Source organism: Channa argus, chromosome 8 (genome assembly GCF_033026475.1).
Source record: "Channa argus isolate prfri chromosome 8, Channa argus male v1.0, whole genome shotgun sequence".
NCBI classification, from domain to species: domain Eukaryota; kingdom Metazoa; phylum Chordata; class Actinopteri; order Anabantiformes; family Channidae; genus Channa; species Channa argus.
In genome coordinates, this window is record NC_090204.1 from 15,903,176 (window position 1) to 16,044,542 (window position 141,367).

Below are 141,367 nucleotides of genomic sequence, written 5' to 3' on the forward strand. Positions count from 1 at the left end.
GGTACAGTTTATATCAAACTGAAGTATGACTGCTGTGCTTTTTTTTCAGTTCCATAATAGGCTTCATTCCTCAAACTAATTGTCTAAATGTGTTAAGTGTCGTGTGCATCCCAGAATGGTTTAAGTTGTTTTTGGTATTTCTTGTCTTTTAAACTTATCCCGTGAGTTCAGGGTCGCCACAGCGGATCATTTGTCCACATGTTGATTTGGCACAGTTTTTACGCCGGATGTCCTTCCTGACGCAACCCTCCCTTATTTCTACCGGGCTTGAAGGTGGGGATGGGCTGTTGGGGGTTCAGAGTCCTACCCAGACACACTTCGACATGTGGTCGGGAGGGGCGGGGCACGAGCCTCCGACCCTATGGTCGGTAGGCGGCCACTCTGCACGCTGATCCACTGACGTCCCCCCCGGATAGTTTTAATAATGCTGATTAATTAAATATATGTAATTACCGCCCCTTCAGTTTGGCGGGAGCAGAAAGCGAACAGCGAGTGGAAACAAGAGAACTGAAATAAAAAGTAAGCATATGTGTAAGACGAGGACCTGTGTTGACTGGGTGGGTTTTCATGCTAAAATAATGTAGGTTGGACAGTGTAGTAACTTAGACTGTCACTGCTTCTTCCAGTGTTTCCTGTCACTTTCTGATAATAAAAGTGATAAAAAATTGTAAATTTTCACTTTAAACTATGGTCACTTGACACGATTGACATATTTCATTGACTTAGTAGATGTGAATGTCCTCCGCTGTTGGGTCCAGCTTCTTGTTTCACCTAAACACAAATTAATTTCTTAAAACTTCTCTCTGTAAAACAGCTGGTCTCTATTGTGACAAAAGTCAACAAGTGACTTAGTAATGAAAACACAACAAAATATATATATTTTTGCAGTAATTTTATCCATCTCTCCATTCATCCATTATCTTAACTGCTTACACTGTTTCGGTTTGCTGGAAGGGGAAGGGTACGTGCATGTCTTTGGACTGTGGGAGGAAACTGGAGTACCCAGAGGAAACCCATGGAAACTCCACACAAAAAGGCCACAGCCGGCAGTTAGATTCGAACTCTGGACCTTGAAGCTGTGAGGCACCAACGCTAACCCATCCACCACCGCTGCCCATAGTGGTTTTATAATAGAAATTATTTGTCTGCACTAAAACAAAATACTGTTTAACTGCTAAAATCAAAAGTTTTAAATCTTAAAAATATTAAATAATATCACTTTTGAGATACACAGTTTGTCTCTGTAGTGTCTAATTTAAGGTCTACAGCCTAGGATTCACATACATACAAATTAGAATATTATGTTTAGTTTGACATAAATATGTGTTTCAGAACAAAACTATGTCCTCAAGTTACTAAATATAAATACATTTTATTTGTATTTACATTTCCTAAGAATCTTTTAAGTTTACAACGTAAAAAAATAGGTACCACTAGTACATATATACAGAAGCAGCAGCAAAACACTGGAAATAAAATTCACTTAGTCTCAAACTGTGTTACCCTCTGAGACCTCACACCAGCGATAACATCTCTGAAATCAACTGGAACCAGACTATTAATGTTCTGAAGGAAGTTATTAATACTGGACAACCTCCAATTTCTTTTCTCTAACGGAAGACTGTGTTTACTTTAAAATGCAGAAAACATATTACAGATGTAGCAGGATAAACGTTAACTCTTGGGTGTATGGAAAAAGAAAAATTTAACTGATACCCGTGTCTTAAAATAGTAGATGATGAACAGTTTCAGACTGAAACTAATTATTACAGTTACTAGGAATCATTGCACTGTTACTGACATACGTCAGCAGACTTTTTTCAAGTTGACTAAGCATCACAATAAAAAAGTGAATTACCCATTATACTGCTCTTCTGAAATACGTGCACACATTCACTTGTCTGGTCTAGATCTCGTTCCTTGACTAACTGGGAAGCTTGGAGCAAAGGAAATAAAAAAAAATAATGATCTTCTTTCTTCTCTATCGCCTGCCTGATTCACTTCCCCCTCTCTTTAGCGCTGCTCTCTATGGGACTGTAACTGCAAGTTCCAAGAGTGAATGTGTATGGATGTGAAGCGGAGCGTTATTAATGAAGGACTGCTTGTTAAGAAAACCCTTTCCACAAAACAATTCAACACTGCCCAAGTACCATCAGCTGTATGGTATCTCTGGTGGGGTGGATCCTGGACAGAGCTGCCGTGCTGGGACAGGACAACACTCAGAGCTTAGGGAGGATGACAGGAAGTGGACACGACAGGCCAGATCATCCAGGAAATCCCTTTGTAGCTTTGTTATTGCTTGAGAAAGCACGACGGGCAGTGATTGCACACTGCAAAGGATGGAGTCCAGTTTCTCTTCCAGAGCTACAATCCTCCTGTCCAGTTCCTCACTTCGATGCTGCAGCTCCAATACCAAATCATACATCATGTTCTGGGTCTGAAAGCAGCAGGGAGGACAGTTCACACATCTGATTGTACAGCATGCTGTGCAATGAGATAACTCCCAATCTCAACATATCTTTAATAATAAATCAGGGCTACGAGTTAGGCCAACATTAAAACTTTGATGATATTTAATTGGAGTGTTTATATTGAGCTGTTATTGATGTGGGCCCAGAATGGTTCCATACAAAAACTCAATCAAATATGACATCTCACAGGGTGAAACTCCTAAATGTGAATCCTGAATTGGAAGTTAACACTAAAATATATCGTTAATCGTCAGAAAGTACAAAATTAGAGGAACATTTTCCTAAAATACAAGAAAAAAGCTTTTTTGGTAACATTTAAATTAGAGAGTTGATTTTGAATAATAAGCAGATAATTCAATTAAATAAAACTATGAAAGATACTACACACAAACCTTGGCCAGATCAGCGGCAGTATTGGCCTGGTCAGTGAGTTTCCTTTGCTCCATTTTGACTCTTCGTAGTCTGAGTTTTAAAAATCAGAAGCACAGTAAAATAACCACAAAGTACAGGGTGCCTCTGTAACCAAAGTCATTTGCATGTTATTTGCAATATAATGGAGATAGTAAATGGCTTCACTGTACTCCTTGGTCATGATATCTTTGTACATACTGGTGGATGGCTTGCAGGAATTTACGCTGATGGTGGCGCACTTTGGCATGGTCAATTTTCTTGACCAGCTTTGTGTTTTTGTAGATGAGCCACGTCTCCCTCAACACATTGGCCGCTGTGTTTTTCACCTTGGGGAGAACCATGATACAGATAAAACATTCTTTATGACATTAAATCTTACAAAAGTTAGATTTTTGCCTCAAACAAAAATCAATACACTTCCCTTGAGAGTAATCTTTTGTTAATATTCAAATAATCCTGAAAAAAATGTGCATGTGTAAGGTTAAACCTTTTTGTAGAGCTGTGTGTCCATCATGAAATTATGGACGTGCTTCTCGGCTCTGGTGAGTTCAGATTTTCTTGCAACAACAGCCACAACTAAAGCTGTGCAGCCTGCTCCCTAAGGAAAAAAGACAGTATTCAAAAACATTCACTAAGGTACTGTACAAATTTTTAATACTCATGCTTTAATGGTGCATTTTCATTTTAAGCTACTTTTACTCCACCACAATTCATAACAAAATTATGTACATTTATTTTTGCAATATTTATTTGGAATGTATTATTTTTATTAATTATCTTCTCCTTATTATTCTTATTATTATTATTACTATCAACCAGTACATAAGACTTTGAAGTTACTTCTACTTGCAGGGGTAGTGGTACTTGCTCTTTCACTTGAGTACTGATTATGTGTACTTCGACCACCTCTTTACCACCCCTACCAAGTCTTTATTATTGTTATAAAATTAAAAATGCACAAAATGTTGCCAAAAATGAACAAAACAATGCAAATCCAATCTTAGAGACAGCAGAGACAAATATATACTTTCATGTTAAGTGATGCAGAGGTGACAATACCACAATACTATACACACTTTTTTGTCAAGTATAAACATTTCATAATTTAAGAAAAGTATATAATTGGCCCAAGCCCGGTAGAAATTGGGGAGGGTTGCATCAGAAAAGGTCATCCAGCATAAATATCCGGCATCCGGCATTCAGCTTATCCCGTGGCAGATAAGCTGAAAGCCGGACAAACAAACAAACAAACAAATAAATAAATACATAAATAAATATAATTTTTCCTGTGATTCTTCCTTCGTATACATGTTGTATGTACTTTGTATACCTGTTGTATGTATAAATTAGTGGGTACACTAATTCTTAAATAGGTTCCCCTCCACTACATGTCTGCTTGTACTACATCAGTATGAATCTCACCATAATTCCTGTTAACAGGCAAACACCTTTTCCACAGTAGGTGTGAGGGACCATGTCTCCATAGCCAATGGACAAGAAGGTGATGGAGACCAACCACATTGCTCCAAGAAAGGTACTAGTTACCTCCTGTGCATCATGGTACCTGTTGCGACAAAACACTCAAATAAATGAAACAGAAATCTACTGATTATACTAAAGTCAAGCAAGTGGATAGAAAAGAAATGAAAGTGAGAAGCTGATACCTTTCACATACACGCACAGTCCAAGCTGCAATGATCCAACAGGACACACTGAAGACCAGCAGGACTGTGCCAGGGCAGATGGTCATCAGAGTTTTCATCACAAAACGAGTGTTAAAGTTGATTTTGTTCAGTGCCCCGATGCTGCGGGAGGAAGCGTCTGTGAACAGCTTGCTGTGGAGCAGCATGACCCGACCAATCAAATAGAGGCGCAGGAACATTGGTACAGAGAGGAGGATGTCAACATCGGCATCCGCTACAGATGTGGTGTAGCTGAAGGCCAGTCGAGCCGACCAGGTGAATACATACTGGCCTGGGATTGGATGGATTGCACACACCAGAAGCTCTAACATGACGAAAAGAATTCGTTCAAAGGTCATAGCTATTCGCCAGTCATCTGCTCCATTGTCCACCATGAAGAGCTGTAAAGAAGGGAAAATTGTTTTATTTCAAAGACTCATTAGATCATTAAATATTTCTCACTAATGAAACATAAGGTTATGAATTGACAAGTCTAGTACAAGTATAATAAAGTTTTTCATACATCTTACCCATCTAATCCAATGTGTCTGTTAGCTAAGGTTTCAATATAAATACTCTTTGATTCTATTTAGAGCCAAACTGTGAAATAATGTTTTGTTTTTTTTTGCCGTACAACCGAATTGTTCCTCTTAACAATTCAGTTTTAAAAGTTGTGAACTCAAAGTTCACTTATTTCTTTAGCTTTGGCTGAACCTTGCAGCCCCCACTCTCTGTCCATGCGTCTGAAGTCATCTATGTAGGGTATGTAAAGACATCTGAAAATGTTCTACTGGTTTTGGGATATGCCTAGTTGTTTCATGAATCGGCTAAAGTGATTTCTCTGTTTTTTCTGTACACAAGGAATAAAAATTCTTACACAAACCTGGATTTCCCTTGCATGGTACATCACAATGAGTCCAAGAAGAATAGCAGTAGAAAGAGTGATCATGCCCTTGAGTACAAATGAATATACGGAGTCCTGTAATAATGGAAATAAAACACAATCACAGTAGTTGTTGCTGTACTCTTCTCTGAAAAAATTGCATTTGAAGGGCACTGAAAGGCACCAAATCTAGTGACATAGTTGTTATGTTTGCATTGACGTTAGAGGGGGCCCCAATGGGACACGGTCACAAGTTTGACACGTGCGTTTCTGTGTCAGTAAACAGGAAACAACCACTATTCTTAGCTGCGCTGTTCTATGCACTAGAAACAAGCATGTTACGGAGAAGGTCTTGTGTCAGAACACACTATGGAACTTTTTTTGAGCCCTTTTTGTTAAATATTTTCTGCTTTATGAAGCACCTCCTGTACCTTGCTGTAAAACCCCTTCGACAGCTCGGTCTCAATCACCATGACCATTATGCCAAACATTCCACAGACCAAGGCGTAGTCGCTCAGTTGTTTGCGCTTCCCAAAGAGAGCTCTTCTCTGACCCAGCCTGTAGCTAATGTCTTTGGTCTTCTTCTGTGGTACGCTGCCCTCCTCCCTCGTCTGGTTCTCACTGTTGGCCTTACTGGAGTCTTCTCTGATGACTTTGGAGAATGCATCCTCGAGGATGGCACTGTGAAGAAGCTGAAGAGGCTGCTGACTTGAGTGAAGATCTGCAAGACTGGACCTTAAAGTGCTGCTCAGCGGCCGCACTGCATCCCCGTTGATGATGTCACTACTTTCTGAGGTGTCCAGTGGTTGAGGAGTGTGACTGGGGAGGGACACTTTTGATTCACTAAGTTGTGAAGAGCTTGTCTGGAGAAAACAGGAAATAGAGGGCACACACAGTAATTAACCAGACAAAGTGGTGTATATATAGTACATATGAACATTTCTTTTGGCTTTAAACTCACGGGGTTAGGTGATCAGGACTAAGAAGTCAAACAAAATTCCTGTACCTGACTTAGTTGCTGTCGTGCCCTCTCCTCAGCTAAATCCTGGTTCTCTAGTGAACTGAACTGGCTGGTGGAGAAGAACTGCATGCTTTTGTTACTAGCTGGTGTTGGTGACCTCTTCACCTGTGGAGTACTGGTCAGAGGGTTGTAGGGGAGATTACAGCGCAGTAAGACAGAGGAATCGCCACATGACTTGCAGCTTTGATTAGTAGCTCGTGAGCAGTGAGAGTCTTGCTTTTGACGCTGCTGAACTAAAAGTGGTTCCTTACCAAAAAGCTCTCTCCAGTCTGCACTGAGAGCAGGCTGACTCTTAGCACACTCAACAGAGTTTAAAGGAATGTTGAACAAATTTGGGCTGGTTGCTTGGCTGCTGTCTTTGAGTTTAAAATGATTGCAAGGTTGGTGCTGCAAAAGCTCCCTTCGACCTTCTTGGCCACTGCACTGACCCATAAAATTATCCCGTGGATGGCTTGTTGCAGGTTTCATAAGATCCCTTTGGTTTGGTTGGTGTGGTAGGACTTGGCAAGTGGTCGAAACTTTGGTGCTTTGAGAGGAAACCTGAGAGTGTGGTGAAGATGAAAGGCTCTTCTTTTTTGTAGCTCTGGAGTGGCAGTCTTGGACGCTGGCCTCTTTTGGTTGTGGTTGAAAAGCAGAAGAGTCTAAATGCTGGTGTGGATCAGGACAGAAACAACCACATCTGTCATTGTGGTTTGGATGTTCCACACTGGTCCCAGCTCTCTCTGCTGAGGGTGAATCATCCACTGTGCTGCTAACCTGGCCACAAAGCAGCAGCCAGTCCTGATCACTCAGCTGCGATAAGGTTAGATTTTGGGTTTTCAGTGGTGACATCTGGGCTGAAAATCTTTGAGGACTGATTCCATTTGATCCTTTGTGGGGTGAAGATGGAACACAAAGCAGGCTCGACTCCTGTGGTGATGATGATTCAACTGAAGTATGCTTCCCGTCAGAGGTCAGAGGGGGGGGACCTCCTGAAGTACAGTGCTCATGGTTGCCGTCATGGAAGACTTCGCCTGTTGAGTCAAGACGTCTTGTTGCGTTTGTGGGTTTTACCAGAATCAGCCTCATGGTATCACTGCTGAGCTGAAATGAAATCACAATCAGGATAATTTTTACACATGAGAAAATACCAAGTAACAAAAATACCAAAGTAAATTCAGATCAGGATAATAATGATCACACAGCAGCCATCAACAATGACTCTTCTTTCAGAAAGAAAATTAGCATATTAAGTTGTGCTCTCAGGCAACAAACAAATGTCATTTTCCTTTATAAAGTGGTATTTCTATGTATTCTTTTAAAATAATGCTCTCAGCTTAATGTGAAAAAAAGTAAATCAAAACTAGCAGTTTTCATTGATAATTTATGGTCTCTATGGTATTTATTCAAAGATAAATGTTTTGTTAATCTCATTTGAGTGTTCAGCTGGTAATGAATGTGAAACATTCTGTCAAAAGCAGATGTGCCCCCCCAACCCTTTTTTTTGTTAGTCTATACGTCGCATAGAAATCACAAAAGCTCAGAAAATTATACAGCTTTACAAATGAGTCAAATATTTGAAAAAAGAAAATACACAATTTATAATAACCTAATACTAAAGTTTTTAGGGGCTAAATATTATTTTGTGTCATTTTAATCTCTCATCTTGAATCAAATTCACTTTATAAACATTAATTTCAAAATTATACATAAACAGATTTACAGTGAAGAGCCCAGTCAGTGATGATCATTCAACCACAGACCCAAAAAATGTCCACTTGTTTTTAGAAAAATAAACATTTAGCCTTTCATTTTTATAAACATGTTATCCATATGCTATGTAAATGAGGACTGAACGACTGAATGCCGCAAACAAAAATGCATGTAATATTAGTAAACAGGTGAGTGCAAAACAAATTATTCCAAACAGTTTTTGTCTTTGGACTTTAACAGTTGGAGTGATTTATTACTATCCTTAAAATAAAAAGAATATATGAAGAATATCTTATATGCACAGGTGATCTTACCTTTTTCTTTTGATTGTTATTTTCTCCAAACTTGTAGAAGCAGCTTACAAAAGTGAAATTCTCCTGGGTTGTCAGAACAGAAGTGCAGAGACGTGCAGCAGAGTGGGTGGTAGACAGCGGCTTGCCTCCTCCCAGTACTAACACTTGATAAAGGAGCTTTGGAGATGCTTTCCTTTGAAAGTAATGATTAGGATTCAACATGAAGAAGAAAAGGGCAGCAGCAGCTGGCCTGGTAAAGGGTTGCAATGCAAATGCAGTGGGAGTGGGAGGGTGCAGCAACAGGTTAGGACACAGAAAAACAAAAACCTGCGACATCAGACCAGCATGTTAATACAGAACATCACACATTTAGGCTCAAAGAAATCCCTATAAATTGGGAGTGGATTGATTGGTTGCTGTGAAAAGGGAAAGGACTTTGTTGCTTTCAATGCAAAGTGGAAAATAAAAGGTCAGTTGAACTTGTCATAGAAGCTTTGTGGTTCAAAGGCCTTCACCGGTCTCTTATCTCCTCCGCCACAGGAGCCAGACTGGACAAAAGTCTCCCATTTTTAAATCTGGTTGTAAATGAATCAAGTCGGCGAGCGCAAGGCCTCATCAGATGTTTCCTACAAAATCTAACAAATTCAGTATATATGTAGGAGCGTATTTGGAAATAACTTTATAAAGACAAACACTCAAAAACACCACTGCTGATTTAAAAATGAGCTATGAGAAGTGCATGTCCTCAGATGTTTAAAATCAACATTCAGGTGACAGGAATGGTGTTGTCTTCTTAACCAAAGACATGTTACCAACTCCAGTGGGTCTTCATGGCTTTCAATGCAAAGTGTGCACTATTTAGCTAAATCTAATCTATGTCTAATTTTGTATTTAAAATCCATCAATCATTATGGTTGCTCTGAATATTTTAATTGATTTCAGGGCTGTGGAGGATCAGACAAACCAATAGAGCCTGCAGTGTGCTGCCTCAGCAGCTCAGTACATAAATGTTGCTTCGCCCGAAAAAAACCTTTGTGATCATTAGTAGCAAATGAGTAACTAATGACTGCTCACAGCAGCTGTATAAATAATAATCTAACTTAATAGCCACATCTATTACTAAAGTTGTGCTTTAGTCAAAGACTTTATTCAGGGAATGTTCGGATACATGAAACAATAAGGAAGCCTATCCCAAGAAGTTAATTTTGTTGTTGCAGTTTACATATACTGTAAGATGCTTTAATTAGCTACATCCAGAGACATTTCCAAAATAGATCTTTTTCAGGACCGCATTTTTAAAAAAATTGGTGAACAGAATGCTGCATCTATGCATGCTTCAGCATGAGCCCACAATCCAGTCAGCGCCAGCACAGTCCTGACTGTTTGGATTATAACTCAATTGTATTCTGTAATCAGCAGTTAGCACCCACTTTATTTTCACCACCCCACCAATTTCGTTTAAGAGACAAGGAGTTCAAAGTCAGAGGTGGTGACAGGCCAAAGGGTTTTATCAAGTAGATAAGGGGGGCAAGTCAGCTACAGTTTAAGTTGTACATTTTCCTTTTTCTTTTATTATGAAAAATTGCAGCACCTTGTGGAGGGGAAGCATCAGGTAAGTACTTTGTCGTATCATATCGTAAGCACAAGCTGAACCACCCTGATTGTTACTATTGCAGGGAATGACGTAACAGTAGCAACTCCAGCATGATCAATTCACTTTTTATGTTTGCTGCATTTAACAAACTCTCCTCCAGAAAAATGTGGGTCCTGGTTAGTTAGCTAAAAGACGTGACAACAAAGTATTTTTTTAAACAAGATGCAAGGCTGCACAATTATAAGATACGTAATCATTACACCACCCCTGTATTTTTTTTAAATGGTTCGGCATTGCTGTTGTACGAAATGAGTACAATGCATCATGAAGCTATCTTGATACAAAACACACACCATATTTCTTTATACAAGACTATTAATTCACTCAGCAGTGGTTTCAGTGTTTTTCTGCTATTTAACCTAAATAACGCCCCTCCAAAAAACTGATTAATGCCTTGCCAAAGAAACAAAAAACTAAAATGATCTTTCTTCTGTAATAAAAAGTAAACTTTGGGCAATGTAATTTCATCTTTTTTCCTGAATATGTTATGCATAACAGCAGCAGTTGACATCATTGTTTGGCATCATTTATGTGCTGCCTAACACAAAGGGAGAAGCAACAAGTGATGATGATTAAACGGGAAACTTTAATAAGTTACTCTCAAAACATCTGGCTTCCCACTGTCCCGTTAGTGCTAGAAAAAGGGAAATAATTAAACTTATTAGAGGCTGAAATGCCTCATTAGAGGCCATGTGCACAGAGATGATTATCAGCTGTGATCTTACCAGGCGAAAATAAGCTTTTCTTTGATAGTGAATCAAACAATGAAATAGAGTCTTCTGACACTGGAGAGATTGTTTCTGGGCAGGTAGTAATAAAGCGCTCATCAACAATACTCATTTTTACATTAAATTAATTTCCAATGGAACTCTCCAAGTGCATAGGCAGACAGTTTTCAAATACGGTTATGGGGTAATGAGTGCCTTCACTTTGAGTTGTAAGAGCCAAAGCGTTGGTTCAACGGGTTCTCTGGTGACTTCATCCATTCCTTCTTCAACTGTTGCTTTAACTGTGACAACCTCATGTTGGGATTCTCCATTTTTAGGCGAGGCATGGTAACTTCCTCATATGCAGCAAATGCTGCTTTCATCCTCCGCTCTGGGTGACGGTCAAGATCTTCAGGCCCCATGCTTAGAGAGTGAAAAAAAAATGTTTTTAAGCCTTGCAATTGAGAAAACAGAACGTGAAACCATGCAAACAGAGGATAAATAGTACCTAAGCACAGCTATAGCATCTTCTATTGTTCTGGCCTCAACAGTTCCTTCTTCAGGGACAATTCTGTTCACATTCTCCTCTAATGGAGTCTCCAGATGACTCTTTTCTGTGGGAAGTAATATAATTTCAAACACAACAAACCTAGTGCCAATGGTAAAGAAAATGTATTAGTTTGATAACTGAAACATGCTACTGCTGTTTAATTTTATCCTTTAACATGTGCCACCTAAGCTTTACCTTTGAGCTGGCACTCTTGTTGTTGCTGCTCATTCTGAAGAAGCTCCTCAATTTGGGCACGAGTCACTTTTCCACCAGATGCAGCCTCCTTCTGGGCTTTGCCTTTAAGCCTGGCATTCTCCTCATCTAGAAGTCGCTGGTTTTCCTTTTTCCTCTCCAGGAGTTCTAGCCTCTTCTTCTCCTTGTCATCCTTTAAAAGCAGAAAATAGTTTCATCTGACCTGCAGCCGATCAAAAACCTAACCTATTTGTATTCTGTTGCATTAACTTCTTTGTTAAATCAAAGATGTTGTAATAATTTATGTTCAATTCAAAGGCGAGCCAAATAAAATTAATATTTACAATAAAACAATGAAAAAAAACAGCAAAACTTTAGAATATAAAATGACACTTGGCTGGAGAGAAACCTCACCTTTCTCTGCCCCTTTTTGAGTACATGTTTGTCAGTTTCCTGCCAGAGAGCATCCTCTTCCTCTTGCTTCTTGCGGGCATCGGCCACAGCCTTGGCCTCAGCCTTGCGTGCTCTGGCTGTGGCCGCCTTGGAGTTCTCACCCTGAAACTTCTTTGGCATCTCAACAGCTGCTCTTCAGCTGAGAGAATCAAAGACAAGAAGCTAATGAAGAGTGTTCAAAGATATTCTTCAAGACTAATTTTTTCGATAGGGTTCAGCTTTACAAATCATTTAATTTAACCAAGCTGAATATCTGCAGTGAAGCAAAAATTTGTTGTGGCTATGATTTTTTAAACCTATATTAGGTATGTTAGGAAAAATATTAATCTTGCAGCATTAATACCATAGGTAATGTACAACTGTGCTGTTCATTTGGTAGTAATAAGGTCTATCCCCTCCTCCTCTTACATTTTATATAACGTGTGAATAAAGTAACGCAAATAAACTGTTTCTGCTGCATAGGGACCATAATTAATACCATAATTAAGCATCCGCTTGAAAACAGAGCGCCTGATTAACGAAGAAAATGCGAAAAGGAAGGTAGCTTAACCGTGAGTATTAAACGGATTCTTTTAAAATAACATTAGATGAACCATAACAGTTTTGCTTGACAGTGTAGACAGTTAGCTTTAGCTAGTTTATGTTAAGTTGATAAGCAAGACTGGTTTGCTTGTAACCGAGCTGGCTATGTCTTATGTAACTTTCCCGAATTTCAGCTAACATGATAATGGTCACATAACACACATATTTAAGTAAAGACATGGTTTCGTACCAGTATGAGAAGGAAAACGAGTCGTAACAAAACGACAGTGAACTGTCTCGAAGAGGCATCTGCCACCTCCTCCCCCTGTAACCTGCGCGCACTCTGATGACGTAGTTGCTCCCATTGCAACCACAATGCAGCGCTCGTATTTTACGTTAATGCGCTGGAGACTTATGGAATGACTGGTTATGACTAGATATACTGGAATTTTTACTTTGACCGATTACATTTTTTTTAGAGCTGCTTCGTGGTCATATTTAACATTTGCAGCTATATGTGCAGAAATCATATTGAATGTTACGTGTATTCATAAGGAATATGTAACGACTGTTGGTATCACAGCTCGCATAGGTTAAGTCCTAGACAGCTTAAATGCATGCAATATTTGACATTTCCTGCATTCTCATCCGCCAGGTCCTACTTGTTATGCTTGAAAATTTCTCTTAAGCCAACCTCCCTATAGAACTGATTCTTTCAAATTGTCAGCAAAAGCAACATTTTAGATAATGATTAATAATGGTTTTAAACGTACTATTTTTATTCTAAACTTCCTTTTGTCGCTGTAGAAAATATGTAGTAGTATTGAAGTGAAGTGTAAATATTTATTTTTTTTACACTATTTACTGTACTGTATATATAAGCTGAAAGGACAAAACAAAATGAAAAATAAAAAAATCCTAAAAATGCATTAGTATTTTTCTGCTAAAATGTAGTGTAATATAAAGTGTAATTAGTCCAAATCATCCAAGCCTACAGTAAATGATAAAATGTTAGGCAGCTATCCTATTTGAAACAATTAAGGGACGCGTGAAATATTCACATTTTATTAAGATAAACCGTATAAACAAATTATTCTGCAACAGGAAGCATAATACTTTACAATACAATAACATGAGGACAAGTACAACATTTTCTGAAAAGTAGTGAATCTAATTTGACCTAGAAGACAGAAACAGCTGGAGATCTTTATGTGTATTCTTCATTCAGAAGTCACTGTCGCTCTCGTCCTGTAGGGGGGATCTCATGCTCCCCCTGGCAGGGCGAACTCCTCTGGCCACTGGGCCATCCAAACCTTCATCCTCCAAATCCTTGCTCTCCTCATCCTCCTCCCCCTCATCATCTTCTTCATCATCCTTATCCACATCAATCTCACTGTCTTCAGTCTGAAAAAGCAGATAAGCAGGGACTAGTGTTCACAACTTCTACAAACAGTCACTTTTCAGAATCTAGTCAAGTGTTCAAATATGTCATCTGTACTTTTCTGAAACACTATAGTAGAGACAGTCACATTTTTATTCCAACTAACACTATATCAGCTAATTTGGATAATTATCACAGAATCACCTCTTTAACTGGAATAAAAAAAACATGCAGCATCCAGAATTAAAGGATGTCCATCTGGAACCAGATAACTACAGGGAACACTTGCCTAATTTAAAGAATAAATCCACCCTAAATACTTTGACGCTCTTTACAGATTAAAAAGCATCATAAAATAGACAACCCATATATCCATCAGAGAAGAATCAATGATTTCTCTTTCAATAAGCAGCTAATAATTATGCTTTATGAAGTATCATTTTTCTTTCAGAGAATTTGAGGATGGATTTTTCTTTTCTATACACAGAATAATTCCTGCACAAACCTTTACTTTTCGTTGTTTTTTGGCATGATGAAGTGACCTTCTGGTAGCTGCTAAAGAATTCTTTTAAAATACAAGTTAATTACAGAGAAAGGTAAGATACTGAACAGAGTAGAAGATGAAACCTAAAAAATGTATGGATGTCGCTATCACAATACCAACCTCTTCACTGTCAGCACCTTGCATGGTTCCAATGAAAGAAGCACCTCTTCCTAAGGTAAAAAGAGGAAATACTCAGCGTATATAGAAAAAGATCAGACAATATTTGACTCCAAGTTTTCATTAACTAAATATGTAGTTCTGAGAAGCCCTAAAATAAATTACGGAAATTAACTGAGAAAACTGTTAAGGCTTAGTCCCGGCAACATTTAACAAACAATTATATTCAATTACTAGGTAGTAATAATAAGGACAAGATATCTCTCATTTTGTGTACCTGCCATGATACCGTTTTGTGCGGGCCCTGGCTTAGAAGGTCGAGACTCTTCCATGTCGCTGTCTGAACCTTCATCTTCAGGCACATCAATGTCAGAGTCCTCATCTTTCACTGCAGAAAACATATTTCATTGTATAAGAGTGTAAAACCAAAGGGAAAAGTTGGAGATAGTGTAGTGAGTGTGTGTGTTTCTCACAGGAACTCCTCATCAGATCCTTTTCCTCCTCCCTTAGTTTGTGTTGCATCATCCTTAGTGTGTTTTTTCCTTCCTGAAATTGATGAATAAATGTGAACACATAGTGTATTTGCACAAGCCTTCAGAAATCTGTTGAATTAAACAACCTCACTGGTGTCTCAAGTGCCAATTCCTGTCTTAATTGTTGTTATCTAGTTTAGATATACTAGTTTCCATCGTTAATACCTTTTCCTGGGTTTCTTGGTTATGCTGAGTGTGGCAATATGTATAGAAAGAGTTATATAGACATATACATATCATACACCCATACCTCAAATCTCTCCTGCTCCAGTCGATGATATTCATTCAGCTGTGACTCCAGGAAACTAAGGTTCCTAAATGTCTTTACATAGATATCATATTGCTTTTGGAGGTCCTCCTCAATCTTCTCATATTCATCCATCCACGTTGGCCTGAGATATTAAGACAAGAAACAAAAAATCTGTTCAAAGACTTGCAAAAAGGCAAAGAAAAATATTCTGCAATTTTGTTGTTATGCTGCCTGGTTCATTAGAAACGTACCTAACACGCAGTAGTGTCTGAAGTCTCTTCCTATTTCTTTCCAGCTCCTGCTGCTTCTTTTCAATCTTGGCATCCAGACTTATCTCATCAGAGACAACTTTACTGAGCGTTTCTTTGGTTTCCTCCACACTTTCCTTACCAACATAAAGCAACAGGGCGCATTCAGTGATAAAGTTTTGTTTCAAAGATACAATCAGGTCGTATGTGAATTTTAAATTCAGGGGTCTTAGGATGAATACATACCAAAACCTCCTTAGTAGCAGCTTTCAGGACTTTTTCTGTTTCATTGATATCCAGAGGTCTGGCAATGGCGGCATTTCTCTTTTCCTGTGAAAGAGAATTATCTCCTGGATTACTCTCACAAATATACAGTATCTTCATATAGATTAATTTACATTTGAGCAGACAAAGCCACTTTGTGCAACTAGTCTGACCAGCACTACCTTTGGGGATTAGCAAAACACTATATATCAAAAACAAATGATGAAACCTGACTTTTGTTGTCATCTTTCCAAAAACCCAAAGACAACACTTACTTTTTCTTTACTATCATGGACTCTTAAGACTCAAGATAAAGACTAATTTAAACCAGTAGATTTCGGCTTATGAATGTGTCTTTCCTTACCCTGAGTTCCACCTCTTTTCCCAGTAAATCATACAGAGATGCTCCCTTTGCTGTGATCTCGGATGCAAGCTGCCGAGCTTCTTTAAGCTCTGGAATCTTAAGTGAGAACAGAGTAGACATAATCAGCAATGCAGTTTTCCATTCTAAAGATTTGATAAGTTCTCGTTCAGACTCCCAATTGCTAGAAGTTCCATTATTATCTAAGAACGTAGACATAAAATTACAGTGTAAAAAAAACTGCATCTCACCCGTGAGCTGAGATCAAATTTGAACTTGCTGTTGTCCTCCTCAGTTTGGTTTCCCAGTGACATTTGCGCAGTCTTCATAGCGCTGTGCAACACTGAGGTAATCTTCAACATCTCCTTCACTGCATGGCCATCACCCTGGTAAAGATGCTTGGTGTTCAACATTATATGAGCCTTTGTTGCCTGCAACAAAGTGAGATGGTGGTTATGAAAAACACCAAACCAACAGCTAAGAATATGAATTTTGTATAAACATAACTTAGATGTTACCATAAACTGAGCCACTGCTCTGATAAAGACTACTCTGTCTGACTCTGTATCCACATCAATGGGAATATCCACCTCAGGCTCATAGCTACATATGATGGAGAAGGAAGCAAAGGTAAAGAGCAAAACATTGCAGAATATTCCATAATACAAAACAAGTAGCACTCAGAAGCACATCATGAAGCAGAAGTAGATGATACACTAAGATTTACTTTCAGAGTTAGTACATGTATTAACTACATCCAACTGAAACAGTTTCCTTATTCTAGAAAGTCCCCAAATATTACAAACTGCAACTTTTAGTTTATGCAACAAAAGTGTGGAAAAATGGCTCAGAAAAAGACCAATATTAGCAAAACTATACCGGGAATTTGGGAAGTAGCTGGACGTTTTAGATTTGAAGAACGTGGAATATGTGAAACTCAAACTTGCCTCTTTACAAGCCATGTTAGGATTTCTGCTACTAAAGCAAAGTTTGGTGTTCTGAAGTTCTCCATAGATATCAGCCGAGGATAGCCCAAGGCCCTCATCATTTCTGTGAAATCTGAGGAAAAAGACGCAACTCCAACAACCAGCAATTTCCAGACACAATTCATGGACTGTCTATGAGGTGATATGTATACTGTACAACTGGAAGCACTTACGTCTTAAGTCTCTGAAGGACATCTTGATCTTTGAGCGATGTACAGCAAAACACCCTCTTTGTCAAGAAAATAAATAGCGTCTTTAATGAAAATAAGCAGCTGACTCCACACACATCAATTTGACTAGGGTAACGTAACGAGTTATAACGGCCAGTCTGTAAATTTAATTAGTGATGCTGCAATTTCTAAAAACTTGACTTGACTAGCTAGTTATAATATGTTACATGTAACATTACATCCATCCTAAAACAGCCAGACTCAAATCACAGCATTTAGTTGGTAAAAATTCAAAGTTTCTTGCCGAGATTTCGTCGATAAAATTACTCGTTATTTGATAACGGGAATATCTATTTTATTAATCTATCTTTAAGCAGCGATACCGAGTGTGTGTGAAGGTACCGCAAGTTTAACAAGCAGGCTTCATTGACAGCTAGTTATGTTAACGCCAAAGTTACAACCGAGCTAGCATAAGGCTAGTCACACGTTAGCCAGATGCTAACGCTCGGAATCGCCAGTATTTAATGGCCGGTTAGTCTCTGAGATGATAGTATGTTTCTGTACTGTTTGATTAATGTTAGCAGCTATCCCACACAACATGACGTCTCTATTTTGTGACTGTCTTACCCTTTCGTTGCCGTAGCTACATTTTGTTTATCCTCTTCCTGGTTGGTAGCTATGGAAATTGATTCTTGTTGTACGGAGGCCTAATACAGTCATAATTAGTAGTCAAAAGCCCTCTTGTCGGGACAGTAAGGTGTGTTGTATGAGCAGACTGGGATGTCATCTCTGTAGTGTTGTGTTGTGGCTTGGACGGTGAGGTAGATTAATAGTGGATGTATAACCGTGTCGATGACATCATCAGTTACATCAAATAATTGCCTTTAAAGTTCACCTTTTAAGTTTGTCAAACCAATTGTCAACGAAAAGTTTGTAAGAAAGAAAGTTGGTTCAGCTCAGCTTTTGGAAAGTACAGGATTGACGTGTGGAGGTACACAGTTTCTTACCGTGTTATATAGAATTATTGTCCTTATTATCAGCGAAACATTGCACATAACACGGTAATAAACCGTGTACCTCCACTCCTCCCTTAGGCTTATGTCCGTCTGTTTCCATAACAGCTGGTTCGGCAAACTTCAGCAAACTTGTTGTTATATGACGTCATTGATTCACTTATACATGCTAGTATAGTAGTTACCTAGTTTACCTAGGTAACTACTAGTTACCTAGGTAACTAGTTTACTAGTTTACCTTTCAAGAAACATTGTGACTGTGGGAATAACAAAGGCAGAAGAAACACAGAGAAAACTATTGTTGGCTCGCACACGTGGATTAGTTGTGATGCTTAACTTAAATCAGTTCCCTGATAGGCCTAAATGAAATCTAAGAATTTGCGGACTGGAGGTGGTGAATGATGTTTGCTGACCTGCATGTAAATGTAGAAATTTAATTGATTAATGTAAGAAAATTTGAGGCACTTGATTATTTTCTTTATATATTTACAGGCTATGTGATTGTCTTAAAATGCAATTCATTATAACATAAGATTCCCCACTTTATGTAGAAGGCTACATTAGGATACTTCTAGTTTCACTAGTGACAATTTGTTACTATTTGCACGTACTGCAGGACGTGTAGCTTGTAATGTGCCTGGTGCAGTACAATGGCTGACCACAGGGTGGCGAAACCTCTCAGGCTGTGCTGCAGACTGCGCTCCTGACGCAGAGCATGATGGAGCAAAGTGGTGAGCCGCTTCACAACAACAATTACCCGGCTGGAAATGAACCTCCTGGCTGGGGCCTGCAAAGCAAACGCTTGAAAGAGCTGGAGAATGCAGCACTGCAGACTACTTTAATATCACGGATGGAGACGGAATCCGGGGCGGAGACCGGGAGCTGGTCGGAGCAACAGTCCGGGGAGGACGAGCAGTCAAACGGCTTGACCTTGAACCATGAGTCGGCCTCCGCGCAGCTTAGCGCGGACTCCGAGGCGGAGGAGGTGGAGTCGGGGAAGAGTATCGCCAAAGAGCGGGTGGAAGAGGAAAGGACCCTGACGGATCATTTAAACAAAAGACTGCTTTCATCGTTTCTGGAGAAGCTTAACGAAAGGGACCTGGCTCTTTTCGGTGTTCAGCGCCTGGACTGTGCTGTAGCCGACGAAGACTCAAACAGGGCCGCAGACGAGTGGTGAATCCCCAGGTCTCCCCGCATGAGAAGCAGGCTTGCTATTACACCTACAAAGTCATTCTGCAAGATGCCGTGTGCGAAGATGTAATGGTTAGTTTTGTACAAAGAGTGAAAGATTTAAAAAATGCAATAAATGACCATTGTGTGATATGAATTGCTTTTGTAATTATTGGTTACATGTTGGCAGCCATTTGTGCACATCTGGACGTGGAAGTGACGTTCAGTTTACAGCAGGTGTCACTGCACAACAAAAATATTGTTGTATAGGACCTTTGTCCACCTTTTACACTCATAAGCTTTAGTCATACAGTTACATTCGAGTCACAGTTTGGGGGGCTTACATTTGGTAACTGAATTAATATTTTGATCAGAGGTATTGCTATTTTATTAAAGTAATACCAAAATGTATTTTATTTTAATTGAAAAATAGACGTATCTCAGCTAAGGTGAGTGAATGATCTTATGAATTATCATAAGGGAAATTTTTATTTATTTGAGCTGAAATAAATGGAGGTATAAAACAAAAATGAAAAGGCAACTGCGTCTTTTATTTTCAAAATAATAGAGTAAATAACAAAATCCTCTAATGTGATTTTCTGATTGAATAATGTCTTGATAGATTTTAAGTTATTAAGCTTAAATTTACATAGAATGTGAACAGTGACATTTACATGAAAACAATAATAAAGATCAACATAAACACAAGTAACAATACATAGGTAAAGGAACCATCAAGTATCGACCATGGTTGATGGTTTAACCAAAATGTAATTAAAAAACTGTTTTTTGAAGCATCTGCAAACTTTTCCTGAGTCAAAATATGATTTGTGAATACAAAATCACAAAATGTTCTCCTCCAATGATGATATCTCTGAATCAGCACCTAACAGGAATTTCAGTGTGCACTCTATACCAGTAAACGTACAAAGATGACGAAGCAGACAATGGCGCTTTGATAGGCTATGATATCATAATCTCAGAAGCCAAGACCACATGGCACATTGACACTACATTCCCAACACCATCAGCCAATGTTAAGCACACAGGAGATTTTAAGCACAAAAGTAGTCACAGACAAGAGTAAGCAGTTGTAATGTAGGATAAACTGCATTTTATTTATATATTTTTGCAAAAGTTGTCTAATAAGCATATACCTCAAACCCACACAAAATACTAAAACTGTGTCTCTTTCATATTTTTTGTATGAATTCTGCTAAAATTAATTTGCGATTGTGCTGCAGAGTGCCAGAATAGTGGCAACTCTGAAACTTACTGGATATTCTGGGATAATGGTAAATGCATAAGGTCAGTTTGCTCAACATTTGCCACCATAAGCTGCTTGTCTTACCTGACCAAAGGAAGCTGCATCAGTCAAACTCCTGAAGTATCAAATCAAATCTTTTATCGCCTATGAGATCAGCTATTCATTTGGAAATAGGAAAAGTTGTGTTTTTATGTAAATAGTCATATGTGGACACTGAAGTCAGCTACCCCCTGGCCACACAATTATGAACAAAGCCGAAGAACTTTTTTTACCAAAAAGTTCAGTTTTTAGACTATTGGTATTCACAATGGAAACGTCTCAATGGCTTCTTCCTTTGCTTCTTTGCTTGTCTGCAGCATGTAGTGTGACTGAACCTTTCTGTATGTGTGGACTAAAATGACCTTGTTAATGTTTTAGACCTATTGTGACTTCACAAACATCTGACAACTTTATTGTGTTTTTAAGCATATTTGAGATTTGCCAAGAAATCCATAACTGGCTCCGATATCCACCATAACAAAATATACTAAAGAGAATGAAACAACACCTACGAGGAAACATTTGGTGATTTTCAATACAAACATAATCAAACTACATAACTATAAAATAGAAAACAAGGAAACAATTATATGCAGAAACACAGACTAGGTTCACTTTACCTTAGGTTCACTATCAATAATCCATTACCAGTGGTTGAAGTGCAGGTGTGCATTGTTACAGGTATGAAACATCTCATAATGAATGTCCCGATGAAAGGACATTTCAACAGAAAAGGAATTCAAATACCACCTGACAGTATTTGATTACAGTCTATATGTTTTTGGCACAATAATAAAGGCTGTAAATATTCAGTTACTTTTAAGATATATTTGCCTAAAATAGACTTTCACCAAAATACTCTGTAGCTCCAAATGTGGAACTTACAACCTACAAAGGAAGAGTAAACCTGTAGGAATTAAAAGTTTGCATTTATAGAACAGAAAAGAAAGCCCAGATTAATTATTCTCATAATTTATAGGACTGACCACAGTATTCTTCTGACTGCCGTAGACTGTAATATTAATGTCTTATTTACTTAAATAAACAGTAGTAAGTATATTACTTTTGACAAGTAGCTACCCCAACACTGCACTCACACAAATGAGGTTTCATATTTTTGTGGCCTTATACAGCCGTGTCATTCACATACACACAGAAGCATAGAGATTTTAAAATTAAACTTCTCATACCAACAGCGGTGTGGTGTGCATACTGCATAATTGCTTTGTACTATAACATATGTGTAGACAATAGCTGCTTCATCAGTGTCATTGCTCTAACACTTCTTCGAGTACTTTGTGTATTTTTGAAGGATTTAAAAGTATCTCCACTTGGGGACATAGGGCAGACTAGGACCTAACAACCAACACATCAAAATAAATGTATGGTACATGAGGCAGCAAAGTGTGCATACAAACATGTCATTAAAAGGAAATATATTTCAAGCCTTAAACAAGATTCTGGTGTGTGCTAGGCTTTCGAAAGACAACGAAAAGCAGCGAGTGATTACTGCTAAACTCTGGAGTAGAATTGATTTTTAAAATAAAATACTTAGACTGTAGATTTACTGTAATAGGATACCATACTTTGCAGCTTTTGCAAAGTAAAGAGCCTCCTGAAGTTAATAAGAGATGTGGGCAACACTGTCTCCTAAAAAATATGTTTCAGTACAGCTACATCCAACTATATGCATTATTATGTTTTTGAAGCAAATGTAATTGGAACGGGAATAAGTTTTCTATTACTCTAATAAAGATATGCTGACAATTAATGTAAATGACAAATACTTTGGTATATCACTTAAGTGATCAAGACCACATATTTTTCCATCAAAATGTGTGATCTTGTAGTATAACACTAAAGAAGCCATATTATGCATAATTTGGGGTTTATACTTTTTATCTGCGACTAATATTTTCAGTGGATTTACAAATCAAGAAACTGCTTATTTTTCTTATAAAGTAACTTGCAGTCCCATCTCAAGCCTTCCGTTTGACTGTGTCTTTAACAATTGTCATCAGTAAGTGTAATAGCATATTATTTATAAGTTGATTTGAAAGTCACCATTAGTCATTTGTTTATCTACATCAAATTGCAAATAATGGCTTCCTCTCATTCATTGACGTCTTTTTGATGAGTCTCTGTCTGGCCCCCATAGGCAATTTTGGAACTCCATCCATCCCGTTATTGTGTTTCTTATAAAAACATGAGTTTGAAGTTCAGTTGTATAGGAACATACATTTTAGGAGACTGTGTTGGCTTTGGCAGTAGGCAGTTTTTTTTCAAGTACTGAAGACTTTAAGAAATTATTTTTTGCACACACCAACAGATTCGTATTTGTATTCATTTGAAACTCTCCTTGACACAGCCCCTTACCCTAACCATCAAAACTAAGTGCCTGATGCTGTCAGATCTTTTTCGTGTGCATCATTTCTGTGCATGTCCCTCAAAGGCACGAGTTGTGGCTTATTTCTTGCCTTGTCTCCCTGGAAAGAAAACAAAAAACAAATTCTGCTTTCAAAGTGATAAAATCTAAAATTGATTGACAAAAACTTGCTTTAACATATATATCCCTTAATATATTTTGATTTTGTAATCTTAGCCCTCCACACTGTTAGATGGTGACTGTACTTATTGTGTGATTTCTTACTGTAGCTTTACTGCTGTGGAGAGAATGGGCAGATTTATTTGAAACATTATAGTTTTAAACTGTAATTCCAGGCATAGGTTCAGTTTAATTGTTCAGACTGTTGCTGTTGTCTAGTAAAGCCTCCTAGAGTTGTACCAAAATAATGGGTTATTATTCCATATAATCAGCCTGCTAACAACTTCCTCTCTCACTCTTAGCATGTTGAGGTAGAGCATAACAGATTAAAATAAACTTAACTTACTCTGCACTTTGTTGAGACGCCCAGGTTCTTTTTACTCATGTCCCACCACAACAAACCCTCTTTAATATTATTCCTCTTTGTTGGGCCTGTGTAGAGAGACACAACAGCATTTTTCCAGTATTCAGTATCAAGTAACAATTCACCATCATTAATTACTCTAAAAAGAATTTAATCACAACATCTCAAGGAAATTGTCTGGATTGCATTAGGTCTAACTAAGTATATATTAAACGCTGCAGCTGAATTGGCTTGAACACAGTACAACAGTAGCTCATGTCACTGATTTGTGTATATATTTTCTTACCTGTTGCATAACTCACTATCACCCCGACTAGCACGACTGAACTGGTTGCCATGGCACCGAAATAGAGGTAGGACATCGAGTAGAAGTTATACAGGCCCCTGGTTTTGGAAAAGTAAAAATGTAAAATGTTCCCATTTCTATAATTTTGACCTTTTTGTAGTTTATTTTTTGCTGATCCAACAATCTACCCTCCCTTTTGTTCTGTAGAGAAAAACTAAAATCTCTTATCAAAAGATGCTCATCATATTATTGCCAGTTTCCTTCCTGTTTAATGACTGACTAATCCACCACATCCACTGAGGAAATGATTTAAGTGTCATTTTTTAGTTTGTTTTTATGACCATTACTACACATAGTATGAAACAGTCTAGACCACAGGCAAAAAAACATGCAGTTGTGCATCAGTGGAAGCCTTGTTGAACTCACTGACCCCTGGTAATTAGGGTGAAGTGGGGTGGAGTGGTGGTCCTGGTTAGAGCTGCTGTTCAAGGTGATGTTGTGTTCACAGACGCCTGTGTAGCTGGGCAGGACGCCCATGATCTTCTCACTGGGTGGGTAAAGAGTTGAACCGACAGCAAGCCACAGAGAGACAAAGTAGCCCGCTAGTATTCCTGAGAACACCCCCTGAAACAGAAAGACAAAGACAACAATTTGTAGTTCAAATATACAGTAGTAATAATAATATACAGTGGGAAAAAATTGTTACCTAGTTTATCTCTGTATTTCTGTGTTGACCTTTTAGATTAGTATCTTGATAGCCCTTTGTGTTTTACAAAAGCTACCATATTGTAGCCAGAGGACATAGCAAATGAAGAGCAGAAAAATTGCTTCTTGTTAGGACAATAGTCCTAATGTCAAATGCTCAAGGATAAGACTAATCTAATTCAGACAGATCAGTTTGGTTCCATTTTGTGTTTCTGTTGTGGACAGAGATCCTTATCTGCAAATTTAGGGTAGCCTACTTTGTAAAACATTGGATTACTGGACCTCTAATCGCTCACCAGTCTGTTGGTTGCTGGGACAAACATGCCCAAAATGAATACACCCAGCAATGGACCACTAACCACACCCATCACAGTGAATGACCCCTGAGGAAAGAGAAGGAAACACCACATGACTGAGACTTTGTAACACAATACAAAATCAAAGCACAACTAAATCAAGTTATGAGGATAACTTCTATTCATATCTTAGATCTTATATTGGTTTGCTGCTGCAAAAACTCTAATACTCCTTTGTTAAAAAGGAATGTGGGTGGCATGATTAACTACATACCTGAAGAACTCCCCAGTCCAGAAGGGAGGAGAGGGCAGCTACAGTGATACAACCAATTCCATACAGGAATGCTTAGAGGAAAAAGAGTACACATCAAATGTTGTTTTTAATGTGCTCAGAATTTTAAGGCGGTATGATATAATTTGTACTCCAAAAAAGTTGAGCCAGTGTGACAGTAAATCAGTTTTCTGAATTGTATAGTTTAATAATAATAAAGTTTTGGGAATACATAGATTTGTGTAGATAATATTTTTGACCTACACAATCCTTTGGACAAAAGAATCTTTTTCCTTTGGGGCATGTCGGCCAGATGAGGTTGCAGCAGATCCTCCATCGTTACTGCAGCCATGGCATTCATACTTGTGGAGGCCGTGCTGTTGAAAAGACATTTGTTTCAAATGTATTCCCACCTCCTTGCTACAGAAGGCAAAATGTGTGTCTGTAAGTATGGTTTTCATGATGAACGTACACTTGTATGAGCCTAAAATGTTTGATGACAGTATATTTATCACAGTAAATACTAAGTACTTAATAATGGGTCTGTAAAAAATGGAGCCAATAAGACATCATTGTGCACAGTTGTTTTTTTTGTTTTTTTATACAAATATTGCCTTTGATGGACTGTCTGACCTGTCATAAGTTTGGTTAGGTTTAAAATAACCAAGATTTAAATACCTCAGAGTCCCGCTGTATGCGCAGGCGAGGAAGAGACCAGGAAAGCCAGGTTGACTTTTGAATATGTCCAATACAAAGTATGGCATGTACTTCATCAGACCAGACAGATGGAGAAAAATGTTAGAAAAAGGATTTCTTTCCACTTCTTTAGCAGATAAGATTCATAAAAGATGCAAATATACCAATATCATAAAATATGCTTTCTTAAAAACTCTCTTCATGACAAACAAAGAAATGTTTTATACTCTGTACAATCTGTAAACATTAAAGTTGTTTGACCTTAACCTTAAACATTTCAAAACACTAGTAACAACTAAATCTTTAAAGTAATGTAAAGTTAAACATATGCTAATCCAACATCCATGTTTTGAGCGATACCCACTTATCTTCAAGGATGATGGGGGGGTCACAGCTCATACTGTGCAAGAGTTTGTTTACATGTTTACAAGTTTGAACCCTATCTATCTGCACTGTGAATACATAATCTGCAGCTTTCAAACTCAGTATCAGTTGCACAGTACAGACAATCCCGTTGTACTCATGGATATGTATGAAGCCTTTTTGAGTATGTGTTAAATACCAGATCAGGGGCGGAAATTCTCCCAGATTTCAGTGGATCGCAGTTGATGTAGTAAGCAAACATGACGATGCCGCAGGTTCCTGCACTGCTCACAATGAGGCACAAACCTATTTGGTTTACGAAAAGTGCCCTGCAAGCAAAAGCAAACTTAGTGTGTACTACAGATGACCTAATAAACGATAGGTATGATATGTCTTTTCAAATAATTCAGTATAGATATGTATCATATGTAGGATCATATGTGAGAAGATGTTTGCTTAATGATGTGAAATAAAATATTAATAATAATATAAAGAGCTTTTAGTTTCAACAGGGAAAACCATGCTCACAGCTATAAAAGTATAAAATTGTACTGTGTTACTTTCAGCAGCTGTTGAAATATATCAGTGACTGTTGCCTTTCTAAAGCCAATTGCTTGCACAATCAAATGATGGTAAGCAGGTAGGGCTTTGTTTTGAACATTTTTACTGAAAAGATGGTCCTGCACTTACAGTCAGTCTTATTAGATTTCTTTAGAAACATGTGGCTGCCTTCACAGTAGTTGCTGCCTCTGATGATCGGGTGCAAAGGCTGTAATGTGAATGGCAAACAGGTCTTCACTCACCACTTGGCTTCTCTCTCAGTTTTGCAGGAGATGTAACGCTGGACTTGAGCTTGGTTTACCCCATACATGGACAGCCAAACCAATGAACCTCCCACAGACAGGGTCCAGAAAGTATAACGCTTACGCGGGTCAACGTTGAAGCTGGTGGAAAATATCAAAAAATACGTCTGTGACATTGGACGCTCCACAGACTGTTTTTTGCAGTGTTGACATCAGAAACCAGTTTCTGGACCAGTACTAATATAATCTAATTGCTAATAGTTCTTTTTTTGTGTGCTACACTAAAACCACATTTATATGTGATGATTTACTTGTCAAAGATTTTATATATATACCATGATCCAAATTATACTGAGAAAACCTCCTACCAGCAAGATGAACAGTGGGACGTGTTTGAAAGCTCAAAAGTTTAAGATTTCTTTTAAAACTACCTGCCAAGAATGAACTTTTGTGTTTAATAGTGTTTTTTGTCTGCATGAAAAAACTAAAGAAGTATTTCATTTCTTTTTCATTAATGATGCTACCAACTTGAAAATATTTGACATTCATTATTACACAGTAATGAGCAAGACCTGTAGTTTTGTAGTGTAGCAGTTGTAATAGTGTTGTTATAGGAATGTACTGGTATGGTATTACAATTTTGTTGTATTCATACAGTACAGTGTTATTCAGATAATTATATGCTGAATTGAAGATGTTTTTACTCATGGAAATTAATGCGTGATCCATTGTTGGCGAGCTCTAGCACCACTGAAGGGCCGCCAACCAGAACTGTACCGTGGATAAAAATGGCAAGAAAGCCGGACAACATGATAATGATCTGGAACACATCAGTCCAGATCACAGCTTTGATACCACCCTGTTACATGATGGAAGAGACAGACACACAAACAGGGAGAGTGGTGAATGAGAAAGACAGAGACAAAAGTTTTTATGAGTGTACAGAAATCTGACATTCATGTTAAGGAGCATTCACTTCTAATCGAGTGGTTCATTTTTACTAGGTGAGACTAACAACTGACCAAGTGAAGATGTAGTTCTCTCAAGACAAATACAGTGCAATTCATTACATGTGATCTTGAGCAACATGCCAATGGGTTGCCAAGATGAAATTAAAGCAAAGTGTCCCTGTGCGTAAACAGTTTGATGTCTGCTGTGGGAGGAAGGCAAACATCAACAACCACGTTTGACTGTGACGTTGTTTGACATCAAGGTAGTAGACATAGTAATATTAACCACACAAGGTTAAAGAAGTACAAGGCTAAATCTTACTGGCTAGAGTGACACAATTACAGTTACATAATGGAATCCTGTCTGATAAATTGTATAATTTGCCAACGTGAACTTGCAAATTATCCGTGAATGAAATGTGAGTCTCGTTAGAAATCCAGTCTGTTAATGATGTTAACTAACTGCTTTAATTAGATGGAATAACAATTAGTTCTTACCAGTGTAGTGTACAGGGTGCAAATTATCCCAGTAGAAAACAAAGACACCCACATGTTGAGTCCAGTAGCTTAAACAAAAGCATATTCATTTCTTTACATGCAGTATGATACATTTTTGTTTCACTTTGTCCGTTGGATTTTACTTTGTCAGTTCTTGCTGTCAGGTGATAAACAAATACAGTAATGCAAATATGAATTAATTGAGACAAATGAGAAGTGGGCATTGTGAGCAAAATTTCAAATAAATGAAAACATCACATTTATTCATGCATGTATCAGGTGATCTCTCCTACCTTGGTTGAGGATCAAGGCTGGTGCATAGATTACAATCCCTGTGTAAAGTAGCTGCAAGAAGCAAATGCAGGCACATTACATAGCAAACACAATAAGAACTTGTACAGTTAAGTTAAACTCTCTGGTGAATTTAAAGGATGATGCTTGGTTTGAGAAAATTTAACAACTATCATCTTGAACTTAAACTAACTCCAAACCTGAGCCATATAAAATGTATGCATTAGAAACAAACATTGACGTTCATTCTCAAAGCCCCGAATACAGGTTGAACAATATGAAATAATGGAGAACACAACGATTTCTTCCTTACCGTCGCCACAAGAAACTGAACACTCCCAAGCAGCTGCATCCCTCTGCCAAATCTCATCTTCAGATACTGTGACATGCAGACAGCTGAGGTTATAACATGGCAGAGCATCTCCACACACGACACATCCTTCCTCACCTCTTATATTCACCTCATTTAATTAACCCACAGGTGCATTTCAAAATGTTGTCTGAAAACTTCCGACCCTGTCTGTGTGCTGTGTTTGGGTTGAGGTTCCTATTGCTCCTTTAGGCATCGTACATGGTTTAGTTTCTTTAATCTCTCGAATCAGCCCATTTTCTGTTGTACTATTATCAGATATGGTACCAAAATCATAATGACAACATTAAAAAAAAACTTAAAATGTTCTTGCTCCTCTCATAATTCTGCAAGAAAATATTGTTTATAATTTGTTTCCTTTTTATAATGCTTATGTTAATGACAATGGGCTGCTGATTTAACTGACTTTCCAAGTTTACTGAATATATAAATAAGCCATTGTATGATGACAGATTATGCTATTCAATCTATATTCTGATAATAGCTCATCAGGACCTGGTTGGTGCTGGTGATGCCCAGTCGAAAGAAAACTGGCAGGAATAGGTAGGCTGTCAGCAAGGAGTTGATGCTTTGTCCGAGGCACATGTAGAGGAATTTAAAGCCATGGCGATAAACCTCACCAGGAACACCCAGAACCTGGACTGCTGACATGAAGCTGGCACAGAGCGACAGCCCCACAGGAACAGCTGGCAGGCTCCGACCTCCGGTGAAGAAGTCGTCCGCAGTAGTGTTGCTCTGCTTCTTCTTCAGAGCCTGGAAGAGTCCTATGGCCATAGAGATGAACAGCATGCCAGCAAAGACAGCATAGTCAGCCAGTGTAAAGCCTGATGTGGGAGACTGCTGTTCCATTATAAAGTCGTTGAGTTCAGATGTGTGCTGGATCTGATAGAGTGAAAGAAAGTCAATTAGTGGCCTTACAATGACTTAATATTTAAAATTGAAGGCAAATGGACAGGTCTTGTTTACCTCCTGCCATGATGAAAATTGATAATGTTTTTTTTTTCCTTAGTAAAAAAGCCTCTATTTCATAATTATTATGACTATTGTGTGGCTCCTGCTGTCAACTTCTAAATAATGTTTGGTTAGAGACATAAGGCACAGCCATATTTATCACAGGTGAATAATAGCTGTAAATGGATATATTTTATGAGTTGATCACGTCAACCTGAGGGTCATCTGAATACCAGCTTCAGTGGAAGAAATGTGACATGGTCAGTGCCACAACTCTGATTAACCCCCTGATGCACAACATGGTCAAAAGTGACCCAGGTGAATGTCTTCGCTGTAATCGCTCAATAGTTGAAGGTTGTTATTTTAGATCTCAAACATTTTTAATCAGATTTTATTTTGACATAGAAAGCATTTATTTTCATCATGACTCCATTAATTACTCGTACTCGTATTACTCGTAATATGAATGCACAAATGACCTTTCATATTTTTTAACATTTTTTGAACCATTTTTCTTGTTACAAAAAAAAAAATTATCATGTACATATTCAGCAATCAATACATTGTGTATGGTTGTTTTGTAATAAAAGAATATGTAAAAGTTTAAACCGTTTTTTTTCTGATAGCCTTAGTATTATGTTATAGCTAGCTGTTGATTAGTTTTGTGTTTTAGATATCCAGCTGCTACCCTTTAGCTGTTAACATGGGAGAGTGTCACTAACAGCCTTGGCAGGAAACTGTTGACTGCTATACTCTACAGACGTACAAATATAACCAAATACTGTATAATAATTTTTTTCCCCATCTGTTAGCAATGTCATTATATCAGGGTCGACACACAGGGTCATGTGGTCAATACAGGTTTTTAGACCAGATGCCCTAGGGTGCTGGGAGGTGTGGCTTTGCCTAAGCTTACATACATATGCATAAAAATTATTGCCAAACAAAATTTGTTTGGAAAATACATTTGTGTTTTGATGTTTTGATAGCATTAAAGCATCGTCTTTTAGAATTATTAGTTAGAAATATGATGAGCTTTTTACACACAGTTAATTATCGTACCAATGAACACGTTGCTATGCCACATCTTTTGTGCAATGTGATCATAGACATGGTGCTTACAAGAAAAGTACAAGATGATGAAACTAACCAAACAATGAGTGTCAGGACTGTCTGAAGATGATAATGCTGACAATGCTCTGCAGCGTCCATAAGTCTGCTCTGGCTGTTGCCATTCTATATGCCCCCACTACATTATGCACCCAAGATCTAGTTTTATACAGGGACTACAGTGACAAACAAACCAGTAATTTGTTATGTGTACATGCACTGAGAGAAAGTACAAAGGAATGCAAGTCAATTTGGCCGCAGTTGAGTTTAGAGAGTTATCAGCATAGTTGCTTTAATGTTTGAAAGGTCATCGGCAGGTGGTCTCAGTGCAACAAAACCACTGGACCCACAGTGACAAACGTGGAGTAGTTATTTGATCCTACTCTGCATGATGTGACAGTAATATCTAAATACACGTTACATTGAATATTTTTTGACTGTTCAAAAAATTGTTATCAAATCAACACACGCTGACATACAGTATATATTACAATTTGATCATATAAGTATATTGTAAAGAGAAATACATTCATTTATATAAATATAATTGTATTTTATCAGAATTGTTGCAAAAACTGGTTAGAAATCAGTATTCTTAAAATATATTGTCATATTATTGACTTTCTTTGGCGAAGGTCATTCTTAACTCTTATTTGCAAAGTTCAGTTAGATTTGAAAAAAAACATGAGACAGAAAAAAACAATAAAATGACATAATAAAAGAGTCACAAAAGGATCACTTACTTTGTAGAACTAAAGGTAATGACCTTACTTAGCTTGAAAAATTATTCGATAAAAGATTCAGCTGTGAATAAAATTGCATTAAAATATATGCAGGTCCTTTTTTTTATCTGCATTGTGCATTGAAAGGTGTAATACATGTTGTGAAACAAAGGCTAACATTTGATAGCTGATCTAAAATAGTGCTGAATATATATTTTTAAAATTCTAAACGTTTCTGATGTCTACATACAGATATATGTCAGATATTTACATCTCAGAAAGTTGAGCTACAATGTGAAAGACTCACCACTTGCACTCCATTCAGTCCAGCTGTTCCACTCAGTGAAAGAGGAATGTGCTGAGAGCCTTCTTCACTGCTCCTCCAAATACCTCTTTAATCCAGCGTGTGCACGTGAGTGTGGGACGCGTGCACACACCATAAAAATTTCCTTGTGGGAAGCTTAACAAAGTGACTCAGGTGTGGTAAGAAGGTCAGGTAGTTTACATTGTGTGTATCATCGTGGTCTATCTTTTATTTTGCGTTTCCACTAAATCTCACTGTCCTTTAAGTCTCAGCTTTCCACCAGTCCAGCCACCTGATACCACCCCGCCTCTGTGCACCTGTGCTGCATATTGCCATTTACATTTGCTGCATCCTGTCACAGTAGATGTGGTACATCCTGTCATTGACCATAGACCTTTGCTGGATAGTCTCCTGAACTTCACCACCATAACTCTCTCATCTTTCTTAGTGTTTGCCTACGTATGTAATCAGACCCCCAGTGTGTTTGCTTGGATGTCATTTTTGATGACTGTCTTGTGCACTTCTGCTTAGCCTACACCTTCCAACCTTTGACTATGAACCTGTTTTTTCGTGATTGGACTGTTTGCTGTCGAATACCAGTAAACATGAGCTGTCACCTTTTCCTGCTTTCTGGAAGAGCTGTGCTTTCGTCGTTCAAACCAAACATTTGACAATGTGACCAAAAACAAAACATCTACAAAAAAACCAAAGCGGTCATTTTATTGGAGCAGCACATGATCCTTGTTTGTTCTTCTATGAAAACATGCTTGATTTTGTTTGTGTTTATGACAAAAAATAGAGAGACAGAAAGAAAGAAAGTAATAAAATTGTGATTTAAAAAATCTCACATAAATAAAAGATTTTATATTTAAACTTTATGTTGGTTTTAGTTTTTGAATACAACCACAAGAGGGCACAAGGCAGTGTCTTCTTGTGCCAGTCCCAGGTCTGGATAAATGCAGAGGGTTGTGTCAGGAAGGGTATCCCACGTATAACACATGCCAAATTAAACATGTGAATCATGGACTATGATGTTTGCAGATGACATTGTGATCAGTATCAGGATCAGGGAGCAGGTGGAGAAAAATCTAGAGAGGTGGAGGTCTGCTCTGGAAAGCAGAGAAATTAAGGTTAGCTGCAACAAGACAGAATACATGTGTGTGAATGGGAGGAACCCAAGTGGAACGGTGAGCTTACAGGTAGCATAGGTGAAGAAGGTGAACGACTTTAAGTACTTAGGGTCAACGGTTCAGCTGGAGGTAGCAGAGCTTAAGATGTTGAGGTTCTCTTTGGGACTGACAAGGATGGACAGGATCAGGAATGGATACATCAGAGGGACAGCTCATGTTAGATGTGTTGGAGATAAGGTCAGAGAGGCCAGACTGAGGTGGTTTGGACATGTTCAGAGGAGAAACTGTGAATATATCAGTAGAAGGATGCTGAGGTTGGAGCTGCCAGGCAGGAGGTCTAGAGGAAGACCAAAGAGGAGCTTTATGGATGTAGTGAGTTAGTTAGAAGTTAAACATGAAGTTAGCTGGTGTGAGAGAAGAGGAGGCAGAATAAGAACAGTTGGTTTTAGTTTTAGTCAGACTGGGTGAATTTATTTTAAACACAAGAAAGCAATGTAAACCATGTAATAAACATGACTGTCATCCAGCAACTCCACTCTGCAAGAAAACAGTAACAGAAAGTATAAAAGTTTAAATTATTTCTCAAATTTCAGCTGGTATTAAGGCTGAAAGCAACGTCAACCTTACACCATTTGATCCAGAGGGAATTAGTATCATTCCAGCAAACTTGAAATCTAGCACAGACAGTGACACATTTTCATTATGAGAAAAGGGTAAAAACAACAATCGGTACTTTTTAAAAATACAGCTGACTCTTATCAAAATATCAGTCAGAAGCCAGTCATTCATTAAAAGGCTATCAGTTCAAGATGACTGTAGCTGCTTTTTCCTAAATGGTGAACGTATGATTTTTAGAAGCCACTAATCCAGAAACCTTGACTTTCACTTTAGCTAATATCGTATAAATATTGTTTCATGTGTACTTTACAAACATAAGAATATAAAATAGAAACACGTTGAGCCGTAAAACATTACAAAAATGTAAAATAGATCATACAAGTTATTAATTACATGAACATTTAATCCCTAGAAAAGGTGCTGTTTTAAAGCTGAAACAGGAAACTGATAAAAAACCTCCTTACAGAACAAGGAAACCACAGCTGTCAGCTGGTTCTCATTTCCTGTAATGTTGGATGGTTACATTTCTGAACAAAACAGCTTTCACAATAGAACAACTTCCATTTAAGATTAATCATAAATTACCTTATTGTATCCACTAATCTGTAATTATTAATTATTAGATTCCATAACAGCAAAATAATCAAACAGTCCTGATTTCTTCCTTCTGTATATATCTGAAAATAAAATATTTCAAACCTTCAAACAAAATCATACATAAAACAACCTGAGCACAAGATACATGTTTTAAATGATATTTGTAGTTATTAAAACAAAACTCAAATGTAATACCAACTGGAGCTGAAAAAAGCATTCTGTCTGATAGTCACCACATACTTCACCACAAATAACTACCAAACTGAAAACAGTTTTCTCGGGGTTTAAGAGCTATTTCTAATGCTCTGAATGGCTCTTGGAACAATAGTGTCTGACCTGAAGTACATCTGCAGAGTTTCAAGTCTCCATCCTATGCAGTTCTAAACTTCATACATCACACATTAGTTTTATAACCTTCTATTACCAGGCAGAACATCCTCCACCCTCAGGCCACTGCTCCTGGCCCTTTTATCCTTTTATTGAAACCTTTTCTCTTTTCAGCACTTTGATAAGCAACTGTGAGCATGGAGTGACTCTGGGTCAGAGCAATTTTGCACGATCTGCTGTTAGACAATAACTGACCTTGGAGCAGTTCTGCAAACACTTCAAGACAAAACAAAGTCTGAACAACATACAATCTTTTAAATATCCTTCAAATGTACACTGTGTACAAGTTGCTATTGCAACTAGGTGAAATGCTAAGGGTAAAATTTAATCATCATTTAATAATACTAATAATTTTCTATCACAAAAGAACAGTGGTGGTGGTGTGATGACGTGGACATGCTTTGTTGCATCAGATCTAGGTCAACTTGTGTCAATCACTCTCTAAACACTATTATATGATATCCACTGAAAATGTGATGTAAATTTGGCTTCTTGTACATTGTCATGGATTAAAGTGTAGTCTGATAAAATGATGGTGCAACAATAAAGGCTGGGGAGCATCAGAACCTAAATTAAAACAAATGTACTATTTTGTATCTTTAGACTTTAGCAATAAATTTGGACGTGAACCTTTTAAAGAATTTAAACCACTGCCACAAGTAGTAGTGAGGCAATAACCTGGTGATTCAGGATTTTAAGAAGAAATTTCAACACAAGAGGTACAAATACATCATTCCAAAAAATTGCATATTTTGTTCAACACTTCAGTTTTTGTGTTTTGTGTGTGACAGTTCAGTTAGTGGGACGAAAACAGTTTGATACAGATAGTAAACTGTCGATTTTGTCGCATCTGCTTGTCTAAATCAGGAAATCCTATTAAACTTCCTGTCACACACGCAGAGCTTAAACGCAGTAGTCAGAGAAGACAGTCGTGGTTTACAGGAACAAATGGTTGCAATGAGGACTTCCACCATACAAATGTGAAGGTAACAGGCAATCCAGTGCCTCTGCTAATACATTTTATTGATCGTCAGTTCTGAAATCTAATTTAAAGCTATTTTTAAACATTTTTTTAGGTTAAGAAATTAGTTTCACTTTAGGTCAACATGACCCACTTTACAATGTGGAGAATGTGCTTGATCTATGTTTTAGTTCATCTCTAGTTGCCTACTTGTCCAGGTTCTACTTTCTGTGACAAACCTGGGGGTATTTCAAACTATGTTTATCAACTTTAGCTGAATATTGTTATTATTTTTTACGTTGATAATTTTCCAAATGAAAGTAACCAAATTCCTTTTGTCATCATCGTATTTCAAAACCAATTATTGAAATGTTATATACTGTGGTCCTAATTTGACTATAGCAGAATGTGTCATGCAGTTTTCGTGTAATATTATGGGAATTCCCCACAAATGCATCTATGACATTTTAACACTATTATTAATACACCATATTTCCCATAACAGTAGTCTGAGTCTTGACTCTGACTCTTCTTCCTTGCTCTAGTAAAGTACAGCCCACATCCATGTATGAAAATTAGAAAACCATGTGAATTTTATAAGCTCAGTAAACTCACCAACATCTAAACAATAATAAAAATAATGAGTCAAAGAGGAGCCCTCAGCTTGGCTTAACTAAGCACAGAATGCTAGTAATACATTCAACATTTACATTGTTAATAATATCAAATTAATGTGTGCATTCTGGCAGTGAGTGGTGGGATGTAAACAAGGTCACAATAAAGTACGTTTAGACTTTGTACTTCTACCTTACTACATTTCAAACCAGCGGCAGTGGTGTAAAAATAGTAATAATCACAAGAGACACACATCAGACTCACGTTTTATAGTGTTATTGCCATTGTAAGTAACAGTGACAGTGGGCAGAGATGATTTCCCATATACTGCACAAACTGCTTTATTCTAAATATATGTTTATTTCCATTAAATATTCCTTTAAAATATTTCTATTAATGTCATTACGTTACTGTAAATATGTTATTTATATTGTGGAGCATATTGTGTTGGTTTTATCCTCTGAGGTAGCCATGGATGTCAGTGAGGAGGAGTTGGCCCCTCTGATGATCAGAGACAGGGGGGGCAGTCAGAGGTCCAGTTCAAGCACTGGTCCTGGTTTACAAGTACACCTCTACTTCTTCCCTACCACCAAAGACTCAACAACAATACACATTTCATGTGGTCAAATCTCTGCTGAAAATGTCTGCATCCAAGCAGGAAAAAAAAGCGGTGAGCCAGTCCATGACTCTGGACGTTATTCTAAAATATTCTCTGCTTCTTTTGTGAATTTATTGTGAAAAGTTCTTCTGTTCCTCTTTGATTAGAAGCTAAACACCTGCACGTGATCAGGGATGCTTTGACGATGCCATTTTATTTTCTCCAGGTATCTTACCAGTGTACCAAAGTCTGTTTGGTTTGGCATCCACTGATCTCTCCTTCTGGTATCCTCCATCTCATGTGTTCAACACTGATGAAAACCTTCAGGTCCACTTTAGAGTCAGGTAGGTGAAAATCCACTGAATATTCATTAGCTAGTTTCCTTAAGAAAGTATATATAAATGTTTGTTAATAATTATAAATCATTTATTTTTGGCATGCAGGTTTTTCTTTGCAAACTGGTTCGGACAAGGACCAAGAACATCATCGCGCTACAGTGCGACCAGAGCTAGAATCAGCCCTGTGCTTGACTGCAGTGTTATTGATTATCTCTTTGCTCAAGTAAAAAATATCTGCTTCTTTAATTATGACATCTATTGACTGCTTGTAATATACTTATGTGACACTCTCACTGTGAAATACAGTACATATAGAAGACTAAACTTTAGGCAGATAATAGACTGTTGATTTAAAGCGCAACCCCAGTTTCAACTTGCTTTCTGTGGCTTTAGTTTAGAGTGTACATTATTGCTTTAAAACTTCCCTCTGCTTTCACTATAGTATTAAAATATTTCTCTTTTTTCTTACTTCCCTAAAATATCTCTCTACTTCCAGTTGAAAAACTCCTGGGGATGACATCATTCGAAGAAGTTTTTCATTATTAGGAATTAAGATGATGTCATCTGGTGGAGCTCTGGACAAGCAGGTTGACCATGATTACAACCTCAATAGTATGAGCAAGACGATTCAATTTTAACTGAGGCTTCCTCCAACTGATGTCATCTGGAGGCATTTTTCAACTAGAAGCAGAGAGATATTTTAATGTAGGGAAGGCAGAGGGAAGTTTAATAGCCTCTATTGACATGTACTGCTCAAACTAGAACCTTTATTATTTCATAAGTCATATAATATTTTAATTGAATAACAGATGGGTGACGTTCTTACTCATAACATTCCGAACAAACATTCTAATAGGTCATTAGCTAATATATGGAATAGGTAAGAACTCTTATTTCCAATGGTAAATTTCTCAGTAGACAAAAAAGATTGTTGACAATGTAACTGTTTGATTTTGTTTTTGCATACAGTTGCGAAGTGATTTTATTGCTAGCGAGTCAGGAGTTTCTCCACCTCTGAGCGCTCAAGAGGAATGTCTTGGCCTTGCAGTACTGGATCTGTGGAGAATGGCTAAAGAGCGCCGTCAGAGTGTAAGAGAGCTCTGCAAAACTGTCAGGTATCTATAATCTCTATTTCTTCTCATTGTTTTCAGTGTTGTTTTATTGTTTTATTGTTTTATAGTCTTTAAATGGTCTGCCTATGTGTCACTTTTGGCCTTTACACAAAATGATATATCCTTTTCTATTCAGCTACAAGTCATGTCTTCCTAAATCACATCGTCATGACATCCAGAAACGAAATCGCCTGGATCGTTATCGAATCCGAAACACCCTCAAGTGTTTCTTGAAGAAGATTGGAAACTGCTCTGTGGATGAGTGCATCTTGAAACTCAAGTATCTGATTGAACTTACTGGCATTGTGCCTTTTCTGGGAAGTGAAACGTTCCAAGTAGATACTTCTGCCTCCCCGTCAAAGTCAACATTTACTCACATCCGAGTCACTGGAGAAACTGGAATCCAAACCAATGGAAGTTGTCATAGTGATGGTGCCCTGGTACGCATTCGATCAAGTTAACTCAGTAGTTGTGATTAAATTATAGGCCTTTTTGTCCTTCCATCAAAAAGGTATGTTCCTTCTAAACATAAAACTGCACGGCCATACTTTTGTCTATCCTGTGTGTATACTGTGTCATGATATTGACATTACCGCCTCAGCCAAGGGACAATTATTATTAGTGACCAGTGTTTCAAAATGAGGTTTTGTTAGAGCCTGATATCTTCAGCTTGGCCAATAGCAGATGCAGCTTTACGAAAAACTGCATTGCCAGACAGGGTTTTATGGTTAAGCCTCAATTTGTCAGAATCAGGTCCCCTTGTTTTTTTTATTACTTGATGTGGTGGTCTACAAGTGATGACACAGAAGTAATATAATAAAGAGCTATACTCTACTGACAGCCATAATGTTCAAGACAAAAGTGTCTGAGTTCCCAACACTGTGATGCTGAAGCCCACAGTGCTATGGCACAATGTCAGATGCTGAAGTTCAGCCCCAGTGGGGCAGTATTCTGATAAGCATTGCATTGAGTATAGTGTGCCACCTACCTTGGGATGTTCAACCTTAGACTGTGAGTGGTCGTAATTCCAGCCAGCCCATGGCATAGCTGCTGAATAATTGAATTCTCTTCTTTGTTTCAGGAGTGGCAGACATTCTGTGATTTCCACGAAATCATTGACATCAGTATAAAGAGGGTTTGTCATGAGCAGGTTCCCAAAGACAGCAGGATGGTGACAATTACCCGTAAAGATGAAAGATGCTTGGTAAAGGACAAATTTTAGTTTATTATTTTATGTCAAACGACTTCCTTTTGAGTATTTAGATGTTACTATTTTGAGTTGATGCAAAAGATCCATCACTATGTTTCTTTAGTTTAATTTAATTTCTTAAATTCTTCAATCCACAGGAAGCCAAGTTCCAGAATCTAAAAGAAGCCCTGTCTTTTGTATCGCTCGTTGATGGCTACTTCAGACTGACCACAGACTCTACCCACTACTTCTGCCAAGACATTGCTCCTCCAAGTATTCTGGAAGGTTTAAAAAACCATTGTCATGGCCCAATCACGTGAGTTTTTTTTTATTAAAAAAAAAAACTAAATAAAACTTTTAGACGCATCTGTTTTTAAATGTATATTTCATGTTTTGTTTAATCAGATCAGATTTTGCTGTCAACAAATTGAAAAAGTCAGGATATAAAGGTGGTACATTCCTCCTCCGGCAGAGTCCAAAGAATTATGACAACTTCTTCCTCACTGTTTGTGTTCAGGTAAAACATTATGTTAAGGTCATACAATGGACTGACCAAACATTTGTATTTAATGGAACTTGGAATCAGTGTGTTTTCACTTGTTTACAATGAAAACTAAAATATAATCAAGAGAGCATGTGAGTTTGTCTCTCTGCAGATGATACATATCAGATGCAACCTTCTAATTTGTGCAGGCTTATTTGCACACTTGCAAAAGTCTTTACTGTGTCATATTATGTCACAATATTGATTTGTTTGATTTATATTTCTATAGACCCCACTTGGACTTGATTATAAAGACTGTCTGATCATTAAGAATGAGCAGTACAGTCTTCCTGGTGTCCAAAAAACGTTTTCCAGCTTGAGAGAACTCACTAGTTATTACCAACACACCAAGCTGCTGCTGGCAGATGTACCTGTAAAGTTGGGCCACTGCTGTCCACCCCGACCAAAGGGTATGATTTCAAACATTTTCTGCCTTCTCCAGTGTGTACGAAACAAAATAGTAAGGTCACTTGTGCCTGTTGACACAGGTTTTAGTCACTGATGACATTCAATACTGTGTTTATATTGTTGATCGTTTTATACATTCATACGTTCAATCAGCGTATGTTTTCTGCAGATGTAGACATCAATATTATGGTGATATTGTATACATATAATATAGATGCAATGAGAAGGCCAAGGACAGTATGTACTAGCTGACTAACTAAAGATGAATATGTATCTTTATCTCTGCACCCTGCATAGATTATATCAAAATGAACATGTTTTCTGTTGTTCTCAGAGCTCACAAATCTTATCATCGTACGCAACATCAGCTCTGTGGAAGCTCAAGGGTCCCCAACCCCAGAAAGGAACAAATTCAGTCATGTCCAGTTTCACATGATCAAATATGAAGACCTGAAATGGGTTTGTGTCTATATGTGTGACTCCAAATGTACTTACTGCACTGGGGCTGCTAAAAATATATGGCTAATACTATTGTAAATATTAGTACAGGTCTTCCCTCCTCAGTTCTTCTTCAACTCATCAACAATGCTCCTTTCCCTGTCACTATTGCAGCTATTTCTGTAGTAGTTTTGTTACTAGTACTCTCATTATACCACATGTTGCTACTACCATAACAGTGAGAGAGTGTTTTTTTTTTGTGATGGATGAAACTTGAATATAGTTTCTGTATATAACTTTGCTCTCAGGAGGAAAGCCTCGGACAGGGATCCTTCACTCGAATTTTTAAAGGCTACAAAACAGATGTTCGTGACGGGGAAAAACATGAGACAGAAGTTCTACTAAAAGAGCTTGATGTTGCTCATAAGAACTGCTGGGAGGTTAGTTTAGTTCAGACAATACTAAAAATGTTACTAAGTGTGCTGGTTATTCATAGACCTCACACATTAAACACATGTCGTGTCTTGTGTTTTCTTTCTGTAGTCACTGTTTGAAGCTGCCAGCTTGATGAGTCAGATTTCACATAAACATCTCCTTCTTGTATATGGTGTTAGTGTTCATGGAGTAAAAAGTAAGTAATATCTAAAGATCAGATTCTTCTCTACTGTCATTGTACTTGCTATAAGTTCATAATCTTGATGAAGTTAATGTGTTTTGATATAAGCAGCTCTTCTACTGTTTAGGTACTTATACATTTGAAAATAAGATTTATTTGATTAACTTTGCAGAGAAACAATTGATTTAAGTCCCGGTAGAATCATTAATGAATGAATGAATAAGTTACTACATTCATCAATTCTCCAAAATAAACATTTGCATGAAGTCCTCATGTGACCCCATGTCGGCCCTTGTTCTTTGGGTAAGTATTTGTGACTTTGTGTTTGGTTTGAAGTACAGCTGTTGAAACAAATCTTGCTGTGCTTTTCAGACATCATGGTGCAGGAGTTTGTCAAGCATGGGGCCCTTGACCTTTACTTGAAGAGAGGGAAATCTGTGTCAGTGAGCTGGAAACTTGACGTTGCCAAACAACTCGCATCTGCACTCAACTTTCTGGTGAGACAGATTTTAGGATGTACGATCACAACAAGAAAACACAATCTAGAGGAGGACTGAATTAATCTGGTTAATCTTTATTGCCTTTAAATATAAAATGTAGATCATGTTGGTCAGCACAACGGTGGAGTGGCTGATGCTGCTACCCTAACAGCTGGATCAAATTTTGTATGCTAACTTTGGATTGCCCAATGCTGCACACTATACTGAATCAACAATAATGTGTAACTGACTTGCAGGAAGAGAAGAACATTGTTCACGGAAATATCTGTGCAAAAAACCTCCTGTTGGCCAGGGAAGGTGACACTTCACAGGGCAGATCTCCTTTCATCAAGCTGAGTGACCCGGGTGTCAATGTGGTCATGCTGGGCAAGGATGGTAAAGCAAACATTGTTTCTAATTTCCTGTAATCACGTATGACACATCACATCACAGGTCCATTTACTGTATATTTACTCTTTAGACCAGTTGGGCAGGAACGGGAGACATATCTGATGATTTGTATCTGATGTGCATCTCCGTGTGTTTCTACAGTGATCCTGGACAGAATCCCCTGGGTGGCTCCTGAGGTACTAGAGGCCCCAGATCACTTGACCCTGGAGTGTGATAAGTGGAGCTTTGGTGCCACTGTGTGGGAAATCTTTAACAATGGCCATGCTCCACTGCGGGGCTGGGACCTGGAGCGGGTACACCCACTTTTCTTTTGATAAATCAAACAAACTAATGAACTGATGCTGAACTTACAGGGCAGCATCACATTGTTTCAGTATTGTTCAGTAAAAAGCAAACTATGAGTCCAAATGATTTAATCCTAATTGCATTGCTTTTGTGCAAAGAGATATTTGCCAGTGCATGGAAGAAACAGCTGAATAATTGAGCCAACAGTAGCAAGATCATTAATGATCATCTTATAACCCTACTGACAAGGTGATAAACTGGTCCTGATCAGTCAGTGTCCTAAAGTGATGGTGTGTTATTCACAACATTACATCAACAGTGTAATAATCCTCTAATGATGCATCTCATTGTTCTACAGAGGGGTTGAGTCCCATGACTGGTTTAGAGTCCTGCAGGTGATTGTGTACTCATCACAGGATCAAAAGATTGAAGAAAGAAAAAAAAAGAAAACCATTAGTGCAATTATTTACAAATGACACTTTTTAAAGCTCTGTGGAGGAACCGTGTCCACAAATTGTAATCTGCAATTCCTCTGATCGCTGAAACAACCACTTATTGTGTTTGTCCCTCAATTGAAAAAGCATCTGCCAAATGACTAAATGTGAATGTAGTATAGAAGGTGGATAAATGTAATGTGTGCTACAATTTTTTTTCTATCTGTAGAAGCGACAGTTTTATGAGAGCTTCCAGCAGCTGCCTCCCTCCCAGTGGACTGAGCTTGCTGAGCTGATCAGTCAGTGTATGGAGTATCAGGCGGCCTTCAGACCTTCTTGTCGCAGTATTATCCGTCAACTCAACAGTCTGATCACTTCAGGTGATGCGCCGCATCGCTGCATTAAAAATGTCGATTTACATTTTCTTCATTTCAGTTCATTGAAAACCAAAGGAAGGAAAATTAAAAATATGAAAAAAATAAGGCTCTGGCACTTAAATCTATAGAGTAAAAAAAATGCTAAAAGTTGTAGACCTGCATTTTACAAGCAGGATTGTTTTAAAAATTAAAATCCACCTCATTACATTGAATCTGGAACCAGTTCCAGAGTGAATGGAAAATAGCAGTTCTCACTGAGTGGTTTTTCTATATTCGATGCAGACTACGTGATACTGCATGCCACTGAACCCGTCACTCAGAGCCCTGTGTGGAGAGCCCTCAGCCCTGCCCAGCACGACCAGACGTTGTTTGAGGAGAGACATCTACGTTACATCTCTCCTATAGGAAAAGTAAGTGTGAAGCACCAGAACAACCAGAGGACCATAGTGTTCATAATACATGCACATCATGAGGAAGCTTCTGGGTCCGTCTGCATTTTGATAATTATGGCCTTATGTTTTTGAGAAAATCTACTGACTTAAGTCATTATAGGCAACTAAATTATGCTACTTAAAAAAAAATATTCCTGCACTTTTACTAGTTCATTATCTGTTTCCAAGATACTTTGAACAAACAGGACACGATGTTATCACTGCTTCAAAACTTTTGCAGGGAAACTTCGGCAGTGTTGAGCTCTGTCGTTACGACCCACTGGGTGATAACACTGGCGAGTTGGTGGCTGTGAAGAAGCTGCAGCCCAACAAGCAGTCGACACTGGAGGACTTCCAGAAGGAGGTCAACACCCTCAGCGTTTTACACTGCGACTACATCGTCAAGTACAGAGGAGTCTGTTACAGCATGGGTAATGGAAATGCTCGCTGTAAATACAGCACATCATGGCCCCACATATTCTATTTATGCTGCAAATATATATTTTTAGTTCTTAATGTCTGGCATGGATCAGCTGTTGATTAGTATAATTTGCAATTGGTTTGGACTCTAATTTGTAATGTGGTTGAGTGATTTTAATCCATTAAAAAAAAAATCATTGCATCCATAGGTCTGGTCTAAATTATAGTTAGCCTACAATCACAACCGTTTCAGAACAGTTCAGGCTTGTATCTTTAAAGATTATATTGTAAAATGAATCATTCTTCATTTTGCCATTGTGGATTTACGTCTTTCCTAGTTTATTGGCATAGGTTTGATTGTATGTGGGATAAACTTTCAACGTGCTCTGTCTTCTTTGTCTTTTGAAAAATCCCGGTCGAAGCTTCTTAAGACTCACAAGATGTCTTGTGTTGTATTGTGAACCTATGATGTCAGACTTTTACATCATCCAGTATAGAATGCTGAATACCAAGTCTTTAGTGGAAACTGTTGTTTAGAGCAACTCATTTAAAAATGTATATTAGGTGATTGTTGGGTCTGGAAAGTGTTTTCTCTGCTGAGTGCTTTTATTGTTTACCTGTTTACAGGTCGCCTCAGTATGAGCTTGGTGATGGAGTACCTGCCCTACGGCAGCCTTATTGGCTACCTGGAAAATAACCGAGATAATGTCAACACCAGAAGGATGCTGCTCTTTGCTTCTCAGATCTGTAAGGTGAGAGCCACAAACAAAGCACAACTCCACAATGGCTGGCAACACACAAATGAGGCCTGGTTTAAATAGACTGTAATTTATCAATGAACACATTTTCTAAGTTCTCTTCCAAAACATGTGTACACTATTAAAAGCCAGACGCATTGTGACACAACTGTCTGCAGACATGTAAACCTATAGTTTTGATAATTGCATTTTTGGGACGCAGCAAAAAAGATGACTGAACTTTGTAGAAACTGAAAAGAATGTCATAATCTCTGCATAATGCATCACATTTTCTTCAGGTGGAACCTGTGTCTTAGTGTGTAGGCTCACAAAAGAACAAACCAAAAAGAGAGAAATTGATTTTACTGACTTCTTCTTGCTGTTAATACTAATCTTCCCAGGGAATGGAGTACCTGCAGAGCCTACGCTATGTGCACAGAGATCTTGCAGCCAGAAATATCCTTGTGGCCAGCGAGTCCTTGGTGAAAATTGCAGATTTTGGGCTGACCAAGATTATTCCTTTTGACAAGGAGTACTACAGAGTCACACAGCCTGGAGAGAGCCCCATCTTCTGGTATATCCCTCCCTGTTTACTCAAATAAATCTATCTTCGTGCCGTTTGTTTGCTATTTCACATGATCAAATTACATTGAATATCTGTTCTTTATAAGCAAGGATCCTGCAGGTCTAATGGAACTGTTCATTTGATGCAGGTATGCTCCAGAGTCCATCAGCGATTCCAGATTCTCACACAAGTCAGATGTCTGGAGTTTTGGAATTGTACTTCATGAGCTCTTTTCCTACTGTGACACGAGCTGCAACCCAAAAAGAGTAAGAGGGTTACTACTGTATTTGTGTCTCAATTGTTTTATCATCAAGAATTGTTTGATCAAACTGCATCACCATTGTGTTTATGTTTTTCCTCTTTATGTTTCATTTCACTGTTTTAGCTATGCATGCAAGAGATTGGGCACAACGTGCAGAGTGCATCCATATCAGTACACCTGACTAATATTCTTAAGAATAACTGGAGATTGCCGTCTCCTCCACTCTGCCCACCCAAGGTATGTTCATAACCTGAGGTTCAATAATTGAAAATAGGAGGACTGTCATTTTCGTTATAATTTCATTGTCTAACACATCCCTGACAATAGGCTGTGATGTTATAATATAACTTCAAATCAAGCAGACCACTGGGGAGACAATATAATTAGAATTTTTTTTCTCACAAAGTGCGGACGTCCAGAAGTCAGCAGTAGTTCAAAGTGTCCAAAACAAGTTGTAGACCAATAGAGTTCTAAAAAGAAAAGTAGTACCACACATAACAATTCCCCTCGAAAACATAATGCTTTTATTGGATATTTATCTCTGATATGGACACAAGAAACACAATCATTATACTATACCGTGGAAATTTTAACAGTTATACACCTTTTGTATTTTTCCCATTGTTAACACCAGGTGTACAACTTGATGAAACAGTGCTGGGCGTACGACTTTGATGAGCGGCCCTGTTTTCCCAGCCTGGGAAACCAAATTGAAACGATCATGCAGGAGGAGAGAGAGAACCCTAAAACAGGGAAACGCAACTAATACAAGAAGCCTTTGCTATGTCAGTAGATATAAACCCTCCAAAGAACTGAGATGCTTATGATCCCGTTTTTCTTGTGAATTTGTGATATTTGTGCCAGCTATGCAGTATCACTAGCCTTTTTGATGTATCAGGAAGAAGCCAAAATGGATGGTACACTGTATTTGTATAAACTCTTGTTTTGTCACCTCTGCTTGTAGTATAAGAGAAAGCTTGACAAAAACTGCCACCTTGCCTTGTATGTGGTAATTTTAATTTTATATAAGTTGAATTACTGATCTGAAATAAATTTATCTAAAATACATGACTCAAAAAAAAAAAATAATGAATTCATGCTGGTCGTTCATGCACCCATTAGGTTGAACTTTGGTGACCCACTAGCACCATCACCAGGTCAATAGTATATTTTATCTTTGTTATATTACAGTACGCCATTGGGAATGTAAATATAACCTTCAGCACCACACAAACAAACATTTTTTGATAATCAAGCAGAAGTTGCGGAATGTGACACTTCTGACCTTTACAGGCAAAACAGGTGCCAATGGGTTTCAGTTGTTGTACTGCCATGACTCAGTTTGCATTTTTATAAAGCACCTGTGTTTTCGATGATTGTCAAGTCAGACTATGCTATTTCCTAAGGAGTGGCTGAAGGTGAGTGACAGTTGGCAAAGTTTACGCCTTTGTAGTAGATCAATTAAAGGTCACTACTGATTTCAAACTTGTATCAACATAATTTGAACACCAGAGGGAGCCACAATTCACAAATGATATTTCACTTCCTGTTCAGTCTAACCAATGCCCATCTTGTGTAGAAACATAAATGACATAGATTTAATATGAGCTCTACATTTATTTTTTATTCTTTTTATATTTTTTACTTTCACCAAACAAGGATTTAGAAAACAAGAAATAGGTCAGTTTTAAAGAGAAGAACATTCTGTGTATCAGACACATTACTAAGCTAAACAAATTCTTTTCCCCATGGTTTAAATTTTCAGCCTTCTACTGTATTTACTTTCAGAGGGTGGAAAACAATACTTGACATTAAACAATGCTCTCCTCACACTAGCTAAAAAGACAGGACTGACACGACCCAATGCAGGTGAACTATTACATTTTCATGGTGACACATCCTGATGTCTGAATTTGACAACGTCTTTCAAAAAGCGTCTCAAATTAAAGTTGATTCACAACTATTGATGTTTTGCATACGAAGTGATTTCTCATTTTTCATCCAGTGTACACTGATTACTGATGTCACTAATAATGAATTGTTATCATGTGTTTAAGGTGAAGCCTTTGACACTGACACTTGCTGATTGGAGACATTTGTAGTTAAAATGTGGGCTATAATAGACCTTTAGTGAGTGGACACCTTCCTGTGCATACACCTGAAAAGTATGTATTTATTATATAGGCTAATCTAAGGCCTATGGCCTATTAGCTATTGAGTGGAAAAACACTTTGCAATAACTGAATATATCCAGCTGGATGTGTGGAAAGACTGCATGCTGTGTATAGCCTATATGAGAAAGTAGACACGATTCACTCAATGAATGAATGCATTTGTACATAAAATAAACAATTTAATCTTAAGTCTTTTTTAACAATAAAATAACAACATACAATCATTTATTAGCAGCATGAAAAAAACTGATTAAAAATATTACATTGATTTTTAATTAAAAAGATAGCAAACAACTATATTTCAGTTATAAAGGTAAGTTATGTGTGCATTATAAGTATAATGCTCACATAATGTTTTACTAAGGATTTTATTTGACAATATATAAATAATTTCTTGTTGTATATAAAATCATTTTGTTCCAATTCTAAAAGCAATCAAAATACCCCTGTTCATAAGGCACAAAAAAGAAGAGTAAATATGGACGTAAGCATATTAATTGACATTATGTCAATAGTCTACAAAATCCTGAGATATTATGTATAAACTATATTTATATAGGGCTTAGATTGCCACTGTATAACGTGCAGCAGTCAGGTTTATTAAAAACATTTTCTCAGATTGATTCTGATTATCAGTGTAATTTAGTTGGCAATTATAATCTGGTCTGACCGCGGTCATAAAAAATATGACATGATACACACAACAAACATTTTACACATAAAAGGAAGCAACTGATATACACTGTGTGTCACTTTTAACAAATGCAAGAAACCACTTTTCACAAACTGCACACTAGGTAGTACACAGTAAATTTAGCTGATTACACATATTCTGCCTCCTCCTGCCTCTAAAAAAATTGGCGGTTTCCAGCGATAACCATGGCAAATAGATGATTTTGGTACTTTTTGAAAAAACTCATTTAGTGTCCATCACCAAACATTCAACTGTGCATGAACAGGTTCAACATAGTGGAGAAATATTACACAGTGGATGTGATACCCTGAACTGGACTTTCTAATAAAAACATTTTGATAGGACTGTATTTCATTCTTGTTTCTAAACCATGGAAATCCACTGTTCGTTTAGCTCTAGCAATAGATAACCTAAATACATTTTATTGCTATTTCTTAAACAGTAAATGGAGTACAACCAGTTAAGTAAAAGGCCATTTTGCACTGTGTGCAGAATGGGATAATAATGGTCCATATCTGCCGGATGGAGTTAGTCATTAGTTATACACTCACAACTAATAAAATAAAAAATGCATATACTGTAAATTATTTCCGTGATTTCTGTCAACATTTGACAGTTATATTTCACAATAAATTACATTATTTCAACTTTACAGGCTTTAATTGTGCTTTACGCATTACGAATTTTTATTGCGAAATCAATCCTCCTTTATTTCTTGTTGAAAACTAACAACCTTGCTCTTGGTCTTTTTTTTTGTGGGGCATCCCACAGATGGCATCAAAGTCAAAGAGACAACATGGACACATGAATCAGCAAGTCAGAAAACTCATTGACACAATTGGCAATCAGATAGGGAGTGGAGGAACACTCATAACCTAACACTTGGTTTTTCCATGTTAAAAGTGCCATAAATAGTTGCCAGTTGTTGGAGGAAATGCGTGTTAATGTCAGTCTGTTTGGAAAAGCCACCGAAATATGTTGTTCTACATATGACAATTGTCATCAGTATTTTAAAAAGCTCAAGGAAGTTAAAGAAATGTCCAAATGTTTTGTCTTATAGTTGATTATATGTACTACAGTTTATTGATTTGTCCAATCAGAATGTCAGGCTCAATAATCTATTTCCCTACAGTGAGTCTTACACAACCCTGTTTCAGGTTTATATACATTGACTGCAGCAACTTGTACTGTCCTGTTGGCAAAATAAATTAGTACAATCGATGCTGTTATTGTAGTAATTTGTTTTGTAACACTACATTAGATTCTAAACCAAAAGTAAAATGTGCAATATTACACTGTAATTGTAGCTGTAAATTTACAATAAATTACTGGATACTAAATTGCATCACTTTTACAGTATCTACTATCATTCCACAATTGCATACTGTGACCTCACAGCAATGTCATAAAACCTACTTTACTGTCAAATCACATTTAAATACAGTAATCTTAAAACAGCATACTCTCATATCACAGTAACTTTTGGTAAATGTATTGTACAATCACAACATAATGCAGTATTTTCACAGTAGCACACTGTTAATTCACAGTAATTTAATGTCAAACCTCCTGTGAATTCACAGTGCAGAGCTATCAATTTACACACATAAATACTGTGCATACTGTGAAAGTAAAGCAACAAGTAAGCAGTCATTTACTGTAAGCATACAGCATAATATTTAACAGTGTAGTAATAATTTCTCAGTGATGCACGTTGTCAGCCTCTTTGTTCCAGTTACTACATGTCTCACTGCCTGTTTATGTCTGGCAGACTCTGTTGTCCACATTTGTTGAAGCATTTTATAACATGTTCCACTGGATGACTGAAGCCTGCTTTTGAACCCTAGTGAAAAAACAATTCAAACTGTTCCCCATGGTGCAAACCTGCAATCCCAACCTGTGAGCAAAATGTCACCAAGCTTCATCATCACCTGGATGCTGCTAAAGCGTTTTCTGTTGGAGAACACACTTCAGACTGGCCTCGTGTGTTGCATGCCACATAAGATACATTTGAGCTGGAAGGAATCTGTGAACCAGCAAAATGTCTTTATAAAAGCAAGGGTCATATCCGTCTAATTTGTTGGAGGGAATGTGGAGTCCTGCAGTTTTTACACCCATATGTGAAGTGGGACTTAGTCCTGCTTTGGCTAAACACATTCCCAGGTAAACATCATCAATGGGAAGAATGATGACTGACTTGGACATATTGTATATGACCAGAGCTGTGTAGCCAGACAGGAGGAAGCCTCCACCGCCACAGTAGGGAGGGTATAAGTCTGACTCCTGTACCTGAACTGGAATAAAATATTTGCTCCCGGACGATCGAATGGGCCCCACATTTTGGATCAGGTGACCAGTAAAGAGGTGCTTGCTTCCATCATTTTTCCTGAGACTTTGCAGATACTGGACCATGTTACCTGTTTGGGCAAATACATCATCATCACCGTTCAGCAGGAACCGAGCCTTTGGACAGTTTTTTTCCATCCATTCCAGGAAGAGTATCTGCTTCAAGGTGAGGTTGTAGAATGAGTCCCTGAAGTCCCACTGGAGGATGTCATTGTACTCATGTTGCTCCAGCTTGAGCAGGTTGTTCAGTCGCTCTTTCTCATGGCCAGATTTCATTGTCCCTGAAATGAAGAGCCTTCGGATCCACACGCCATTTTGTAGCCTCTCTTTGGCCCAAGTTTTACGCAGCACCTCTCGGCGGTCGTAGTTCAAAGGGGAGCTTTTGATGACCAGTAGAAGGAAGACTTCTGCAGATTGATCAGCTCCTCCACATTTGTCAGGAACATCGAGCAGCATGGGAAAATGGCGACAGTGTCGATAGTAGAGAAAGTCTTGTATCTGACTGGGAAGAGAGCTGAAATGTGTGATGTTGGCAGCAGATTCATTTTTTTGACATCTTGGCCAGGTGAAAACATGGGAGTTCTTTTTTGTGGGTTGATGTATTTTTCCATGATCCAGTCTCAGGTCTACATGGAGGGGAACTGATTTGTGGTCAATTAAATCATTATAGAGATGGAGGAGCAAAAGACTCAAACCTCCTGCCAGCAAGACAAATCTGATGCGTGTCCTCATCCTTGAAACACTGCAGTGATAAAACAAAATAGACTTTTCTTATCAGCACTGCTCAGTCAGGCATAAAATAACAGATTTGGTTAATCAGATATTAATTACTTAGGTACAATAAAGTGAAGGATGCTGTTGAAGCACCTGTCATAATTATACAATTTAACAGAGATTTGTCCCGTCAAACAATAGCTGCACAGTAAACTGACGGCTATTGTTTTTTTGTACAGTGTCTTTGTTTTGTGACACATAAGTCAGAATATAACAAAATATAACAGACAAGTGTGGCTGAAATAAAGTAATTGTTTGAAATGTGTTCTTGTGTATTTAAATGAAACGGTTTAACAAAGCAAGTTGAAGCTTTCAGTTAAAAGTGTGAAGGTGGCATTAGTGTCACATCCGGGACCTTCAAATGTTTCCTACTAGTCTGAAGGGGGAAAAAATCATGCACATACAACCCTGTCATTACTAAACAGAACATGTCAATGATCAGTGAAAATAGTCGGTGACTTATGTCATGGCAAAAACTGTAAGGCAAGTTTAAGAGGCAAAAGGCAGCTCACAGGTGAATGGTTATGGTGAATTTAATCAGCAAAAGAGAGACTTGACGGAGTAGTTGACTAAGGGTGGTCAATCAGATTGATCCTGCTCTAAAGGTTGAGTTGAGAGTTTAGAGTTCACACAGCTACAAAAGCTCTAAATGTTGTTCAACCTTTTGTACGTTTAGCTAGAGTTTAGAGTTCACACAAAGAACAAAGTAATGCCATCAATGCAAATCAACCTTCATGCAATGTGCTCAGGACTCTATTTAGCGAGTTCTTGTCACTTATCCTTTTGTTTCCCATGTCTTTCGAGTCCTTCAAAGTGATCACCTGCACTGTTTCCTGCAGGTTCCCTGCTTGGAAGCAAATGCTCTAGTTAACACACTTCTTTTTGGAGTAGATTTTGAAATACAAACAAAAATCAGCTTGTTTGTTATCTCACTTATTGAAGGAATGTTTTCTTACCGTATTGATTAGATCATCTAATATATGAGCTGCTTTAACAGGCTCATATGAAAGAGGTTGTTATAAAACTGAAAAATTATGTGGAAATTTGTGGCTGTATTGGTGAAATGTGCTTTTGTTAAAACTGTAAATATTAAGACTTCACACGTGATGATAACATCCACTGAACATTTAACTTGTGTTAATATATAACAGAAAGGATGAAACTGAATGTTTAACTTTGTAAAGAAATGTGTAGAGTCATACAGTTTGCTACACAAAACAAATCCAAACACCATATATAAGGAAACACATAAATAAAAACAACAAATTCAGCCAAACAATGAATAAACATAAGACTTGAAAAGTATATTGTTGCAGCACAAACGAGAAAGAAAATAATGACAACAAAGTTTGAAAAGACACAACAATCCCTCTGTACCAACGAGAGGAAACGGACACATGGACACACAAAACAAGAGGAAGTGTTGCAATCTAATTATTAATTAAATAAAGATGACAAGGTGAAGGTGTGAACCACCGTATTACGTCACCCAAACTTTGGAAAATTTTCTACTAAACTATTACTGGAAATTATTATACTTTTCAAATCAACCTACAGTATCAGCATCTAATAAAATGAGTCATACTTGACAAGTATATCTGAAGCCAAGAAAGAATGAACAAGCCCCCATCGGTCCAGTGACCCTCCTCTTGCAGGTCATAGAGGTCCCTCCACAAAACACTGCAGTAAATCTCAGTACACTGTCTGTGTATGACAACAAATGACACACAACCCCAGAGTTAAGTTCCCACCAAGGGGATTATTTGTTTCATGCCATCCAGCTCCCTTTCCCTTGTTTTCTGTCTGTTTTTTAATGATTCAATAAACAAAAGGGACCTGTTGAAACATAAATGTTAGTCCTCTCTGCAGTTACAGTTTGTAGGTCTTAGGCAGAACATGCATATTAGGAATGTAATTACTACATGGGTCCTAACCTACCAAGGCAGAGTGTGTTTAAATGTAAAGTCCGTGGTCTGTTTAGATTCATCAGAGCTTAAGTGCTGTTCACACTAATCCCCTGTGACATTTCTGTATTAGGTTTCTTTATTGTTCCCTTTTCTCGCTGTGCCTGAAAGTGAAAGTGTAAAACCCACTGAGATGTTTATAATCTGAGGACCGTAGTTAAGACAAAAATAGATGCCGGAAGTTTAAAAGTGGTCCTCCTGATGTCTGCCCCACTGCGAGGCTTAATGCCTATCATCACTTAAAAGATTTGCTGAAGACGTGGAAGCTTGCCTTTGTTTCTTCTGACAGTTGAACAATAAGAACCTACTTTTTAGCACATTTAGAGCATCGACTGTTGAGGAGAGATTAGATCAACTGAAAATTGTGAGCTATAATAAAAAAAATCCCCAGGTGGATGTTTTTAAAAAGACATAGTCTTTTGTATTTGGCTTCAGTTTAAAAATACAGTGTGTCCACAAACTAAAGCCTGCAGTGGAGTCTATAAAAACCCTCCGTGGGTCTGCTCGGCACTATGAATGTACTGTTCTTAAAAACAAGCAGACTCAGAGCAGGCATGAGGTGGCCTGGCATCTGTCTTCAAAATCCTCACACATACAGGGAATGATTCTGGCAACAAAGGGAGTCCTGTCACGTCTCCTCAGAATGGGTGGAATATGTTGCATGTGCTGATGTCACTTACTTAGTGTAAAATGAGAGCCTCACCCTTTTCTCGCTCTGTGGAAATTTAGCGTGCCATAACTGCAATAAAACTGCTGGCTGATTCAAACAGATACATCAATGAATATGAGCCATTTTTACTGAAAATGCCAAATTGTGCTTGTTCCTGCTTTTCAAACATTCAGTTTTACACTTTATCTTGGGTAATAAAACCAATTTACACACATGGGTTGAGGAACCTAAAGTTTTGTTTACAGTGCTTGTGAATATTATCAGTTTTCATTTTATGAAGACAGATTGAACAACCAAGATTATAAAACCATTTAATTTGCTCCCTCTTGACCAGCTACAATATGCTAAAATCAGTAACAGTAGCAGAGGAAATAATTATACAATACACTATCTGCTGCATCTTCGTATAAACAGTGCATTTGAATATGCTGATCTGATCGTAAGTATTACTTGATATCTGGCCTCTGACCTCAAAGGTCCATAATGTTAGCATTAACTTACTGCACCTTATCGTGGCTTCCTGCATGAATTCTGTTTTCCGCAATAAGCCTCAATGTCAAGCAGCAGTCCCTTCAAGACTGCGTTTCTATTAGTCTGTGATCTTTTTACTTTCACTTTTTAATATTCTCCTGAGGTACCACAGCCGGGTTGTTTTTTTGTTTCCAGTCAGCTCTCAGTATATAGATCATAATATAGTTCAGCATTTTCTCGAGAAACTTTCCCAGTACTTATAATACAGTATATTAAGTCGACTGTCAGTTCTGTATTCATGTGATTCCTTCTGTTGTTAGTGTCTATGTCTGGTTATACAAGACTGGAAACAATAACCGGTTCTTATTAATGTTTAATCTCACAATTAACCAAAAGAGCAGGCTCCTGAAAGGTAATATGAGACAAACAGAAGATGGTGGGTCTTTTCTTTTTAATTAAATTCTTGGATCGACATTTTAGATAATTGTGAGCAACATACATAAGGAGAGCATACTATTTATTGATTCGTGTATTTTGTTGTCACTAACACGTTTCCATTTTCTACCAACATTGAAAAATAGGGATTACAGGTTAAAAATACATTCAGAGGCTAAACCAACATTTCCTTTAAACGTTTCATTACTTTTGAACAAGCAAATGTATAGCTAATGCAGTAATGGCCTAATATAGTCTTCCATTGGCAGATGGTCATAAAATATGCTCATGTTTGCAGATTCATTTTCCTGTGGTCAAGAACACGTTGCCTCATACGCTGTTGCTGCCAGTCTATAGGAAGTACGTTAAAAGATCGGGTGGAATATTTCACTGTAGATTTAAGTCAGAAACGGGACCGATGTGCTCTCTGCATAAAAAGGAATAAATAAATAAAATAAACGCTTTCAAAAGACGAAACAGCCCATGAACACAATCTTTTTTATCTTGATGTTAGTCATGATCAGTTTTTTTTTCCCCGTGTGATCGATTTCATGCGTCTTGTGCTGATGTGTTTACTGTTCAATCAAGCAAGCCAATTAGATGAGACCGATCGATCAATCGATTTTGGTTTCAAACGACAACAAAAATGACCCCCAAACTCTCCTTTATTTCAAAACGGAAACAAACGCAAAAAATCTAACAAATATTTCATATACAGGTGTGTGTGTGTGTGTGTGTGTGTGTGTGTGTGCACTTACCGGTGGAAGGAGACAGGTCGACTGTTCTGCTACTGTGAGATAAAAAAGCTCAATAATGACTTGAGCACGTATCCTCTGTTTGCAGCCTGCTGGGCGGTGCCTGGTTACTGTGCAGAGTCCCACCAGACAGGGGAATATAATGTAATACTGCAAGTTTTTTGTTTGTTTTTTTCTATTTTCTATTTTCTATTTTTCTATTATCCCGTGAGTTCAGGGTGGGTTTGGCGCAGTTTTTACGCGGGATGCCCTTCCTGACGCAACCCAGTTTATAGGGTACTACATGCATAACAGGTGGAAATTGGTGCAGTACATTTACTCATTTACTCATGTACTCAGGTACATTTTGAGGTAGCCCTAAGTTTTATTTTCTACTACATTTAATAAATAGGATTCCATAAACCAATTATAATGCAGTAACCAACTAAAAAGAAACAAGATAAAATAGTGCAGATGCTTTATATTTCAGTGCATCATTTAAGTTTTTATGCATTCATATAAATGACTCATGTTATGGTACATTTTACTGATAATTATTTTACTCAAGTAAAAAAATTGAATGCACTGAACTTTTACTTATACTTTACTAGTATTTTTCTCACTGTGTATATTCTTACTGCAACATTTCTTCCACTGCTCCCCTCACATGTGAAACCCACCAGCTGTAGGATTTGATCTACATTCCTGTGACAGTTTTTTTCCACCACAGTCGTTGAGGAACAAAGTAAGTCAGGCAAAATATGCTAAGTGCATAATTGGTGTTTTTTTTACTACAACTTGTACATAAAAAAATAATAATAATTTGAAAAGCACATTATCACATTTAACAGGGAGACAAAATATATTCTAGGCTGTGTAAAAGGAGAACTCAAAATGTCAGATGAAAGAGGAAATTCTATTTTTCGACCAGATACATATGTAAGATAAATTAGTGTATACCATTTATGCATAAAGCTTGCATTGAACAGCTTTGGACAGCTGGCCAAACAGAACAGCTGTCAGCTGCTCAGTGTGAAGAACAGATACTTTGTGTTTTCCTGAAGGGAGAGGTAACTTCCCAGTGACTCACAGAGTTTGGCATACGCTTTAGTTGGCTTGTGCAGAGCGTACAGTCTATATGAAGAATGACATGACGTTAAGTATCAAATCCGTGTTTTGCTAATTTTAATTTCATGTTTAAAATTTGTGATAAAAAAAGAGGTGCAGTAACAAAAGCTCAAATGAATTTCATTTGGACCTTGTTTTTTTTTTTGTTGTTGTTGTTTACATATTGTTTTATTTAAAAAAAAGACAAAGCCCTCAGAAACTCAGATAACCACTCTAGATTTTACAGTGACACACGCTAAAATATAAGGAAGGGAAGGGAAGGGAAGTGGACTCACTCCTGAAATAGTCACATATCTCTGGGACATCAGTGTGGAGTTGGAAGCCAAAAAAGCCCATTGCCAGATTCAAACAATTAAGTTGGGGTGGGGGTGGGTCCTTTGGGTTTATCCCATGAGTTCAGGGTCACCACAGCAGATCATTGTCCACAAACAACAAATTCACATGTTGATTTGGCACAGTTTTTACACCTTCCTGATGCAACCCTCCCCAATTTCTACCAGGCTTGGACCGGCACAAGGGAGGGGAATGGGCTATTAGGGGTTCAATGTCTTGCCCAGAGACACTCAGAGACACATATAGCCAGGGCCGGGATCGAACCACTGACCTGGTGGTCCGTGGATGACTGCCTTTACCAACTGAGCTACAGCTGCCCCCAATTGGCCTGAAGCCTGTAAGAGTTAAAAATTGGAACAATCGATGCTAAGGTCCTTTGAGAGTCTGTACTGTGTGTTATTAAGGTCATATTCATATGTCACTGGGAGGAAGTGTATTTTTGGGTTTACAAACTAAAATTACACATCAGAGTAGATTGCTTGAAATCCATCATGGCACCATTCTGCTGAAACCACTCAATCCCATTTACTGCCATCATGCAGCGTAGTCACGTGACATCTACTCAAAATATCAAATCTTCGTTCTCAACTTCAAGCTCAACCTTCTGGTGGAGAAATTCTGTCTATAGAAGCTATGGGTTGGTCTGTGTGGGGCAGCTGTGAGACATGTACAGTTTCCCTGTTTAGATTATTGAAGAGTGAACAGAAAGTATTTTCTGCGGGGAAAAAAGGCGGTTTTAAGTGGTATCTATGTTGATTTAAAATAAGAATCTAGGGTGGTAGTGTTTGTATGTGTGTGTGTGTGTGTGTGTGTGTGTGTGTGTGTGTGTGTGTGTGTGTGTGTGTGTGGCGGGGAGTGGGGTGGCTCTGTTGTGTCCCTACCAATGTTAAAAAAAAACGCATGCCCTTGTAGATAGCATTAAATAATGAAATAATTAGAAATAAAATAGAAATGGTCATAATATGCCTGTACTGTAATACAAAAAGATAAGGTAATTTTCTTCCTGTAAACACAGATATGAGTAGATAGGAATATAAATATATAAAAAAAGGAATCTTCCTTATATCTTCTATAAGGAAGATTCCTTTTTTTAAATATTAGCTTAACATTAATCTTAAGACTGTGTTGTGTGAATGTTTTGATAAGCAAACTTTTGGGTTTTGAAAGTCAACTCGGGGCAGCTTGAAAGCAAATTCTTTGAAAAAGTCGTCACTCCGCCTATGCTGCTTTGCAAAAACAATAATACTCGCACATCAAATGGAAAGTTATCAGGCTATTTATATCACATTGAGTTCAGTGAAGTGTTTCTATTTATTTGTAGGCACTTAGATTCAAGTTGGTTTAATAATCAGTGTAGATAAAACTTACAAACATGGGACTCTGTTCCTGATTAACTGATTATTTGTGATGGTGTACTACTGTAGAAAATGCAAACACCAGGGCTAAACCACTTAGTGCTTTTACAGCTCCTTTCTACTGTCCCTTTCTGTTTCCTCTTTGCTGCCCCACCCCCAGGCCCCCGCTCAAAGCTCCTCTCATTTGTTTTCACCCACAACCACTTAAAATAAAGTGGCATTTTTGTTGCCTGTGTTCACGCTGACTTGCATTAACACTCTGTTTTAAAAATTAACAAACAACAAATTCACTGTTAAGACACTTCTAGAAATCTCCATATCACTGAAGAGACACTCAGTGTGGGTTGTTTGAACTAATTTCTTCTTAGGAGGGATGGAAACACATGTCCAGTGTTTTTCTGAGGCGCTTCTTAAGTAGAAAGCGCCGCTGCACTAAGGTAGTGTTGTACTCCTGGGCCTTTAGCTTGGCGTAGTAATCAGAGAATTTGTTAAAGAGGAAAGAGATCGGCATGCCATTCAGAATGATACCAAATGAGATGCAGCCAAAGGCCACAATGCGGCCAAGGATAGTTGCAGGAACCACATCGCCATATCCCACAGTTGAGATGCTGACCTAAGAGAGAAGAATGATTAGTGTAATTAACATTAGTTTTCATATAAAATGTTTTTATGAATTAGCTCAAAATCTATTTTATTTAGTTTCAGAAATTTCAGAAGTTAAGGAAGGGGAAGAGCTGAATGGTTGGTTGCTGAGTCTATTGCACCAAGCCGAGTAATCCGAACTTCTCTTCTCTTTTTCTTTTTTGCTACTAACAAAACGCTGCTAAATTAGCATAATTGGAAAGTTTTAAACAATAATTTTTTATTTTGCAGTGCAAGGGGGGACAATTAATGTCAGTGGTGTCACGGCATCCGCCCTTCTATCCTCCCCTTCCCTCCTGCTCTCTCTCTCTCTCTCTCTCTCTCTCCCTGTTTGTTTTCTTTCTCCCAGAGCACCTGGACTGCAGCGGCGGCCACACCTGCAAGCAATCACTCATCCTGATGACAGCAGTTCATATACCGGTCTCCTCCACGCCACAAGTTGCCAAATCGTCGCAGTAACCTCCTTGGTACTCGTGTACATTAGGCTCTTGGTAAAACCCGTTAGTTTGCAACAGCTAACCTGCTCTTTGTCTCCCTGCCCTCAGGTCCTCCGGCCGCCCTGCTGTGTTCAGCGACCCCCTCGGCTCTCCGTCTCCACGGCTCCTTCTCCCGCGGTCACCATTCATCCTCCACCTGTGACTCGCCGCCCAATCACTCCCCCCCGCACAAGGCATCAAGCTCCTCGGACCAGCCTCTCCGTTCTCCGGATATCGCCTCCCGGCAGCGCTCCCCTTTTCCCCCGACCCAATCCACTGTACCTTCCCCTAAATAAACATTCACGCCCTCCTAATCGCCTGGTTCCGTCTCTCTTTCTGGGTCCGCAAAACATTAAATACACATCAGAGTGTGACAGAACGATTTGGCCAGCTAAATGGACCCAGCAGACGCGAGCCACCTGCAGCACGCGGTCTCCAGTCAGGGGGCTCTCCTGGCCCAGCATGACCATCCGATGCGGCGGATCGAGGAGGCCTTGGACCGGAATTCCCAGCAGCTCTCACAGGTGACGGACACACTTAGGGTTCAGTGCTCCATGTCGGCCTCTTCCGCCGAGCCTGCTCCACCGCCGCCGCCTACCGCTCCCGCGGTCCGCGAGTCATACGTGCCTCCCCCCGAGCCCTTCTCCGGCGACCTGGATAAGTGTCGGGGCTTCCTCCTCCAGTGTCGTCTGGTCTTTGCCCAGCAGCCCCAAACCTACGCCTCAGATGCCGCGAAGGTCGCCTATGTTGTCGGGCTGCTCCGAGGACGAGCTCTCGAGTGGGCGGAGGCAAAGCTGGGTAACTCGTTTCTGATTCCTTTCCACACATTTGTCGAGGAATTAAGAAAAATTTTTGATCACCCGGCGCGTTCGAATAACGCAGCCGACAGGCTTCTCTCTCTCCGCCAGGGCTTTCGTAGTGTGGCGGATTTCTCGGTGGAGTTCCGGGTGCTCGCTACGGAGGCCCAATGGGACGACGCCGCTCTGCGGACTGTTTTTCGCCACGGACTGTCCGACCCGGTGAAGGATGAGCTGACACACCGGGATCCTCCCAACTCCCTGGACGAGCTTATTGAGCTAGCTATCCGTCTGGACAACCGCATCCGTGAGCGGCGGAGAGAGAGAGGAGAGATACCAGCATCTGTTCCCCAGGGCCTGCGCACTCCCCCCCTTAAGAGTCTTGTTTCTCCGGTATCCAGTGCTTCAGCCTCTTCTGAGCTCCCTGCGGAACCCATGGAACTGGCTCGTGCACGTCTTTCGCCCACGGAGCGACAACGCCGGCTTCAGGCTGGTGAGTGCATTTACTGTGGTTCCACCAGACATTTCATTGCACAGTGTCCCTCATGGCCAAAAGGGGGAGCTCGTCAGGGAGACTGGGGGCCCTGATGAGCGGAGCCGTTTTCCCCGACAACCCCCAAACCCGGCTAACAGTGTCCACAACCCTCTCTTACCAGTCAGTCTCCCTCCCCCTATTGGCACTGGTAGACTCTGAGGCAGAGCATAGTCTACTAGATGCCTCCCTAGCCAAACAGTGGTCTCTTCCCCTTATTCCCCTGGATCAGCCTTTGAAGGTCAGAACCCTTGATGGATCAGTGGTAACGGAGATTTCACACAAAACAGCCCCTCTACACTTGTTAGTTTCTGGCAACCATCAAGAAGACATGTCCTTTTTTCTTATGCATTCGCCTGACAATCCCCTGGTTCTGGGCTACTCCTGGCTAAGGAAACATAATCCCCACATTGATTGGTTCTCCAATAAAATAATTGGCTGGGGAATCCCTTGCCACAACTCTTGTCTCCTTTCAGCACCATTCCCTGGTCGCCACTCTCCTCCCGTGGACACTTCCCCCACACCGGATATGTCCCTCATTCCCCCAGCCTATCATGACCTCGCCCCAGTCTTCAATAAAGAGCAAGCCCTGTCACTCCCTCCCCACCGCCCATTTGACTGTGCTATTGATCTCCAGCCTGGGGCACCGTTACCCACCGGTCGCCTGTACAACCTCTCTCGCCCCGAAAGGGAGGCCATGGAGAAATACATCAGGGAGTCCCTACAAGCCGGTCTCATCCTTCCATCTTCCTCCCCTGTCGCTGCGGGTTTTTTCTTTGTCAGTAAGAAGGATAAGACTCTCCGCCCATGTATAGATTACCGGGGGTTAAACAACATTACGGTTAAGAACAAATACCCTCTCCCCCTGCTTAACTCTGCTTTTGAGTCCTTACAGGGTGCAACCATCTTCACCAAGCTGGATCTCTGTAACGCCTAGCATCTGGTCCGAATCCGCGAGGGGGATGAGTGGAAGACAGCGTTCAACACACCACTGGGCCAGTTCGAGTATTTGGTAATGCCTTTTGGTTTAACTAATGCTCCAGCGGTTTTTCAGTCTCTGATCAACAGTGTGCTCCGTGACTTCATCAACCGGTTTGTTTTTGTTTACCTGGACGACATATTAATTTTTTCACGCAATCTTCACGATCACCAACATGTTAGACTGGTATTACAGAGGCTACTGGAGAACAGACTCTTTGTTAAGGCGGAGAAGTGTGAATTTCATGTTTCCACTGTGTCGTTCCTAGGATTCCTTATTGGTGAGGGAGAGGTGAAGCCTGACCCCGAGAAGACACGCGCAGTCACGGAATGGCCCAGACCTGCGACCAGGAAGCAGTTGCAACGCTTTCTAGGCTTCGCCAATTTCTATCGCAGATTCATCAAGAACTACAGCACAATCGCCGCTCCCCTGACAAAACTAACATCTCCCATTGCCCCATTCCGCTGGACAGAGAAAGCCGAGGGAGCGTTCACCCAACTTAAGGAGCAGTTCACCTCTCCTCCCATCCTGTCTCAGCCCGACACCTCTCGCCAGTTTGTAGTTGAGGTGGATGCCTCAGAGGTTGGCGTGGGTGCTGTCCTTTCCCAACGCAGTGAGGGCGACCAGAAGCTGCGGCCCTGCGCCTTCTTCTCACGCCAGTTGTCCCCTGCCGAGAGGAACTATTCTGTGGGTGATCGTGAGCTCCTGGCAATTAAGCTGGCACTGGAGGAGTGGCGCCATTGGCTAGAGGGGGCGCCACAACCATTTATCATCTGGACTGACCATAAAAACCTCGCTCATCTCAGGACCGCCAAGCGACTCAATTCCCGCCAAGCCCGATGGTCCCTTTTCTTTGACCGCTTCAATTTTTCCCTCACCTACCGCCCCGGGTCTAAGAACATCAAACCCGACGCTTTGTCCCGCATCCACGCCCCTGAGACATCCCCCCATGATCCCAAACCCATTCTCCACCCGTCATATGTACTGGGGGCCCTCACCTGGGAAATCGAACGAACTGTGCGCATGGCCCAGCAGCAGGAGCCCGATCCCGGCACCGGACCTCCTGGTCTCCTTTTCATTCCTTCTCGGGTTCGTTCCCAGGTCCTCCAGTGGGCCCACTGCTCCAAGTTCTCCTGTCACCCTGGGGCAGACCGTTCCATACACCTCCTCCGGAGACACTTCTGGTGGCCGTCTCTGGTTAAGGACACCCGGGAGTTCGTGGCGGCCTGCGCCACCTGTGCCCGGGGAAAAACTCCCAAGAAACCACCGGATGGCCTCCTTCAACCCCTTCCTATACCCAGTCGCCCATGGTCACATATTGCCCTGGACTTCGTCACAGGACTTCCACCATCTCATGGAAATACCACTATCCTCACCATCATCGACCGCTTCTCCAAAGCTGTCCACTTTGTCCCCCTGCCAAAATTACCTACAGCCACTGAAACAGCTGAGCTTCTCACCCAGCATGTTCTCCGTCTCCATGGAATCCCTCGCGATATTGTTTCGGACCGTGGCCCACAGTTTGTCTCCCAGGTTTGGAAGGCCTTCTGTAAGGCTCTGGGGGCAACCGTCAGTTTGTCTTCCGGGTTCCACCCCCAATCCAATGGCCAGACTGAGCGTGCAAACCAGAGTCCTGAAACCGCCCTCAGATGCGTCACCTCATCTAACCCCGCCACCTGGAGTTCATTCATTCCATGGATTGAATATGCTCATAACTCTCTCACTTCCTCTGCCACAGGTCTCTCGCCCTTTATGTGCTCTTTAGGGTACCAACCGCCAATGTTCCCAAATCAGGAGACTGAGATCGCAGTTCTGTCGGTCAACGCACACATCCGCCGTTGCCATAGGCTATGGAAAGAGGCCCGGGCAGCCCTCCTCCGGATGACACAAAGGAACAAGCGCCTCGCCGACCGTCGGAGAACCCCGGCCCCCACCTATACACCAGGTCAGACTGTCTATCTGTCCACTCAAAATATTCCTCTGCATATCGAATCTCGTAAATTAGCCCCCAGATATATTGGCCCCTTCCCTGTTGTAAGAATAATTAACCCATCCGCTGTACAGCTCAAACTCCCCAGAAGTATGAGAGTGCATCCCGTGTTCCACGTCTCTCAGTTAAAACCAGTCTCTTCCAGTCCTTTGTGCCCACCGACCGACCCCCCGCCTCCCACCCGGCTCATCGACAATCACCACGCCTACACTGTGCGTCGCATCTTGGACGTTCGCCGCCGGGGCCGGGGTCTCCAATATTTGGTGGACTGGGAAGGTTACGGTCCGGAGGAACGCTCCTGGGTTCCCCGGGCTTGGATCTTGGATCCTAAGGTTGTCAGGTCCTTCCACCAGGCTCACCCTGAAAAGCCTGGCCGGTCACCCAGAGGCGACCCTTGAGGGGGGGGTACTGTCACAGCATCCGCCCTTCTATTCTCTCTCTCTCTCTCTCTCTCTCTCTGTGTGTGTTTGTTTTCTTTCTTTCTTTCTTTCTTTCGCCTCCCGGCAGCGCTCCCCTTTTCCCCCGACCCAATCCACTGTACCTTCCCCTAAATAAACATTCACGCCCTCCTAATCGCCTGGTTCCGTCTCTCTTTCTGGGTCCGCAAAACATTAAATACACATCAGAGTGTGACAAGTGGTTTTTGAAACCCATTTGAAAATGTTATATCTGTTCCTCTGACCTTTCTCCTGATTTTCAAAATAATTCTCCAGTTTTAACTCTAGGTGGGGAACCATCAGGATTTTAACTCTGTGGAGACTTTAAGTCGGTGACAAAGGTCACTGAAACCATCTGTGGTCTGTTGGTCTAATCCAGTGCAAGTGGGACACAATAGGGTTCAAACCTTATTCGGTAATTCATGTGGCTAGAATTTGATCCAGGACATCAGAATAATTGCGTTTACAGCATTTTCATTGTCAATGAAGAAAAAGTGAGAAATAGAGAGATGTGGTTTACCATCCTTGCTCCTGGTGCTGCACCTGATCTGAAGACAATTACATCATTTAGTGGGTTTGCTTTTTTAGCTTTAATCCAGCCATATGTATGGTTGAGTGAGTGATCTTCTACCATCTGGCACATTCAGTAGGTTCCAATCATGTGCTATGGTGCAATTTACTTTTTGAGCAGTAGTAGGTTTAAAGTGGGAAATAAACTGCTGTCCTCCACTTAAAAGTCCTCTGTTTTTAGTGTCACCCATTCACCCTGATCTCCTCCCTGTAGCAAATTTTCCTTGTCTAGGTAAAAGGAAGAACGCACTATTTGATGAGTGTGTTGAACTGTTTTCAGAAGTGGCTTGCATTGAATATAGACTTGGATTGTGTTTTTAGCATGGCGGAGCAAACAGCTGATTCTGGGATGCTTCAGAGACATGACACAGTATGCCTGAGGGAATAGAACCGCAAAAAAAAGGTGATCAGTTCAGCGGCCGCATCGAAGCCGGAACATATTCTGCCAGTCCGGGTGCAATTGTGGTGTAATGGTTACTAAGGCCACTAGATGTGTCTGGCTAACTACTGAACCATTGGTCAAAGATCAACGGTTTTCAGCTTGTCCCTTCAGGGGTCGACACAGCGGAACATGCTCCGCACATTGATTTGACATGAGTTTTTATGCCGGATGCACTTCCTGCCGTAACCATCCCATTTTATCTGGGCTCTGGAGCAACACCAAGATGGTCCTTGGTTGGGCAGCGCCGACCCTCTACCACTGAGCCACCAGGCTTATAAGTACTTGATAATGCCCTGTTGAGTAGTGTGATAACATTCTGTTATGTTAATAAGGAACATCCCAAACAGACATGTGCTGAATCCGGTGTTTGCTCCTTTAAAAAAAAAAAGACCACACTGACTTCCCACTCACAAAAAGGGAGTCGTTTTCATTGTACCACAAAGTCACACCACAAGCAGTGGTGGCAGTAAAATAATTTGTTTTGTCATTATGTTAGCACTACTTAATACATTTTTGTGTTTCTCATTATTTCAAACAAAGAAACAAATCACTTTTTTACAGCTTTTCTTAGATGTAGTAGTGCCGCATTCATTAAACCTAAAGCAGGTGTATATTAAGGAAGAATGCAGATGTTCGTGCATCAGCTTTATTAAAGCTTTATGTCTAAAAGTTGCAGCATGGAGTTGAGTTCAGGTACTGATACTTACTGCAGCCCACCACCAGGCGTATGGGATGCTGCTGATCGGAGATCCCTCAGTGTCCCTCTCCGCAGAATGCAGGAGGGCAGAGAAAGTGAAGATCCCCATGGCAATAAAAAGCAAAATGCACGAGGCCTGCTGGTAACACTGCCGCAAAGTGAACCCGAACGCTCTCATGCCGGTTGAGTGACGAGCCAGTTTTAAAATCCGAAATATCCGCAGCAGCTTAACCACTTTGAGAACATGACTTAGCTTGCTGACTCGAGCCATGGTCCTGAGGTCTTCCTGTGCATTCACATCATCTGAATCAGTCAGGGCTTCAAAGACAATCTGGACAAAATAAGGCATGACAGCCACCATATCAACAAAGTTGAGTCCACTCTTCAAAAACAAAGTGATGTCAGGAGTGGTGACGAGGCGAATTAAATATTCAAAGGTAAAGAACACGATGGTGATAATTTCCACCCATTCCATGTGCGTTTTGCCATTGATTTGATATATCTGAAGTTCTTTCACAGTGTTTAGAGTCATTGCCAAGATGGAGAAGAGCACAAAAAGGTTAGAGAGCACTGTGAAAGCCTTTGCCACAATTGAAGAGTACGGATTTTCCACGATGTTCCACAGAGTCTTCCGCACATTCCCAAATCTCATCTCCTTGAAGTGTTCATCCTCATAGTTCATATCAATCTCTGCCATAAGCTCTTGTTCCACCTTCAGGTTGTCTTTCAGTTCATCCACCTTCTCCTCAAACACCATCCAGCAGCAGAGCTGAGTGTCTTTAAGGCTCAGACCCCAGTATTGGATTTCCTCCTCAAAGTTGATGGGGCACATTTCTCGTATGACCCACAGCACTCCGCTTGTATAAAAATGGCAGATGTGGTGGAAGTAAGCAGGGTCACGGTCAAAGAAGAACTCGTTCTTGCTTACAGAGTAATCGTCACACAGTGAGAGGAGTTTTGTTTGGTCCCTGCAGAGAGCCAGAGAGCCTATCCGGGAGTTAGGATATCTAGCGGCGCACTGTTTGGGGATATAAAACACTTTCCCACCAACATTAACAATCAGGCTCTGCTGCTGTTTAGGTCTCTCCTTGCCTTCAGGACATTCTGCTCTGGTGCCAGGACCTTCCAGATTATCCAGAGAGCTCCATGCTTTGACTCTTTTCTCCAAAGAACACGTGAAAGTTTTGTTGTCCTCTACACCTTTTGACAGACAGTTTATAGTAGAGCGGCAGTTTTGCAAACACCTCTGCAGCTGAGCATTGTCAGAAGCCATTGCAGCTGTGGTTTAAAGCAGGAACCCAGTACAGTTGAAAAAAGAAAAAAAGGAGTAACAAGCAGGAAACACTCCAGCAAAACACTTCTAGTGTCACATATTATCTTGCTGAATCATCAAAAAAGAATGGCTCTGGTTCTGCAGGAGCTAAAATCCTGGTTTATAGCAGCACTTCCTGTTTTTGTGGCTCAGTTCTGGCAGAGATTCCAGAGGATTCCTCTCTTAGACTGCGGTGACAACAAAAACACCTAAGCATTTGATTCCTTAAACAAAGTAGTCCAAGGGCAAACAGTAGGGATTACACAAATTTAATCTCATTGGTGCCCTTCCAAGTTTCCTTAAGCATTTGTAGATACAGGGAGGGTGGCGGGATTAGGAAAAAAGTTTATTTAGGGATTCTGAAGTGACGAGACAAAGCACCAACTGAGGCCTTATGTTGAGTTGGAAACATTCTTTTCTAATCATTTTTTCTCGTCTTTTTACACGTGATGATATTGTTCTCACAGATCTTATTTTGTAAAAGGGGAAGTTTGAATTGCCCATAGTTGGACTTTCATCTAAAGGTTTTAGGTCCCTGTGTAAGTATCTGTGTCAAACTTTCTGAAAATCTATTTACTAAAATCTCTTAAAGGTCACTACCATGTTTAGCATTTAATTTTCTGGGGATCAAATTTGTTGAGAAATTTGATGCTGTACCAAAGTGACATTAGCAATGTTAAGCAAATGAAAAATCCTCGGGGTGTAATATTTCATAATGACCCTTGATTTATATCACTACTTATTAATTAAGAGGCAGAGGCAGAAAAACAACCAAAATCTTCTTCGACAACATCAGATCCCTTTCAGACCAGACATCTGAGAAATCATGCAAAGGTGATTCCTTCCAGCTTAATCACGTGCAGTCTGTTAACCTACTTATCCAGCCAGAGAGCCTGACCAGATTTACTCTCAAGCTATAAACATGTCTCACAGAGTTTGCACATCTAACAGTCTGTACACTGAAGAATGGACAGAACCACACCTTCATAGCTGTCATCAATGCACAGCTGTCAAATGTCCCACTATCTGCCAGAGCCTTAAACAATCTATTATGTTTCTCTGGTAAGTATTTGAGCATCACTATCAAGTTTTTATAATCTACAAATTATGCAACCGTTTTTGAAACAAAGAAGAGGAAAGAGATGCCAGCCTATAAGTACACTGTCAGTTTAACACCTGTGTTTTTTTATTGCGCATGATGTCAGATTTCAGTTTGTTGGTATGATGACAATGTTGGTCTAGGGAGGCAAAGATTAACTTGGCTGAGCTTATTCCGATTAAGAGAGATCTGTGGTAAAATGTGCAGAAAGAAGGCAGAAATACTGATGCCTGGCTATTTTGGTCCTAGTTTTCCAACAGACTGACACTGACACTATAGATTGGCCTGCACTTTGCACAGAAATTTGGGGCGATGACAACTATCAACTTTGGCAATCCCTGGACATGTTCAGCATGTTCAGGTGGGAATTCTGTCCAAATATGTTATGTGTAAGCATTTACCCAAAGCACCACTGCGTCAAAGTAAAGCTGTGGACTTCTATCGTAGTACTGTAGTGTCATCATTCAAAGTAACCACTGACCTCAGCTAATACAAAATGCTGCTACCAGGTCTTTAAAATACCACAAAGCAGGTGATGATATTACACTGATTCTGACCACTGTTCACCCTTATATATTTTATTTCTTGATTTTAAATGAAAAGTCACCCACTTAAAACTGTGTTTGGCAAGGCCCCTGTAGTAGCTCAAAATCATTTGCATTTACTGAACATTTTTTGGTTTGGGACCCTCAAGCTGTCACAGTCCATGCTCAGGAGAATCAGGTACAATTAATGGTTTTAAATTTAGTCTTCTCAAACAAAGTTTTACCTTACAGACTTTACTTTATAATGTGTTTTATATTCAACAATTTTGGAAACACTAAGTTCCCTATTTGCTATGTACAGTATAAGCTGTATACAAACAAATGTTTATACAACACTAAAACCTTCTGTATTCTATAGTAGTACTTTGTTCTACTATATCCTTAATTTGAACATTTGATAAATTCCAATTGACAAATTAACCTCCGAAATTTTCATCAATATGATGGCAGTAAATGGAACTCATTTTATTGTCCAGCACTTTCCGATGGAGTCACTGCTTTTCTGGGCTGCGCACATCAACGACGCCATCCTACTGAAACTGTGGTTAGTTTGTGCTGTGATCCCACATCCTCACTGGACAATGAGTCCCCCTCCTCATAAATGCCAGACACACCTCCAGGACGGCCTCACAGGGTCAGAAGGGCATACTCCCACATCACACTGAGGTGGCAATGAGTGCTAAAGGCCAAATAGCTTAACTTAAACCTTTTCCATTTTACTTCACGGTCGTTGTTTTGCTGTAATACATGTGGAACATTGTTTTGAAAAGTTCAAAAATGCATACATTTGGAGGTTTTAATAACTATCTCCCGTTTGTACTGTAGAAAATGAAAATACAGTCAGTGGCTGTGAAGTTCATATATTTAACAATGTGGTGAATTAATCAGGATTTTCTTTGGGGTGTCTCATCAAAACAATTGGACACTAAAATAACCCTAATTTACTTTTCATCAATGAAACAGAAATGTTGGACACACGACCACCTATGCCATACTTTGGTCTTACTGCTTTTTCCATCAAAAACTGAAAGTGATAATTCAACTGCTCACAAATCAAGGTCAACCCACTGCAGTTTTTAGTTTATCTCATGACGGTTAAACTGATAAGGATCACGATTGTTTCCATACGCTAACGCACATAACACCACACATTCTTTGTCAAGCACACACATGCTCACATGCACAGAAACAATAAAATAGTTAATTAACCACTGTTTAAAACAAATGTTTGCCCAAAGGTTGCTCAACTGCAAATTTCTCTTCCTTTAAATGTGAGATGTTGTAAACTGAGATTCCATAGACTCAGCTGAAGGTGGAGAGAACTCGTAAATGCATGTCTGACACAAACGCATAGAAAAAACATGACTTTTTAAATTTGATTTATTAACTGCATTTGACAGTTTTATAAATTTTGCAAACATAGTACTACAATGAGAGCTATGCCAAAAAATAAATAAAATTTTTCCTAATAAACAAATAGCAAAAGTCAGCAGGCTCATAATTTATACAATCACCTCTCAACCACAAAAATTACAAATACCTATACCCAGTTCACAAGAGCAAAGTCAAAACTCCAGGACCCATTCATCTGAATAGAATACGTGTATTCCCTCAGAAAGTACCAGAACACCAAACCCGTAGTACCTTTTCACAGTACATTACTATTTACACAATCGTTTATCCGTTTATGTACAGTACAGTATTATTGCCACTGAACAAGCTAGATTTAATTTCTCCTACACACATTTCTTGTTATAAGGAATAGAATTTCTGGTTTGGTGCAGACAGGTAAGAAGACTGAGATCACTTTCACATCAGTATGATGAATGTGAATAGCCACTGATGCCATCTCCAGTCTTTGTTAAGGTACATCTTCCAGCAGTTACTTCAGATTTACAGCAGGCCATCTCGCCTAAAAACTCAAAGTGCATCTCTATTACTATTTTCTATTTGAATTCCATAGACAGCAGAATTCTAAGATTACTCAGAAGTATTTTTTTTCTTCCTAACGTCCGGGGACTAAAAATAAATCTAAAATAAAGAATGAATCTAGATTTTTAAGGCACTTTCTCCTAAACGTTCAAATCCTGTGTGTGGACAGAGTTTTTCTGTCCAAACAATGTAATTTACCTCAGATATAACTCGAGTGTTCACTGTGCAAATGGTAGCATATATGTGTGTTTCACTCACAGCATTTGAAATCCCCAAGAGCAAGTGGAACGCTATTTTTGTGAGAAAGATTATCAATGACACCTTTTCTTGGAAAAAAAAAAAAAAAATTCTGCCATAATAATGCCATTAACAGGGAAAGACATACATTTCATTTTCTATATATATGAAAAATGAAAAGCAGAAAATTATTATATTTGAGTATTGACAGCCCTAATACAAATTAATTAATTAAATAAATAAATACATTGGATCAATTTATGGTTTGGCTGATCAGAGTAGAGAGTACTTGTTCACCAGCCACACTGTGGCTAAAAGTATCATCACTGAGGTCACTGCTGGGGATAAGGAAGCACCAGGTGAAGCCCAGTCAGCTGACCACCTGCGTCACATCGTCTTCATTCACTGTCCAAGTCCAGCTTAAGCAGAGTTTCCTGGCGGCAAAGAAAACACAGATTAGTTGACATACTGCACACCATAAGCCTTTTAACCTAATTGGAGCTGGTGACGCTGTGTTTAGCAGGGAAGATCCTGGAGTGCTTTCTAATAAAATATGACATATGTACAGAATAAAATAACGAATTTGACCCCTAATGGATTTTAAGACAGCAAAGCAGGACCTCCTGTGGTCACAACAACTTGGAGGTGAATACACTCAAATGTGTAAAAGTGAAAGTGAACTTCAGGAGAAACCTCCCCAACACTGCCCCCCTCCTCACTACGTTTGACTGGACTGTGTAAGTTATATAATCCCCCATTTTCTTGCACAATATCACAGGAATTAAGATCTGACATAAACACATTCTTTAGAAAAGCTCAGCAGAGGATGTACTTCTTCCCTGGGAGGGATGGTTCAGTTCCAATTATAAAGTGTGCATCTGTTTATGTTACTGCCTGATTAGGTTCGACCACCAAACTAGACTACTCAGATGAACAGTTCATTTGTGTGTTATAGTAAACCTCAATTAAATGTTGCTTGCTGGAATTGAAGGATTTCATGTCTGATCAGAAATGTATTATGTTTTATATTAAATTTACATCCCACCGTTTTAGCTGAAACGCACCTTGTGAAATGTTGGCATTTTAAAAGCCAGTGAATAGCTAAGCATCTTTGTAGTGTTGAATCGAGGTGGATCAACATCATTACTTAATAATGACACTTCAATGATACATGTGCACCTGCATTGGAAGTGACTGCTTCCTCTTTGGTCTGCTGACTCAAAGTTGTCTAAACTGCTGTATTGTAACTGCAATATACTTTCTGCCCATCAGCGTAACCCCAAATTTTTCTTCAAGACTGTTATCAATTAGTAAACATGACTTCAGCTGAAAGCTGTGAGAAGTGTTTTTTTTTAATCCTATTTTAATGATAAACCGAGTCAGTCAGAATTTCTATTATCCCTAATGTCATACATTCTAATGTTTGCCACACAATACAGAGCGCTCAAAGTGATTTTACTCCTAGTTCCCTACCTACATTTTTGGATATAGGTTCAAAAGTGTTATCCAACCTACTTGATGTAATGTAACCAGGCCTTCAGTCAAGTTAGTGAATCTCTTGTCCCCTGTCTGCTGCTAATTCTTTGCTCTTTATCCACCGGCTCTGTCCCTTACCATTTGAAAATAGTTTGTGTGCAACCACTGAGGCAACAGCAAACTTGAGGTGATAAGAGCATTTGCAGTAAGAGCCTCAAAGCTATGCAAGGAATTACCTGAGGAAATCAGTTCTGCTGAGTCAGTAACCACTTTTAAACCGTTTCTTAAAATAGATTTTTAATTGATGTGCCTTCCCTAATGTTATTTAGTTTTAGTGATTTATTTCTCTATTTTATTGCTACATCTCTACGTTTTTTTTTTACGTTGCTGTGCTCTTTTATTTGGAAACTATTCTATGCTTTTTACAGCACTTTGTAACTCAAGTTTAGAAAAGTGCTCAATAAAACAAATGTTCATTCAATAATATTTATACAGTATTACACCTACACTGTGCAATAACATGTGTATATCACCTACTGCCAAATATAAATACAAACAGACTGCATACACTATACATAGTCATTTACAGTACATAACCAACAACTGTATAAATGCACTCATTTATTACAGTTATAGTCAACATTTATTCCAGCACTGTTATTACTCTTCTACAATTTGTAAACAGTTGACAATGTTTCCTCCCAACCAAAATGATCTATATAAGACAAACTAATTACGTAGGCTCCATCTTTGACCTCAGTATAGCATTTAAACAAAATATTTACGAATTATTTCGATGTGATTTATTTCTAACTTCCACACATTTTATTGTTGCTGCTGTACATTTGGGTTCATATAAAAACATCATTAATCGAACACGTCCATTTTCTTTCCCTTAGCCTTGAATTCACACAAAGAATGAAACATAAAACGCGTTTTGTTATTCATGAGGTTTCTGAACTGATGTTGCGCAGCTGTTACAAAGCAGCCCGAGTCCTCCCAAGCTTTCTGATTGGTAGCTCGGTGGATTGAATGTGGTGAAACCACAAACCAAGAAGAAACATAACTTAATTAGGTGGAAACATCTGTAACTTCTGAGGCAGTATGGCTCTCCAGTATTCGGACAGAAACAATGCTGGTAGAAACAGAAACAATGGTGGCTTAACATCAAACCAGCGATCACAGAGGGATGGGAATAACAGTTACTCTTGACAATATTACCAAAAAAACACAGCGTTTAACCCAGCTCATCTGCATCATCACCATAAAAATGCCTCTGTGTGTGTGTGTGTGTGGGGGGGGGGGTCATCTTCTTACCTTGAGGTGACAGGTGTTGGGACCCCCTGGTGGCACCTGGATAATGAGTGGGTCCTGGGACTCTTTGAGGGAGAAGCTCTGGGCAATGAGATGCCTGGACGATCTGAACTCCTCTCTCCACCGCCAAAGACCCAGTCCCACCAGCAGCACACTGAGGAAAACTTAGAGACACACAGACAAGAAGTTAATTACTTTTTGGACCTCCATCCTCCGTCCTCTGAGTGGACGACCAAATATGTGGCTGATATAAGGCTAAAATAGGCTGCAACAGCTGGAGAAAGGGAGATGATCTATAAAAAAAAGTCTGTCTGTTTCCACAATAATCAATACTGCAGTAAAAGTAGGCTGTATAGCACTTTGAAACGCGGGACATCACAGAAGTGAACCTTCATATCCGGGCTTCTATCGGTTTGAGAATTTGACATTCAAATTTCTGAAACATATTACTTTAATCACTAGGTGGTTTTGTGGTCACTGGAAGCATGAAAAGCTTTCATGCTTCAGTTTTAGTTGGCATTTTCGTTCATATTGATTCTTTTAAATCAGGATGTGTGAACCTCTAAGTGGTGTCAATTGCTCAACAGGTCTTAACCAGTGTGCATGTGCACATTGATAGACGCTGTTGCATGTTCAGCAGGGAGTGCATGGGTCAGTCTACAAACATGACGTGCATCGTGACAGTATTCATTTTTGACTCACGTCAACCTGTATCTTAAGCGGAATTTTGGGATAAATGTCAGTCAATACTGATCTTTCTGTCAACATTTGCATATCCTTATTACATCAAACTGGCAACTAATAAAACTCTTATTTACCAAATTCTTTCCACATTTTTATAGGACTGTTTTAACGCCAGGCTTGATGATGACCCAACCTGTATTTACCCAGAACTTACCAGCAGTGTGTTTGTTGTTGCTAGAACTATGAAAGAAAAACAAAGGTGTTTTTCAGCAATATAATGATGAAGATTTGATTTAATGTGGAAAATGGAAATAAATCTTACTGATAAGAGACAGGATTTGGGCAAATGTTGAGTCAGATAACGCCAATGCAGGAATAAGAACTTCTTGAGTTTTGTTTAGTCGTGGTTCTGGAGAGACACAGCTGAACTCGGGACGCTCCGACATTAGGTCGACAACACACTTGTGCTGGCACACTTCCCCGGGGAGCCCACATCCAGAAGGCCCTAAGAATGAGCATAAGATACATTCAGCTGAAATCGCTTGGTGACAGAGAGATGGACCTCTGATGGTGTGTGCCTGAAAACAAGACTTCCCCATCAAGCCATCGTTTGAGGCATGCCAAATGTAGGTTCGTTTTAGAATCGTCATACCGTTTGGTTGAAGAACAGTATGCATGAGGACCACACCCCGCGGTGCTGTGAGATTTGTAAGAAGCACTTGAAGTTGTCTCCCATTGTGCTTGTCTGCTCGGCAGATGGAGCGTGTAACTTCTTCACTCCAATAAACAAAACCCTGAAGCAGAACAAATAACAGTGTTAAGAAATCCAAAAATAAAGAAAGGGTAAACACATAAAGCCAGTTTCCCTATTTGTTCCTGTTCTGCAGAAAGGTTAGTGGATTAATTAATGGCAAATTGTCAATATATGGTGCTTTACTACAATCAGACCAAAGCTGGACATGAAAAAACAGCGTCTCTCTTGCTCCCTTAGAGGGATTTGTAGAGTGACATAACACACATTATTGTTGAGGGTTTTGCTTTGTTAATTTTACTCTACAGCATTCTACTATTATTTTATTTTTTAAAGCTCATGGGCTTTTAGCTCACTAAAGCCTGTCTCAGCACGGTTAAAGGAATAGGTACTGCAGTCTCCTTTCAATCTGTAAAGTTTTACCTCGAATACAACAAGTCCAAAAGGCTGATCCAGATAACCATTTGATTCTACCACTGTTTTACGGGCATGGCCTTCAAAATTTATCCTGGAGATGCTTCTCATCGTCTGGTCAACCCAATACAGCAGCTGGCGAGGGACATCTGGAGGAAAAAGAAAAAACACATTTTGGGAGATACCATAGTGGCACCAAAAGGTTTATCTTGGTGGAGCTAGATGGGGTTTGAGTATTTTATGTTGGGGTTAAAGAAAAATGAATAGACTACAGCCCCATCTAGCACCACCCCGACGCTGCCTATGATGGACAAAAATAGCAACAGTGAGGGAAACCAATTCAAACACAATCCACTAAACGTATTATGTCGATCAGCACTCTGACTTCTGCTGAATTTGGATACTGTTCCTAGAGGAACCTGCTTTCCTTTTCATACTCCAAAGTATGTACACAGATTTGAAATGTAGAATTTAAAATTGTAAATGAGATCCATATTTTTTATATATACATATTTTACCACAACATACCTAGAGAGAGGGCAACAGGGTGGCGTATTAAAGAAGTGACCAGAGGCGTCCTGCTTTTGCCATCCAAACTAGCCTTCTCAATCTTTGGGGAGCTGCCACACTGAGCCCAGAACAGCAAACTGAAAAAATAGAAGTACTGCAATAAACAATTTGTATCATCCTGTTTTGTACTTCTCAGTGCATTGCACCTTTTGTATGAATTGTGCTTCATGAAAAAAGTAATACTAGTAGTGGTAATCACAAATATAACCGGTGCCAGCCTTACGTCTGCGTAAAAAGACAGACTAAGTCATCGGTCAATGTCACTTTCAATAGAGCCATGTTTACCATGCAGTTGCCATCTGATAATGCCATGTACTACCATGCCTTTCTCTGCGTCATGTGTTTGCCCACCTGGTCAGGGAAAAGCCTTTAAAACAAATATTAGATATAATGCTGCATGATACAACAATGTGTCTAAATCTGTGGCTAAATCGTTTAATAATCTTGCTATTGAGCAACCTTTCACCTCCCTAATGACATTAACTATTAATTGAAATGAAGTGTAAAGGCCTGGGCCTTCCTACCCTTGCAGAGGATCCACTGCTATCGCAGATGGTTTGTCCAGTCCTGTGATGAGCTGCCGCTGAGCCAAACCATCCAGCAGGCCAACGCTTAGAGAACCGCTCTCCATACTGGTCCAGTAGAGGAGGTGGTGGATCCAGTCCACAGCCAGGCCTGACACTGAACCTTGAACTTTCAGCAACAACACTTTCTCCTGTGGCTTTTCATTCGTGGAGACCCTAGCAAACATCCACGGTGGGAGGACAGACAAAATCCACAAAATGAACTTTGCGTTTCTTCGGTCCATCAGAAACCTGACTATGGCCCTGTTCTCTTGTTTACTCATCTAGCTCATAGTAACATGCAGCCTAAGAAAACCGTCAGTCTTGTTTGTTTTTTTATTCTGCCTCTAGCTACTCACATCAAAAAATTGAACGTTACTGTATTTCTATATCAGCTTGTGTTTTAATCACAGCACAGACAATAAGAACCAAAGTGTTTTGACCCATTAGAACAACTTTTTTCCTTCAATAATTAAGATCATGATGTCAGCATAATCTGAAATATTAGACTGTGTAATGTAAATGGTCTTTATTTTATTCAGTATTATAAGACCAAAATAACATAATGTGCCTTTTGGCATTAGTTTAAAAAAGGAGGATAAATTTAGCAGGAAACATTTGGGAGTTGTTTTCACAAGAGCTAGCAATGATGTGTGGGCATTTCCTTTATTACTGTATGTGTAAAAACATCAGCCCCTACAGGATTTAGCAGACCCTTTTTTGATTGTTCTGGCCTAAAAGGGCTGATTTCCGAACAGCTTTTCTTAAAAAAACCAAACCAAAAAAACAATGCAGGTCTTTTATTGAAAGGTTATGCAAAATTCACTGGGGAACATTTGGTTGAAATAATTGTTGTGAAAACAACAAAAACAAACTCCTGGAGCCACTGGAATACCAGTTGGTAACTCCTGTACTTTGAGACATGTTGAAACGGAAATGTGAGATGCTGAGAGTGGAGTACACACACACACACACACACACACACACACACACACACACACACACACACACACGCATGCATTTAATAAAGAGATTTTAACTTTGGTTTGGACTGGGACTTTTAGTTCATTAGGATTAGCCTTATCTTGTAACACAACCTCAAACCTCCTGTAAAAATGTGGTAAAATTTCCTGTTTAAAAAAGTCCTTTCTTCTTTGGTTTAATTTACGTAGGTATTGTATAAGTCACAATGTGAATAGCACTGCAAGTATATTTTGTGAGGCATTTTTCAGGTTAACCTCATTTATTCCAAGTCCTTTGTTGGTTCAATGAAAATGGCTTTTCACGTAACTAAAGCCACACAAAGAAACAGTGCAGCGGGATTAAATGACACTTTTCAGCCACGTTTACAGGACGTTACAGGACACGTTTCAAACTGCATGTCTTATGATTCTAGGAGGAAACCGGAGTACATGGAGGCACAGGTATGGAGAGAGCACACAAATACAGTAGAAAAGCCACATTCAACCTGCTGGTTATTCCCCAAAAAGCCTGCAATTAATCCAAAATGCTGCAGCAAGAGTGCTGACTGGAATTAGCAAGAGAGATCATATTTTGCCTTCACTAGCTTCTATCCATTGCCTTCCTATAAAATCTCAAATAGAATTTAAAACCCTGGTTCTCACAGCTAAAGCTATGAATGGTCAAGCTCCATCATATATAGAAGACCTCATAGTTCCATATCATCCCAGTAGACCACTTCCATCTCAGAATGGAGGCCTACTTGTGGTTCCCAGATTTTCCAAAGCTAGAATGAGAGGCAGAGCCTTTAGCTACCAAGTCCCTCTCCTGTGGAACCAGCTCCCAGTTCAGATTCAGGAAGAAGACACCCTCTTTATTATGAGGTCTGGGCTTAAAACCTTTGTCTTTGATAGAGATTATAGTTAGTTATAGTCATGTTGCTATAGGCTTAGACTGCTGGGGGAGCAGTCAATTTGTGCTTTGGAAGACTCCCAGGGAGAAGCTGCAGGACAGACACAGGGAAAAGGATGCCTGAACTATTCTTTATTCTGCTGCTAAAGTCCCTGTATCCCAGTTAAAGGATAAAAAGATGGATGGGAGTTGCCCATTTATTCACAGTTACCTGTATATAAAGCCTTGTTGTTCCTCGGCCCAGTACAATGTGCTGTTTGAGGCCAAGGCCGCCACAGGCCCTGGTCCTGGTAAATTTGGACCCAGTTTGCTGTACTCTGTACCAGGGATATTCATCCATCCCATTCCTTCGGATGAGGTGAATACAAGCTGAGCCTCATCTCCTAGGAGGACACACACACACACAAAAACAAACAAAGAATTTAGAAAATTTCTGATCTGTCACTAAAGCAAATGCTGGTTCTAACATGTATCAAAGTGACAAAACAGCCTGTTGTTAGAAAGGTTAAAAAAGCAAAAGTAGTAACCATATCTGTGAGTATTTTAAACTGGAAAACTAAAGCGGAATAACATGTCAGGCATAAAGCATGAATATAAAAGGGGCACACAAACAAAATACATTTACATTTAGTGATTTTTAATTTATATCATAAATGGAAAAACAATGACACACTGTATAAGTACTCTAACACAATGGGCAGCGAGTCATATGATGACAATAGTGATGTGACTCCACAAAAGAGTCTATAGACTTGTTGGAAACATGTGCTGCCATTGAACTGATTGATGTTAGTTCATTGTTGTACACACCTTCATACTGTAAATGAGTCAGTGTGTTAAGGTGGAACCAGCCCAACCGCACACAATTCTTGTGTTCTGAGCAAACAAAGTCACAGGTCTTATTAAACCTGCAACATATTGCTGATAACACACACACACACACACACACACACACACACACACACACACACACACACACACACACACACACACACACACACACACACACACACACACACACACACACACACACACACACACACACACACACACACACACACACACACACACACACACACACACACACACACACACACACACACACACACACACTAAAGGCAAATTTGATTGCTAGTGACAGCTGCTTCAACTAACAGAACTGCAAGCATTTCAATCCAGTACTATGTACACTGGACATTGTGAGACATCAGATACACCGATGTTCAGAGTAGAGTTAAAAAAAAAAACTGTCTTATTAAACAAAATAGTCTACAAAGTGGAACAGGTATTGGGACAGGTTTTGCATCTCTGGTTTGGTTCAAGCAAAGACAACGTGAGCAAATGCAACAGTCTGTCTCAGTCTGCTCAATCTAGATCTTTTTTTTTTTTTTTTTTATTATTTTAATTTAAATACACGGTTTATCTATTATTTTGTTGCCAGCCTTCACATATAGTATGTGCAAGTGGTATAAATGCAAGTAGAAATATTTTCAGAGAAGAAATGAAGCATTAGACCATTTCTGAATAAACATGTCCACTTTTGGAATAATGTGTAAATACAAATTGGAAACTGCTTAACCCCATTAGTTTGCACCTATTCTCACAGGTATCAGGTATCATAGTGGAAGTACATTGACTCACTTTAAATAAAAAGCCTTATAGCTAGAACGTAAGGAAATCATAAGACTTATAGTACTGAGTTGCTTGTTCACACAGCAAAAGGTCTTTGAGCAAGAAAACACTAAAGCCAAATTCTCTGTGAAACCATGAAGTCATCAGTTACCAGATAAACATGTTTTAATTCTGACCTTTGGCCTTGCATTCTCCAGTCTTGGAATTCATGTGGTAACTCTCGTGGCAGGCACAGGTCACGCTGCCGTTAGTGTGAACACACAGCTGATCACACACATCTCTCTCCAAGCACATGTCCACCTCTAAATGTAAGAATGGACAGTTTCAAGGACAATACATAAAGCCCAGTTTTACATGGAAGCAAACTTATATCCAGAATAAAAGACACGACTTTGATGACAATACTCCATAATTCTATTTTAGTGCAATGGCAAAAACAATGGATTAAATTTTTTGCATTTATTGGTCATCAAATCTGATTATCTCAATCACATGTACAGTATCAACACTTTACTTAAGCTAATAACACAAACTATATGTTGTGGCATTTACTTAGAGCTTGACTAAACTTTTTAGTTGAGTGTTTTCCTGCATGATAAACAATTATCTTCTGTTCAGTTTGCTCATGTCAGGTGGATTTTGATAAACTTCAAGCATGCAGTGGTGAGATCTGCTGTCATGGTTACCCTGTTTCATGAAACAGCATACAGCAGACAAGATTTCAGCATTTATAGCTGTTACTCTACGTGTGGTTTTTGCCTTTCATTTTATGTCATGTCGAAGTTATCTTAGCTGGCCAAACACCTGTAAGCAGAGTAGCTTCAGTACAAATGTATCCTACTTTGGACTGCTAAACATTTAAACTCTAGGATTTCTTTGTAACAATTTGCAGCTCATGCTAAATCATACTACAGGACCTGAGAGCTCTTTAAAAGCATAGTTCACGTCAGCAGATGCATCTCGTTAATTGCAAATAAGAAGCAAAAATGTCTGAGTTCATATGTATATAAGTAAAAGCCCTAAGGGGTTCACATACTTTTGTCTAACTTATACCGAATCGTTCTGTGACAACTTCAATCATGGAGGATAAAAATGTTTTTGGCAACAAAATTGTAATTATAATTTAGGACAAAATAAAATGTGTACAAAATAAAACCCAAAGTGTTCATGTGTACTTTACTTAGTAACCCCCATCCCCCGACAACTCACCCTCACACTGGCTGTCTGTGACCAGCCTCATGTTTTCGGGGCAGTGGCAGAGGAAACCCATTGGCTGGTCCACACAGTGATGAGAGCATCCTCCATTATTGACCTGGCACTCATCCTGAGCTGCAAGAAAAAACATTACATATCATCATACAAGGAAGCTTCCTGATATTTGATAATGAGATGTTAGGCTGCTTTGTTCGTTTTTATGTATAAACCATTGTTCAAGTTTTTACAGTGCAATGTGCAAAATGACAGGTGGTGGGTCAAATACAAGCTTATTTTAAAAGTGACCTAAGACAAGAAAAGATCAGAAAAAGATAGCAACTGGCATGTCTACTATTTATTGAAACACACAATGGAATGTGCCATTTGATCGCGTTTAAAATACCTGGAAGAAAACAGGCGTCACATTTTACAAGAATCCTATAATGTTCAGCAGTCAACATTTCTTCTTGACATGCAGATGCACTCAATTTAAATGTGCATGTGCAAACAGCTCTTTCAGACTCTCCCAGATATTAAAAAAGTACATGACATAAGAGCAGCTCAGTGAGACTGAACTTTGACTTATCTGTACATGCTTATCTGTACATGCTAATGTCACAGTATTACAACATTATAAAGGGCGGTTTGTTTGCAGGGATGATTCAGTGTTTTTTTTCCTCCTATAGTGAGATGCAATTATTCAACATGACTGCTGAGACCTGGTGATCACATCCACTGGATTTGATTTGCATAATATTAACAGACATTAAAGAGAGTCTCTGTCCTCTATGAGAACAATTTTGTTCCTTCTCTCATTTAATCCAGTTTGTCTTAATATATTCCTTAAAATATTCCTTAATAATTCCTTAAAGCAAAACAAAAGAAAAAACAAAACAAAAAATCCCCTGCAGGGATTCGCTTCCATTCAGTCACAAGGGTTCATCAGATAGATCAACAGAATCTTAAGCCGTCACCTCACTGCCTCTAACCATTTTGTTACTTTTCTAAACATTATCCTTCACACCTGCCAAGTTCAAGCGGCAACAGAAAATAACCAGCTTCTCTCTGAAGCTTTCATTTCATTGTTCAAACAATGATTACACAGCTTAGAAGTGTGTTCCTTTATTGAAATTTTAAGGACTGTTGTCTAGATAAAACTAACAAACAAACAAACAAAAAAAACCCAGCAGTAAACCATTTTTAGCCTTAACTTTTAATCCAACACAGGATTAAAAGGATTAATGGGAAACAGAAGTTTAAACATCCGCAATTCGAAAAGTCACACTAACCCCTGGGATTTAGCCTTATTGGTAAAACGTCATCTCTGTTTTGGCAAGTGACTAAGGTTTCACAAACGTTAATGCAGAAATGATCAATAAAATACTGGTAAACAGTTTTAAGGATCGGATTTTTGCAGTTTAAAGTGACAGGAAGATGAGAGTATAAAAATTATTTTTGTAATAAACGCTTTCCGGATCATGTTAGTTACAGGGGAATATGTGACCATTTAACAACATGCATTGTCAAAGCGTGAGTTTGCTTGTGGTGAATAACCACACACTTTAAAGACAAATGTATTTTGTAGATTTGTTTGGATTTTCATGGAAGAATAAGAAAACTTTTAGTTGTGTCTTTAGGATACAACAAAGTACAAGTAGGTCTACCAGTGAACACCAAAGCTGTTCATTTTAAGAGTCAGTGACTCAGTGAACCTACAAATATTTTTCAACCCTCAAGAGCCCATTTGAGATTATAAGTGACCCTACATGTCCTTGAGAGCAACTTTGAGCTGACATCAAGAATGTGTTATAAAGCTCTGATATAAAACAATAATTACATAAAACAATAGATGTTTTATTCCAAAAAGTCATTGAATGTCTTATATTACAGAACTATATTTAAATTGTACTGTATAAAATCTAATTTCCTCAACAGGCTGTTATAGCCTCTTTATAACACCTTCTGAAGTGCAAACGCTGTTACAGAACAATTTCCTACCTACAAGAACTGTAGAGACTCCTCATCAAAGATTTTTCTAGTTGCCCAAGATAGAGGATATTGGTTATTCAGGAACTTTCGCTGTTCCACATGTAAACAAATAAAGGGAACTGAGATCTGTTTGGCGAATGGTGAAAACCTTTAATGAAGCCTTTGTGCAGCGTGAAGCAGCACTATACTGCCCTCTGTTGACTGTACCAACTGAGAACTGTGGAGAACTGCACATCGATCCATGAATTTAAAAACTGTATTATTATTTTTACTGGATGTTGGAAGCTACCTGCAGGGATTCGCTTCCATTCAGTCACAAGAGTTCATCAGATAGATCAATTGAATCTTAAGCAGTCACCTCACTGCCTCTAACCATTTTGATACTTTTCTAAACATTATCCTTCACACCTGCCAAGTCCAAGCGGCGACAGAAAATAACCAGCTTCTCTCTGAAGCTTTCATTTCATTGTTCAAACAATGATTACACAGCTCAGAAGTGTGTTCCTTTATTGAAACTTTAAAGGACTGTTGTCTAGATAAAAGCATGTTTTAGACAAAGACACCACATCGAGATTAAGTGCAATATTTAAAACAAAACAACAAAAAACACTTTTGTAACTCTTTCATTTCTTCCAAGTCTTCTAGCTCAAGGATAATTTCAGCCCTCTTTGGACACAAAAAACAAAATCTGGCCTGGCCCCAAAGTGTGATGTAAGGTTCCATATTAACCCAATTACCTCTGGTAATGTTACGTCAAAAATCACGTGTACTAGTGTACAATGTTTACCGCTATAAAGTTTTCTTTCACTGTGGGGACCTTTGTAGCTCGTTTAGCAGAGCAGGCCAGACTTAAAATGGAGATTTGGAGACTTTGTCTCAGCACCTCCAGTACATGGACTGAACCGTTCTGTCCCAAAAAAATGTAAGTTTCATTCTTCATCCAACCAAAAATTATTATTTTCTTCAGTTGGTGCAAACAGAAATCATGCACTTGCTCCCTGCACAATTTTATTCCACTGTTGCACGTTTGAAAGCTAAAAACAAACAATAATAGCAAACTGTTATAACATATTGTTATGTCATAACCAAGTATGTGCAGGGGTATCACTCACCACAGTTGTCCTCATCACTGCCGTCAGAGCAGTCCCATGAGCCGTCACACCTCCAGGCATGACGGATGCACTGTCCGTCTCCACAATGAAACTCTGATGCTGTACACTTGGGAGAGGTCTGTGGGAGAGGCTGGCTAAAACCACACAACTCCCGAGTCTCATCCCAACCATCTTGGCAGTCTGACCGACCATCACACAGCCTGTTTCTGGGCAGGCATGTGTCAGACTGCCCACAGGAAACTAAACCAGCGGTGCAGTTCTGGCAGGAAGCCTCATCGCTGCCGTCGCCACAGTCATCTATGCTGTTGCAGAGTAAATGAAGAGAGATGCACCGTCTGCTGCGGCAGGCAAATTCACCCTTTTTACACCACACATGACCTATGAAGAGTAGGTAATGATTTAGGTAATGACAGGACAACACAAAGTTCTGAAAAGAGCTGCTAACATTAAACCTTTTGTATTTTTGAGCCTGATATTTAAAAAATATCTGGCTTTTAGACTGCTAGACGTTCCAGTATGTTCATCAGCTTGTTCCTCACTGTGTCCTTCTACTGTCTGCAGGTATTAATGAGCATGAACCAAAAAAATCAGCTTAAAGAGTTAAGAGGAACTGTGGAGTGAGGCAATAATTCTCAATGGCTTCATCACTATATAGCAACTTTAAAGCACTGTGACCCAAATATGTACTGAGCTGTTCAACACCTAATAATGTGTGTGTGTTTATTTATTTATGTTCCCACAAAAAATACTGAAATAAATAACATAACCGATATTATTTTACTGTTCTCACAGTGTGGTCATATGATTATGCCAATGTTGGCTTGGCCCCATTCCAAAAACACATTTTTAAACTAATAAAAAGAAAACACTCTAACACTACATGTATTTCACTTTTCGTGCAGCAAAGATGTCAAAGTCGTACAGACATTTGACTGAACTGGGGATACACTGTATTTTTCCACTGTCCTCAAGTCCTGCTGCTGCTGAATCTTATACTTCTGAAGGAAACAAAGTAAATCTTGTTTAGTTTCTGTATTTGCCTGGCCGAGAGCCAAACTACACAAGGTTAGAGTCTCATGTCTCTCCAAAATTCATACCTGCTGCTATTACCACATATATACTGCTGTGTTTATATTTTATCAACAAATCAGATCAAATCCTTTCAGAATATTTTTTCCTGCAGTTGATCTCATGACAAACAAGTAGCCTGTTGTTCTGAAAACAAAATCCTTCTGGAATTCAATTTCACTAATGATTTTAACAGGATTATGAAACAAAACCCTTGCAATGGCATTTTTTCACATAGTAGGACAAAATGAGATGATGTCTTTGAGCACAGAAATCTGAAAAGCCGAAGTAGGAAAAAAATCATGGACGCCCAGATTTAAAATAAAAATATGCACTTCCTGCATTCAAATAACACATTTTCGTTTTTTCCATTATCTGTACCCACTCATGCTTTCAGGGTCGCAGCCTGGAGCCCATCGCAGCAGAGTAAATTTTGTTATTCAGCTTATAAAACATTTGTGTTGCTATAATGCCTTTGACAGAGTAGTGACAGCTTTGATCTGTGCAAAACACTGGTTTATGTACAGTGCATTATTCAGTTTATGGTTTTGCAGTGCATATAACTCCACTACAGTTTTCTCCAACTCTCAGATGTTTTAAATTGAACTTTTTGTCAATGGCCCTCCGTTTATATAAATTTAGGACTAGTCTATCGGATCTTGAACTGCAATGAAACTGCGTATTTTCAGGTAATTAATTATTAAAATTCAATTCACAGTATGTCTTGACCTTTATGCCTTCAAATACTCTAAAATGTGCTACATTACAAATATTAATATCCCTAAACTACGTTTACATTTAGTCATTTAGCAGATGCTTTTATCCAAAGCGACTTACAAGTGAGGTACAAGGCAGCAAAAATCTAAGTCAAGGAGAAAACATCAAAGCAAAGTCCTGTCAGAAAAGTGTTTACAGTTTACGAGGAGCACGAGCAGAAAGGATTTTTTTTTTCTTTTTTTTAAAAAGGAGATTTAAGTGCATAGGAAGATGTGGAAAAAAATCAGTTTTACTACTAGGAAAAGTCAGTTTTACTTTCACTGTTGTCTTTGTGCTGCCAAAACAGATTATGAAAAGAAAACCATGCATGCAACAACCGTAGAATCAACACTGTACTCACCACAGCGGTGTTCATCTGAACCGTCTCCACAGTCTTTGTGTCCATCACACACACTCACCCTCGGGATGCACAAACCATTACTGCACCTGAACTCCAGGTGCTCGCTGCAGGCAGGCAAAGAGTGACCCGCAGCACCTGCATGTGCAGACAGAGTTCACCATTCCACTCATTTATGTAAATAGTCAAAAGGTACCGTGAAGGACAAGGCAGGGCAAGTACTAAAGTCTTTACAAAACACTGAGACATAATTATACAATACTAAACTACACATATACAGTCATTTTATTTGGGGAAATACATGATAAACTCATGTGGTGACAATAGGCCTATAAGATAAGACAGAGGTTATTGCTGAATTCACTGAACGCAAACTGCACCAAAGCTACTTTTTCAAAGCATTTTTCTTTCCTCACTTGCAGTGGTTTGCAACCCTGGTGATTGAGTACCCACTGCGGAATATCTGCTTCGGTGGTGTTCAGTCAACCAGAAGCTTAAACATACTAGTTCACATAGTCTTCCTCTACTCCACAACTGTTCTGATCTGGCATATTTCAGCTCCTGACTGAGTCAACACTCTGGAGCCAGGTAATCAGCAGTGGGTAGGATGGAAAACAGCACAGGGGTACTTGAGGAACACTTCCTATTGCATTTTATTGTATTGTCTGCTTGATTTCACATCTCAGTAAACCACTTTAGTCAACAACAGTTACTTTTTTTTGTGCCACAAAACTGACTGGTTTATTTATATTCCCATTAATAAATATGGTAAAAGCATTCGTGAAAATGATAAAAAGTCAAGTCAAAAAGTAATATAATTTTTGTTTAATGACTCAATGATCACATTTGGACTAATTGACCTTAGAGAACTACACTGAAAATGCACATTTTCGACACTTGGCTGCAAATACTTATATTTGATTATTAAATAATGTCTACATTAAAAAAAAAAGACAAACGTGTCCGAAAGTGACATTTGAATGTTGTACGTTTCGATCAAACACTTGCTAAAGCAAACATGTGACAATGCATTGAAAAAAGTCAAACAGTTGAAACGATTTTTTCCGCTTTATCTTGCCAAATCTGGTGCATTTTCTGGTACAAGGTTCAGACTGCAACAGCCTGGCTGCCAGTGACCTTAAATATTTACTGAGCAGCACTGAAGTCAAACACCAAGTTCAATATAAGCAGACTTCATTCAAACAGAGCTCGATCTGCCCGACTGTAACCTCCCAGTCCGCTGTCAATGAAATAACTCCGAAAACCACAAGAAGAATTTCACACACACACATGCACAAATAATCCCAGCAATTTACCCCAAATCTGAAGGCACATGACTGGGGCGATGAGGAGAACCAAAGCCCCAAGTTGTCCCATGGTCGATGTCCTACACGCTTACTCAACCCGTGGCGCAGAAAAATGACGCAAGAGTCGAGCATGTGTTAGCGCTGTGGTCCCACCGATACAGATCACACTTGTCACCGACATTCACTTATATTTTGTCGAGTTGATTACATACATTTAAAAAATATAATTAGAAAAGATACCCTGGATCCCCAGAATTACAATAAAAATATGCACTTAAAAAACAAAATACTGCTCGTCTTGAAGAAATTCAAGGTTATATCATCTTACAGTGAATATTATGGTAATTTTATTATTTAGAATTTGCTGCTTTGAAATTAAGCTGTAAACCTATTATACAGTTTGTTTGTTCAGTTCCTTTCAGATTACTTAAATACACACAAATTAACTGTTGTCTACCACACTTACATTTGAAACAATAAATGTGAAAAGCTGTTGCTTAACCCATTTTTAGTTAATAAATGTTATACTGATTCTACCAAAGTGTTGCAACAGACCCATCACCTTCGCCCTGCCTTTAGCTAGACCTCAGACCTCCTCTCAGGTAGCACTTTTTAGATGTTTTTACCCTAGCCCAAGTGATTATGTGTGAACAGAATCCAGTAAGACGCCGCAACAATTGCGTCCTCCAAACTGACCAAGCTCTTCCTAAACCCGCACCTCTCTACGAAAGACAAAACCTGAAAAGATTGAACAAAATTTCTCACAAATAAGTTATAATTGTTGCTATTCATTTCACTTCACTTTATTCAGTTACAGCATTTGCATCACAGTATGATCAATTGGATTTCATTTTGCCTCTATGAATTATTTCTATCCTTTTATATTCCCACAACGACTTCAGGCTTTCTGCTCCAAAGCATGCAGCAAAACTTAGAATTTGGGGTTTCTTGTTCTGGGTAATTTCTCATACCCATTGGTTTTTAGTCTGCCTCTGAAAACCCTCAATTTAAAGGACTACGTTGCTCCTGTATGCATGTCTAGTTTACAACTTTGTGAGGCTGAACTGTCAAATGGATCACAGATCATATGTTAAACTGGCACGTTTCTACTAATGCTGCATTTGATGGCACATTGGAGGTCAGTTGTCCTGCAAGTTAAACTTCAACAGTTGTGACACTTCTTTCTCTTTCTGTGGTCTTCTCTTAAACCTGGACTTAAAATTCAATGACAGTATCCACAGAAACTATTTTTAAAAATTGTGTCAAGTTAATGAAACATTCAAAATGAAGGCTGTTTATTTATATCAGTAAATAACTAGTTTGCATAAAGTCTGACTAAACTCCTTATCTTCATCTTCTCGCATTTTGTTGATGCATACAGAACCTCAGGTGACTCTGCAAATATTTACATGGTGTCTGCCAAAAATCCACTGGCTTTTTCACAGCCACATTCATTGATTACATTTAGCTTTGTGAGTCGTGGAATGATCTTACATTCCGTTCTCCGATGCTCAGCCAACATGCCTGCTATTTTGCTCTCTGCACCCAGTATTTCGAAACCTTTTTTCACACTGTGGCAAATCTAGTGACACAATTAATTTGGACTACGTTTTCATTTAGTCATTTAGCTGAAGCTTTTATCCAAAGTGACTTACAAGTGAGGTACAAGGCAGGCAAAAATCTAAGTCAAGGAGAAAACATCAAAGCGAAGTTCTATAAGAAAAGAATTTACATTTCATGAGATGCAAGTGCGTTTAACGATTGAACGTCTACAGTCATGACATCTACAGACATATTGGCACCCGTGCAATTCTGTCAGGAAATGCAACCCTTCTCTCAGAAAATTGTAAATGTTTTGGTATCCACGTGCTTATTGTTTTTGTTTGCCCTGAAACAACACAAAAACAAAACACAGAAGAAAAGTAAAACTTGATAAAAATTCACACAGAAATCAAAAATGTACTGGACAAAATTATTGGCGCCTTGTCAAAATTGTAAGTAATAATTGCTTTTCAAGTATGTGATGCTCCTGTAATTTGTATTTAGACACACCTGTGACGAGTAAGAGTTGTGGGCAATATAATAATCACACTTGCAACCATTTAAAATGGAGAAAAGTGTGACACTGAGCATGGACAAAATAAAGACGTGTAAACACAGACTGGAGATGGCTAAAACTTATGGGACAAAACCGCAATCCCTCTGGGAGAACGTACTGTGGACAGATGAGACAAAATTGGAGCTTTTTAGTAAAGGACATCATTTACAGATAAAGAAATTAGGCCTTCAAACAAAAGAACACACTCCCTACAGTCAAACATGGTGGAGCTTTTAAGATGTTTTGGGGTTGCTTTGCTGCTTCTGGCACTGGATGCCTTGACTGTGTCAATGGTATGGAATTGCACCTTCAAATCTGAATAACTTGGAGCAGTTTGCAAAAGAGGAGTGGTCCAAAAGTCCAGTAGAGAAACTAATTCATGGTTACAGGAGGGTCTGTAACAACTGGTTTCAGTAATTGTTTTCCAAAGGGGGTGCTGCCAAATATTAAGTTAAGGGTGCCAATAATTTTGTCCAGTGCATTTTGTGGGTTCTGTGTGGAATTGTATCAGATTTGACTTTCTTCAGTTTTTTTGTGTTGTTCCAGTGAAAACAAAAATATTTGCAACTGCAACAATAACAAGCGTTGCATTTTCTGACAGATTTGCAAGGGTGTTGTTATTTTTGGCTATGACTGCATTTAATGTTTGTTCCAGAGCATAAAAACAAAAAACAAACAAACAAACAAAAAAAAACAGACAAAAGCTTAAGCACATAACACATTTTATTCACGCATTCTATTGTACAGGATACAACCACCACTTGCTGTGGTCAGGCCTATTCAGCAGTTTTTGATGAAGACATTAGGTTGATGCTGAAAGGCTTTTTTCTGCAGCTCAGAGGTACGGCTGGTCTGTGGAAAGTGGTAACTCCTTATAAACTGCTCCTGGAGTCACTGGAACCTTTGGGACTTCAGCAACTTCACTAAAAGAAATCAAACCATGGTACTGAAAGATCTGGCTAAAACGTACAAATATTACATTTGAGTTATATTTGTTGTGGTTTGTCATTGTTTTATGAAACAACACAAGACAGAAATGCTTGTAGTTAAATGATCGAGTAATATCACATCTTTGGCAAGTCATAGCCATTGTTAAGATTTAAATTTAATCAACTGCTAAGAAGTGCATGTACATACATTCAGGCCCATACATATTTGAAAAGTACAGTAACCATAATCTAAGCACTTTCTGCTAACTTGTAAAAAAAAAAAAAAATGTAAAAATAAACACACCTAGTCCCAGCACAGCTAAGAAGCCCACTTGGCAAATATTTCTGAACCCAAAAAATGGATTGTAAATCCTACACAGTTTTTTTTTTAATCAATCAAATTGTTGCTTGTCTTAAGATTTGACACATGTTTTTATGCCAGATACCCTTCCCGCCGCCACCCTCGCCTTTTTTTTTTTTATCTGGGCTTGGGACCGTCATCAAGGTTGCCCTTGGTGGCTGGGCAAGGCCATACCTGGTGCAGTGGGATTTGAACGCCGCCTTCTGCATCCCAACCCATTGCTCTACCCCTGATCCACCAGGCTGCCTAACTGCATAAGAGTGTTTTGTTACATTATTAGTCTGCTATTAATGCAAATATCCTATGCTGTAAAAGCTTCCTAACAATGACGTTTGACCATGGGTTTAAGTAAGCACAGAAAATGAGTAATTAATTGGCAGTAGGTCTATAGTTGGTCTAAATGTACATCCATCCATCTTATGTTTTTACATGCTTATCCTGTTCATGGTCACTGGGGGCTGGAGGCTATAATGTATTTTATTGGTTTCTAACAATTCATTTTTTACATGAGCTGGTTAGCTAGCTGAAAAGGTGAGGGTGTTTATTGTAAAATACATTTTTATACAATGATCTGTATTGAGTTCACTCTTTCATTATCAGAACTTTCCTGTTAATACACAGGTCACTATTAATAATAACAATAAAATAAAAAAAAAAAAAGAGTAATCCTGTTGTTTACATTTACATTTAGTCATTTAGCAGACGCCTTTATCCAAAGCGACTTACAAGTGAGGTACAAAGCAAGCAAAAATCTAAGTCAAGGAGAAAACATCAAAGCAAAGTCCTATTAGAATTTACCTCCCAGTGGTGAGGGCCTTCTGTGACGACATGACAACTATGGGTGGCACTGACTCTCTGCGCCCATCTCTTGTGTAGTAGTAGTTGCTGGCAAACTTGTGGCTTGGGCCTTCTGGCAGTTTGGGTGGTGGCTGTGTTCTATAGTCAAAAAAAGATTTTACCTGCATGTGGGTTGTGAAAAAGGTTACACACAAATGATACCGTCACCTAAGAAGGATTAGTGCTACGTTTTATCAATACTCTATACAACGCGGTACCATCAGAGTGATGTCTAATCATTCTCAAAATAATTCTGCATGAGAACATGAGAACGACCCCAAACATGCTAAAAACAGTTAAAGAATAACTCTTACGCAGCTTCCTAAGCACTTCCTGTGCAAACAGCTCTACCTGTCAGGCACTCAGGTCAAACACAACTGAAATCTTTCACTAAATAGTACTGATTTTGCTTAAAACTAAAACCAAACTACAGTTAAACCTGAACCTTTTGCACAGTATTGTGTGAGTTGTTGTTGTTGTCTCAGGTCAAGTTGGAGGTTGCAAAAATAATAGTAGGAAGATAAGCATAGGATGATTATTCTCTCAAAGCGGATGACACAGGAAATTTTGCACAGACAACAACTGCTGATTCATTCGGCTCTTTTACAGATGTTAGGACTCATTGGGACATAGCATCCTGCCAATATATCAGTATTAATAAGGTGCTCCAAGAAACAATACAATGATAATTATATCTATGCATCTATTAGCAATGTGAGTCAGTAATTTATGGGCATAAGTTACCTCTTTGCAATCTCCTCATACCGCAGCTGTAGTTTGGATTGCAGTTCATGCTGAGAAAGAAAAAAAAACACCACTGAATTAATTATCTAAACAGTAACTGTCTTCATAACTGTGCAGTGTGTTCTTGGCTCACACTGATGCAGCTAACTCATACAAGCTAATGCTGTTTGACAATCTCAGGACCTGTTTTTAATTAAGATGGTGGTGGCCATCTTTAGCTTACATTAGCTTAAAAAACGTCCTGGTCCCAATTTAAGGTTTATCGGTGACTGTTACTTACCCCTGATAAAAAATTTCGCAGCCTTTGAATTATTTTGGTAGCAGTCGCCATATTGGCTGTTGTGAAGGACACAGGTCGGCTTCTTCTTCTTCTTCTTCTTCCTCTTCTTCTTCTTCTTCTTCTTCTTCTTCTTCTTCTTCTGTATTTCCAGTAGTTTCTCACATGTTACTGACCCCAAGCGGCAGGAAAAACTGCAACACTGAATTCCAGCTGTGTTCAAACGTTTGGGTGATAGATAGGGTGATACAAAAAAGCTTTCTTCTTACATACCTGAAACTTTTTAATTATAATCACACACTTTTTATTCTTTATGTAGTATATATATATATATATACATACACATTTATTTTTGTTTGTTGTTTGCCCTTTTGGCTAATCCCGTGAGTTCAGGGTCGCCAAAGCGTCCGAATTGTTGTCCGCATGTTGAATTTCTACCGGGCTTGGAGATGGGAATGGGCTGTTGGGGGTTCAGTGTCTTGCCCAGAGACACTTCGACATATAGCCGAAGTTTCATTAAAGAATTCCTGTGTAGTTGCTTTATTAGTACAATTCATTAATTACTACAATATAAAGCGTTTAATAAATACATATTTACAGGTGAACTTAAATATGACCTCTAAACTTTAAAATGCACGTCCAACTGTTCATTGTTTCAGCACTTATTGCATAACATGCTATTCTCTAACAAGGTGATTAACCGCAGAAATACGGATTTTTGTGGTTAATCACATTGTTAATCCACTAATAAATGTTCTGGTTCAATGACAATTTGTATTTAAACGGTTCTCTTCGTCATGCTGTTCACATTTTGACATTGAGACCAAGACTATACCTAACAATGGACAATGGAAATGGAACTATGGAAAGTTACTTAGAAATTGACATTTTTTGCTGTGGTATACCCACCACTCTTTAGCTTTTGTTTCAACAAATTGTTTGAGATGAAGAAATTACCATTGCATGCTTCTAACTAAATGCCCTAGTCTCATATTATGTCATTGTAGCATGAACATTTCACATTTTCCACCTGAAAGTCAAAGATCTCAAATGTTTTGTGAGTAGTGTACTGTGATCATGTCACAAGGTATATTTAGATGTTTCCAATAGTGATAAGTAAACACATACCAATAAATATAATTCCCTGTTGTAGGTGAGATTTAGATTCAGCGTATCAACATTTTAAGAGTGTTAAACCTCTCACAGCCTGCATACTGTACAATGTCTCTCCGATAGCAGAACTTAGTGACAGTGGTGCAAATTTTAGCAATCATGTATGTGTGATATACAATAACACTATCAACAAATTTCACACACTAGTGGTGTAAGACTGCAGAAGAGTCAAAGAGAAATACAAATTTTATTTGTTGCACAGGAAAACACAGTACAGCGTGACCACGCTGGAATACCATGCGATCAAGTCTTACAGATGTGTGCTTGTCTCATGCAGCATGCACTGAACAGAAGAGTCCACAGGAGAACACGTGCGCATGTACAATAGGTTGAACTGCCAGTTTGTCCGAAACAGAGAATGTTTAACACCAGCTGAGAGTGTTGTTGGTGCTGATCTCCAGCGGTTAAAGCTCACACCTCTTACTGATCTGACATGAATCTTTCAATCGGTTGAGATCAAGACTGTTTGCTTTCACATGAGAAATTAAGGGGAAAAAAAAAAAAACTAAAACAACTGCAGATTTATTCCAAACATGAATATATATTAAGTGTAATAGTAATGTGCTCTTTAACTGTGAAGCCAATGAGTTGCAAATAAACTTAAGTGGGTATAAATACACTAATTGCTTCTCAGCTTGGTGCTAAATTACTCTTCAAGAACATTTTGCTCAAAACAAAAACATATGCAATTTTTATGACAGTACTTTTTTTTCTATATATCCAATAGGGTACTTTCATCACATACAGCCACATGATATAAAAGGTTTGTTCACTGTAAAACAATTCTGTCAGACTGCAAATATAACTAAGCCATACAGGGATCTGCCTGTGTGGTTCACTAATACAACAGCATCCCGTAAAGTTATCATCACAAGAATTAAGGAACTTTTAGAGAAGGAGGAGCTTAAGTAACACATCAACAAATCTGATGCCATGTTATAAACAGAAGACTTGAGAGAAAGTTGGTACAAAAGCCAGCAACAACCAAGAAGACAATCAACCTCAAAACTCCATCTTTGTAGTGAAAACGTACATTTAATCGGTGCTGGATGTGAAACACTGAATCCCACTTAGAAAAAAACTGCTCATTCCTTCCATTCAGACACGTCTAAAAATCTTGGTGCCACAATTTCATTAAACACAACCTTGTTATCAAAATATACATCAAATATATCATCAACAATACAGACAGAACATTTGTTCGCAGAAGCCCTGGATTTGGATTCAAAGTACTGTAAATTTGTCACACTGTCATTTTCAGTATACCTTCAACATTTGGTTACAAAACTCATGTCAAAATACATTAGTGCAGTTTCTTTCAAGATGTAAACACCAATACACAGTAAATTAAGTAGGAACAGGCATAACGCCATTTAGGCATAGTGTCTCTCACATGCTTGTGAAAAAACAAACGTTAAACACAGGAAAAAAAAAAATTAAATAAAATAAAACCTCCAGACATAATGGCAACAGTTTCCAGGTTCAAATGTATCATTAAAAACATAAATCCAAAAAAACAATAGCTGTATTGTGCCCCTTGTGGCTTTGAAAAACACCTTAATTTGGCAGCTTTTTTCATGCTTTGGGAACAACTAGCCATTACAGCAAGACACAGAGCCTTCCTGAATGACCAAAGCAAAAACAGGGGAGGAAGCAAGAACTACTTCAGGATAGCTCTGTGGTGTTGTGTCACACCAACTTTGTATAGAATACTCATGAAAATGAGTGTACAGCATCCAGAACTTCATACTCAATATTATTTTTCATACTGTTGAGACTTCAATACCAGCAGGAAAAATTATATAATGCTGCGCTGAGATTACAAACAACATAAATGATTTAAACCGACATGTCTGTCTTCGTATATATGGCTTAGAGGACACTTTGTAATGTTTTCATAAAAGAAAGTCATTGGTTATCTGTAAACTGACATTACACTGACTCTGTGCACATTTTAGAAAAATGTGCACAGAGTGGGGAACATGATTAACAAGTCAGTGGATATCATCATATTTTGAAAGACTGATCAGAGAAGGCCTCACAACCAATGTACCAATGTTTCTACTTTCACAGTGACCGTTTCATGGATAATTCAAATGAATGGAAGAAAATTAGCTGTGCAAAGCTTTATAGTTTTTCCAAAAATCTTTTTCATTTCCCTCAGCAACCTAATTAGTGCATGGTAGCTTTTGCTTTGACCCTTCTGCTAATAGATGTATTGCTGTGAAAGGTCACATACGTAGTTACATAAAAATTGTTACATAAAAACAAAACAGCCATGTCTGAAAATGGTTTAGAAAAGGACACAACCATGCGGCACATAGCATGAACCAAAAATCATTCGCAGGTTTATGAAAATTAAGATTGAACTGTTACTGAAAGCTGCACTGTTCGTATTTAAACAGACACAAAGGGGAAATAAAAGAAGCATGACTTCAGCATCAAAAATAACTTATCGTAACTATTGGTCCAATTATGCCCGGAATTATCAAACTACTCTGTACCACAACCAATTCTTTAAAAAATAGACATTTATAGAAAAAAGGACATAAAACTACATATTATGGATACAAAAATGTTGAGCTTTGGCTGCTCAACAAATGAGAACTTCTATCTTTCTTTGTTACTAACTCATTAAGTTTACAAATGTAATAAATATGACAAGGAAGTCTGCAATGCCTCGAATCAAATATTTACAATAAAAAAAATTCAAGTAAATCTCCTTTCAGCTTGACAGCTTTGTAAATGAGTTTACAGCTTCCACTTCATCTGACTTAGACTAAATAGCACTTTCCTCAGGACTGTTGCATGTTACACTTGAACAGACATGAGAAATTAAAATGAGTAAGCTGTCACTTCCTCTGATGCCCTTTTTGTGGAGTTTCCTCTCTGCACTCAGTTTTCTCTGTTGATGGTCCAACTTGAGGACCAATGGAAGTGGTTTCTGCTGCCTGACTGCAGCCTTTTTCAGTGACAGATTGACCTGCCTGTTGCTGCAAAGATGAAGAGACACAGACATCAAGCTCCGCTGCCTCTATGGTTTCCTCTCCGTCTGAACATGGCTCCCATTCATCTTGTTCCTCGCTCTCTGTTGAGCCCTGCACGGCGATCTGGGGGACCAGGGTAAACCTTTTCACCCCTGGCACTTCCAGCTCCACCTCCTCACCTGTCTGGGGTCTTGTGACCATCCAGACTGTCCTGTGCTGCTGTGGCGACTGGGCTTGTGTTTGAGTTCCTGGAGCTGTGGTGGTCACTGTAACTGTGGTGTTGGTTTTCTCCTCCGGCTCATCAAAGCTCACTTCCTGCACTGCTTCTTGCTTCTTAAAGGAGTCTCGCCGCTCTGATAGGTTGAGCTTTCTCATGACAACCAGTTGTTCTGATCGTTCAATGCCAGACTCCCTCATCCTTTGGCTGCCAATGTATCCCCCGAGTCTGCCATGCTCCGACGCAATGTAGGACCCTCCACAAACCCCGTCTGGCTCCGAGTCACCCAGCAAATCCCCTTCACCGTACAATGGCACTTCCAGAGTATGCCTGCGGGGGGCATAGGACTTCTTATCAGCATGATAAACTCCGGACAGCTTTTCAGCCGACTGCACCCTCTTCAACAGAGGGGATCGGGGTGGTTCAGCACTGCGTGGCCGGACAATGTGTCTAACAATGGTGGGCGACGACAATGTTTTGCCATGATATGTGGTGTGGAGGTGTGGAGTTTTGGTGAAGCCTGGTAGTGGGGAGGGAGAGCGCTGTGGCGAAAGAGGCTGGGTGGATGATGAGGAAGAGTTACAGGCCAGGGGTGAGGGAGGAATGTTGCTAGTTGACTTTCTGCGACCCACCTTGTTGTAGCGCTGTGTGCTGAGTTTGGAGCTCAAGCCGTGGAGTGAGCTGGGTCGGATGTGTGTTGCGGGAGAACTGGGAGAGCTGGAGCAGGGAGATGTGCTCTGAGGAGAGTTATTTTCTGGAAGAAAGTAAAATTATTCAAAACAATGCACAACACAAGGCCGATTTTTTTTTCTTCATTATTTCACACAAATCGTGAATTTTTTTTACCCAGAAGAAACATTTTATTTTCCATTAACCCTGAAGCTCAGCTCACCAATGGCCTGATGGTCGGGTGCAGGGCTCCTGCAAGGCGTGGAAGGACCTGGGGACAGGCTGTGTGTCGGGGAGCCTGGAAGACTCTCGCTGGAGGAAACTGAGTGATGGAGGCCTGAAGAGAAGCTGCGACTGCTGTGCATTACTGTGCTCTGCTTAGACAGCTTCTTCATGATACTTCGGCGCCTTGGAGAGGACAAAAAGGAAGCACTGTGTCATTTGGTGAGTTGAGCAATGGCAATAACACAAACTTTAGCTTTTGCAGCTGCAACAGGTAACTGATCAATAAAAAGAAATTAATCAGACTGAGAGAAAACATAAAAAATTGCAAAAGAAAATATTTTTATCAATTCTAATGTAATTGAAATAACAACCTATACTTTTCTTTTTTTTTACATTGTGCATAAAGCTGCACTGACTTGAAATGAAAATATTTACTGATAAAATTAATCATACCATGCAGAGAATTTAATTAAATCAGTTTAAAGTTGCTACTAAACTGTGTGTTACACTAGAGGGAGACAGAAGACTGATGTTTCCCATTTACTTGTTCAGACATCACAATGTTTAACACTGCAGAGCTGCACAGAGTCAGAGATATGTCTGATTCTCACCTGTCGTAATTATCTCTCCTCTTGCTCTTCTTGCTGCGACGAGCCATCTTGCCTTTGTGTTTGGTCTTCCTAGCAGGACCTACTTTGATTGAAGTGTTTTCCAGTGCTATGGTCTGCAGAGATACTTTGCTGCCACTCTGCACATTTCAAAAGGAAAAAACAATTATTAATTTGTTCTAAGGACAAACATTGACACCATATTTTAAATACACGTGGAACCTGCTTACAACAGAAGCCTGAGTTGTTTTACCTTCAGTAGCAGTTCAATCATCTCAGGGTGGACAAGACCTTGAACAGACTCTCCATTCACGTGGGTGATGAGGTCTCCAGTGCGGAGACCTGCCTGGTAAGCTGGGCTTCCCTCCTCTACACTCTGTTAAGAAGCAACATAGTGAGTGTGAGGAGGGAGGTTTCACTGCATTACATAACCACATTTATATACCTCTATCCTGCAAACAACTCGACTGGAAAAAGGTGGAGCTTTGAGTCTTAGGTTGCACTTACTGACACCATGTGATGCACCGTGTAGACATCACTGTCACCCATGTAGACCCGAATGGCCTGCACGGTGAAACCATACTTCTTCCCTGAGGTATGGATGACGATGGGTGGCCCCACACTGCCGGGGCTGAGCGACAGATCCCGATTGGGTGAGGAGTCACGGGATGAGGGGTTGGAGGACAGCGAGCGTGGGGAAATGGGACTGGGCTGGAGGCCGCCGGGTGGGTCATCTGAGACAAACACAAGTTTTTCAAACATATATATTTGACTTTTGTCATAGAGTTACAAATAACCATACAATATATTATTCTACAATTTAAAATATACCTGTTTACTAGTGTTTACAAACGTTTAGCTAAGTAATGAAAGATCTAGTAATCATCTGAATTTACGGCATTTTCCTACGTTATGATTATTTGGTAACCTTTTCTTTCTCTTTAAATCATATTGTAAAAGCTGTCATCTTGTATAACACCAGTTAACCCTGTTGAAATAACTTTCTATACCTGTAGTAATGATGAGAGACAGGGCCGACACAGAGGCAGACTTAGGAAATTTCCCTCCACAAGGATGCCTCTGTCTGTCCGGGGTCTCTAGCTGGTTACCGAAGCGTCGAGGACCAGTTGGCTCTTTGGGGGATGAGTGCTTGGCCCCGGTGCTGTTGCTGCGAATCCTGATCCGCCGAAGGTTTGAAACAACCACTTCAGCTGCAGGTAACACAGGTTAAAGTTCACCATATGCTCACAGATCATGCCTCAGATGGAAGCACTGATGCAAACTGCATAACATAAAAACATGTCCAGAATCACCTTCATCATCAGTGGAGAGGGCAAAGCGCGGCATCGTCTCCAGGCTGTGGGTGCTGCTCATCACCAGAGGGCTGGTGCTCCTCTCAGACTGGGAGGAGCTGGAGGAGGCCCGAGGACGAAGGCTACAAACAGTCAAAGACCAGTAAGACACATTAATAACCTGTAAGTAGAATCAAGTGATCACACCAACATTATGTTTTGACTGAGAACTGGTGAACTGTTCATTTCCTACATTTTCCGATAGCAATTTTCATGTACTCTGGCAAAAGAGTGCAAAGTGATTAACAAGACAAAAAATAAGATTATGACAAGTTTTAAAAAGAGTTATGACATGCAGTACAATCTATTTTAAACAGCCCACCTGGCCATGCGTCCGGCATGTCTGTGCTCCACACTGCTTTCTCCTGGGCTCAGAGAAGGACTGAGTCTGCCCACATCCACGCGGTCCTCCTTGTCCTCACTGTGGCTGCGGTCGGAGGAGAAGCTCAGGTTGGACGGTGTTGCCAGATGTTCTGTGCTGCTGTAAACCTGGAAAAAATAAAATAAAATAAAAACGAAGAGGGTGTGTTTAAGTGAGCTTGCCTGAGTGATGCAGAGCTGTGACACTATGTAATCTAAAACCTAAAAAGGAAAAAGCATACTCTCATAACCATATTACTGTAAAGATCCTTAAATACACTTAAAATCCGAACAGTAGTAAATTAGTAGTAAAAGATTGTCCAGAGCTCGTTTCCCAACACATACCTTGCTAAAGCGATGTGACCAGGAAGCAAACTGTCTGATTTCCAAGGAGGACTCTTCATCATTAGTTTCCTCATCCTCGTCAGATGCTAAATGATGGTAGCGTTCTGATCGAGCTGAAAACACAAAAAACAACACTACAATTTTAGACATAAAAGTATTTTTTTAATACACAGAGCCAATTGTGTAATGTTGCTATTCATCAATCATTGTACTATCCCAATGCCAAAAAAGTAGGGAAGATTTTATTTAAGTTTCACACATCTTCTCAACTTTTTTTTTTTTTAAATCAATGATGTTGATGAGAATTTTTATGTTAAGTGTACTTCTATTGTGGCAGTAAACCCACTCTTTGAGCCTCAGAATTAGGATATAACAATTAGACATAATTTCAGATAGAACCTACTGTCAAAATAGCTGGTGTCATCCTCCGCTTCCAATTGAGGGATGAATTCAGCTTTCTGCCGCAGGAGTCCATTCCAGTCCAAACCCAGGAAGAAGGAATGCTGTTTGACCTCTGAGGCTCCGCCTGTAACCACACAGTTTTTTACAACCATTTATTTAAGTTCAGAGGACAAAGCTTAATGATCTGTATTTTTAAAACAAAGGTCATCAGGTGGTTCTCATTTACATCACAAACTCTAATCCCAGTTATGAACTTTAAATTTCAATTTCAACAGTTATTTTTAAACTTTTCCCACCAGTTCCCAGTCGGTCTAAAGGGCTCTGCCTCAGCAAGCGGGTGATCAGATCCTGGGCATCAGCAGGTAAGGCATCATCGCCTTCTGGCCAAATAATTTCATCTGCCAATTACATAAAAAAAATAAAAATAATAAAAAAAAGTCAGTCAGAGGATCACAAATAAAAGCCACAATAAAAAATGCTGATCTTTGCTACTGTTTTCTGTTTGGTAATAGAAAACTTCTGTCTTCTGTTGGGCCATGACATTTGAGCAGTTAGCGCAAAGGGAAAGGCTGCTACTAAACAAAATATCAGAAAAAAAAACTATAATAAATTGTTTAATTCTAATCTATACTGTGATGTTAGAGAAGTTTGAATGAGATTTTCTGACTTCTGGAATACAACCCAGAAACTCACTTCAGCTCTTTATGCAGATCATTTTTTGGGTGTCTCTGTGACTGGCACTCACCACTGACAACTTGACCAAACAGTTCCTCAGGAGTGTCTCCAAAGAATGGGACACAGCCTACGAGAAATTCATAGAGGATGATTCCCATGGCCCACCAGTCCACAGGCTTCCCATAGCCCTGCCTGAGGATCACCTCTGGAGCAATGTACTCTGGGGTGCCACACACCTGCACATGGAAATCATCACAGATCAGTCTGAGCTATTTAAGCTTCCTTCACAATCACTGCAGACACAAATTAGAGCTACAGGCAAAATATAATTTATTTCCAACATCTTAAACTGTGTCACCTGCTTGTCAACAAACTCTCTTGTGTCCATGTGACCCTCATACAGGTTGGTGGTCATGTTCATGAGGCCAATTTTTGACAAGCCGAAGTCTGTCAGCTTGATGTGGCCCATGGATGTAATTAATAAACTGTGAGGTGGAAGAAAACAGATTTCCAGTTACAACTTTTTTTAATGTTTGAATAGTCAGTACTTTCAGGATTTTCTCCAAGTACATGCAAGGAGAGGAGATTAGCTCGGAAAAAAAAGCTTTCATCAGGAGTTTGGTAGCAGTGGCTTTGTGTTCTTACTTGTCAGGTTTGAGGTCCCGATGCACAATGCCATAGTTGTGAAGGTACTCTAGGGCCAGGACAGTTTCAGCAAAGTACATCCTTGACATTTCTACAGGCAGTGGGCCCATGTTCTTGAGTAAGTTGGCACAATCTCCACCTTAATCAAAAATTTGAAAAGGGAAAACATTAAAAAACTATTATACTATTTTTTATTTCCCTTACTCCCTCTGTTACCAAACCACTGTGGCCAATTGAACACACAAGCCAAAAAAAATAAAAAATTATTATTATTGGACATTGCAATTTGGAATCTTTAACTTCAGTGTTGGCCGCTTGTAGAATACTAAAAGTAATCCATGGTAGTTACACTTTACTGTCACTGTAGACCACTTGTTTAGACTAAGCTAAATGCTGGAAATGTAAGAGAACAACTATGGCGGATGCCCTCTACTTTACCTTCTACATACTCCATCACCATGCAGAGGTGACGTCGTGTCTCAAAAGAACAGAACATAGAGACAACAAAGGGGTTCTCAGCAAAGGTTAGGATGTCCCGCTCCACAAATGCCTGCTGGATCTGGTTTCTCAGGACAAGGTTTTGTCGATTTATCTTTTTCATAGCAAACCGTTGGCGGGTCTCTTTGTGGCGAACCAGATACACAGCCCTGTCAAAAATCACAATAGAGATGTTATCTTTACGGCTATAATCTCATTGAAAACATACCTAGTTTTATACCTACCTAGGAAAAAAACCTAGTTTTAGCATCTTCACATTAAATTTGAGATTTCCAGATACATTTCTGAATGAAGGGGCCTTTGCTGTGTGATAATAAAACCATGATTATAGCCAGAGAGGGTGGCATTTTTGCCCTTCTTAAAGGGGATATGAAAGTGGAACTGCAGTGCACTGTTTATTGTTCTGACAGTCTGAAAATTCATAAAACTACAGATTTTATTAAGCCAAAGTCAGAGAAAAGGACCACATGCTGCTGCATAATTAGCTGAAAACCACCTTGCCAGGCTCTGAATGTTTGCTCATGAGGAGGAAATTTGTTTCTGACAACATAATTACACATAATGCATTCACCTCAAGATCACTTGGCAATTATTTCATCCTCCAACAGCTACAAAGGTTTGTATGGAGCAGATTTTTCAAGGAAACCTTTAGAAATCTTTTTGAACAAAGAACCCAAAAGGTGCTTTTTGACTTTTTGGCACTTTCCTCTTACCCATAAGCTCCATTGCTGATAAGTTTGATGGTCTCAAAATCACTCTCAAGAGGTTTTCGTCGAGTTGGTGTCAATGTCTGTGTGGCTTTGTTCTATGAAGAGAAAGAAGAAATATGATGCTAATGGGCATTTATTGGCAAATTAGAAAAAAAAACCCAAAAATCTTGGAAACATTAGTTTAGAAGGTGAATATCCAACATAGTTGCCCAAATACTGAAGTTTTCATATTTTCTTTATGTATTAGAATCAGGGATTATAGAAAGATATATACACCAGACTTGACTTGAATTCAGCATTTGTTGTGATGAATGTATTCCTTGTTTAATTCAAGTGATTTTGGGTTTAATATCAACTTAATTTCTTTTTCCTTATGGTTTTATATAACCCACCTAAACACTCTGACATCTAACATATAGAAAAGTATAGTAGACATTTTACGCTATAATGTGTCACTGTGTGGAAAGCAAAAAAAAAAAAAAGCCAACTTCTTGATTCTCTGCAGGGGAGCTGTCAGCTGTTTTAAAAACCTCTCTTCAGTAAAGGGCATGGTAATAAAATTACCTCCACATTTGCATCTGGTTCCACTGACACTGAAGGACTGGCATCATACTGTTCAAGCTGTACCATGTCTAGAAATAATGGAGAGAAATGTTTTTTATTATTATGATAAAGAATCTTCAAATCTCACCATTAACTCTTCTTCCTCCATATGTCTCTCTATTTTTATAGATTGTTAGAAGATGCAAAACTGATCAGAGGATTTTTTAAATTTGTTTTATTTGTTGCAAATGTTATTTAGCTTCACAGAATCAGGTTTTTGCAGTTCTTGAACAGACTAAACTGGAATTTCAGGTTACACTCACACTACATAACTACTTTCTCCAGTCTGGACTGTTTTATACATGATTGCCTGTACCTATCCTTTATAGGATTTATCTCAAACCCCATAGCTTCACAACACATACATGGACAGACTAATTATCAAGGTTTTGCATTTATAGCAGAGAATTTCTTTACCTTCCAAAGGATCCCTTGTCAGACCCAGCTGGCTGATGATGTACCGCGGGATGTCAGTCTTGATTCCCTGGCCGACTTTAGCATGACCCTCTGCAGCTTCCAGTAAGTGGTAAAATTCTTCTGGGTCAAACTCCTGTTAACAAAAACAAGGCACTTCAATGTGAACTGGCTGAATCCAATATCCTGAAGCGATTAAACTGCCAGCAAGACTTGCAAATTGTCAAACAACTCTATTATTATTATTATTATTATTATTATAATACCAACCCATTTCGGCACGTAACCTTTGTCAGAGTCGAGTGTGTGTGTGTGTGTGTGTGTGTTTGATATTTAAAAATATTAAATTCAAAATTTAGAAGTCTAAAATTTAAAGTACCAATGCCACCTGTAAAAACTCAACAGCCCTCATTCACAATTGCTTTCAATCAAAGTAATCTAATTTTCAATTAGGAAGAGATTTTCCCTTTCTCCACATACCAGACACTCGAGGAGTCGAGCCGGCCGAGAGATTACGATGAGGATCTTCCTCACCAGCTGGGTGATGACGGTCACTTCCTCACTTTCAGAGCGCTCATAGGCCTGGAAAACAGTGAGGGAGTAGGGGCAAAAAAAAAGAGTCACATTTATTTATGCCATATTTAAAAAACCTACATGGGAATGGGTGATGATGAAAAATATGACACACAATGACCAATTATGGTGCCATAAAAAAAAAAAAAACTTTGCATACCCTTTGGTTTTTAAAATTAAGCGTGGGTACAGCATTAAGACAAAATAAAAACAAACGCTGCTTGATGAACTGTGTCAGAGCAGACATGTTAAATCATGAGGAAATAAGAATAATCACTGTGTGGGTGCACTGAGTCATCCAGATGTCCATTACATATAAAAGGCACAGCCAGAAACAAGGCCCAAAATCCAATGTAAGAAAGACAGCATTACATTTTTCCTCAGCATGTTTAACAATCCTCACATGGTCACTTAGTCGTAGGTCAGTTTGGATATGAGCATCAAGTTTAACTGGTGAACTGTGTGCTAAGCAATTTGATGTTATTCCCAGAGATCATCTGGTTAGTACTGTGACTTATTTTGTTTCATGAATAGATGGTGCTCTTTTAAAAGGTTCACAAGATGAGATGTTCTACTCATTAATACAAACCATCTTATATAAAAGATCAAGCAGCAGCACTTTTACACATCACAGAAACACCTAAGATGACAGATATACTGACACAAAATAAAAAAAGGCTAAAATTAAAAACTACTGTATTCCCATATTAAATTGAATAACAAAAAAGAAAAAGGAAAATGTCTGAAAATGTCATTCTATACTTAACTGTTTTTAACAACGTGGCCTTGGCACAAAGTGAATCTTGTGTGCATAGGACAGCATTTGTTTCAGAGTATGGGAACAGACTAATCAGTTGAGCTGGAGGTACAGCAAGTTGGCCATGCCTTCTGTCTGAGAGCATGCCAAGAAACACGGGAAGAGGTTGCTATAGAAACTAACGTTTTATTTCAACACAAATAAGACCTGTGACAAAAGTACCTCTCACCATAACTGACAAATGCCTCTATCCACTAATCTGATCTACTTTGAGTGCATTTGCGTATTTGAACCAGGCTCCATCAATCCATTTTCATAACGTGATCATAGTCTACAGTTGAGCTTACATATAGGAGCTCATTATCTGAGGGTTAAAGCTGAATTATACAATTCAAAAAAGTTTTTTTATATACATTTCTTTGGTAAAGATAAATGTTATTTTTACACATATAGACTGTACATCAGTCCTAAATGATACAAATCAGTTTGCAGTTTCTCTACCTCATGAAGCAGCTTCTCCAGCTTCTCCTGCAGCTCAGCAAAGTAGCGGGAAGTAACCAGGCCTTTCTGGGATTTGTCCAGACAGTCTCTGACCAACTCGACCAACTGGTGTTGGATGAAGCCCAGCACCCCGTCAGCCAGCGGGAGGGAGCTGTCTGGAGAGCAGTGGGTGACAATTTCCAACAAGCGCTCCTCCATCTGGGCTGTGGCCTGCAGGGAGCAAATACAAACAAACACACTCAGTTGAGACATTTAAAGGATTAATAGTTTTGAATTTTAATTTGCCCAACACCAAATGTCCAAAATATTTCTGTGGGTGGGTTCATATGGTTGTTGATCATAACAAGTGATTCAACAATTACTTTGTTACCTTCTGTGATTTGCACTCCTATACCATAAACAAAAAACACTGCAAAGGTGGGACAACAAAACCATGTGAATGTGATGCAAAGTGTGCTTAGCTTCAGTGCAAATATTAACTCGATGGTATTGTATTTTACCTTTGGAAAACGTTCTCTGTAAACGTGGTTCATCATGACTATCTCGTTATCGAAGGAGACACTTGAACGCCCAGGGCTGCAACAGAAACAAAATAATTATTTATACATTTTAATTCATCAACAAATGTATTTTGACATGGATAACTACTGATGTGGGTGTGGCTCAAGAAATAGATAGGTCACCAGTTCTGGGTTCCCTGGTTTAAAGTCAACTTCCTCCTGTCCATGTGTCTTTCGGCAAGACCCCAAGTTCATCTCAGTGGATCAAGCCAGCACTCTACTCTGTATGGCAGCTGCTGCCATCAGCATGTGGGTGTGGGTGTGAATGAAAAGCAACGGTAAAGTGCCTGGTGTACCAAGAAGTTAGACAAGCACTATATAAATGCTAATCATTTGCCATTTTATTCCAACTCTTCTCTGAGCCTTTAAGCTAGGATAGAATGCTCATGTCAGTACATTAGAAATGACAATCTATAGATTCAGTTCAGTCCAACCACACATAAGCACATCAAGTGTCAGCTCATGGTGTAACACAGAGGTTTTTTGAAGTCAATATTTATACTGATACTTCTGATTCCAAGCTGCCAAAATTGCCAGCCAACATTTAATTTCAGAAGCTCTAAGCTGCTAAGGCTGTTATCAGAACAGTTTTAATGTTAGGTTTTGATGTGTCTCTTTACAATGTGCTGCACTGACAAGCAGAGGTTTCTTGTGGCCAAACTGTGTGAATCACCGACGTCCCTCCAATACTCATTTGCTGCAACATCAACCAATGACACGAGTGTATTTCTTTAGAGAAAAATCTTCGTTGAGGAAGCTTCAAATAGAACAGATGGAGGGGAACACCTATCACATCCAAACAGGCCCTGTAAATCATTTTTGTGCTGAAAGGCACCTCTGTTAGTCTGGATGGCTGCTGCTCAACACACTGCTGCAGGTCAGCTTCGCTCACTGCATCAGGTCCCCACCACCCTACACTACAGTGCAGCAGCTAGATCCCCGAGGCGCTCTGTTAGCTAGCACGCCCACACATGGCACACCATGGTGCCAGAACACAGAGCACTCAGGCATCACGCAAACAGCGCAGAACAGAGCCAGACAAAAGTTGTCAGAAGCACACAGCTCTGCAGTCAGTTCTCCCCCTGCCTGCTGGCTATCAGGCATGTGGTAATCAATCCGAGGCAAGATGCCAAATGTTTGCTTGTAAATTTGTCTTGGACATACTGATGCAGAGACATCTTGACAATCTTACAGTCTATCACCACATACTGTAATACCTGATGAACAGTGAAAAACTTGCCTTCGGTGTCCAAATGTACCATGTTGATGCTAATCCCCTAAAAAGGGATTAGGCAATTTAATCTGCATTTATAATAATTTCATTACTTTACATAATTACTTTTTTTTTTTTTTTTAACAGTTCAGTCTAAACACCTGTTTAATACTGAGCTTTAAAAAAGTGGCTGTAACAGAGCCTACCAACATCTCAGTGTTTCTATCCACTGTTGCATTTGGTTTTCAGTTGATAAGCCACAAAGAAAATGATCATATCATTTCTAAATTTAAAATAAGTAAACTGATATTGTCATAAGTGGTTCGCTCCCTGCTCTAGGCTACATGTCAAAGTGTCCTTGGGCAAGACACTGAACCACAAGTTGCTCCCGCTGGGTCAGGTGAGCACCTTGCATGGCATTCACCGCCATCGGTGTGTGAGTGTGTGTGTGGATGGAAATCAACATTGTAAAGCGCTTTGGATAAAAGCGCTATATAAGCGACTATTTACCATTTACCATAAAGGATGATTTAAAAGATTTTGACATATGGATTTTCAATTCAGTAAATTGCCATTACTGTCCTTCTACATTACTAGCTATGAAAACTAGAAAAACTTACAAATACATTATAGACATCTTTTGTATATGGTTTTAATAATGTAGAAGAAAAATTATTTGCCTGCAAGACAAATTTAGATACCACATGATGTCAGAATCCTACCTTAGGCTCCTAGACCGAGATCGTATGATTGTTGAGGGTCGTCCATCATCATCGGTCATGCTGTCTGTGCTCCTGAAGTGTTTGAATAAAAAGTGCAGCTCATCTTGTGTTGGCTGGTAGGGGAGTTGGTGAAGACGCTCCTGGGAGGAGGATGAGGACTATGGACACAAAGATGGATTCTTCAGTCGGAAAAATTTAATTCTTTCAGCATTCATCAGTTTATCTAGTAAATCGAGTAAATTTGGCAAAATCTAACCTCAAACTAACCTCTGGTAAGTGTTTTTAAATAATCGCTTTTTTTTTTTTTTTTTTAATACATTAAATCACCCACAACAGAACTGACTGCTTTGATTCGGGCTTTTGTCAACATCAAAAAATTTAATACATAAAGCTAACACGCATGTTGTGATGCAACTTATTCAGAAGACTAAGTGCTTCCTAGACTAATCCTCCCTCTGGTGCCAAAATTAGTAAGACCAAGTTAAGCTAAAGAGGTGCTATATGTAACATTTTGTTTCAAACTTAAGATCCAGTAAACGTGCAACTTCCTTTTGCAAAGATTATGTTGTTAGTGTTGTTAGTGACATCACTCTATTTAAGAGACCACAAATACGTATTCAAACAAGTCAAGAAATCTTGAAATTGAAACAGAGCAACAGCAATAAAGTTGTGATTCACTTTCAAATCTAGGCCGATGCCTCTTAAATCAAGAAGCTCCTGTTTTTCTCGGTAATGTTCTCAAAAATAATTGAACGCAGTTTATTTAACACTTTTAGCACCATTAATCTGCATTTGGACAGGAATTTTCAGCGCACATATTCACTTCACATTTTAAGTTTGTGATGGCAGTGGGACAGTGCACTCTGTGCCAGTATGATGCTAATATAAACTGACCATTATACATCTGCAGAGAATTTCCATGAGGCACACGACTTTAGCTGGTGAATTTTGAATACAATTTAAAAACCAAAAATATATTATAGAGGGAAAAGGCCTCATTGTTTATACAAATAACCATATTCCATGTGTGCAGTGAGGCTGAAATAAAAAGTCTTCAAAGTGAATAGGACATGGTGTGTATTGCAGCAATTGCTTTAATTCTGCACCTCAATTGTTCAGAACAGAAGAGAGGCAGAGAAAAGACATCTGTGCAGTCTCCTTCTAATGCCTCAGTATAAAGAAGGCAGCGAGAGCCACTGAAGAGCCCTATTGTCTCTGCTGACCTCTGGGCTTGTGCCTGAGTCGACCCAATAAACTACCTTATATAGCTCCACATGGCAGACTTTTACTACGGTGTGAGCACACTGCAAACCTTTCATCTGAATGATGTGTGTCTTTCAGTGTTGCTTGTCAGTAAACAAATATTATTCAATTTTACTCTAAAGTAAAAGATATTTACTTTACAATAAAATAAAAAAAGGACTTGTGAATATGTTATATATATTATTCACAACAAGTCCTTTAAAAAGAGTTGGTTCAAATCCTGAGATGACAATGTTGGATAATTAAATCCTATAATTTCCCCCCTCAAAATGTATGTATAGGAATTAAAGGGGCAAGTTTATTTAATAATTTGATAATAACAAAAAGGTCTCAGTTAATATAATATAATATAATATAATATTAGATGTGCATTTTGTCATAAAATAATATCACTTTAAGTATTTAATATCATAAGTGACAGGACGCACACGCCACTTCGTCTCCTCATTAAGGTGCATACACACAGACTGTGTGTATTACTTCTAACACTGTGTTCCACAGACTGGGAGAATGAGTCATTCAAGCAGATGATGGATAAAAACAATTAACGGTTTGTCATCTTGGTGTTGGCATTCGCCACATCCCTTATTGCATAAGTGAATGTGCTGAGCGAAGTGTTGGAATTGCCTGACCACTATGTATCTACTGAGGGAGGACGGTGACCTGTTCTGGGTTTACTTACTGAGACAGTGGAGCTTGGAGGATTGGTTCCATAGCCAGATGAGGGGAGGGATGCCAGGGACCATCTCCGGCCCTCAGCTCTGAGAGAAACGGACATTCATGTTACGTAAGCTTCAGCAGGAGAGGCATTACTTCATTTCATATGCGAAACTCCTTACATAACAGGCGATGCAAGAGCCCTGCAACAATAAGCTATAAGCATGAAATTTATGTATTTTTCCACCCAAATCCTATACTACTATAAACATAAAAATAACCTTGTATATAATGTACACAACACCAACATGAAGTCAAAACAAAAACAAAACCAAAAATAAGCTACCTGTCTGCTCGAGCCAAGTGACTGAGATCACGACAGCAACAGAGAGAAAGAGAAAAGCAAAGAAAAGTTTTCAGTGAGTTTTGGGAATCTTGCAGTGATCCTGTGACCTCTGGCATTCAGTTGATGGATGAATACTGACAATGTTGCTTTCCTTGCCAGTTTTTATTTGTCCACATACAAGGAGCAGCTAGCATGCTAAATTAATTTTTCGGATACAGTTTACATAACATAAACAAATCTTTATTTCACTGTCAGCAGAAGTATCCTGTTACCAAAGGTAACAGGAAATTCACAGGTTAAACACAAGCTCCCACAGAGCCTTAATTCTAAATGAAATGTATTTGCAGTGACAGCATAACTTAGCAAGCAGCAACAGTGATGTGAAACAGACCATGAGAATCTTGCTGAGGCTAGATATTTTAATAATGAAGGCTGAAAAAAAAGTATAGTTTGTAACATCTTATGTTTTTTGTTTTTTTTACTAAATTGTCCCACTTAAGAACAGAACCAGAGCTTCAGGCACCAATGACCAGGGTCAATAAATTAGCCAGCAAAGCTTAAAAGTTTTCATCACTGCCCCACAACAGTTGTTATTACATTTTTCATAACCTTAATGCTAATAATGTGGGAATTCATCCAAATTCTTAGCATCATAGGTAATGAAACAGTAATGTTTCTCTCTAATATCTAAATGTATTTCATTGCCATGTAAGGATAAAGGTGAACTGGTTTTTGCAAAAGGTTTTTGCAAATAAAATTGACATTAAACAGCCACTACACTAAAGCAAATCCGTTCCAGCAAGTCAATTAAAATATCTGCAGATTAGAGATAAGGAATAGTTTCTCTTTATTGTTCCCATCATGGTAAAAGATGAAACCTAAACTACTGCTTGTGCGTTTTCTTAGGTGTCTTCAATGTAACAATGTAGGCTACACATGCCTGGAGCAAGATGAGCTTGTTGCCATGGGAACCCAATTGAATGATGCACAAGTGGGCTTCGGGGTTACCCTCTAATGTAACTGCGTTCATCCTGCTGAGGTGGAGTCGACTGTAAAGAGACCTGAATCCAGGCTGAGTCAGCCTAAGTCACCTTGCTGCTGTTTCTCTTCAGCTTCCAGACTTTCTGCTTCAGTTCCAGCGCGCACACATGCCGAATCTCACAGGAAACCCTCAGAGTGTAATGACGCATTGTGTTTATTTTTTCGTTTGGGTTTAAACATTTAAATTACAGATGTCCAGAGTCTGTGCACAGCCAAAGGAATTACAAATGATTATGTCGTAATCCTATTCTAGAGCTACAACATTCAACACTAGGGGTGTCCCTGACTAGAAAGTTTTGTAGTTGCACTTGATTTGTCAAGTCTTCTATCGCCAACAGCTGATTTTTTTTCTCCATTGGCTCGCTGATGCGTACTTTTATTACTCACACCAGACAAGACAGCTGAGACAACATTTCTCTTCTTGACTTGGATGACACTGCCCCCACATAAGTATGTTATTATATATTTGAATTTCACTGCCAGATCTGCCAACTTCAAGACACACATGTTCCCCACATCTACACTGTCTCTTTCCTTTGAATACTAGTACTTGTTCAGCAAAACTTCATTACTTGTTAACTTCAACAACAGCCTCTGCAGTTGTGTACCAACATGCTGAAGCATAAAATATAAGGCTGATTCCCTTAATAATCCTATGTTTGTCTCTAGCTTAGCATAATCAGTAAATGACTTATTTTCTTCCAGAAACCTATCATCTTTAGGAGAAATTAAAAAAGAGCAGCTAGAGATAGTTTGGACAGTTAGAGAAAAAGAAACTACACTGGATTAGAAACAGGTTTCTCATTTGGTCATATATCATTTAATCAGAATTTTTGTTACCTCTTATTAGTCTGCATCCTCGCGAAATTAAAGACCATTGAAGATTTAAAACAGGATTTTTAAGATCAAAGGTTTCAGCGCCAAGGATACATGGACAGCAATGAGGTGGGAGAGAAATAGACACTGTTGTGGAATAAGTACATCTTTGTACTGCAGTGTGTTTCAGTTCATGCCACAAACAACAAGAGAAAGTTTTCAAATTAAATACCAGATCTTCAAAGGGAACGCCTTCTCTAAAAGGTCTGTTCTTTTTATTAATGTGCCGAAACAATTCCAGAAATTATATTTACGGAATAACTAGGGATACTGGTAAAGTATTAACTTCAAATTAAACAATTTAATACAAATGCTACTGAAGTGTAACTCAGCCAAATGTGCAAATATTTAAAATTTGTCTAAAGGCAAGTAGACAAATTTACAGTTTTTCCATACTACACAAATAATGAATGCTAGTTCTTTCTAACAATGCAAAAACTAAATTAAGTGTTATGCTTTATTAATTGTCCAAATACTAGAACCACTGATAAGATTAAGATGAGACACAACAAAACAAATGTTTCACTGTGTGGGAAAAAGGATTTAAGAGAGCTGTGTTAACATACCTTCGGGCAAATGGAAAGTTGAGGCAGGCATTAGTGGACACATTTCGGGGACTGTCTAGTGGGCTGCTCGCTGCTGAAAGAGGAAACAACGGTACTGCTGAAACTATTCACAACTATAATAATAAACTTACGAAAACAGATCAGAGACGAACGTGTTTGCATTTACTCATGGCATTTCTCCAAAAAGGATGACATCATGTCAATCAACAGACTCTAAATCCTTGTAAAATCTCGCAGCATTACCAGCACCACAGAAAGGTTCCAATATGTCATCTTGGTGTTACTTCTCCAAACATTACAGCACCTTTGGTCTCAACAAAGTCTGGAGGCCTGGGTTCACTCAACTGTGCTTTGTTCAAATGCAAGTGGTTAAGTAGCCAATCAGAACCTGACTGCCCTCTGTGATTGGATGATCCTCAGATACTGCGGGAATGAGGAACCCTTGAGCAAATCTCTTATCATAGAGTGCAGCTGCTTAATAGTATTAAGAGGCTGTAAAGTGTGAGGACTATTGTTGATTGCTGCATTTGTGTCTTCAACCAAACCCAATATTTATTTTGAACGTCTTCAGGTTAAAACTGATCATCTAAAAATAATGTGTTAAACCTAAATTACAATAAATTTACAAATTTTCCTACACGTAGCTAAATTTTGGTCCTTATGTTCTGCAGCCTCAACCATGGCTGAGTCATTACAGTAAAGAACAAAACAAAAAAAACTTATGCTTAGTTGTGTGCATTTTAATTTGGAATTATATTTAAATTTTTTCTACATTCATTATTTATTAACAAAATATTAAAACATTTTAAGTCCAAAAATCCAGAACCCTTCTAAGTTACTGATTTCGAACACTGAGACCAAACATGCTGTAGCTACTGTAGGGATTGTTGCATATTTTTGGCTTACAAAATAACAAATAATCCACTGTCAAATGGTTGACTATGTTACCAAACTGCCAAAATTCCACATGAAAGTTGCTGTGGAAATGTGATTTCTGAAAATGTCTAGTACTGACTGGGCCTGTTTCACCTGGAGTGACTGCTAACGTTTAGCAACGTGTGACAACATGGCCTGACCATTAACATCTGACGTGCCAACGCCTTCAGTGCAACATCAGCATTATAGCACAACAGTGCAATGGGCGACATTGTTGTGGACGCCACAGGTCTTAGACGCCACAGCTACAGCAAAATACAAAACAGAAACTTAGCATTTAAGGTTAATAAAGATTATACTTTTTTTGGCAGGATCATACAGTTTTGGAAACTTCTCAAGATGTTCACAAATTTTTTTCCTTTTTCTCACTGTTTGCACAGTCAACTGGAGATAAACGCTACAAGGTGTTCTAGTTGTTACGTGCACTGAAGTGTACCTGTCAAGTACTATGTTGCTACATAACCGTGCAACTACGTTTGAGACAACACCAAGATTAACAAGTTCTGGCAGCAGAGCTCTTGTTTAGACACGTTTAAAAGTTACAAAACATTGAAATGGATCTTACCAGTGTGCAGCGAGAGCGGCGACAGTGGCCGGGATAGAGTGGGCGAAGGCGTCCCAACACCGAGGCTCTTCCTGTTGCTGCTGCGGCAGCTAGAGATCAAATAGAAACGGAGAAAAATCATTATGTGCAAACCTCACTGCATAGTCCTCTCATCAGCATCACTCATCACAATCTGTAGAAAATGCCTCTGCAGTTTGTATAATGCTGTGATCTGTGCAAATGTTTTAACCACGTCATATGTCACAAAATAAAAGTGGACTGAACGCAAATATGAGCTTTCCATACTTTTCTTTATCATAACTGCAACTGAGCTCCTTGCTTTAAGCAAACTGTTCCTGTAACTTTCTGTTAAATAAAGGTTGCTACAAGTATTTATTTGGTTGTGTGTGGATTTGAAATAATAAATATACCCAAATTAAGTATTTCAACTCTCATCTTTTCTACAATATTTTAAAACTATAAACAGCCTCCCATTGATCATTTTGTGCATGTGTGGTTTTCCAGATGATTTGCTGATATTTTGTAACATTAAACAATTGTGGTGCATACTTGTTCTCACTTTTAAAATTATGAATGTAATCCTGAGGGGTACTTAACATTCTGCTAAACACATAGGTATTTGTTTTAAATCACTAAACAGGTATGATGAGCAATAATCAAGGAAAAATAACAACCTAGTGAGCTCCTTTAAATTAAGTGTACACACTGTGGCCCTTAGTTTGTCCATCTATAATTAAAAGTTTGACTCATGCCAACACTTTAGGTTGTGTGTGTGTGTCTGTCATGCAGCACCTTTAGAAAAAAAAAGGCTTATGACAGTTTAACACTGGGCAGATTAAGGAGACACTTGACCTGTAAAGTACCAGACTGATCCATTAAGCACTGACTATTGTAGCACTAACTCTGAATAAACCAAAACACATCAGTTTGTGTAGAAAAGTCAACATTAAATGCTAAAGGACAACAAAAGAATAAAGATAACGTTTAGTTTGACTTTATTTTCTTTTAACTTTATTCATTCATTTTAATGACCATTATAATTACCAAACTGGATGGGGGGGTACGACAGAACTTTCTTATACACTGCTTTAAATATATTGTAGTGTCGACAAATGTTGTTTAGTCTGAGGGCAAACCGGGTTATTTTGATTTGCGTATCATGCAAATTAAACCATAGCAAGTGTACTAATAATAAGTGTGTGTACAGCTGAGATAATGCCAGATTAGTTAGATGGCAGAACCAAAGGTAGCTTCTTTAAACGTCTGGTTTTCTCTGACCAACAGTTCCAAGCTCACACTCAGTTTACAGGCACACCACTGACCCACAACATTAATGCCACATCGTGGGTTTAATATAAAAATATGATATAAATATGATATTTTTGCTCAAATAGCTAAAAGTTTTGCTTTAGCTGAATTAGTGAAAGGAAATATCGCTTCCTTGTATGCTGCTTAGGCAAACTTCAAAGCCAGTTAGTCTTATAAACTTCAAAGGCAATAACTTCGACAGTTATGCGACGCCATTGATGTCATCGATGGTGTCATCGATTTAAAAAGCGGAACTTTTGAAGTTTGAACGGCCCTTCTAGCTGAAGGTATGCCTAAGCAGTTAGGCACCAAACAACGTACGAAAGACGGAAGTCAGAATATTACCAATAATATTATTATTATTAATAGTGAAGATTAGATATCCATTGTATGTATCCCATAAGTAATCATATGCTACAGCTAAATGCTATAGTACAGTTAGAAGTGCTCATTGAAATGCTTTTTCAACCGTATGCGGACATTTCAAAAAATATTTGCACAGACTGTATGGTCTTGTACAGATGAGACTTATTACACCTGAGATTTATTTGTCTCTGCATATTTGTCTCTGTATATTTCCACCTTCAGAGCAGTTCTGTCTTGAGAAATGCTTATATAACTAAAACCATAATCCTGAGGCAAATGTTTGTCGCATCAGCATGGCCATGTTAGAAGACGAAAAACTGACGAGAGCCAAAACACCGAGAGGAAACCTCCTGTCAACACACTCAAGGCTTGAGGGAGTGTGTGCAACAACAGCAACAGCAGGTCCAGCTTGAGCCACAGATGTCCAAGACTCTGTGTGTGTGCAAAGGGAGGAGGGAGTGCTAAATAATCCACCCTTCCTGAAAAGAAGGGACCAAACTATGACCAACAACTATGAAAATAAACAGATTTTACTATGACAAATGGATGAAAAATGTACTAAAATGATTCAAGGAAATAATCAATAAACCAGTTTGACAATTATGTGCTTGGCAAAAACACCAAACGCTTACAAATAATTAGCCTGTTTTCTTGTCTTGCATCATAGTAATGCAGTTATCTTTGTTTTAGATTGTTGGTTGGAGAAATGTCTACGAGAAAGTGCCACTTTTCAAAGACCGTGATTTTTTTGTAGATCACGAGGCTAATCATGAACATTATCAGCAGATATGTGGCAAAACAATGGCAGTGTTTCAAGCCTCTTTGTGTAGCTTTGTTGCTTCTCTCAGTTTTCTCTGACGGCAAATTTAAATATCTCTGGGTTCTAAACTGTTGGTGGGACAAAACAAACAAGCAAGGACATGAAACGGAAAGTGTGTGTAATGTGCAGCTTTCACTCGATTTTAACATTTTAAAAGACTACAACTGAAGAAGACAATTGACATGTCAGTCGAGAATGTAAATGACTGACAGATGCAGCCCTAGTTTACTGTGAACATGTCACAATTGGGTTTACTGACTGTGTCCAGTAAACAGATGAGGGTTTTATCTATAGTAATAACTTTGAAGCCACCTGTGTGAAAACAGCACCTTTTTTCATACAAAGCACCTGTACCTTCATTACTTGCGCCTACAGATTGGCTTAATTCACTCCTGAAAATGATACATCTGATTTTACTTCAGAAGGACCGTTTGGCCAATATTTGAGATAATATTCCTTTGAGGAGCAAAATGCTGACAGAAAGCTGTAGTGGCTACATTCATTCTGTGACTTTGTGGGTGGAAAAAAGGCTCTGTTCAAACAGAAACTTCTGACATGTACCGAGCAAACACACAGGATTAGTTGGACAATGTAGATGAGGCGCTATGAAGAGCTAGTTGTTTTAGCATATGGTCCATATGGAAACATACCATTAAATGGGACGTGTGTGAGACCATAAAGTGGCATAACACACTTTTAACATATCAAGCATCACAATAAAGCACCTCAACGTTACCTCCGTGTGTCAACTCTTGATAACTACCTTTTGGAGCGCTTCAGCAACGCTCCCGGAACAAAATGGGACTTGTTCTGGCTCGGCACCGCAGACCAGTGACTTGGATCCGACATGCTGGAGGGTTTTCTCACATAATCCTCTATCAAAGTTAATCTTAATTTCAGAAAACTGACACTCGGGTTGCCGTGAAAGCAGCTCCTCCACCTCCGCTTGCTGCTGCTGCTGCTGCTGCTGCCGCCGTTCTCCCCACCATCGTGCCTCCTTCTCGGCGGTTCCTTTTGTATTGACCCCGCGTCTGCCTGCTTTTCGCGTTGCCAACGGCTCAGCAGCTTCCTTTACATCCTCCGGTCCGCTCCCTGACTGTAGTCCCGTTCCCGAAACATCGCCTACATGGCGGGTTGTTCGGTTTGTTAACAACGGTCACACAGCGACGATAGCACGTTTTAGTTTGGGCAAACAGACGCTGATGGTTGCGTGTGTGTCCGTGTGAGGAAGCTGGAGCCTGATGCTGCGTTCAAGGAAACTCGTTACCGCCGCTTTTGACACTACTGCAAACGTCACAGTCTGTCTTAAAACACTTGTCGATATGAATATTCATAAATAGAGGTGTTAAACGTACTCAAAGTATGAATTTGTCTAAAAATATTCAACAACAATAGAGTTACCACTTCAATCTTCAAATGTATAGTACAAGTACAAAAGTTCTTCTAAGCAAACTAGGTTTCTCTGTACTAATGATTTGATTTGATATTGATGTTAGGCCACTTCGGATTAATGATCAAAGGTGAAAATTGTGGCAAAGAAAAGTTAGAGTAATTAATTTAAATAAGGCCTAAAGTAAGGCCCACCAACCTGGTCTGAAATAAAAACTGGACAGCTGGTGACGAATGTTCGTATTAACAAAGGTTGGGCTTTACAGACTTATAAGTATTTTTGTAACAGCCATACATGCGAAATGGCAATATGAATATAGGACCATTCAACAGTATATTTTTAGTCAGAGCATACAAATGTCTAACATACAGTGACATAAAAAGGTGCCACTGTCTCTGTTAGTTCCAGAGTTGACTTCTTTTATCGTAGAAAGCACTAGAAACCCTCACAAACCTTCCTAAATTAAGGGAGTTTGCTTACTGTTGTTGGTCTAACATCTGCCGTGTTCTACTCGTACAGCGTACGGGTTTCCTCCACAACTTGCAAATCGAATATCTGATTTACATCTGATTTGTTGCTGAACCATATCCAAATGACAGAGGAAACTCTTTATTTTTTTGCAGAATGAACTTTTCATTTTCTAACATGCAGTGTTGGCTTTCCGCCATGCTCTCTCTATTTGTAGGCACCTATGAGTTGCCCGGCACATATCCAAACACGTCATCACATTACACACAACTACATCAATACCATGGAATAACAAGTTCCTTTTGTGATCTATGATATATGAGCATATTATAGCTTTAAGCATAGCTTTATTGAACATCCCTTTATTTTTGCATTATTCTTGTTCAGTATTCTAATATTCTTCAGCAGCTTTAGTTAATTAAATCAAGCAGATATCTTCTAAAGTTAAGGTCTTTTCAGTCTCAGTCCCTGAAAAGTGAATTCCCAGTAAGATGCATTTGAGGGATAGTAACAAAACAAACTTTACAGAATATCAACTTAATGTGTCTAATCTGGATGGTTGAAGGCCTATTGATTTATTTTTCGGTTACATTTAGCATCTATTAAAGTGTTTTATTAACAGGGTGAACAGTTAAAGCGAATTAAATCTATTAGTGTTCAATGTTTTAACACAGTATCGAAAAAATGTGAAATAATCAACCTTATTGTTTTTAATGCTTACAATAATGATTAATGACACTTGACTAATCATTCTTGATTAGTTTAACCTTGATTAGATCAAGCATTTTATCTATAAAATATTTATAAATTTCAATTTATTAATAAATATTAATACACTAAAATGTATTGTTTATTACAATTACAATTTCCCCAAGATGGCATATTCAAATTTCAAGTTTTGTTTGATCAACAGTCCAAATACCTAAAATGTAAAAGTATATAAAAAGTATATAAAATCTGCACCAAGTATGGTCTGAGGCTAATAAGGTTTAAGACCCAATAGTTTGTTCAAATGATCAACAACAACAACAACAAAAAAAGTCCGAATTTAGGAAATGTTTAAAAATCCATATGCCAAGATAGAGAACAACTGAGTGACTGTTTCAGCAAGTTATGTACTGGATCATTTCATTGTACCTTAAAGACAATGAGAAATGTCTTTAAGGTGGTTTACGGAAGCGTTTACCTTAAATAGTCAGTAACAACAATAACAACTTTGTTTCAGCTCTGATCACCTCACAATGGAGAGCAGACCAAAAAGCTGAGGCTGTGAAGGATTGTAGGAGTGAATCTAAGCTCCACACCACACAGACTCCTACACTGTAGTACAAGTGCTACAAAACTACTAAATGCTTAACACACCCATGGCTTTAAAAAACATATTTGAATTGAGTTCAACATTTAATCTAGAATGCTGTTTGCTCGTCAGAAAAAACGGAAATCTGCCTAAAATATAGGGAGTTATTAGCAGATGCTTGTATGATATTAAATGCTGCCAAAGGACCACACAGAGTTGGATCTGGTATATTTAGAAACCAAATTGAAGAAGGTTGTGTTTTACTGTTTGGCTCTTTTAGCTATTTGTAGTTTTTTAGTATACCAGTATACCAGTCAATCAGAACAGCTTGTGCAGATATTGTAAATACAAAGGGACTCTGAAGAATGTTAATATAAAGCTGATTCTGATTTTCAGTTACATATAATGTAAATCTCTTACAATGCAGCATTAGAATAGGGTTTGTTTTTATATTATAATAAAATCCCTGTTTTTTGGCTATACGGTTAACCTGCAGACTATTTGTAAAAGTATACTAGTCCGAACCATTGCCAAAAAAACTCTCTTCATGTTACCCTGCTCACACCGTAGTGGTTATTTCCTACAGAACTTGAAAGCAGCTTAAGATGTTGGGATATACCATGAGGAGTGTGTTACAGGGAGGATCAAGACCAAAGCTTTCACACAGTGGTACATTCCACTGCACTTAGTACCTCTAGTAATATTAGGGTGTGGGCCTATCTACATATTCATTATATGTATGTATTTCAATGTAATATTATTATGTCAGAACAGAAAACACCATATAGTGCATGTTCAAGTGGAAGTCTGAATTTCAAGCAAAAACAGCATAAAAGATGTTTGCATAAAAGATGTCAAAATGCAAGCATTTGATAAAATCTAATGTGTTTTTTTGGACTGAGGTGCAGGGGGTCTGGTAATCAGTGGTAGAGCCTTGGGTTGGGATCCAGAAGGCCACGGGTTTGAACCCCACCCCACCAGGTGCGGCCCCGCCCAGTCACCATGTCCCGACCACAAATAAAATGGAAGGGTTGCTGCAGGAAGGGCATCCAGCATAAAAACACACATCGGAACGTGCAGAACACGTTCCGCTGTGGCGACCCCTGAAGGGACAAACCAAAAGCCACTGATCCTTTTTTTGGGGGGGGGACTGAGGCTGTCCTAAATTATATTTAAATTTAATATGTTCAAGCTATATACATGGCTTATGGCTTTGCAAGCTTTTGATAAATTCAGCATCAGGCATCAGCAATCCCAGACTCTGGGGGTCCTCGTTCATGGAAGCCCATCAAGGCCCTTCATATAAACAACCCTGCTGTTTTCTCAATTTTTCTTTTGTGTCTGCTAACCAGAAATTTAGGCTTGTTTCATTACACTGTATGTATGATAGTTATAAGCAGCTAGCTGACTGTACTAACTGATGATATCCAGCTCACATACGGTAGTTGTTTTGTTTTGTTTTTTGGCAGGAAGACTCTGTTATCATAGACCATTTTCTCACTGTGGTAATTGACATTAATATATAGAAATTTGTAAAAGAGACCTTGAAATTCAAAAATCATTTGTTTTTTACCAAAATGCAGTATAACTGATTGAGAGAAGTTTATAATTCTAACTTTAAAAATATCAATATCACTTTCGACTAGGCTTTAACCTTTGAGCAGCATTTGAAATTTTCAATTCACTGCTAAAAACCACAGTAAATGTATAGTTTATTTTAACTCAAACTCTCTTGTCCCTCTTCTGCAGTGGCTCCACATAAGTTTTTGTATCAGTTTTGATCATATTACATCTGCATGATCGCATAATGCCACAGTAATCTACTACAGCTGCATCATTATGAAGCTATTACACCATGCAGATGCTTAAGCCAAAAGCTCAGTATTTTGTCTGTGGTTTTTATGTTTCACTGCATCTTAAGCTTTTATTTTATTTTAAACATATACTAAGTGCATATACAGTAATAATAATAAAATAAAAAATGAAAAATAATATAGATCCTGTGTGTGATACCTGGGAGATATTTGTAGAAATTAACAATAACAACAACAAATAAATAAATCTAACTTATGCAACAATGCCACAAAACTTGACATTGTCCATGATAACAAGGTTGATGTATATAAATAATTTGGTTGCATACAAATACAGAGCCTGATGTAAGACAGTGTCTCTAAATAGTGAAACAACACATGGGGGTGCTGAGGGGTCTCCTGTGCAAAATGCTGTTAAGATTGATGCCAACAAATTAGAATTTTGACTTTCTGTGGTATTTGACTATTACTGTGTGAAAATGGTGTCATCAAAAAGGTGCATTTCCAGTAAAAGTTACAAATTTTTCAAGAGAGCAAACGGGGTTCATTACTGTAGAGTGTGTGGTGTGACAGCCTAACACTGCTCACACATCCAGAAACATGCTGGATGCAGCCGCCTCTGTTTGCAGTGTTGCCTTCATCCACAGAACCCAGAAGCGTTGCCAAGCAACCCACATAGAGGCAACTAATAAATGATAGGTCTTCACTGGTGAAACAGAAGTGTTGATATATAAAAACAACTGTGCCTTATTGCAAATTTCCTTTGTTCTCAAATGTGTTCCACTTACATTTCACACATTTTTGACATTATACCGTATGATCTGTAAGTGGAAAACCATACTTCAAATAGTCAAGTTAAATAACTGTGATGCTGTACTCTACATGTTCCAGTCTACATCCTACTGAATAAAGTCATACCACCTATACCAATCAAATTGGGATGTTATTTTTATGAATCTCTGTCACAAACAGGTACACAAAGGGTTCTCAGGTCCCTAAACAATCCCATCAAGGTGCACTCTATGGCTGTTCTACAGCTTCTTTCTGCTGTGTCAATGTTTAAAACAGGTGTGCGAGACTGTGCCAGAACACTGAAAGCACCAGCACAGTTGAGCAGAACTCATTCAGGTTGTTTAGAGGATGAGACTTAGCTTCTAATCTCAACAAATAACCAAAAAATGAAGGAAATCAGTTATTTTAAAGCAGCACCTGCGACTCAGGCCACCAAATTAATTTCACTACATTTTTACAGTTTTGACAGGGTTACTGTACTAGTACATATTTGCCACAGCAGGCCTGATTCTGTGTGCAACACTGTTTTTAATGGACAACAAAGAAACTGCACAGAGGAAATGGGTATACAAGATTTTGGATATGCAAACCTTTTAGGTTTAGGTCAACAAGATCAGCCTGTAGAAAGAGTGTGCTTGTGACCTGACTGTCTTACCTCCAGGGATGAAGGGTTTGTAAGGGGCTGCAGGGGCTGCAGGGGCTGCAGGGGCTCAGGAGGGAGGGACTCTGACAAGTGGGTGACAAACTGTAAGACAAGACATGTTTGCATGGATTAGTGCACTGACTCAGCACCTTGGCATGCCAGCGTCAATCAGCAGCAGCAGGAGAGGTGAGATTATTGGTTAGACGTTGCCTCTCATAGTTGGCTGATATCACTAGCGAATGGTGACAGACACCGGATAGTTGATGTTGCTGCTTCCCTGTAAGTAATGTGTGTTTATCATGGGGATGGTTGGCTGCAAATAATTGGCCGACTCTCTCAAGCTCTTACACCACAGGAAGTCAGCAGCTGGGTGTCAACACACCAGGCAGGAATTTTCATCATCCAGCACACGTTTAGTGAACATCTTATAATGGCTGCAACCTGTCACACTGTTAGGGAGGATCAACATATGTACGCTGCTATAAGCTTGAATCCAGATGTAAATTAACATTGTCCAGTTTTTAAAAATCAACCCACAATCATGAAACACAAAATCTGGGAAAGTGCACTTTTTAAATTAAATATTGTCCACCTTTTCAAATTATGCATGCTCAGCCATCCTAAGGTCTGTATCACTGATGCTGACCCAGCACAGAAAGCTGTTTTCTATTGATTTTCCTGCACTGATATAAGGTTTGCCTTGTGTGCTCTACAGTGCTGCTATTGTCTCAGTGCTTCAGTGCTAAACACAGCACTGGCTACCATAGCACTAATGAATGTGTTGTCATAGTAATGCAGGGAGGATGGCTGGAAAAACAACTCCTTGCACAAAGACTCCCCATTCTGTAGTGTCAGCTCATAATTACACAACATATAACTCATTACACTCTATTTCCTTTCAACACGTTTTCTCCTTCAGACCCCTAACGCAAAGCAGCCAATGGTGCTTAAGTGAGTAATTGTCCTTCATTTACATTTTGCATTTACTTTTTGTTGCCATTTCATAGGCACTTCTGTGCACAGCGGAAACTGAGTAAAAAATCTGCATTTGTGATTTTCTAAGATGTTCAGGTCATTAAGGTGGACTCTTACATTTAGTGCAGTACCAAGTTCAACAGTACGATGAATGAAAGACTGTTTTTAAAACAATAATAGTAATCATGTCAATTTATAATCTAATTAAGAATTATTGCCTTATTCCAAGATACTTAAGTAATACTATTTATCTTATTTTCCTTCACAGGCAGAATATTGTAATACAGTCCATAAAATAAGTATAAACACTTCTTTATAAAACCTCTCTTATATTTAATATATTACAAAAAGTTTATTTCTAGAAAAATGTGTACCTGAACACTTTAGTGCAGCCATTAAGTTTGAATATGGCCCAAAGTGTTATGCCATCTTTATTAAGAGCTAATCGTGAACCCTAAATGTCACAGGTTTGATCATTAAAAATGTGTGTCTGGACTGAAGCACGCATCAACAGCTATCAGTAACAGCCTCAAACCCCTCCCTGTCTGAAACCTCCTCTTTGTATCTGTGCAGGAGCAGCAACTAAGTATCTAAAAATGAAAATGACACGAAAACAGCGCATGCTCTGCAGAGATGATCCACAGTGGAGGCAGATGGATGATCAGAGAATGGGGATGTGAGCAGGGAGCTCCTACGCCTTATGGATCAGCATCTAGTGGGTAGCAGGTACCCCCCTCCTCCTCCCCAAGAAAAAAAGCTACGTTCACTCTGGAGGAAGAGTAGGCGGATATAAGACTGCAGCCGTGTCCTTTGATGAAGACAGGAATCACAGGTTAGCAGTAATAAAGAAATATCTTTGTCTTCGTAAAGACAAAAAGCCACTTGGTCTTTAACTGTGCTGTTGATGGGGGGGCATGTGATTCATGCAGGGGCTGTGGAGACTTTGTGTGAAGTTAGAAGAGACAATTAGACAGAAGAGTCACATCATGAGGACAGACATGACACTAAGGCATGAGCTGTACCTCTGAAACTCAGTGAAACATTTGGACTGGTTGAAGTAAAAGATCTGTCACAGGGACTGAACGAATGAACCGCTTAAAACTTTAGACAAAATAAGTCGAACTCCTCCAATAAAGCGGAGTAAATCCGTTTAAATCGTCCTGGCTACTGATGAGACACCTGTAACTTGTCTTGTTCCCTTTTTAGAATACAGACGCTGTTAAACTAGATAATGACGCCAGCAGGAAATGACATTTACCTGGGAAAACACCTGGGATTATTTACATTTCCACCAGTCTTAGCTGAGTGTTTTGGTCTCACAGCTTCAGATGAAGTAGACAATTGCTGTAACTACGTGTTGACACTGGACTCCATCAACACAAAACTGCCACAAAGACACTATTACTTCATTCTTAATACAACTTAATAGCACAACAGATTTAGGTGGCAGCCTCTGATTTCACACCTGCACCAGAAGCAGAAATAGAAGAAGCAGAACTTACTCCAGAGTCAGAGACGGGATCTTCAGTTTATCTCGCCTTGACTTCATTCTTGCTGAAAACTGAACCGAACTGGACTTTCCTTACAGCGCAGCACGGCTCGGTCTCACAGCCGGTTTCCAGCCACTCATCGCTGCGGTGGCTGACTAAAAATAACCCGTTTAACAGAGTATCGTATAACCAGCGGCTCAAGTGGAATCCGGAACGCAGTTACATGGAAAAACGAACAGGGCGCTCCGACAGCTTTGTGCGTTTTGCTTCTTGCCCGTCTCCAAGGCGCATCACGGAGCGACTGCCACTAAACAGAGGCAGCGACGGGTCACCGCTAACCTCCATGTGACTGGTGGAAAGGGAGGGAGGAAACGGGGGGGTCTGTTGGAGCGAGGGGTGGCTAAATCGATTTCGGTGGTGGGTGACGGTCAATCGAAGCGAGGCTGGGCGAGCACGCAGGGGAAGTTGGTGCTGGGGCTGAGATGTGATTCACAATGATTTGCACACAGAAAAAACAGAAGACAACTAGGTTTTCTGGATCCGTAGGGTTTAACACTTATTCAGGCATGTAATCATACATGTTTCTGACACGCAGCCCCCCTTTTGTAGCCCAGCAGAATGCCACACATAACCGTTTTCACCAGCGTGTTTGCTTTGTCTCCGCGCACTGAAACAAAACGAAGCAGCAGGTCGTGATGAGGCTGGGGAATACCTCCTCTGGAAACCGTGACAGCTGCCGCCGCACTGGGTGCGTTTCTCACTCTCTGCCGCGCACCGTGCAAGCGTGTGTGTATGTGAGAGAGAGAGAGAGAGAGGCACGCATACTGCGCACGAGCAGTTCGTTTTCCTCACGGGGGCAGGACGTATGTAACTTAAAATCCCATCTCTAGGCTGTGATGGGGTCCGTGCGCGCACGTGCAGATGTTTGGTCTTTGCACGTTTTTACCGGCATGTTTTGAAGTGGATTTACTAAAGCCTGTGTAGGAGTGTGTGTGTGTGAGTATGTTTTCAAGTGCGTGCTTGAAAGTCAATTCTCGCGCACTTATCCTGCATGTGGGTGTGCCAGTGTGTGTGTGTGAAAACATCCAATAACTGCGCACTTGAAAGTCAATTTGTGAGCATCCAATATGGAGCCATATCAACGACAAAAAGTTTGAGAGTACACAATTTCAAACTCTACTAAGAACAGGTTTTAAGATAAAACTTGACAAAGCCGAGTATAACAGATTATTTGAGCGTCCAAGAACAATTACGTAACTATATTTGAACCATCAGTACTGATTCTCACGCCCTCCCTGGGCCTCTAAGACCCCTCCCTCCCCTTTCCACACTAAAAGCTGGACCACAAACAATGTTTGCCCACAGGTAGGGTTAATAAGTTATAAGGACCCTCACGTGGTCTGTCCAGCAATATTTTAGCCAAAAAAGAAAGTATTATCACAATAACAACAATTTCTTTGTGTCAGCCATCTTTAAGCTGAAGTGTGCAGCTGCATTTAGACGTTCGTAATCAGTCCTCTCTGCTCTGCCCGGCCTCTTTCTTGCAGCTCTGAAACAGCTTTGCTTTGCTCTTTACACTTCAACGCCCTCTGCACAGGTAGTTGTGAAATTTCACTAAAGAATGCTACACAACGTACTAATCAAGCAGAACTAATTTTAGAAAAAACGAACATTTCTGCACTGCTGCGTGTGTTGTTCATGACTGTGCCATGAGAGGCCTGACAGCACCTCTCCCCAATAAATTATATTTCCATAAAAAAAGTTACATACTGTAGCTTTCAGGTGTCCATCCCAGGGATGCGTACATGAAACTGAATACAAGATTAACCAACTAAAATGTCCACACCACACAATTGTGATCATAGAGATGTTAATAATTTACCAACAAAAGACATCACCACAACCATCTCATTAGGTTACATTGCCTGGTTATTATGTGTGGATGTATTTGGATTCTCTATTATCTTAGCTACTAAGATGCTAACACATTCAGTTAAATGATAAGTCTCTATTTAGTGTAAGCCTTTCATCCTCAAAATAATTTATATGACAACAGCTTTGCCTTGTTAGTTACACTAACTTATATTTCTAATGATAAATGTTTTAAACTGGAAAATTAGCAGACAGATGAAGATGAATAGGAAATAAATTCTGCTCTGACAGATTGAGTAATGTTAAAAGTGTTGTTAGGACACTGTCACCTTTTGTCATTGATCTGCTTCCATAGTCCAATCTATGCATGTCGATGTGTGTGTTTGTGTGTGTTGTCACTATTTGCGCCTCAGCTTGATTTTTATACAGAATGTCTGCATCTCCAACGGCAACCAGGGACAGCAATGACACCAGTGTCTTCCTGGTTGCTAGGGAGCTGGTGCTGGTTTTCCTGGTTGCTAGGACATGAGCTTGACCCAATCAACCAACCAAACACACACACACACTGAGTCAGGCTTGTCGTCCTCCAGTACGATCTTGTGTATCAGCTTGTTTGAGGTAAAGACTCTTTAAAACAGTGTCAGATTTGTGAAACCTCTACTGTAAAAGCAGCATGATTGTTGAACTACATTTCCTATTTTTTTATAATCTGAAAAAAACAAACAAAAAAAACTAACGATGCTTAACAAAAGGCTACAATACAAAACAAAACCTATTTTAACCTCAGTATCGCGGCTTCCCACTGTACAGTGGCACTGAGAGCTCGATAAACTGCAACTTAAGAAAACATGTGCAAATTAAGGGCAGAGTGAGGTCAGTTAAGGGAAACTTAAAGTGTGATACAGAACGTGTTTTGAGGCCTTTTAGCCTTTTTTCTTTTGTTAATAGGTGTTAGACAGTATAGGAAGAACTTAATGCTTAAGACTTTTAAAACGTGAAAACGATTTTCCTTTATCAATTCAAAATTGGCCAGTAATTTAGCACAGCTGTTCTAACCAGCATGGTCCTGTATGTCTGGTCTTGTTTTCTCTTTTTGCAGATTTGTTCCGAATTCTGTGACTGTGTTGCCAAATCAGTGAAGATCTTTTCTTAATTTGCTCGTGTATTGTCTATTTGCATGTGTTTTTTTACTTTTAAGTAGCAGCATGTTCAGCTCTCAGCGCCTTTTCACCTCTGTCACAAGCCTACTAGCTTTTCTATTAGATTGTCATTTGTTGGTGTTATTGTTATCCCATGTCTATTTGCAATATAGTGCATGAATAAAAAACAGTAGGGGGTGAAATTTGCTGTAAGGTGCAACCATATTATTGTTGGGACTCTTTTTGTGGCACAGACACAACATCATTTAGTCCTTTTGGGGCCGTCTGGTATTTCAATCTTGAAAATTGAAACAAAGTAAATTGGTCCAGTATGCAGTTAAATCAGCTGATGACATAAAATACTGATCAATAGTTTATTGTGTGACCAACATAAAATGAAGTTCTCAAGCATCATAATATGCTTAAATAAAAAAGAAATAAATTTATTGCCTTTGATGGTGAACATACCTGTTGAATTTCATGAGGACTGTATAGTGGTAGTGGTGGGGGTTCCCGTTCCCTATTGCTTGGTAATTGTTTTGTTTGAACAGCATTTAGTAGGAGAGTGGGTTTCTCAGTTACCATAGCAATAAGGGCTTTCCTGCTCTCCCTTCCATCAGACTATGTGCTTTCTCCCATCTCTGCTGTGTGCGATGAAGCTTAGCTAAGTGCCATTTCAAATGGGAGCCAACACAGAATTCAGACTGTTTTAATCCATCAACAGTGAACTGCACTGCTTTAACATTACATCATGCTTTGTTTTTTCTTCTGTCCTTTATGTAAAACATAAAGAACAAACAGTGTCATCGTATATTGCACATAGTACAACCTATATGATAATATATGGAGTACATGGTTATAATCAGGTATAATAGAAAAACCTATTGACCTGTGTGGAGACATAATATGGATGTTACATCATCCTAAAAAGGGCTAAACGATGTTTCTGTAAAGGCTTGTTAGCTCATCTTTCCAAAGAGACTTTCCAAAGAGAGATTTCTGAAACATTACAGCCTGCAGATTTCAGCTCACAGACATCCAAAGTCTCACCCAGATAGTGAAAACAAGCAGGAATCACTACACCAAAACCTGTGGAGTGTGAGGTGACACATTGTTGCTGCATGACAGGAGAGGAAACAACAGTTTTTAAGTCATGGATGCATCAGTTAATTAAAGCTAATCATATGCAGTTTATGCAAATCAAATATCAGGTCCAAGTGTACTTTTCAAATCCTATTGAACATACTCAAAATAGATACACAAGGCAATCCAACAGCATGCCCAATGTATTTTCCATTAATTGTCACCAGCCTCTGAAGACATGTTGTTTACACTCGTTGGTTTATCTCATCCACTGACAGGTTAATCTGTGTCTTCACGGCCATATGACTGAGAATCCAATTTGAAAAGCACGGCCAAGTAAATGTATCAACAATGACAAATACACACAGTCAATTACATGTGCTTTCCCCCAATTACTTCAAAGCTATGCACACGTCCTGAAGCTTGATTTCTTCATCGGCTCTCATTAAAAAAACATCTGTAACATATTGTGTTATGTATTTGCAGCAAGCACATTTCTATGATGCAGGTTATTAAAACAGATGGATGCTGCATCAGGATAAAATAACAAGATAAAAACCTGACTCTATGACCAAATTGTAAATTGCAAAGGAAAAAACACTTTCCACTGTAATACAATTCAAGGTATACAAAAAAGGTTGTCTTGTTGTTGCTGTATAGAAGTAAAAACCGTGTATAACAGGATGATAGATGTTCAAAGGAAATAATTTCATGAGCTGTGATGCAGGAAATTAAATAACATCACTGGGGAAGTGAGTGGCAAAACAGTGAGAGCATGTATAGTTGCATTAGCGTGTGTTTCTGCATGACTCTGTGAATGTGAGGGAGAAAAAAGGGAGGTGTGTGTGTGTGTGTGTGTGTGTGTCTGAGTAAAAGATCACCTGTCTGAGGCTTTGCAAGTTATTTACATCATTTAGTATAATTCAGTCCACAAGATGGCGGAAAAATACAATGATGAAAGTTGAATAATCACATAGCAGGCAGGAGCAGCTCTTTTTGTTCATAGCCACTCTGATTTAACACACTGGCCCATGATACATTCATGTGGTCCTCTGTAGTAATACATCATAGCAAATACGCAAATAAAATTTATTTTGAGGTCCATTTAAATAGTTTAAGCCAAGTTTAGTCCTCACACTATTGCCTTAAATTTGATACCTTGTAGAATGTAATGATAGTTTTAGATGTAAATGGCTCATGCCAACTTACTGTATGTATCAAACGAAAAGGCAAGAATTCCCAGAATGGTCTGTAATATATAAAAACACAGTGATCACTTGGTAAAAAAGAAGCAAAGTATGGGTATTACATCAGAACCATGTGGAAATCATTTACAGCTTAATGATAATACACCTAACGTACGAGAAAATGGGGGAAAACTTCATCTTGAGTGTTCAGAGGAGATAAGTATTATGGCCCATCCCTGTTGATTGGCTGATAATTTGAGCTACATGCATTCAGCCCAGGGGCAGAGAGCTGCACTCTAAAAATTGTATTTGAGCAACTGTTGGTCTAACTTAGGTGAGGCTTTAGTGACTATTGTGCAGTTTTGTGGTTTCTATCAACTCAAAACCCCCATTTGTTCCATTAACCTGACATTACCATTTCAGTGGAAGTGCTTCAATTGATTTTTCCATAACAGGTGTCATGACGTCTTTGTCATTTCAAACGTTTTCTACTGCCTCTCATCTGCCATTTTCTTCTGCAGTGGAGATCGCAGAAATGTGGAGAGAAAGGTTCTCCTCCCTGGCTCAATGAGCACACCGGTGGTGGACTGAGGTAAACAATGAATGGAGAGAGGGAGCGCAGACTGTGAGAGAAAAGCAGCTAATTATAAAGTTTTAGAAGATTTATTTAAAAACAGTGCTTGTGTGGATAAGAGAGGGAATCCCCCAGTTTAAAAGCCGTACACCTAATTGCGTACTAGAGAGCTGTGTTGTTTTTAACTGTTGGCTGCTGTGCAATTTATAGAGGGAGCAGGTGAAGTTCAGCAGAAATGAGCAAAGATTAGTTAAAATGAAGTGAGTTGAAAAGGATGAAGAGTGGAAAGGCAGTTGGTCCTGATGACATACATGTGGAGGTATGGAAGTGTCTAGGGCAGGTGGCAGTAGAGTTTTTGACTAGTTTGTTTACCAAAGAGGGGAGCTGTGGAGGTCTGGAGCGGCAGAGAAGTAGGTTAGAGTGGTGCAGGACATGTATGAGAGCTGTACGACCATGGTGGGATGTGCTGTAGGTGTGACATATCAAATTGTGTGGGTATTATCAAAAAACATATTTTGTTTCACTTTTGAAATGCCATAGAAAATCATGGAACATCTGAACAGCACAAGACAAAATTCAGAAACGGCATGGCTACAAATCTGGTTTTGGTAGCACTTTTCTGTGGATGGAAGGATTTGTTGGAGTCGGACCAATATTGTGTATGTAGAATATTAAAGAGGATACTTTTCCTGGATCCCTTATTCTTTAAACTGAACCAAGAGACACAGTTTCTTAAAGTACAGTATGAAATCTACATCAATGCTGTGCTAAAGTTTTTGGCTGGTGACTTCTCAATTAACTGTTTCATAGTCTCTTAAGATTTTATTGAGGTTGAATGTGTTTCAGAAAAAATGTAAATCTAATTTGAAAATAATTGATTAAATTGTTTGTTACTCTTTGAAGTAATATAATTAAGCTGTTCCAACTTTTCTTTTCTTAGGTTTAGGTAACCAAAATATTTATTCCTAAGGAAAATTATATAATTAGGGTTTTCAAGCTAAACATTCCAGTTATGAACAAGCAGTACATACATTTTGGGTAAAGCAAATAATTAATTTGGGAAAATGGGCAATTTTAAGTTAACTTGTAGATAAATTGATTTGGAGTAAAGCAAATCATTAAATGATATCGGAAGTTAATGAGTCAGGTTTATCAAAATTGTAAATTAATTTGAAAAAACTTAAAATACTTTGTTACCCATTGAATTACTTTGTAATGCAGGTGAAACAGATGTGTATGTGCCATGTGTATATGGTTTTTGACTTCTTTGACCCTTTTATGCTATAGGTCATGGAACACTTCTCCATCACAGACCACCTTGACACCCTGCTGCAAGACAGGTTTGATCATTACAGGCTCTGCTAAAGATCATCATCACCTCACCATGACCATAGCTGAAGCTGAGACAGGCTGCCATTAAAGAATTAGCCTAGATGAAGATCAACTACTATGTCAGGTCATGTCTGCCTCACTTGGACCAACAAGTGGCGCTAGAACATACTGTGAAAATGACAGCCGACACTCTTGCCTGAGAGGAAAGGAGAGCAGACGACCTGGGACTCTTACAAACAGTAAACAAATCAGTTTTAGCTCAGCATTTTATGGTATAGAAGTCGTGGGCTACTTTTCAAAACATGGTCTTCCATCTGTGACTGACAGATGGTGCTTTACTTTACAGAAAATTTTGTGCCCCCCACAGCTGAGTCATCTGAATCATCATTTTGTGGTTTGGGCAACAGCGTCTTCTTCTGTGCAAATTCACACTGAGCTTACTGCACAGTAGTGAATCTGTAGGATGACTGAGACCTGACGCTGCAAGGTAATGACCAGCTCCATTAACCACTGAAACCAAATGTCCAACCAACATCCCCAACCCATACCACACACTGACACTATTTTGTCCTAATTCATGAAATTGTTACTTCAAACCCCCCAACTTCCTCAGCTGTGGTTAAAGTGTTAGTTTGTGTGGTGTATGTGTTTGACTCTGAACACACACAGAGTGTGTGTTCAGAGTCTGATTTTTACTAATAAATCCAGTATAGCAGTCATATCTGAATGGAAATATTACCAGACCTGCCAAGCTGTACATATTTTGCATAGCATGCATTCTGATATTAAAAAACACAAGCATGATTTGCCCTAATTAATGAATTCTAAGGTATTTCCTATGTTTAAGCTGAGACATAGGTATGTGTTTCACTTCATAAACCTTTATTTTTTTCTTTTTGTACCTCAGAATCTATTTATAAGCTGTAAGAAACTTCCAGCAAAAGGTCTGCATGTGCCCATGTGCCATTGAAACATATTATTTTCTGAAATATTGATTGCACTCATTCAGTGGTACTGAACTTTCTATTACTGTCTAAATAGGCCACAAAAGTCAGTTGTGGTTCATTTATTGTAAATTCAAATGTTACACAGTAAATAATGTATTGCTACAGGTCTGTTCAGACCTGTGTGCTAATGTGTGTGTAGTGTTTTCATGTAGGATCAACCCTGAACAACTGTACACTGCGCTGTCTGTAATGGCAGAAATGCAAACAAACCACTAAATCTTAAACTATGTTGGTGTTTGACACCTGGCATCTAAAAATGATTAATCCTCCTCCACAAATGAGGCTGACACGTTGTTTTTAGTACATTTGTAGTCATGTTTTGTCCCTATGGTTTTGTTTTGCATCTTCATTTAGTCATCTTTTTTTACAGTTTAAGATCATGTTGTGGCTCTTTTTGGTAATTTTTCAATGCCTATAGTCATTTTGGTCTCTATTTGTTATTTTTCAACCGTGATATTGTTGCGTCTTCTTGGGGTTTTTTTTTTTTTTAGACCACCTGTGACGTATGCGAATTAAATAACATAAAACATGTTGCACCAAAGACCAGTTGCTGTTTTTCAAGTTTTCAAAAATATGTTTTGAAGTACTTTCATTAATGACAAATGTGAAATCACTTGATTTGAACAACACTATTATAAATTTGCTCATAACAAAACATTCAGATTGTTATCTCAGAACAGCTGCTGACAGAACTGAACCGAGTCTAAAAACAGGAACAATATGGGGTTTTTCTAAACTTAACTAAACTTTTAAGAAAAACAGGTGCAGCCAAATTAAAGAACAGTTTAATGGCACCAACTTGTACATCCAACAAAGATACACTGTTCTAGTAAAGATTCAGTCCTGAGTTTCTATTCCTATGATGAACTTAGAGAGTGTTTTCTTTGAGTAAGAATGTCTGTATATTCTCCTCTACTACGTGGAGGAAACAATTTGCTCTTCCTGAATTTACAGATCTCATGTGAGTGACAACCTCTTAAGATGAGCTCCTCACAGTTTAAACCACATGTCCATGAAACTCTTTGAAGTCATGTGATGCTGTTAGTATATCAGAGTTTCTGCCAGTTCCTGTCTAGTTTCCTCCTGGCAGGCACAAAAACGAATTGAAACAATAAAGCTGAAGGATTTAACACGCAAAGCTGGCTCATTAAAATCAGTAGAATCAAAGATTTAAGGGCCATCTCACCGGGCCTGCAAAGGACACATTTCTTTTATCATGGTTGACATCGTATTCAAGCCTCTGGGGTTAGTTTTGATCGCCACAGCTCACATGGCATTCAACGGTAAGCTGTTTTCTTCGTGACTGATATTTTATGCTACTGACAACTGAGTGGGTTTTGTGAGGTTTCATCTGCTAAAAGTTAATTGTTTTTGCACATTTTTTGTCTTTCTCTTTCGTGCTTTTTACTTCTTATTGCCTGCTTCATGGTATTATTTTGCAAATGATACGTCGATCGCTTCGTTATACTGTAATTAAAGTGTTACGTGTATTAGACACAGTTTTAGCCTCCATCAGGGCTATCTGCGCTATTATTTTGATATTGGTGTCTTTTGTTAGAGGCCTGCAATGGACAAATGATAAGTGTCACATATAGTAATATGTATTGCCCTATATCTTCCTAGTTCCAGCTTGTGTTTGAAAAAATCAAGACCTTGAACATTCCATTTTAACCTTGTAAAATGTTATATAATACAGTATTTCAGTTAAAGCTCACTAAGACATTTGCATGTATTAAAACAAGAATCAAAAAACGTAGGCTATTCTATAATGAAAGACAAACACATTGTGAACACGCTAGTTTAACACAACATGCTAATAACCCAAGCCATATTTTTACAAGTTAGGAATGAAGATTTAAAGGTTTTAGGTTGGACAGTAAATTGTCCAACCGAAAAGCTGACGCTTTCATTTTAGCCCCCCAGATAATCTAGGCCTTCATAATACATATTAATGCAATAATGCACTTTTCTGTCAAATGCTCTTGGTAGGATGCAGGGAATGCAAAATGCATGCTGTCGGTTTTTGACACTTTATTTCAATACATTGCATACATTATGTATTTGCTGGCTACTGTATCAGTACATCTTGGATACTATTAGCTGAATTCAGTATGTATCATGATATAGCCAAATATGCATAGTGTTTATTGTTAATATGTGATTAGATTTATTTTTTATTCTTTCATTGAAGATGTAATTCAAAGATAATTTAATCACATTGAATAACCTGAGATAGCGGAAACTGACACGGTGCTAAGCTAAAAATACATTAGCTTTAGCAAGAGATTAGCAAAGCTTTAAGTCTTTAGCTTCTTTTGATTCACAGGATAACAGATTGAATTACCATGTTCTTTATAAAAAGTCATATCTTTAAAGTAGAAATCGCTGCGAAGAATAGTAGTATTTACTCTTGCTTAGCTTGGTTTTATGCCCAGAGCTGCACTTTGTTTTTACTGGGGAAAGTAATCCTCCCACTTATACATCTAATGTTGTGTGTTGATGCAGGTCCCAGCAAAGCAGAGGTCACAGGGACCAGGGACATCACCGGGATCCTCGGCAGCAACATTACCCTTATATTTACCTTTATAAACGCTGTCGTTCGTCCTAACAGTTACATTGCTGTTTATACACACGGACATAAAAAGATTGCTGAGTGCAAAATTTGCTCAGGAAAAGGTTCGTTTGAAATTGACCCTAAAAATGGTTCTGTGTCGTACCACATTGCAAATCTTAAACAAAATGATAGTGAAACCTATTGGGCCAGTTTGTTTGGCTCAACCCCCCCTAAAGAAAGTAACAAGGTGCGGCTATATGTCCGAGAGGAGAAGACAAGCACCACAGGTAAGGCCACATTGTATAATCATTGGCTACAACCAAGAATTTAGAATTAATGAAGCGAAATTTATCTCTTCTCTTAAGTCTTCACAGTGTAGCATTAGAAGAATAACCTTATTCTGTGTTTAGATACATAAACATAAAATGTATTTTAAATGATATTATTCAACTCTCTTTATTTATTTTATTTTGTTTATTTCAGTTTTTCCATTAACCCATGGTCCACCACCTTTACGTGCAATGTAAACAGAAAACGGGCCTTTAACAACTAATTTCTTTAACTGCCGGTTAAATGTTTGTGTCTTCCTATTAAAATATTAGCTGAATAGACACTGTAATTACACCAAATGTTTTTCATTAGGCTTGGATGTAATTCTGGTCCTTGTGATTAATTATTGCCTTCACACAACTTTCTGTAGACACTGAAAAATGATCATCTTACTGCATAGATGTGAGTGTTTTCAGATTTTCCTTTTTAACTCCTACAGTTCCTCCAATGCTGACTAACGACACAATTGCCGAAAACAATGGAAGTTCCAGTTCCTATTCCTTCCACATCGTCACTGTCCTTGTGGTTTCACCTGTAGTGCTGCTGGCTGCACTACTTCCTTGGTTGATCTGGTGTCTCTTGAGAACCAAAGGTAGGAAATCTTCCTGTGCAAAATGTTGGCTATCATGCATAATGATAGCTAAGGGTTCTCAGGGCTATTAGGTTTTACCTTTTGTCAAAATTTGACTCTTGAGATTGACTTGTACTACATTAGCCATTGGTTGCTTGTAAATTGTAAAGTGTCTGCTGCTTTCTCAGTACATTTTGTAGTTTAACTTGATGTTCCAGGAAATTGAAAATCAAAGTAGGATGTTTGTTGCTACTGGGACTCTTTCAAAGCCAGGTATAGCTATTTAAGGCTACAGTGAGCAGACTTTTGTACGTAGCCTAAGTGAACAAAGTAGGCATGCAGAGGATTATTATCACTCTGTGGAAAAAATGTGCAGTTGTGTGGTTAGATGCTCAAAAATGCAAACCAGATTGCAGTTTCACATCCTTTTTATACAAGTGATGATTCACAGCTTTTGAAAAGAAGTCCTCCCTCAGAGTCTGCAGTTGTGCCTACTATCACTGGTGGATGAGTGGAAATAATTGCTTGCATTATTTGTTCACTATTGTGTGTGCTTTCACTTCAGAGATAACCCCTCTGGCCTACTTTGAGTGGGAACATTGCTGCTTTGAAATATTTTGTCAGCCCCTATGACCACAGAAACCACATTTCATGATTTCCCGTATGTGTACACAAATGCAGGCTTTTGCTGACTGTGCGCTACAGTATCATTTCATGTTAACCTGGTCCAACCGTTGTCCATAGACAGCAAACTGACAGGGGCTGAAGATTGTATGTACTTTCCTACACTTTACCCCTAATCTAGTTGCATATCCATGTGATTTAGAATAATTGTTGTTCTAAGTGGTGTAGCTGTGTGTGTATATATTAATTTACATATACATAATTTGATAAGCCTCTGTCCAAATGACCCCAAAAATGTATTGTTGCTGTTTATTGTATTGTATTTTTGTAAATGGTTATTACTGGTAATCATTTAAAACAAGGACTAATAATATACATTAATACACCAAATGTTTACATTTACAACAAGATGAGTACTATTCCCTCATATGTGGATTAGCTTTTCATCAAAGAACATCAAAGAAAATATTTTTTGCGCAATTCTCAATCTTTTCTGATTATGATTTAACAGGGAAAATTCATAATACTTGCTCATTAAATCGGGGCACCCAATGTATGTAATATACCTGTATTACAGGTAGCTTATATGCACATGCAGACGTGTTCTGGAAATGTGGAGTCAAGAAAGGGTTAGTATAGCTTTGCATAAAGACTGGTAGCAGGAGGCTGTGCTTTGTCCAAAGGCTCACTAATGCACTAGGCTACCTTGTATTTTGTTTGTGTAACTGTGAATGTGAAGTTGCTGGATGAGCTACAGTTTATCTGTTCACCCAATACTGCTGGGCAGAGTGTCCAGAGTTGTACAGTTGCAGGCGGCATTAGTTCACCAGCGTTTTTCCCACACAAATGT

General features: G+C 38.9%; 11 protein-coding genes across 33 annotated transcripts in view; 2 read left to right on the top strand and 9 right to left on the bottom strand.

Moving 5' to 3' along the window:
* Positions 1-1,916: 1,916 nt before the first annotated feature.
* On the bottom strand, positions 1,917-10,524 carry kcnn1b (potassium intermediate/small conductance calcium-activated channel, subfamily N, member 1b). 3 transcript variants are annotated; one of them, XM_067513302.1, is made up of 10 exons: positions 8,475-10,524; positions 6,454-7,551; positions 5,879-6,310; positions 5,448-5,543; positions 4,547-4,965; positions 4,305-4,446; positions 3,370-3,480; positions 3,081-3,208; positions 2,864-2,933; positions 1,917-2,437 (listed from the first exon to the last, which is right to left on the bottom strand). In XM_067513302.1, exons 1-10 carry the CDS (start codon positions 8,787-8,789, stop codon positions 2,153-2,155), a joined length of 3,096 nt encoding a protein of 1,031 aa, XP_067369403.1. In that variant the 5' UTR covers positions 8,790-10,524; the 3' UTR covers positions 1,917-2,152. The 3 variants fall into 3 exon arrangements, with proteins under 3 accessions (XP_067369403.1, XP_067369402.1, XP_067369404.1); XM_067513301.1 differs by having other exon boundaries at positions 5,442-5,543; XM_067513303.1 differs by lacking the exon at positions 5,448-5,543.
* A 149-nt stretch (positions 10,525-10,673) lies between these two features.
* ccdc124 (coiled-coil domain containing 124) lies at positions 10,674-12,897 on the bottom strand. Its single transcript, XM_067513304.1, has 5 exons — positions 12,782-12,897; positions 11,971-12,148; positions 11,560-11,749; positions 11,323-11,428; positions 10,674-11,237 (listed from the first exon to the last, which is right to left on the bottom strand). Exons 2-5 carry the CDS (start codon positions 12,127-12,129, stop codon positions 11,033-11,035), a joined length of 660 nt encoding a protein of 219 aa, XP_067369405.1. The 5' UTR covers positions 12,130-12,148; positions 12,782-12,897; the 3' UTR covers positions 10,674-11,032.
* A 685-nt stretch (positions 12,898-13,582) lies between these two features.
* On the bottom strand, positions 13,583-18,330 carry cluap1 (clusterin associated protein 1). 4 transcript variants are annotated; one of them, XM_067513309.1, is made up of 14 exons: positions 18,013-18,330; positions 17,389-17,468; positions 17,177-17,288; positions 16,748-16,832; positions 16,481-16,660; positions 16,233-16,328; positions 15,851-15,934; positions 15,608-15,741; positions 15,357-15,498; positions 15,047-15,119; positions 14,851-14,961; positions 14,577-14,626; positions 14,418-14,477; positions 13,583-13,935 (listed from the first exon to the last, which is right to left on the bottom strand). In XM_067513309.1, exons 2-14 carry the CDS (start codon positions 17,408-17,410, stop codon positions 13,756-13,758), a joined length of 1,329 nt encoding a protein of 442 aa, XP_067369410.1. In that variant the 5' UTR covers positions 17,411-17,468; positions 18,013-18,330; the 3' UTR covers positions 13,583-13,755. The 4 variants fall into 4 exon arrangements, with proteins under 4 accessions (XP_067369410.1, XP_067369408.1, XP_067369411.1 ...); XM_067513307.1 differs by having other exon boundaries at positions 17,389-17,444; positions 18,013-18,329; XM_067513310.1 differs by lacking the exon at positions 14,418-14,477 and having other exon boundaries at positions 17,389-17,444; positions 18,013-18,205.
* A 1,768-nt stretch (positions 18,331-20,098) lies between these two features.
* slc5a5 (solute carrier family 5 member 5) lies at positions 20,099-32,594 on the bottom strand. Of its 2 annotated transcripts, XM_067513305.1 has the most exons (16): positions 32,403-32,594; positions 29,808-30,194; positions 29,256-29,321; positions 28,945-28,996; positions 28,652-28,719; positions 27,908-28,062; positions 27,204-27,344; positions 26,600-26,729; positions 26,020-26,108; positions 25,606-25,718; positions 25,345-25,415; positions 25,071-25,157; positions 24,500-24,693; positions 24,070-24,167; positions 23,766-23,851; positions 20,099-23,360 (listed from the first exon to the last, which is right to left on the bottom strand). In XM_067513305.1, the coding sequence occupies exons 2-16, from the start codon at positions 30,159-30,161 to the stop codon at positions 23,265-23,267; spliced, it is 1,800 nt and encodes a 599-aa protein (XP_067369406.1). In that variant the 5' UTR covers positions 30,162-30,194; positions 32,403-32,594; the 3' UTR covers positions 20,099-23,264. The 2 variants fall into 2 exon arrangements, with proteins under 2 accessions (XP_067369406.1, XP_067369407.1); XM_067513306.1 differs by lacking the exon at positions 32,403-32,594 and having other exon boundaries at positions 29,933-30,072.
* Positions 32,595-35,969: 3,375 nt separating this feature from the next.
* jak3 (Janus kinase 3 (a protein tyrosine kinase, leukocyte)) lies at positions 35,970-47,440 on the top strand. 2 transcript variants are annotated; one of them, XM_067513312.1, is made up of 24 exons: positions 35,970-36,117; positions 37,177-37,377; positions 37,532-37,649; positions 37,749-37,866; positions 38,613-38,758; positions 38,892-39,195; positions 39,837-39,959; positions 40,103-40,260; positions 40,350-40,461; positions 40,718-40,898; positions 41,231-41,355; positions 41,643-41,774; positions 41,878-41,965; positions 42,323-42,447; positions 42,687-42,825; positions 42,982-43,133; positions 43,789-43,939; positions 44,219-44,346; positions 44,609-44,798; positions 45,415-45,539; positions 45,926-46,098; positions 46,238-46,355; positions 46,475-46,588; positions 46,986-47,440. In XM_067513312.1, exons 2-24 carry the CDS (start codon positions 37,179-37,181, stop codon positions 47,115-47,117), a joined length of 3,351 nt encoding a protein of 1,116 aa, XP_067369413.1. In that variant the 5' UTR covers positions 35,970-36,117; positions 37,177-37,178; the 3' UTR covers positions 47,118-47,440. The 2 variants fall into 2 exon arrangements, with proteins under 2 accessions (XP_067369413.1, XP_067369414.1); XM_067513313.1 differs by having other exon boundaries at positions 35,993-36,117; positions 37,173-37,377.
* A 1,806-nt stretch (positions 47,441-49,246) lies between these two features.
* Positions 49,247-56,779, bottom strand: LOC137131695 (N-acetyllactosaminide beta-1,3-N-acetylglucosaminyltransferase 3-like). Of its 2 annotated transcripts, none has more exons than XM_067513316.1 (2): positions 56,638-56,779; positions 49,247-52,307 (listed from the first exon to the last, which is right to left on the bottom strand). In XM_067513316.1, exon 2 carries the CDS (start codon positions 52,295-52,297, stop codon positions 51,161-51,163), a length of 1,137 nt encoding a protein of 378 aa, XP_067369417.1. In that variant the 5' UTR covers positions 52,298-52,307; positions 56,638-56,779; the 3' UTR covers positions 49,247-51,160. The 2 variants fall into 2 exon arrangements, with proteins under 2 accessions (XP_067369417.1, XP_067369416.1); XM_067513315.1 differs by lacking the exon at positions 56,638-56,779 and adding an exon at positions 55,480-56,606.
* Positions 56,780-57,036: 257 nt separating this feature from the next.
* Positions 57,037-68,276, bottom strand: LOC137131694 (potassium voltage-gated channel subfamily V member 2-like). The gene is made up of 2 exons (XM_067513314.1): positions 67,002-68,276; positions 57,037-60,042 (listed from the first exon to the last, which is right to left on the bottom strand). Exons 1-2 carry the CDS (start codon positions 68,262-68,264, stop codon positions 59,794-59,796), a joined length of 1,512 nt encoding a protein of 503 aa, XP_067369415.1. The 5' UTR covers positions 68,265-68,276; the 3' UTR covers positions 57,037-59,793.
* A 3,033-nt stretch (positions 68,277-71,309) lies between these two features.
* Positions 71,310-89,374, bottom strand: LOC137131834 (low-density lipoprotein receptor-like). 2 transcript variants are annotated; one of them, XM_067513634.1, is made up of 13 exons: positions 89,186-89,347; positions 87,873-88,007; positions 85,688-86,065; positions 82,602-82,721; positions 81,569-81,694; positions 79,972-80,143; positions 77,850-78,065; positions 77,284-77,402; positions 76,765-76,904; positions 76,243-76,384; positions 75,913-76,095; positions 74,910-75,070; positions 71,310-72,550 (listed from the first exon to the last, which is right to left on the bottom strand). In XM_067513634.1, exons 1-13 carry the CDS (start codon positions 89,244-89,246, stop codon positions 72,515-72,517), a joined length of 1,989 nt encoding a protein of 662 aa, XP_067369735.1. In that variant the 5' UTR covers positions 89,247-89,347; the 3' UTR covers positions 71,310-72,514. The 2 variants fall into 2 exon arrangements, with proteins under 2 accessions (XP_067369735.1, XP_067369734.1); XM_067513633.1 differs by lacking the exon at positions 71,310-72,550 and adding an exon at positions 72,609-74,727 and having other exon boundaries at positions 89,186-89,374.
* A 2,605-nt stretch (positions 89,375-91,979) lies between these two features.
* ndufa7 (NADH:ubiquinone oxidoreductase subunit A7) lies at positions 91,980-94,585 on the bottom strand. The gene is made up of 4 exons (XM_067513635.1): positions 94,426-94,585; positions 94,146-94,195; positions 93,363-93,500; positions 91,980-92,197 (listed from the first exon to the last, which is right to left on the bottom strand). Exons 1-4 carry the CDS (start codon positions 94,474-94,476, stop codon positions 92,110-92,112), a joined length of 327 nt encoding a protein of 108 aa, XP_067369736.1. The 5' UTR covers positions 94,477-94,585; the 3' UTR covers positions 91,980-92,109.
* A 1,178-nt stretch (positions 94,586-95,763) lies between these two features.
* mast3b (microtubule associated serine/threonine kinase 3b) lies at positions 95,764-128,616 on the bottom strand. Of its 10 annotated transcripts, none has more exons than XM_067512575.1 (28): positions 128,257-128,616; positions 125,792-125,881; positions 116,882-116,970; positions 115,381-115,450; positions 112,898-112,918; positions 112,577-112,655; positions 110,632-110,789; positions 108,637-108,712; positions 108,137-108,346; positions 106,786-106,887; positions 106,309-106,441; positions 105,853-105,920; positions 105,292-105,383; positions 104,519-104,727; positions 104,081-104,219; positions 103,794-103,920; positions 103,506-103,671; positions 103,057-103,158; positions 102,762-102,884; positions 102,359-102,471; positions 101,976-102,142; positions 101,615-101,736; positions 101,312-101,512; positions 100,809-101,035; positions 100,555-100,677; positions 100,305-100,441; positions 99,692-99,876; positions 95,764-99,553 (listed from the first exon to the last, which is right to left on the bottom strand). In XM_067512575.1, exons 1-28 carry the CDS (start codon positions 128,301-128,303, stop codon positions 98,448-98,450), a joined length of 4,482 nt encoding a protein of 1,493 aa, XP_067368676.1. In that variant the 5' UTR covers positions 128,304-128,616; the 3' UTR covers positions 95,764-98,447. The 10 variants fall into 10 exon arrangements, with proteins under 10 accessions (XP_067368676.1, XP_067368675.1, XP_067368685.1 ...); XM_067512574.1 differs by having other exon boundaries at positions 115,381-115,453; XM_067512584.1 differs by lacking the exon at positions 125,792-125,881.
* The window catches only part of LOC137131394 (uncharacterized), a 19,251-nt gene continuing 4,530 nt past the window's right edge, over positions 126,647-141,367 (top strand). The window contains exons 1-6 of one of the 5 annotated variants that reach the window (XM_067512587.1): positions 126,649-126,730; positions 127,328-127,586; positions 134,047-134,117; positions 135,387-137,721; positions 138,944-139,279; positions 139,762-139,914. In XM_067512587.1, the coding sequence (XP_067368688.1) occupies positions 137,655-137,721; positions 138,944-139,279; positions 139,762-139,914 (556 nt within the window). In that variant the 5' untranslated portion in view covers positions 126,649-126,730; positions 127,328-127,586; positions 134,047-134,117; positions 135,387-137,654. Of the gene's footprint in view, positions 126,731-126,996; positions 127,587-129,340; positions 133,860-134,046; positions 134,118-135,386; positions 137,722-138,943; positions 139,280-139,761; positions 139,915-141,367 lie in introns of those variants that run through there. The other 4 variants (XM_067512585.1, XM_067512588.1, XM_067512590.1 and 1 more) reach the window with 4 other exon arrangements.

Coding starts and splice junctions, on each gene's coding strand:
- kcnn1b (XM_067513301.1), bottom strand. CDS start 8,789: ATGTCGCAGGTTTTTGTTTTTCTGTGTCCTAACCTGTTGCTGCACCCT. Junction 3,481..4,304: donor GCCTGTTAACAGGAATTATG/GTGAGATTCATA, acceptor TTTTTTCCTTAG/GGAGCAGGCTGCACAGCTTT. Junction 2,934..3,080: donor TTCCTGCAAGCCATCCACCA/GTATGTACAAAG, acceptor TTTAAAACTCAG/ACTACGAAGAGTCAAAATGG.
- ccdc124 (XM_067513304.1), bottom strand. CDS start 12,129: ATGCCAAAGAAGTTTCAGGGTGAGAACTCCAAGGCGGCCACAGCCAGA. Junction 11,750..11,970: donor TCAAAAAGGGGCAGAGAAAG/GTGAGGTTTCTC, acceptor CTGCTTTTAAAG/GATGACAAGGAGAAGAAGAG. Junction 11,238..11,322: donor GATGCTATAGCTGTGCTTAG/GTACTATTTATC, acceptor TCACTCTCTAAG/CATGGGGCCTGAAGATCTTG.
- cluap1 (XM_067513309.1), bottom strand. CDS start 17,410: ATGTCCTTCAGAGACTTAAGAC. Junction 15,499..15,607: donor CAGACACTACTGCGTGTTAG/GTACGTTTCTAA, acceptor TTAATATCTCAG/GCCAACGTGGATGGATGAAT. Junction 14,478..14,576: donor AAGGTGCTGACAGTGAAGAG/GTTGGTATTGTG, acceptor GTATTTTAAAAG/AATTCTTTAGCAGCTACCAG.
- slc5a5 (XM_067513305.1), bottom strand. CDS start 30,161: ATGGAACAGCAGTCTCCCACATCAGGCTTTACACTGGCTGACTATGCT. Junction 29,322..29,807: donor GCATCACCAGCACCAACCAG/GTCCTGATGAGC, acceptor TGCATGTCACAG/TATCTGAAGATGAGATTTGG. Junction 25,719..26,019: donor GCATACAGCGGGACTCTGAG/GTATTTAAATCT, acceptor TCTTTTCAACAG/CACGGCCTCCACAAGTATGA.
- jak3 (XM_067513312.1), top strand. CDS start 37,179: ATGGATGTCAGTGAGGAGGAGTTGGCCCCTCTGATGATCAGAGACAGG. Junction 42,826..42,981: donor GGTCATGCTGGGCAAGGATG/GTAAAGCAAACA, acceptor GTGTTTCTACAG/TGATCCTGGACAGAATCCCC. Junction 46,099..46,237: donor GGAGAGAGCCCCATCTTCTG/GTATATCCCTCC, acceptor CATTTGATGCAG/GTATGCTCCAGAGTCCATCA.
- LOC137131695 (XM_067513315.1), bottom strand. CDS start 55,499: ATGCAGGAAGCCACGATAAG. Junction 52,308..55,479: donor ATGCAGGAAGCCACGATAAG/GTGCAGTAAGTT, acceptor TTATCACTGCAG/TGTTTCAAGGATGAGGACAC.
- LOC137131694 (XM_067513314.1), bottom strand. CDS start 68,264: ATGGCTTCTGACAATGCTCAGCTGCAGAGGTGTTTGCAAAACTGCCGC. Junction 60,043..67,001: donor ACGCCTGGTGGTGGGCTGCA/GTAAGTATCAGT, acceptor CTTCTCTCTTAG/GTCAGCATCTCAACTGTGGG.
- LOC137131834 (XM_067513633.1), bottom strand. CDS start 89,246: ATGGGACAACTTGGGGCTTTGGTTCTCCTCATCGCCCCAGTCATGTGC. Junction 81,695..82,601: donor CACAGACAGCCAGTGTGAGG/GTGAGTTGTCGG, acceptor TCTTACATTTAG/AGGTGGACATGTGCTTGGAG. Junction 78,066..79,971: donor CAACAAGGCTTTATATACAG/GTAACTGTGAAT, acceptor GATGTTTGCTAG/GGTCTCCACGAATGAAAAGC.
- ndufa7 (XM_067513635.1), bottom strand. CDS start 94,476: ATGGCGACTGCTACCAAAATAATTCAAAGGCTGCGAAATTTTTTATCA. Junction 94,196..94,425: donor TGCGAAATTTTTTATCAGGG/GTAAGTAACAGT, acceptor TTTCTTTCTCAG/CATGAACTGCAATCCAAACT. Junction 93,501..94,145: donor TATGAGGAGATTGCAAAGAG/GTAACTTATGCC, acceptor TTTTGACTATAG/AACACAGCCACCACCCAAAC.
- mast3b (XM_067512574.1), bottom strand. CDS start 128,303: ATGAAGTCAAGGCGAGATAAACTGAAGATCCCGTCTCTGACTCTGGA. Junction 106,442..106,785: donor CTCGACTCCTCGAGTGTCTG/GTATGTGGAGAA, acceptor TTTTGTTAACAG/GAGTTTGACCCAGAAGAATT. Junction 100,678..100,808: donor CGGTGCATCACATGGTGTCA/GTAAGTGCAACC, acceptor GCTTCTTAACAG/AGTGTAGAGGAGGGAAGCCC.